Genomic DNA, 144179 nt, shown 5'->3' on the forward strand with positions numbered 1-144179 from the left:
AAACTGTCCTGAACCAATGAGAAGTGTTATTTTCAGGTCACATGACCCGGGCTTTACTCATTTGGAAACCAAAACTGTTCTACACCAATAGAAAGTGTTATTTTCAGGTCACATGACCCGACGCGCTTGCGCCCGTAGTCGCGCTCCGGAGCGCGCCCGCGGGCGCGTAGCGTAAGCGCGTCAAGACTTTGCGCGATCGTATGCGCACGCTTGCTTCCGGGTGCGCTTACGCTGTGCGTCATATGACGCATCACGCGTCTACGCGATACGTCACGATGTTGTTTTCGTTCGCGAGAATAGCGCTAACGGGACGCACCCCGGTACGCGCCCAGGGCGCGCCGTAATATTGCGCTTACCCATGCGTTCACCGGTACGCGCCCCGGGAGCGCCCCGGGGTTAAAAATAAAAAATAAAAATAAAAAATTTGACATAATTATACAATATAAAATTCGTTTTAAAATGTATTCTTTTTTATACCTATAAAGATTTGCTATTAAAAACCATTGAAATTCACTGAAAAAACCATAGGTTTCACACTAGTTATAGTTAGGAATTAGCATTAAAAAAACCTATTAAATTCACTGAAAAAACCATAGGTTTTACACCAGTTATAGTTAGCTGGAAGTTTTACTCGCATAAAAACATCACTGATGACACCATCCTTGTGACAGAGTGAGAGACCTCCTTTCACTGTAATGTAACCCTTGAAACACATATTCAAAAATAGAAACTAACATTTTCAAAAAAATGGAGATACCCATACCACTTACAACAACCAATTCAATAATTCCACCATCTATATACACATCCACTCATTCACCAACAGTTCTATATAGTCACTCATACATATACTCACTCATCATATGTAGTGATACACCTATACATCCTGTTACACACCGACAGTCATTCAAAAGTTACTCACACACATACTCACACATGCAAATAAACTATTGAACATCCATTTATTTGCATATACAGCTATACACACACTACCAGTTTACTTCTAAGGAAACTTACACATACTTACTCTCTTGAACAATCACTTATAGAAACACATACTAATTTAAACAGGAACTCTTACAATCCCTCACTCTCACATATACTCACTTATATACATCAATATTCACATATACTAGATTAAAACATATGTAGTTACTGATAAAGACACTAGTGAGACAGTCATTCACTCACTATCACACACATATACACACTCATCCACCCATACAGTCCTGCACATATGCTGTCTTCAAAACAGATACAAAGAGAGTCAGTCATTCATGCATCTATGTGCTAAGTAATACCCCCACCAAACCATACAAACACTCATACTGATACTAAGAAAAACATCTAATAACCCATATACATACACATGTAGCTACTCACCAACCCATGCAGCCACTTATACACAAAGTGAAACACTAATACATATATTTAAATATTTAAACATTACTCACTAATATTTATTTTTCAGAAAGACACACATTCACTGGATGGTGTCATCAGTGATGTCATGAGTGATGTCACTGACCATGTCATGAGTGATGTAATATGTGACGTCATCAGCAGTGCACTGCACGCGCAAGTTATAGTGAGTCCAACTAACTATAACGTGGGAATTTCAATGGTTTTATGCGAGTAAAACTTTCAGGCCAGAGACTGTAGCGCTCGATCTCTGAGGTTCTGGAACTTTTTAGTTGTTTGGAGACGAGATAACTAAAGAGCCCGGGGTTTTTTTTTTTTCCCCGGGTCCGATGATTAAGCCTAAGTCTCCATGTCCAATGGGAGGCACCCCACGCCACAACGTTATTGGACTATCGGCCTCCAACGGGCTTGAATGGAGTTGGTTCGTGCGGGGCTCTTCCTCATTAAGACATCAGGTCCATTTTGTGGGAGGTCTTGAAGCCAATCCCTGGCTCCGCGATGGCACAGAAACAACTGTCTTCCTGCAGCTAGAGTTTTCCCTGTTACGACAATGTGGCCTATGAGGACAAAAAAAAAAAAAATGAGTGATGTCACTGACCATGTCATGAGTGATGTAATATGTGACGTCATCAGCAGTGCACTGCACGCGCAAGTTATAGTGAGTCCAACTAACTATAACGTGGGAATTTCAATGGTTTTATGCGAGTAAAACTTTCAGCTAACTATAACTGGTGTAAAACCTATGGGTTTTTCAGTGAATATATATATATATATATTACCTACTGGCAGCCGCCAGTAGGTAGTTATAGTTAGGACCTAGTTTCCATAGGAAATCCACAACATTCTATTTGGAATAACTTTGGCGCCGGTGGACGAATCTTAGTGAATTTCTCCAAGAAAATGGCCTGCTCGGTTCCGCTCCTTCCCTGAAAGTTTGGGGGTGATTCGTTGGGGGCCGAGAAAAAAGGGGGGTCCCAAAACGTGTTTTCCCCATGCAATTTTCCATTTGGACCTTTAGCCAGGGCTACAGCCCGAACGGCTGAACGGAATTACACGAAATTTGGCAGAGAGGTAGAGTTCTGTTCGCAGATTGCGCTTTTTGTTGAATGGTGTAAATCCGTTCTATAGTTTCTGAGAAAATTGCAAGTAAAATCATAGCGATATCTAGAGTCGGAGTTCAGTACGTGTACTGAAATCTGTTCAATTACGAGCGCGAGCTGCATGCTGATTGGCTGTGAACTGTCTGTCAACACTCGAAACCAGGAAGTGTTGGCGGCCATCTTGTGCCTTGCTAGGACTGAGTCACAAGAAAACAGTAAAACAAAGTTGAGAAATAAGGGAAGGGGGTAAGGTTGAGATATTCTGACCCTCTAGGCTTGGTCAGGGGGTTGTACATGGATGTTTAGGCTCTTTTTTAATTTTATTTTTTTTTAAGAAAAATCATGGCGTACGCGTATGTAAATACCTATAATTATGAGCAGGAGCTGCATGCTGATTGGCCGTCAATACTCCAAACCAGGAAGTGTTGGCAGCCATGTTGTTTGTCGGGAGAGCAGAGTCACAAGACAACAGTAAAACAAAGTTGAGAAATAAGGAAAGGGGGCAGGGTAGAAACATTCTGAGCCTATAGTCTTGGACAGAGGGTGGTACATGGATCTTTAGGCTCAATTTTTATTTTTTTTAAAATAAAAAATTGCGGGGTACTCGTGCAGTACTTGTACGCGGTGGAAAAGGTGAAAAAAGTAGCGGTGGAAAAGGTGAAAAAAAAAAGTAGAAGTCCGTTTTATTCATTAGGTCCGGGGGGGTAAATTATGGGGGCAATTTTTCTACATAATGGGGGCTTGTAAGGTGCCCCGGGCACTGGGGAACGGCACTCCTCTGGTTTTATTTTTAAGTATGCGAGGGGGGTTACGGTCCTACTCCCCGCAGTCTCGGTGAACGGCACCCCTCGGGTCTTTTTAAAAAAAAAATATGTTTTGAGCTCTCTCTCTCTCTCCCCGTACACGTCGCGGGGAACGCCACCTTTCTGGGGCAGTGATATGTAAAATGACCTTCCAGGTCCGGGTATCTGCATTGTCTGGAGTTTTTTATTAATGTTGGGAGGGTGGGCTTGCTAATACGTCCTTGTAAATTCCCATAGAAGCCTATGTTCTGGTGCTAACATGGGGTTCTATGGGAAATAACAAGGCCGTATTATCAAGCTCATTATCGCCGTTTTATCGGCAGTTTCTTGCCAATAAAACGGCGATAATTTTAACACCGGTCCTTGATAATATGCGCCTAAGTTTACTGGTCAAAAAAAAGAGCAATGGCCCATATTATCAACAAAAGGCGCTACATTATCGTCGTTTTTATTGCCAGGAAACTGCCGATAAAGCTGTGATAATGGGCTTGATAATATGCCCTTGTGAATAACCATAGCAGCCTAGGTTAACACCAGAACCTGGGCTGCTATGGGAAGTTACAAGGGCCTATTATCGAGCATATTATCGCCGCTTTATCGGCAGTTTCCTGCCGATAAAACCGACGATAATGTATCGCCTTTTGTATGTAAAGCTTTCCTTTTTTTGGTGTAGCAGTTTTACTCTCTTCGCATGCTCAGCGTCGTTTCGAAGTTCACGTTTTCTTTTTCTTCAAGTTCAACAAGCAAACCTTTCTTTATATCAGTTAGTAAATCTGTCGCTTTCTTTTCCCGGTTTGTGTGATTCATCCGGTGCTGTACTTTTGTACAGTATTAATAGTCATATTTTTTATATATTTATTTGAAAGGTAGCGCCGAGGCGCCAAACGTTGATTACGTACTCCGTCCACCGCCATTTTAGTAGTTTCTCACCGATGTTTTTATTTTATCAGTTAGGTAGAACTCAGTAGTTTTCAATCCTAGTCTTGAATATTTTACTATAGTATTTCAACATTATTTTTATTGTGGACCGTCATACCCCTCCCCCACAAAATAAAAGTATGTCGTTTTTTTTATTCACTGTTATTAAACAATAAATATAAACGAAACTCAATTATAACTATATTAGAACTGGCAAAATAACTTAAACAATGTTATAAAGAAATTGTGAAATGGATTCCAAAAGGTGTCCGATTGGTAATCTGCAAAAGAAAAAAGAAAATTAGAGTTTCGAATTATGTAGATGTGAGTAAATTAACTGAAGCATTAGAAGTTGTGGTAACTCTACAGTTTTACGTATATTCCTCTTCTGTTATAGTGCCGCGTTCAAGTGGTGTCTATATGGAAGTGCCTATTGCGTTACTGACGACCGTTATGGCGACTTCTTTCTAATGCATTCCTATGAAGGATTTGTAGATCTAGGCCTCTGTGCTTACCATTGTATAAACCTTGCGGCCAAACATTGCAGGCACTTGGATGCACAACTTCAGGTGGGCTGATCTTCTACACGTCCAAGTAGACAGCAGTGTCTAAGTTTAGGAGAGATAGAGAAATGATGTCACAGAGAGTGAGAGAGAGAGAAAATATTAAAACTGTGTCGCAGAGTCTGGAGTTGAGATTTTTTGTTGAACCAGGCGTAGATTTACTAGCTCCTTGCATCACTTTACCCATGTTAAAAGTGACTCAAAAGTGGCGTAATAAGGTTGATGATCTGTTTGTCAGACTGTTGTAACCTATCTGTTGTCACTGCTCGGAGGTAATTATAGATTTTACAGAGAAGCTGCTGTACACTATGCACTCTGGGCCATAATATCAAGCCTGGGTGACAAAATTATCAGTAGGAAAGTGTTGCTAAAGTGGCGAAAATGAGTTTGATAATATGCTCTATGGAATTTCAATCGAAGGTCATGTCAGATGTCCTTCACATGTAACATGAGTTTCGATTGGAATTCCATAGAGCATATTATCAAACCTATTATGGCCTCTTTAGCGGCAGTTTGCTGCCGATAAAGTGGCGATAATTTTGTCACCAAGGGTTGATAATATGGCCCTCTCTCGTTTCACAAATAAAGCTAACACTACAGTTTTACGAGTGCAGTGTACCTGGTACATTTTATTTGTTATAGTGTCGCATTTCAGTGGTGTCTATATGGAAGTGCCTACTGCGTTACTGACACCCGTTATTCCGAATTATTTCTAATGCATTCCTATGAAGGATTTGTAGATCGAGGCCTCTGTGCTAACAGTTGTGTAAACTTTGCGCCCAAACACATTAGGGAGTGGAGTTCACAACTTAAGTTGGGCTGATCTTCTACACGTCCAAGAGACAGCAGTGTCTAAGATTAAGAGAGAAAGAGAAATGATGTCACAGAGAGTGAGAGAGAGAGAAAACAACATTAAAACTGTGTTGCAGAGTCTGAAGTTGAGATTTTTTGTTGAACCAGACGTAGATTTACTAGCTCCTTGCATCACTTTACCCATGTTAAAGGTTTCTCAAAAGTGGTGTAATAAGGTTGATGATCTGTTTGTCAGACTGTTGTAACCTATCTGTTGTCACTGCTCGGAGGTAATTATAGATTTTACAGAGAAGCTGCTGTACACTACGCACTCTGGGCCATATTATCAAGCCTGGGTGACAAAATTATCGCCATTTTATCGGCAGGAAAGTGTCGCTAAAGTGGCGATAATGAGTTTGATAATATGCTCTATGGAATTTCAATCGAAGATAATGTCAGATGTCCTTCACATCTAACATGAGCTTCGATTGGAATTCCATAGAGCATATTATCAAACCTATTATGGCCTCTTTAGCGGTAGTTTGCTGCCGATAAAGTGGCGATAATTTTGTCGCCAAGGGATGATAATACGGCCCTCTCTCGTTTCACAAATAAAGCTAACACTACAGTTTTACGAGTGCAGTGTACCTGGTACATTTTATTTGTTATAGTGTCGCGTTCAAGTGGTGTCTATATGGAAGTGCCTACTGCGTTACTGACGCCCGTTATGCCGAATTATTTCTAATGCATTCCTATGAAGGATTTGTAGATCTAGGCCTCTGTGCTTACCGTTGTGTAAACTTTGCGCCCAAACACATTAGGGAGTGGAGTTCACAACTTAAGTTGGGCTGATCTTCTACACGTCTAAGCAGACAGCAATGTCTAAGTTTAAGAGAGAAAGAGAAATAATGTCACAGAGAGTGAGAGAGAGAGAAAACAACATTAAAACTGTGTCGCAGAGTCTGAAATTGAGATTTTTTATTGAACCAGACGTAGATTTACTAGCTCCTTGCATCCCTTTACCCATGTTAAAAGTGACTCAAAAGTTGCGTAATAAGGTTGTGGATCTGTTTGTCAGACTGTTGTAACCTATCTGTTGTCACTGCTCAGAGGTAATTATAGATTTTACAGAGAAGCTGCAGTACACTACGCATTCTGGGCGATAATATCAAGCCTGGGCGACAAAATTATAGCCACTTTATCGGCAGGAAAGTGTCGCTAAAGTGGCGATAATGGGTTTGATAATCTGCCATTCTTTCACAAGGATGATATCATCAGTGATGTCATCAGTGATGTCATTTGAGATGTCATCAGTGATGTCATGAGTGATGTCACTGACCATGTCATGAGTGATGTTATATGTGACGTCATCAGCAGTGCATTGCGGGCGCGCAAGTTATAGTTAGCTGAGTTAACTATAACGGAGGAATTTCAAAGGTTTTGTATGAGAGAAATGTTCAGCTAACTATAACGTGTGAAAACTAGGGGTTTTTCAATGAATTTGCATGGTTTTTTAAATGCTAATTCCTAACTATAACGTGTGTGAAACCTATGGTTTTTTCACTGAATATATATATATATATTCACCAAACTTCTCCAGATCAGGAGAGAAGATCGAGCCACACCGACCAGGTACTTTCATAAAGTTTTATTTTCGGGCAAAAAGACGCGTTTCGAGCGCACAGGCTCTTGGTCACATGACCATGGTCCCACATCTCGTACAGAAGTACTCTTGATTTTATAGAGGTAAAGAAAAGACTCTGTGTTTACAACATCACACAGGGCCCGTGTCACAGTATAAATCATAAATAAAATCATTGTTTAAGACACAATTATACATTGAACAATAGTATTTTGCGGACGACTTTCGGGCAAGATGGCGGCGGTGCACTAGACCGCTGTGAGACGACTCCCAAACCAGCGCTTGGAAACAGCAGAGAAACGGCAGAGGGACGGCAACAAGACGGAGATGCCTTATACACTAATGAATTAATAGAAGTAAAGGACTTACCCCTTGTCTGGTTGTTACTTTTTTCTCCCAAATGATGATGCCGGAGAGATGTTTGGGAATAAAGTAGAGAGCCGACTTTAGATGGCTACACCGGACCCGACGGCCTTACAACTCCGATTTTCATTTTGCACCTCACTGATCGGGGTGCTTGTGCTGAGATTGATTGCCCGTATCCAGACCGGAGAGCCGACGACACAAAAGAAGCAAACTAACCCCTCGGGGTTAGTCCAACCGACTTGGCTCTCTGACGCAGCTCCACCTTCACGGAGTAACTCTTGCGATATGGCGCCGAAAAACGCCGCTACGATAGCTGCCGCTGCGGCCAAGACCAGAGCAGCGAAGCAGGCTCTCCGTGATAGAGAGCTGATGACAAAACGAGGTGGCGCACGACTGGAAGGGAGCGGTGATTTTGCCGAATCCGATATATTAATTGGTAAATCGGCAAAGGGCTCCAGACAACAACCCAGCACGCCTGTAGCTGGTCCCTCAGTAATCGAATTGCTTCGGAAGACCCCGCTTCCGCCTCTGCGGCTGCTCCGGTCCCCGCTCCGGCCCCTTCAACTCAGGTATCGGCAGATCTACCAACAACTCTGAGTCCTATTCCAGGATCTACAGCGACATCAAGTGGGCAAATCCAGAATGGCAAACCCGGGAATATGGAAACAGAGGACATTAGTGCAAATACCTCAGCGAATGTAGAAAAAACCTCTACGATACACAAGGACTCTATGGCTGCAGTGGCAGGAATACTAGACTTCAATGTTGGAGCGGACCCTAACGCTGGAGTACAAGGTATGGAGAAACATTCTTCTTCATCTGATACTACTGCTTTTTCTACTGTCTCGACAGCCTTATCAACATCACCGACACAGACTATACCGGTAGCCCTACCAGCGCTAGTACCAGTAACATTATTTAAACCTATACCAACGGTTTCTAATACTCCTGTGATCATGGCTGAACAGGATGGTCAAATGTCGCAGTATGAGCTCAACCAGGCTATATGCAATGCTCCAAAGAGCGATTTGCGGACACTAGAGGCGAGAGACATCTCAAAAAATCTAGAGAACTCGCTGGAGGTCCCTGATGGCAGTGAGAAACCTGCAGAAGACGAGATAACCCCTGATCCTACTGATCCTACTGATACTGACAAAGATCCCTCTGACTTTTATTCAATATCAGAGGGGATAGAAGATGCAAGATGATCAGACGACTCTGAGCTCGATTTTGAAACTAACACTGGGTCCGAGACAGAAAGTGACCATGAGGTGAGAACTGCTGAATCCAAGGAAAATAAGAGAACTACCTTACGGAAGAAAAGGACCCCGGGATTAATATGGGACTACTCTCCCTCTACGGCACTGGGCTCTCAAGAGCATGCCACTGGCTCACGCCCGACGCAACGGGGCTCCCCACATCAACAAGATGCTACGCTCTCCACGGTGATGGATACAGTCCTCCAGGCTATTGCCTCCCATCGAGAGTAAACATCAAGGGATGGACGTAAGGCGCAATTAGCTTTACATAAGGTACAGGGCGTAGTACGTAAATTATCAAAATCAGTCAATACCTTCAACACTAGAATGACAGAGATGGAGGACCGTATAGTCGTCAATGAGGCAGAAGCTACAGCCACACAGGAACTGGTTGAATCACATGAAGCGGAGCTAAGTGATGTCAGATGGAAGCTCGAGGACATGGAAAATCGCCTCCGACGTAATAACTTACGCGTCCTTGGAATACCTGAAAATATCGAAGGTACTGATATCCGAGCTTTTATCATCCAACTCTTTAAAGACACACTTCCTGAGCTCTCTTCATGGAACTGGGAATTGGAGGTGCAACGGGTGCATAGAACCCCATTTACTTTAAAATCCACCATAAAACAGGAAAACTATCCACGAGCAGTCCTGGTATTTTTTGGAAACTTTCTTCTCCGACAAGCCATCTCAGATAGAGCCAGGCCAGAAGCTCGACGGACTAGGGATACTATCTCCTATTTTGTGAGACCGGACTTCTGCCACACTACGGTGGAAAGGAGGTGGCGCCTCCGACAGCTTATCAAACCTTTTATAGAGAAGAAAGCACAAGTCTACCTTAATAATCCAGCCAAATTGAAAGTTCTATACAACGGTCAGACCAAATTTTTCACCTCCGAAATAAAAGCCAAAGAGTTTCTACACAGTCTGACCTAATGGCTCAATAGTGATAAAATCACTAGCTGGGAAAATGGAGAAGATAAGAAGGCTGGAAACTCGGATACTGGACTGGAGAGTAGTAGGAGGGGAAAAGAGGGCGTATGAGACATTCTTTAGACTATATATTTGGATATGTTAGGTTAATTCGTCTCCTTCTCTCTCTCTATATATTTTTTCTTTTTTTTCTTTCCCAATTCGTCCCTCTTCTTGGCAGTTTTTTTTTTTCTTTTGTTTATTTTCAGCCTTGGTCTGGTTTGGGAGTGTCTCTCCATCACTAAAGACTCTCATAGAGTCTAATTGCCTCACTGTGCGGGTGGGGGAGGGTGGGGGTGGGTCGCAGGGGCTTGGAGGGAGGGGGAGGGGGTGGGTGAGATGGGGGAAATAATCGTAAAAATGAGCTTGATCTGTAGTATAAGAACTGTCAAAAGTCTATTGGTTTTCTCAAATTCTTTAAGTATTAGGAATCACATGTCACTTATCTTGATTAACCAGAACTGGGATTGGAATATCAACATTAATATTGAGTGTAAAAGTGGTCGGTGTTGGTGTAAACTATATTGTCTAGATGGTGCCGGTCTAATGGGGAACAGTCTTCAATGGGGAGAGTAAAATTGCGATGTTGGAATGTTGCTGGTCTCAATGACGGGAAAAAAAGGGCTCAACTTTTTCAATTATTGCATCAGGATCCTGTCGACATTCTTTGTATTCAGGAGACCCATATAGTTGAGAGTGATAAAAATTTACTAAAAATTCCTGGATATAACTTGATTGCTTCAACTTCTCAAACATCCAAAATACGTGGAGTCGCTATCTTGGCAAAACCTGGTTTGGGGGGCCCCAGACGTCGGCTTGTTGATAAACATGGTAGGTGGGTGGTGGTTCAATTAGAGTCGGATATTACCATCTGCTCACTTTACGGTTCTAATCTGGACGACCCACAACTCTTTATCGATCTCGAATTAGAACTGGCCTCTTGGCCTGGGCCACTCATTTTGCGTGGGGATTTTAATGTAAATATAGGAAAGTTAGTAAACAACAGACTCCCACAGAATTATAACGGCCGTAAACCGAAAGTTTACAGGGCAGTATCCCATCTGATGGACAGTCATGATCTATTGGATACTTGGGACTTGCTGAAGCAGAATGTTAACGGCTTCACGTACTATTCTTATCCCCACAATAAGTATATCCGACTTGATTACATCATGACATCATTACAGAAGACGGCCCTAATAGACATAATTAAATCCCCCAAAACCATCTCTAACCACAACGCGCTTACTTTAATCTTTGAATTGGAGAGTTTTAAAAGACCTAATATCCAATGGTCATTTGACCGCAAGCTCCTCGTTAACCAAGACTATATAAACCATATAACATCATGGGCCCAATCTTTCTTTGACTGTAATCGATATAGCGCACCTAGATTCACTGTTTGGGATTGCTTTAAGGCAGCGATGAGGGGGGAGACTATAGCGTTTGTAGCTAATCATAAGAAAACTCAAGAAAGCATCGATAAACAGCTTAACACAGAACTCATTAACCTGGAAATACTACACGCTAGTCAAATACAGCAAGGTATATTAACCTCTGATACACTGGAAAAATTACTGATTTTAAAAACAGAAATTAACAGTTCGTTAACTCAAAAAGCTGCGGAAATATATCAATCCAATAGGAATAGACTTTATGAAGCAGGAGAAAATGTAGGAAGACAATTAGCTCTTAAAACTAGACAAAAGCAAACATACAATAAAATAAAGAATATTGAATATGAGGGACAACAATACACCTCCACTCAAGATATCGTAGGTGTGTTTAAAAAATATTACCAAAAACTTTATCAAAATGAAAATGAACATCTACCTACCAGAGACACGAAAATCTTTCTTAATGAGTGGTTGCCTGAGCTAGAGTTATCTAGAAAAATAGATCGAGCAATTAAGGAAGATCTGGAAAAAGAAATTACAATTTCAGAGCTGGAGATTGCACTGTCGGACCTCGCTAACGGGAAGGCGGCTGGTCCCGACAAGATTCCTTTAGATCTATATAAGTTGTTGGGCAAACAGATACTACCCCACTTATTAGACTTGTTCCTGGGGGTTCAATACCACTCAATTTCACCAGAGTCTTGGAAACACACTAATATAGCGATATTCCCAAAAAAGGGAAAACCTCCCCAGCTTCCATCTTCATATAGGCCTATTTCCCTCATTAACTCTGACTCAAAGTTATACGCCAAGATACTTGCAAATCGGCTGAGGGGGGTCATCGAACATCTTGTATCCCCGTGGCAGCATGGCTTTATCCCTGGGCGAGGTACGACTGATCATACCCGCAGAGTCATCTCCCTATTTGACATCATGGGCGCCACGGGGGGAGAAATGTCGATGATCCTTCTCGATGCCGAAAAGGCATTCGACCGAGTATCTTGGCGGTTCCTATGGGACATTATGGAATTTAACAACTTTGGACCAGGCTTTATTAAAGCCATAAAAGCCCTGTATATCAATCCTAGGGCTAAATTATCCATCGTTGGCTTTGAGTCAGAGTTTGTTGAGGTACAAAGAGGCACTAGGCAGGGCTGTCCTTGCTCCCCGATATTATTTGCCCTAGTAATTAATCCTTTAATTTTAAAGCTTCTTACCTCCCCTCAAATCCAACCAGTTAAGGTGGGCCTATATTCTACTAAAATTCTGGCATACGCCGACGATATTGCCGTGCTTACAACCAATCCGGCTGATGCAGTAGAAGAAATAGAGCAAATAACCCAGGTTTTCGGATCTTACTCTGGCTACTCCCTTAATAGGGACAAAACTATGGTTCTTTGCACAAATAACATCATATATGATAGCCCCTACAAAGTTAAAAACGCAACCTATCTCGGTGTAAATATATCTCCAGAGGTGAAAGAGATTAATAGGCTTAATTATGATCCTTTGATCAAGCAAGTAAAAACTGAGCTTAAGAGGGTAGATAATCTACATCTTTCAATAATAGGGAGAGCGAATTATATTAAAATGAGTATATTTCCTAGAATACTTTATTTATTCCGGGCTATTCCATTGATGGCCGACGGTAGTACTATTAAAATCATCGATTCTACAATATCCAAATTTATATGGAATTATGGTAAAATCAGGAGAGCACTACCATTATTAACTCTCCCCCTACATAGAGGTGGCCTGGACATCCCGAACCTGACATTTTATCTTTGGGCGACACTACTCCAGAAAATGGGCCCGCTTTTTAAAGTTAAACCTTCCAATCCATCCAATATAGATTCCTATATCCCTTCTATTTTTGAACTTTGGTTAGGTGATAGATGTCAAGGGCTATTTTTGAAACAACTTGAAGCATCATATTATAAAAAGACCAAATTTAAGGTGATTGGTGACTCGTGGAAAATTTGGAAACTTGCCTCTAAACAACTAGGCATACCTAAAATAACTAGATACACCTCTCTATGGCATAGTAAGATCATACCATCATGTTTAAATGATAATATATCTAGGAAATGGGAGAATCTAGGTATTTATACACTAGGTGATTTTTTTGGACAGAATGCTATTCCATCTTTTGAAGGGTTACAGCAGAGATTTGATATTCCATCCACAGACTATTTAAAATATTTCCAAGTCTTTACCAGTATTCGCAACCCCAAACTCAATATTAATTTAGATAGTTTTCACTTCTTCTCTATTATTGAGAAACGAGCTACCAGGATAGGTACCTTATATGACATACTCTCTGAATCCTCTACTGATGATCTAGATCGTGTTGAGCGGTCTTGGGCGTTAAAACTCGGAAATCCAGATGTTGATATTGACTATTCCCTAACCCTTTACACAACATTATTTTTAGCACCTAACCTTAAAGCACAATATTATAAAACCATTTACAACCTTTATTTTACTCCGTCTAAACTTTTCACGTGGGGACTGCGGGTAGATGATTGCTGCCCAAGATGTAGACAGGGACAAGCAAATTTAATCCACATGTTTGCTGAGTGTCCGAAACTTGATATTCTACAGACAATGATTGGAGGATTTTGGGCTCAAGTTTTTGGGCGGAATCTTAGATCCTCCGCTACATTATATCTTTTAGGCCATGATGAATCCTTAGGCTATAGTATGAAGGAAAGGAGGATTGTTTTCCTGGGAACTGCCGTCTTTCGCATTATCCTAGCGGCCCGATGGAAAGATTCTAATGTACCCACTTTTCAGATGTGGCTTAGTCGATTTCTTGCCATATACAAACAGGAGATAGCTATATATAACACAAGAGGTAGGAAAGCTAAAGCCCGGGGCACCCAGAGTTGGGCCCCAATCTCCAACTGGTATTTCAATGTAAGATCTCCCCACTGATATGAGAGGGACTGATATCCCTTAGTCGTACATATGTATTGGATGCTAATGTTTATTTATTTATTTTTTTTTTTTTTTCTGGATGTATTATTGTTTCATTATGCTGTTATTCTTTTGTACAGAAAATGATGGATTGATTACTACAGATCATGCTCAATAAAAAAAAAATAAAAAAAAAGAACAATAGTATTTTGCCTGCTTGTCAATATATTTTCTAAAGTGGTTTAATGCATGTTATCATTAATAAATTCACAGCATTAATATCAACCTTCGGTGGGCCATATTATGGGTTTAGTACCCTCTGCTTTCCTGTAAGTGTAAATATACAGGGTGTCTTTTCCTAGAACAAGAATGAATGTAATGGTCACGGTTTATAGTCTAACTCTTTTTGAAATATTAGTGAGCTCTATATACAAGTGTAGGTTTGCTAGTACTAAAATACAATAAACGTAATCACATAATTATAACACATAATTTAGACTCAATCCTGAATTACCAATTAATATTTACATAAGAATTAAGTAGATTCACGGGTGCAGTACCCCTTCTAGTAGCGTTCATCCAACCGTTCATACTCCATGTATAAGTAAGTATTCCATTCACTACTCTCCTACTATAAGTACACAAAATCTAGTTAATAGCAATCTATAACATTCAAGAGTCATACATGTGGATACATATAAATAATATGTCAAAAAGGAGAGAGCGAGAGGAAGGGGAGTGCAATTGTATGTGGCTATGTCCCCCTACTCCGTGCTCATATCACTTATCGGTAGTGTTTTCATCAACTTCTTGTGCTCATAATTGTTATCTCTGTGTGTGACTCATTTACTCCATCATACTGGAATAATCTACAAGGAGAAGGAGAGAGAGAGACAGATAAGGTTAAATTAAATTAAGTACATGTTGAACAGGTTGTGGCACCCTATTGTAGCCTACTGTGCCATCCTACTAGTTCTAGAGCTAAATGCTTAACTGAGTTGGTTTATACAGTTAACATGATCCCAAAAATATAATTAATTCAGTTTATCAATTCAAATCTAAATGCACAGAAGTAGCACACTGTCAAGCATGTTATTGTTCTAAATCATTTTCTATTTGGTGATTAGGTTAAAAACAAGTCGGAACCGGGTTCCTGAAGGTATTGGGAGACATCTCATATAGTTATAATCACAGGTGTATATACATCTCCTCATCGATGTTCATCCCCATAGGTGCAATGCTACCTGCCTGGAGGATGAATCTAGACTCTGCCCTTCGTAATGCCATCAGTCTGTTCTCTCCTCTAGGGTTCTTGGGGATTGAATCCGGGGCAAAATATTTTGCCTGTGTCCAATCTCCATTGTGATGCGAGTGAAAATGTCTTGCTGTACTGTAGGAGAAGTCTTTATTAGTAATAGCATGCCAGTGCTCAAGTATTCGATTTTTCACGGGGAAGGTTGTGGACCCTATGTACCATTTGTCGCACGGACATGTCACTACTTATATCACATGGTCTGTGTTGCACTGGATGTTCTTATTTATTTTCCACCTTTTATTGATTCTATTCAATACCACCTCCCTTACATTCACACTATGGCTACAGGCCATGCATTTTCCACATTTGTGGAATCCTCCCCTTGCTGTCAGCCAAGAATGTTTCTTACTTTCTAGATGGCTATTTACAATCCGATCCCTGATAGACTTCCCCTTTCTGTAAGTTATGGCTGGGTGGGCCCTAGCCTGGTCTTGAGGACTTTGTCTTTTAGTAAAACATTCCATCTCTTTCTTACGATCTGGCTGAACTGGGGGGATTGTGTATTGTAGGTGGTTATTAATCTGATAGGTGTATCAACTTTCTTCAGAGTGGTCCTGGGTGCTTTATACAGTGCCTCCCTCCTTTCGATAAGTTCAACATTCTCCTCTCCTTTATTTGAGCATATTAAGGTGATATCCCCTTGCTCTAAACCTTTTCTGCATTTTCTTCTTGTGTTTCTCAAAGGTCTCATGAGTACTGCAATTCCTCTTGGCGCGTAAAAACTCGCCGAAAGGAATGGCCCATCTGAAACTGGGGGGATGGCAGCTTGAAGCGTGGAGCAGGAAGTTGCCAGCTGTTTCTTTCCTGAATATCTCTGTTTCTATTTTGTTGTCAATCACTCTGAGTTTGATATCCAAGAAATCTACACTCTCCTGACTATGCTGCATTGTAAATTTCAGATTGAGACTATTCTGGTTCAATGTCTCAATGAACCTCAGGAGGTCGCTCTCATTGCCCTCCCAGACAAAAAAGACATTGTCTATGTAACGGAGCCATATATTGACCCTGGTGGTCCAGTGCTCCACGACATTGCTTCTAAGCACCCGCTCCTCCCACCAGCCTACCAAAAGATTGGCGTAGCTGGGGGCAAAGCAGGTGCCCATCGACGTGCCCTGGATCTGTTTGTATAGTGCCCCGTTAAATAGGAAGACATTTTCCACCAAGCAGAGTTCGACCATTTGTAACAGCATCTTGGAGTGAGCTTCAAGGTGTATACTCCTGGACCTCAGGAAGTATTCACAGGCTCTCAGTCCATCAGTGTGTCGAATTCTAGTATATAAACTTTCGACATCTAGGCAGACTAGTCAAAAGTGTTTCTCCCAGTTAATGTTCTCTATTTTTTGCAGAAAGTCTTTTGTATCTTTAATGTGCGATGTTAGGTCCTTGACGTAATCTTTCAGGAAATGGTCTACATAATGGGATACATTTTCTAGTAGGCTGTTTATAGAGGACACTATTGACCTGCCTGGAGGCTGTATGGAGTCTTTATGAACCTTTGGTAAAAGGTAAAAGGTGGGTGTTGTCGGGTTCTCATTGATGAGAAATTTAGTTTCATCCCAATTCAAGAGTTTGTCATTGGCCCAGCTCCTGATATGTTGATGTACCCTACTTTGTAGGTTTGTGAGATACGAGTGATATACTCTTTTATAGCATTTAGTGTTCATTAGCTGCCTCATTGCTTCTTGTATGTACTTTTTCTTTTCCCAAAGGACTATATTACCACCCTTGTCTGAGGGTTTAATGACGATAGTGTCATCATTACGTAAATCTGTAAGTGCAGCTTTAATCTCAGGGGTAAGATTTTGTCTTCCTAATGGTTTATTTAAGACGAGGGAGGTTTGGGGATCCCAAATCTGCAAGCATATTATTGGGCAGTACAATTGTGTCCCCTAGTAGAATGGCCAAGGCCGGAATCAGAGAAGCATTGGCTGTTCATGGACAGATCACTAGCCAGATAGCCGTTATGGGGTGCCTCCTTTCTCACAAAGTCAGAGAGGCCACGCAAATTATACCTATCGATGGTTACAAACTCCACACTATTGGCTTAGGACAGGGTGGCCACAACTCACGGGCTCACAACATTCCCCTCCCCATCAAGCCAATTGTGTATAACCCTGCGTTCTCCACCGGACTCGACTTCAAAGCATTCGATCAGTGGACAAAAGAAGGCCTGCGATCCATAGGGCACTTCTTTGACACAGAAGGTCCGCTGACGTTCACAGACTTTCGCACACAACAGAACCTCCCAGAATCAGAATTGTTGGACTTGGCCCTTTTTGCAGGTTCACCCCTAAACTTTTGCATTTCTCCCTGCCTTTTTCTCTGTGTAGTGTTAGTGGTTTTAGGCCGCTGGGCACTTTAGCCCTGTGGTCCAGTGTAAAGTGTGTTACTCTGTTACATTTAGTGGGAGTGAGAGTGGCCTGTCATTCCATAGGAATGCATGGGGGATTCCCTGCTCAGTGTGTGTCAGTGGTAATTCCTGTTATGAGAGTAGCAGTATGGTCAAGTCTGAGTAGCCAAGGCTCTGTGAGACAACACAATACATCAGGGGCAGAATAGTGAGCAGAGGACTACCAGCGCAGGCAAAGAAGTCACGCAGCCCCTCCCACACGAAAGTTAAGAACGCGACGTAGTACCAGGTAATCCTTGGCGAACACCACATGAGCGAGCGGGCGGCACAAGTGGAGAGTTGTGAGCTGTTGGCAGACGCCGCCGATTAGCCAAGGTTCGGCGAAGCAACACAGTACTACGAGGGCAGGTTAGCATACTGATGATTTCCTGAGACCCTCCTGCGCATTTTAACTGATGTGCCCCTGCGTGTCCACCACCCCTGCTGGGAGATCCAATGCTGCAAACTCATCTAGGCTGAAACATCCCATGATGGCGACTATGACAGCCCTGGGGAGAAAAACTGAGACCTAGCTACTTTTGTATGATGCCTGGTGGAGCTACCTCGCTAGCTATGGGGGAGATTGACTTTGACTATTCACCTACCCAGCCGGACTTCGGGCTAACGCTCCTGCGTCTCTCCTGACCTTACCTTCCCCCTCTTCCTTCCCCCAACACTCCCCCCTCTCCGCTGCTACTCTTTCCAGCTTTTGTCCTCTGCCCTCACATGCCCTTGCCCTTTGTCCCCACCCTGTTTTTCTGTGAACCTCTTCCCTCGCCACCTGAGACTGAACTATTTTGTCTGATGCCCGATGGAGCTACTTGGTTTAGCTATAGGGGAGATGGGCCGTGGATTCCCTCCTTGATTGTCACCTACCCAGTCGTTCTTTAGACAGACTTCCTTTCGTCTCTACGGTTGTCTCTTCCCTTATCCTCACTTTCCCTCCTCCCCTACCCCCCCTACATTCTCGCTCCTCTCTCTCTTCCCCTAATGTATTGCTGATTGTTTGATATAATGTTTACTTGTTTGATCTTTTCCTGATATTTTGTTGAAACACATTGTTGCACTACCTTTCTTCTCTCTTGCCATCTCCTACCGCATCCACCCTCTATTTATGTCTCTCCTTCCCTCCTCTCTTAATGTATTGAGACTGAACTATTTTGTCTGATGCCCGATGGAGCTACTTGGTTTAGCTATAGGGGAGATGGGCCGTGGATTTCCTCCTTGGTCGTCACCTACCCAGTCGGTCTTTAGACAGACTTCTTTACGTCTCTCCTTATTGTCTCGTCCCGAGCTCCTATCCCCTCTCCCCGAATCTCTCCCCTTGCCTGCTACTCTGCCTACACCCTGTCCTTTATGTCCTTTGACTAAGCACTCCTTCTCCCCTTGTTGGGGAAAGATCCAATATTTATACTCTGGAGTCTCAGCAAACCCGCTGAGTGAGTCCACTGCGCCAAGGGAGCGACTCACACTTGAGGTTTGGTATGGCACCCCTTGCCAAATCACTTCCCCTCCCCTTTCGGGGGAAGGATCCAGTATGTAGACCTTGGAGTCTCAGAGACCCCTCTGAGAGAGTCCACTGCGCAAAGGGAGCCTCTCACAACAGAGATAGGGAAGCGATACCACTTCCCCTGGGATCACAGCTTACTGGACTTTGGACGTTTGCCTTGACTCGTCTACCGGTTTGTGTCCCCGTCACCCTTTCCCTCCTCTTCCCATGCTGTGTCTCTCACCCTACCCTCCTCTTTCCCGCATTCATTATCTGTCTACTTCCCTTGCTCCAACCCCCCCTCCCCTGAATCTCTCACCTTGCCTGTTTTCCCCCTTACGTATTTGTGCTTATTGTTTATCTCGATCTTACAAGTAACTATGTGGCCATGCTCTACGAACTATGTAACCTTTGTAACGATGTAACCTGTAACTATGATCTGATGCTCATGTAAAGCGCTCTGATACATCCGGGTCTAGCCAGCGCTATATAAAACTTTTGAAATAAATAAATAAATAAATTAATTAAATAAATAAATAAATAAATAAATCTATGTTGTCTCTAGGTAATTGGGGTATGTACTTGGATTTTACTCTAAAGTGTGTAGGTACAGTGTTCAGTTGAACTGAATTCTCATCTATGGTCTCTAATATGGCCCGTCTTGGAGTTATGACAGATTGTGTGGTGTTCTGTATATATATATATATATATATATGACTTCCCCCCAATTGAAAGAATTAAATGAATCAATATAAAAAAATGAAGATAATGCTTTCACTCTGATTGACCCACATGAGCGAAATAGGAAGGGATGTCAGGAAGTGAATAAGGATGCTCATGTAATGAAGCTTTTACAAGCTACAGAAATGAAAGTAGCTGGGTTCCAGTGATTCAGTTACTGACTTGCCTGTGTTAACCAGGGCTTGTAAGTTCCTGTTCTTGCTTCAAGGTAAAAGGAATCAGAGTTAGACCAAAGTTGGGCCTTGCTGGCCAACGGCAGAGTGCATAATGCCAATTATGTTGTCTGGAAAGTATGTGAAAATGGACAATTTGTGAGGGAATGATCAAGTGAGGGCAGGTGAGGACACAATTGGAAAGACAGGACCAGGGATTTACAGCAGACGAGTGTGTGTAAGGTTTAGCTGGCACCTAAGAAACCAAGGTTGTGTGGGCACTGGGAAGGCAGGACCTGGGAATTAGAGGGGAGGGCATAGATGCAACATCTGCTTAGGGGACCGAGCAATTGTTTGCAGGAGGAAGGTAGGACAGGGAGTGAGTTTACATGAAGCAGGATTGGGAAAGTATAGGCAAAGGGAGCACAGGACCAGAGACTTACAGCTGCGGGAACGCTGCAGGGCAATATGTGGTAATGAAGCAGTAGGCCTTAGGATGCAGAGAGGGAGTGAGTGCATGGGATGGGGGGCAAGGAGAACCTAGGCGGACCCCAAAAATGCATTGAAAGGCTTCATATGAGGCTCAACTGGAGTGTGTCCCAACATATTTTACCTCCCCCCACACCCCAGTGGAAACTCTAATTAAACAGTAGCGATATTGTAAGGGGTGAAATAAAGCAAGGAAGGATGGGCCATGTTGGATATTAGTTTTTGGGGCAGGATAGCCATCGTTTTTAATTGACCCCCCCCTCCACAAATGTTTATTGCAAAAGTTCAATTTAAGTAGTGGTATTCAAGTGGGTCTTATGAGGCATTGAAGGGTGTCCAAGAGGAAGAAACTGGAAGAACAGGTTTCTCACAGATTTTAATGCATGCCACAAGGGGGCACCATATGTGGCAACTCCCGTAATGGTGATGAAAGGGGAAACAAGGTGCAAATCAATGGCGTAACAAAATGGAAGGGGGCTCCCTGCAAGGTACATGGAGGGCCCCAGCTCTGGATTTAATAAGAAGCTTTCAGGCCACAGTACTGTGCTGAGGGGGCCCCGCGGGGGCTGCGGGTGCCTGTTTTACCCCACTAGTGAAAATGGGGGGAAAGTAAGGGAGAACGCTCCCCATATTTATACTACCCCCTGCAGGCATATTAAAAGGGCAGTTAGAATACTTTGAAAGCACACAAGGCAAGGCAATGAAAGTGGACACTGGGGTGAGTGCCCTTAATAGTTCTTTACCAAGAAAAACATGTTGACATGAGACATATGAGGTACGGAAGGACCTGCCACAAGAAGAGGTTACTTTAACCGATGAATATTTTTATTGACCCATCACAGGATCAATAAAATTATCAAAACGACAATGTGAATGGTGCTATTGAAAAGGGTCATAGGAGGCCTTCAAGTAAAGTGCTCATCGGATGACACATGCATGCAGGCACAGAGGGTCTGCTCACATAGAGACGACAAAGAGGATGAAGAGCATAAGGAGGGGGAGATGTGGCATACAGGTGCTCCAAGAAATGATAACTAATATGTTGGGGAGAGTACACATTTGAGGCAAGGAGCAGTTACCTTGATCAATTAGTGTGGTATAGAGATTAAGGATGGCATGAAAATAAGCAGCAGTGTTTGGAGAAGTACCATCAGAAGTGAGTTTGCAGTGTTGGCAAAGTGTTTTACGATCCTTAGATGGAGTATGCAGCACATTATAATTGAATATGATAGATTACTATCTCTGTACAATGTGCATTCTTGCTCTTATTTGCTCATCAGATAGGCTTATCCTGAGTGGTTGCCTTACTCTGCATCAGGGAGATGTTCCATGGGTGTTGCGGTGGGTGTTCCCAGGCACATCCATAGATTTTTACGCTGCCCCAGATTTATTTAATCACGTAAACCTGGGGTAGAGCCAAAACCTTGTGCCTCCCCAGTGCAGGAGTAACGAGGAGAAATATTTTTATTTCTCCTCATTTTTTTCCTCTTTACATTTATGCTGCATTCTGCAGCACATCTAGAGAGAGGTAAATGCCTCTTAGGATTGTTTTTGTTGAGAAAGGGGCCCCTTCCTGGGATGGTGGCCTGCTGGGGTCAGCAGACCACCATGTATGTGATTGCTTTTTAACTAAAGCATTTTTTAAATCCAGTCCTATTTCCTTAAAGGTAAACAGGATGCTTTCAAAAAATGAAAAATGAAAAGCTACCTTTTCATTTTTCAAGAGTAGCCGATGTACTGCCTGCTCCCAAAAAATTTTGGCACCCACATTCACAAAGGGAAGAGGGCTCCTTGGGGACCCCTTCCTGTTTGCTAATGGGTTATCGCCTCCTTTACAGAGTTTGTAAAATATGAATGTTTTGTGACCGCATTCCAGTCACACATGCCCCTGTGACTCGGCCCTTGCCACGCCCCTTCCTCATACTAACTCGCAAACCCTATTTTATGAGTCAGTAATAGGTTATCGACTCGCAAAATAGGGTTAGTACATGCTGGAAGCTGTTTTACCGACCGCAATTGTCCAGATTCCCTGTTTGCTAAAAATGGTTGTACATGAGCCTATAGGGGCTTTGTTCCTTCATTCGGTTCGATTTACTCCCAGCTTCTGCTTTAGGGTTGACCTTGCCAGTCCGACAAACAGTAGAATCTAGCTCTGTTTTCTGGATATCCACAATTAATATGTATGATGTCATTTTACAAGTAATGAGATTCACTTGAGATTATTTGCATGGTCATTCTGGAAACCCAACTCTGTAACTGTTGTGTGAGTTGTCGAGCCTGGCCCTACTCCGTTAGTTACTCTTATGCACAATGGTCCTGTTGAATTCTCCACTTACAAAAAAATTAGATTCTGGAACTCTTTTTAGACCTATGACCTATATATTGTTTCAGTCTGAAGCCCAGGCTTCCAGATGTAAATTGCATATCTGATTCACAGATTCACGATTGGTGTCATTACCCATTTGTAATTTCTGGAGTAGAATTATAAAACGGAAATCCTGCCTGGATCTTGGAAGTACACATAGGCAAGTGCCAGGTGCAAAGTAGAATTGGGATTGTAGGGAATTCTTGTTGAGGCACCCTCACGATGTACATCAAGGCTCACAGGATCACAATTTTGGCATTATTCATAAACCTATTAGAGATTGTTTCTTATCTTGGAAATGAATGTAAATTTGAAGATGCACGTGCCTTAAAAGAATAGGATTGGGATGCAGACCAAAGGCAATCTTCATGCGAAAATGTTTTCTCAAGGTATAAGCAGAGAAAAGATATATTTTGTGTGATAATAAGCTATTTATTGAATTGTAGCGTGTATTGTGCTTCATAGCCCTAACAAGACTATGAAGTGCACATTTGAATATTACATACACCTACTAAATTTTCTACCTAGAGGAAATTCCTCAAGCAAACATTTTATGCACTGATGTACTCCAGCATATCTACCCCTGCACTAGATTTCCTAAACTAGTTCTTGGATATTTTTGAATCCCCTAGAAGTTGCAGATCTGCTCCAAACGCAATCCAAAAGAGATTTCTGACCTATTAATCTTCTTATAATCATGGTCCTTCTGAATCCTTCCCATGAGTTTTGTTTTCATGGAATGATTAACAGGTCTTTATAATGCTGTAACTGAGTGAGGTCCTCACAGTTATTTGTTAATACCAGGGCCTGTGGACAGTTATGCAATGCCTTTCACATGAGGAAGTCAGAAAATAATTTGTTAGATATTTTTCCTGTAAATGGGTTTATTTAACAATTTTCGTTTCAGTTCTCCGAGCCCATCCCTTTGCAACTGCTTACATCAGTTTGTCCCATCCTGCCAGTTTGCTTAGCTGAATGTTTTCTAAGTTTGTTATGTCGATGATTCGTGTGAAAATAACGTGAAAGGAGAAATGAAATAAGGAAGAGAAACTTGGACACTTTCCCCTGTAGCTGGCAGCATCTTAAGACAACACTCACTCTTCCATCTTTAAAGATATTTCCTTCATAGCTATTTTGTTTCGAGCAAAATCCCTTGGTGAAGTCTGGACTGCACATCTGCACTTTCTATCCGTGACTGCAGCAGGTAAGTGATCACTTTAATTCGTTAGATACTCCATTAATACCTCCTAGAGAGTAATCGACCAGTTAATGGCCCCTCGATATATTGAACAGGTTGACATCTTCACTGCAGTCTCACCTGGTTTATAGATAGAAGCAGATGGGTGGTTAATTTGTAAAACAAAAAGTGCTGGGGTTCTCCTCACTAGGCAGCGCTAACAGGAGAAATAGGCTGGTGCAAGCTGCCTCCTGACGATTGCCCTGGCACTTATTTCGGGGAAAGGATGTCGCATAATAACTAGAGCTGCCGATTTCGGAGCTGGAGACTCGACCAAGTTCGAGTCTCGGTGTTGCTCAACATCCTGTGATTCTGGGCAAAACACTTAATCTCTCTGTGGCTACCAATGAGTGTGTCCTTAACTGCTGCTGTAAGCGTCAGTGTTGATGATTAAGTGCCGGTCCTGAGCACAGGAAACCACTGGCTCAAATTAAGCACACTTTAGGATAGTCAGTATCATGAAGAGGTGCACTGGCTCAGTGCAGACCAGAGCGCCTCTTTGTATGTACTTGGAGTGCTTAAAACTCCTATATATGACTCAGAATTTCTCTGGGTTAATGCATGAAATGCAGCACCACCAGTGCTTAATTTGTAAAAGAATAGGTACTGGGGGTCAAAGTTTTCCTTAGAATCCAGTGGTTGGCGCTGCTGAATGCCAGGGTGGCAAATATCAAATCTGTCTACTCTCGATTCCACATCATGCCTCTTTCATTCACCAGCATACACTCTCTGCCCATCTTCGCATGCCTGCAGTTTTTCATCCCTGCTCAGGGTCATATTTAGGCATCGCTGAACTGGGCATTTGCCAAGGGGCCCAGTCTTACAGGAGGCCCCAGTCTTCCAGGGGGCCCCCTGAGAAGGTGAACTTTCTATCTCTATGATCTATGTCTATTCCATTTCTCTTTCTAAACCTGTCTCGCTCTTGAGCTCTGTCTTTTCCATTTCACTATCTAAACCTCTCTCTCTCGCTGTCTCCCGTTACCTATGTGTATATCTATAGGTGAACTTTCCATTTGATCTCTGTCTATTCAATTTCTCTGTCTTGACCTCTCTCTCTCTCTCTCTCTCTCTCGTTGTCTACTGTTACCTATGTGTATATCTATAGGTGAACTTTCCATTTGATCTCTGTCTATTCAATTTCTCTGTCTTGACCTCTCTCTCTCTCTCTCTCTCTCTCTCTCTCTCGCTGTCTACTGTTACCTATGTGTATATCTATAGGTGAACTTTCTATTTGATCTCTGTCTATTCCATTTCTCTATCTTGACCTCTCTCTCTCTCGCTGTCTACTGTTACCTAAGTGTATATCTATAGGTGAACTTTCCATTTGATCTCTGTCTATTCAATTTCTCTGTCTTGACCTCTCTCTCTCTCTCTCTCTCTCGCTGTCTACTGTTACCTATGTGTATATCTATAGGTGAACTTTCCATTTGATCTCTGTCTGTTCCATTTCTCTATCTTGACCTTTCTCTCTCTCTCGCTGTCTACTATTACCTATGTGTATATCCATAGGTGAACTTTCCATTTGATCTCTCTCTTTCTCTCTCTTTTTTTCCAGTAGTTCTGTCTAAAGTTCATTCATTAAGTCTGAGAATCTCTGAGGTATGGCTATGCTCCCTGGTATAGCCATTGAAGTTCTCTTTCCCATTTCATAGGACCTCTAGACAATAAACAATTTGAGTGGACTTTTGTGAATTTTAGGTAAAACATCTTATCACCCTGAGCTCTACACTTACTCAGCTGTCAGCTACAATAGGAGCACTGGGATATCTACAGAGTGTTGACTTTTATGTTACAGATATCTTGTGTTTGTGTGTCCTAAAAATGGAGGCTTTTATTATCTTTGGCAATTTGTGTGGTATTTAATTATATTGGGTTTATTACTAGTAACTATGTATTGTAATAAGAGCCAAAATGTGTATTATTTCGTGCATTAACATGACACTATGTAGCATGCTGGTCGCAGAACAGCAAGTTCATGAGTTGCTCCCAAGTAGGACTGGATTTAATGAAGCTTCGAGCTTTGTATTACAGTCACGTCTTCCGGATATGCACAATGTATGAAAAGTATGTATATATCATTCATTTTATTGAATATAATTTGTCTTTCCATTGGTCATTCAGAAAACCCGATTGGACTTCAGTACATACTGAGTCTGTAAGCCAAGACATTTCCTGGGTTTTTGGATATAAAACAAAGGTGTACTGAACCGCCCCTCACCTATAATAATTATTAAGGAAAATAGCATCATAAACGTTGAGTTTTCAAGGAGTGATGTTCTCGGGATTTAAGCAATCTACACATATATAATTATAAATAGGTAACCATGAATAACCGAGTGTGCTTCACTGAGGGATTTTGAGATACATCAAATAGACGAAACGTAAGTGCGGGGATCAAGCTGGCTGCTTAATTCACAGTTACCTGAGCGACAATTTTATGTTATGCACCCCTCACACCCTTTTCTTATGGTTAAAAAAAGCAGCACAGAGTAGACGACTATCGGGGGAGTGATACACAAAATTAAAGCAATGACCGTACAAAATGACCTAGTGTCCTACTACTCATCCACACTACCCTATGCATTACCCACCCCACCAAAATATATTACACTTTCCCTGGTGTCCCGCCACCCACAACTCACCACACAAGCCTCTTTGAAATCCTTTCCCCACCCAAATATATCATGAAGACATACCTGGCCAATTGCCACTCACCTCATGACCCTCTGCATCTTCCCTCGCGCTCCCTGCCAAAGCAGTGGTTTCTTCTCTCCATGGAGCAGAGGGTTGATGCTATGCTGACAGGCTCCCTGACAGCCTTGTCACTGCAGCTTTAAAATCCCTGTCAGAATGGGTCAAACCAAACTGGAAATGTGCCGGAAGGCGCAGGAGCACCTCACTTACATTCTCTGACCTCCTCTAGGTACGTGGAGAACGGCGACAGGCAAGAGAAGGCAACCAATGCCACTAGTCGCCATTCCATCCCTTGGCTCGGGTCTCTGAAGACCAGGATGGAGAGGGTACTTCCACTTGTGAGGGAGAAACAGTGGGAAACAACTTTGATTCCATCTATTCCTCTGTCATGTCAGTGAATAGCTGAATAGTGTATCTGGTTGTTCATGATACATAACAAAATCTTTCCACCATTGTCTCCTTCAAGTCCAAGACATGCCATTGGCTCCCTGAGCTTCAATGAAGAAGCAGGAAGCTCACTTTGGTGCTTGAGTCACAGTAGGAACACTTACTACTCTCATAGGATGCGTGGTGGGTCAAGGCTTAGCACAACAGTAGCTCAGCTTCACCAAGCTAGATTTGGACACCTCACACCTCTGTACCGTTGGAGCTGCATGCTCCGCGAGGGAGCGGATGAACGCATTGGACCTCGTGCAAGTCCCTTCTTACGCGCATCCTGTTACAAATAAACAGATGATTACAATGCCATATTCAGTGGTGGGGAAATAAACCATCTGGTTATTACAGTGTTTTTAGGAATTGCTTTCCTCATATTTGTCCTGGATTTAATGCACCTCTAAATATGGGTGCATCGGATAAGCAAGGATTCAGGTAAATTAACATGTAATTCAAGGGGTCACCTATTCCCATAGTTGGTCATGCCACATGTCTCAGAAGTTTGTATGTTAAACATAACTCCCTTCCCTCCTTTGATTTTCAGTGTAAGTGAACAGGATCCTTCATGCTGGATTTCACCTCAATCCACCTCGATCACCAGTATCCTTGTAGTCCCTGCAGAGTATAACTTACTCCCCAATGGAAGGAAATGAGGAATGTCATCACACTCTTAAAGTTAGACATCAATCAGGGTAGAATTCACCGACGTTATTTGTTCATATTTCGCATTAGCCCACAAGGCATGGCCTTAGCCCATTTGCAGGCACTAATGCTAGGCATTCAGAGCTTAGGTGGACTGGCAGGGCACTTCTAGATACCCATCTGGAAGGTACTGTTGCATACTTCCATGCCACCACACAGTACTCTTTAGCATCTTCACTTCTAAGACTATAAAATGGCGATATGCAGAAGACACCATCCATGTTAGTAAATGATCTACTTCTGTTTCGTTTCTGGGATAGGTGAGCGGCATTTATCCTCTCCATCTTCTATTTTCTTCTCCTTCTTCTCGCGATCACTCAGCCCTTCTTCTCTTCCTCAAATGGTTAGAGCGGCAGACCCTGATGCAGAGGTCTAGCCAGGGTTCAATTCAGAGGTCGGGACCAGGGTTCAATTCCCCGCCTCGGCGGGTCTTGGGCTCAAAAATTCCACGGACCTGATAATTCTCGCCACGGTGCCTATTCCAATCATGGAGTCCCACTCTGCAACTCTGAGCAATAGCTTGCTTAATCTCCACAACGGCCCCCACAACGCTAAGGATGCCTGGCCTCCACCTTGGGGGTTCCCAGGAGTGGACACCTCACAGGGAAAGCCAGGATGGGTTCCACAGCGGTATTCGTACAAGCGCCTTGAGACCCTTGCGGGTGAGTAGTGCGTTATACAAGTATCAATTTACATTTACAAACTCCTCCTCATTCACAGCACCCATCTGTAACATGACATGATTTTTAACACTTCTTTGAAGGGTGCTCCTGCTCTCTACTGCATAAAATGGACAAACAAACATTAGTAACGAACACAAAAATGAAGTAAAAATACATTTACCAATAGTCAGCTCACAGCATTTTGAAGAGGTAATTGCTCAGAGGGAGGAACGTAGGTATATAATTACTATTATTAACTCAAAAAGGACGTACCTTGAAGAGGTATGTATGTACATGTATATAGGCAGGACCTGGAGTGATATAGTATGACAATCCAGTAAAACTCGCACTCCACAGTTTCTGATTATCAGATAGTTTATTTTGGCAACGCAATTTACTCGTGCTTCGTCAAGGCCAGTCGCCATATACATATATTTCATACCCAAAATTCATAAAGGAACAGACCCGGTACCAGGAAGACCGATAATCTCAGCCAAAAGTGTTCTATTTGAGAGTATGTCTAAATATGTTGACTTTTCCCTGCAGGAACATGTGTAACACCTGCCGTCCTTTATTAAAGACACTGGGGACTTTTTAATGAAATTGCAGGAAACATAATAGAATAATGAACATATCTTGATCACTTTGATATAGCATCACACTATATGATTATTGATCATTTAGTGGGATTGAATGCAGTACAATACTATCTCAACAAACGTCCTATTGAAATGTTGAAGCATAACAAATTGTTATTGAATTTAATCAGGTGGAGCCTTTATAATAACTTCTTTATGTTTGAGAAGGAAGTTTTTAGACAGGTGAGAGGAGTGGCGATGGGAGCCTGCTTCTCCCCAAGTTATACTTGTCTTCATGTGGGCTGGTGGGAGGAGCAGGTTCTCAGGAGGAAGCACTCCGATTTGTATGATCAGTATGTAATTATGTGGTTGAGATTCATCGATGATATTTTTGTTTTATGGCATGGCAAGAAAGTGCGGTGAGTTTTGTAGAGGATATTAATGAGAGCCATTATAACTTAAAATTCACCGCACATATCGATGAACACACAGTTGACTTTCTTGATGTTAAAGTGTATACAGCAGAACACAAGCTACAAACTACACTACACTGCAAAAAAAACAGTGGGTAACTCCACGTTACATGCTAATAGCTTCCACCCTAAGCACCTTATCAACAGCATTCACTACGGCGAGTTCTTGCGGCTAGGAAGAATATGTAGTTCAGAGACAGAACTAGAGAAATGCCAACAGAAAATGGTAGTAAGGTTCCTGAAGAGAGGCTACAATAACAGAATGCTCAAACAGGTGATTGCCAAAGCTAACGCTATTCCAAGAGGTACTCTGTAGGCCAATAACATAAGCAAGCCGATTGTAACACAACAGAGTACTAGGGATATAGTGAATGAATGCCCCAATGTTAGGCTAATAACAACATATAGCCGACAGGCAAACAAAATTAGGGCAATCATCAACAAAAATTGGCCTATAGTTCTAATCAGTGACTCAGAAAGTCACCAAAAAGCAAACCCTAAAATTTCGGTGTGCCTTATCTATGAGAGCCACACTGGTCAGAAATAGCCCGGGGATGAATACAGCTGTCACTTGGCTAACACCTAGAAAAGGCTTTTTCAGGTATAGTTCCTGTAGGGCATGTAAAATTACCCCTTTTAGCCTGGAACCAATATCTCTGAGAGAGAATTACAGCTGCCGCACAGAATATGCAGTTTATGAGTTGGAATATACCTGTGGGTTACCTTATGTGGGGAGTACAAAGCTCCAGGTATATGTTAGAATAATTCAGCACTTAAGGGCGATTGTTAATTCAGACCACGCACACCCAGTTGCCAGACATTTTAAATCAGAATGTAAGAATATGATCTAAAATGTCTCACCTGCTTTGTCATTGGAGCCATACCACCGCTTAGAAGGGGTGGGAAAAGGGAACAACTACTCAGGAGATTGGAGTCTAGGATGATACTGGAACTAGACTCAAAGTTCCCATCAGGTCTGAATAATGGCGAAGATTTGCACAACTTTTTATAGTTCTTAAATATATATGTATTTTTGTATACATTTTTTATCTTTTTAAATGTATATGTATTTTAATATGTATGTATTTATAAACACAAGAACTAATGTTAGCCGATATCGAGTCAAGCGTGGTTGCTATATATATATATAATATTTTATATTATATATACATATATTTTGTTTACAGTACATAGGGACCTAGGTATATGTACGGTATAGATGGGTTCCAAAATACCACGCACACTCCACTGTAGAATCTAAGAACTTCAATAGTAGGATACCAGATGTCCCTATTTATTTATTTATTTATTTATTTACGTAATTTTTATAGCGCAACAAATACCCGGAGGTGTCTCGGCGCTGTGGAGCAACTAGAGTCAGCCATCCTCTCACTGGTTAAACAGCCATGTTTTCAAGAGCCTGCGAAAACTCATCAGGTTCGGGGCGACTTTAATGGCAAGTGGCAGGAGATTCCAAAGTTTTGGAGTGGCCACAAGAAAGCGCCTGTCTCCCCAAGTGACCGTTCTTGTACGTGGCACAGGGAGGAGACTGGTATTGGCCGATCGTAATTGCCTTCTGGGGGTATACAGCTGAAAGGCTTCAGTCAGGAAACTGGGTCCTATGCCATGTACAGCCTTATATGCAATACAGAGGGCCTTGAATTTAACACGGCTCTCAACTCTCAGCCAGTGGAACTGACGAATGCCAAGAGTAGTGGATTTGCGGCGAGGGATGTTAAGAAGAATCCTGGCAGCCGCATTCTGAATGGATTGCAGCTTCGTTATGACACGCTTCTGGGTATGAAGAAAGAGAGCGTTCCCATAATCTATTTTAGAGAAGACTAAGGTAGAAACCAGAGTCTTCCCAGCTGAAGAAGGGAGATAAGGTAGCAGCTTCTTGATTTTTTTCAGGATAAAAAATGACGACGACACGACCTTGTTAGTATGGAGGTCAAACGCCAACTTGCTGTCAAAAATCACTCCCAAATTTCTGGCTTTTTCCACTGGGACAGGTGGATGGCCAAGCTTTTCCGGCCACCAACCAGGGGACCATTCAGGGGAGAGTCTTCCGAAGGTCATAACCTCGGTCTTGTCCGAGTTGAGCCTAAGACAGTTCGAGGCCATCCAGGTACTGACCTCAAGCATGGCTTTCTGGAAGTTGGCCGCTATAGTAAGCCCGTCCTTGTGGATACCCAGAACCAGCTGGGTATCATCTGCATACGATGTAAGCTGTACCCCATAGGCTTTTATTACCCTCGCTAAGTCCGCTACATAGATATTGAAAAGCATAGGACTTAGCGAGGAGCCTTGTGGGACTCCACAAGGGAGTGCAGAGATAGGAGAATAGAAATCTCCCAGCCTTACTGTCTGGGTACGGTTTGCCAGGAAAGATGAAATAAGATCCTTGGCCAGACCGTTTATCCCCAGAGCTGTGACACGGTCGACTAGATTGACATGGTCGACCGTGTCAAAGGCTGCTGACAAATCCAAAAGGATAAGGACAGCCGCCCCTCCCTGATCCATGATCGCCCTGATCTCATCAGAGGCCTTTATCAAGGCAGTCTCTGTTCCATGCCCTTTCCTAAAACCAAACTGCGTTTCGTCGAGAAGTTGGTGGGTCTCGACGAACTCCGAGAGCTGTCTGTTCATCAGGTATTCGCATACTTTGGCAGGAAAGGGCAGGCACGCAATCGGTCTGTAACTTGCGACGGCTGTAGGATCTAAGGAAGGTTTTTTTAAAAGGGGTTTTATAACAGCCTTCTTCCATATACTAGGAAATTGGCCGGTCAGAAATGCATTATTGCAGATTTCCATAAGGGGGCGGGAGATCACTTCTGTGAGTTTTAACATCACAGAAGGAGGGCAAGGGTCCAGGGGAGAGCCTGATTTAATGGTGGAAATGAGTTTGATCACATCGTCATGTAAGGCGGGTGAAAAGCATGGAAAAGACTCATGATTGTGGTGGGACAATACTTCTTTCACAGTACCACCTCTGTGTTCAGTTTTAATATCCTCTTCAAATGAAGCATATATATCTGCAACCTTTGTGGTAAAGAAAATGGCTAATTCATTACAGAAAATCTGTGAGGGCTCAACTCCAGGGCCAGAGGGGGGGTAGACAAAGTAGTGACAACAGAGAACAGTTCTCTGGCAGAGTTAGCAGCGGTCTTAATTTGTGCCGAGAAAAAAACCGTTTTTCGAGCCGAAATCGCCTTTTTATAAATCATAAGGGCATCTTTATAAATTTGTCTGGCTATGGGACAGTAGGCTTTCCTCCACCGCCTTTCTAAATTCCTGCAGTGTTGGCGCTGAAGTCGAAGGTCTTCATTATACCAGGGGGCCGACGGAGATGCTCTATTAGGTTTATCAGATGTATGAATTAAGAAAATAGTAATAGAGGGGTTCTCCTCTAATTTTACTTAAGCTCAACCTCTATCTTTTTTCCTGTGTTTGTAAAAATATTTATTTATACAATATGACTAGCACTTTATAAGTATAGGCATTTAGCACTTGTGGTAGCACTATGCACTTTAATGTTTGTTTATATATGGCTGTGCAGCACTTTACAATATAACCAGTAAATGAGCTTATGCCCCACTGAACATTAATGCATTTAAGCAGGAATGAGGTGTATTTAATAAGCCTGAGTACAATTTCGATATGGAATAGTACTATGCCACAGTAAGACCTTATCTTGCACTTACAGGATGAAATAGAGGCAAATTTGTAAGAAGAACATATGAGTTGGCACACTAAGGTTATCTTGAAGAATCAAATGTCAATATATGTGCACTATGCAGTAATATGATAGCTGAATGTAAATTTACTCATTATGTTTGCAATCAAATTGAGTTTACTTTTCCCTGTGTGCAAGTATGCCTGGGCAAAAATATGATGAATTGAATATCGTAAGATCTGTAGTTATATTTTGTAAAGTCTGTTTTCTATGCCGATGGAAGATTCTGTCAGGTAACACTATGACACTATTGGGTTAAAGGCAGTGATTTGCAGCACGTTTAACCATGTGATCAAGGTCACGAGAAGTGACCTAAACGCATAATGACTTGTTGGTGTGGGCAGTAAAGAAGATTTTCGCACATATATTACCGGAGTCCGTGCCCGTCTGTCTCAAGAAAAGTGGATTTATATGGGAACTATCGTGGCATATATATATATTGGGCATGATTTGAAGCAATTAGGAGCTCATGACAATGTAGTCTCAATTTGCAATATGATTTATACAGAGTTTGGTAGTTTTATTGGTTATATTATATTTTATTGTATATAACTATTTAAGTGGCTTTTAACTTTTATAATATTTTAAAAGTTGGTTGTAGCCGTTGCCATGTTAGCTCTATCAAATATATATTTAGTGGTTAAGGTTAGCACAGTTTGGTAAAATAATTAATCATGTTATATATCCAATATGCTGTGACTATTATTGATTTGTAAATATGTGTAATTCTGACATTTATGTCGAAATATGGATAATGTAACAACATGGAAACTTCAATAGTATGTTTTCTATTCCTATCACATGTGATGGCATTGCTTGCACTTTAAAAGGGTGATCAGCCCTCTTGACGCTTGTCATGTGATCAAGGCTATCTTTAGCCGAAACGCGTCATGGCGGACTGGTGCTGGGCTAAATTTCAATAAAAACATTTGCACCTTCTCTGGGTCTCGCTGTTCCTGTTTGCTGCCTGACAGTTTTGCTGTTTTGTTCATTGCGTAGCAGGAGCTTCACGTACCTCATATATATATATATATATATATATATATATATATATATATATATATATATATATATATATATATGGCAGGTAACTCTAACACAATTTTCATGCTTCGCGAAAGAATGAGCGCGGACCACCAGAGCTTCAATTTGCAATTAGTTTATTGCCGTGCGAGGTATAGTGGAAGCCATGACGCGTTTCGTCCCTCCTGGGGGACTTGATCACATGACGCACTCCATATATATATACACACATATATATATATAGTCCACAAGTTCCGGTATAGAAACTACGGGCTGTCACGGGCAGTCCAGAGATAGGATACCGGCAATCCTTAATCTTCACGCCAACAGATCCTTGATTCAAAGAAATACTCGGACACCCAGGCATCTTGCAATAATATTTATTTGGCAAGTGCAAAAGCGACGCGTTTCACCATTGCGGCTTGTTCACGCTCGTCAAACAATGCAAATCACCATCTTTAAATACACATACACCTCTTAATTCAAACACCCTCCATAGTGCAAAAATTGTGCAAATCTGGCGGCCATTTTGTAAGGACATAATATCTCAGATTTCATTCTTAATTACTGTTGTTATACACCATGAATGACGTTTTTGCAACATATGAAATACCAATTCTGCATGCATAACAATAGTAGCAGATTAAGAGTCCACAAAATATCTCCATGGCTCGTAGTAACAGATGTTTGCAGATCGGCAATCTGTAAAATTGCAACATTTCTAGTACAGGTTAATACTGATATTGCGTGTCATAACTTCCAAACACAATGAAATAGTATAGAAATGCCACTCGTATTATAATACGAGATGCGTTTTAATATCAACGTGTTCATTGGCTAAAATAGCCGCTAATGTTGCTACGAGCCTGCTGATAGGCTCAGCATCGTCACCCGTTGTTTTTACATGGTTGAAACACTGAAACAAATAACGTTTTCAATGGACATTGAATTCAATAGATCCCAAGTGGACATAAATACCCTCTGCTGCTGTGCGAATAGCTACAGCTACTGATCATTCTTATTTCTGTGCACACCTGCCCAAGTGGGCTACAAACATATATATACACATTGATGTACTCAGTCCATACAACCTACAGTGGTGCCCATCACATTGTTCTGTTTTCCACCAGTTGCATAAAGAAGTGCCATGATCTGTAAAAAACGGCTATTATAAAATGCTTAAAAACAACAAACTCAATTGCAGATTTCAGATATCAAAAAACAGTTATTTATGTAAGTGAATTGCCAATTCTTCGCTAATATTTAATCCATTCGGAACCAGACTTTCCAGATCAATAATGTAGCGGGACTCCAACTTTCTAAGTGATAGTTCTCGGTTGCCCCCTCTAACACCTAGATCTACACAATCGATCAGAACCATACGAACAAGAGTGTCATCCTGCATGTGGTTATCATAGAAGTGACGGGCAATCGGGTATTGTTTGTTATTATTCCGTACCGCACGTCGGTGCTCCAACACCCGTTTCTTTGCCTCATTTTTCGTACTTCCAATATACCACTTATTACAGGGACAAATCAGAACATAGACACTAAGATGTATTGCAGGTACGTTTTTTCTTGATGATAAACTCTCTCGAAGAATTAGGTACTAATGTTTTGCAGTCCTTACTATTTTTGCATGCTTTGCAGTTGCAGCAACACCTGAACCCAGGTGTGCCCGCGCCTGTACCCATTTCCTGTGATGTTACATGATTATGACTCAATTCATCTCTCAAAGATCTACCCTTCCTAAACGTAATCTGGGGATTGCTATTAAGAATTTTCGTGAGGTGATCGTCAGTCATAAGGACATGCCAATGTTTTTTAAAAATTCTCCGCACTTCATTTGCCTGCCCTGAAAATATGGTGATAAATCTGATACTTTCTGTGCCTTCACTCTACTGTCTAGGATGTAACAATTCATCCCTGGATTTTGTCTCAGCTCTGGCAATAGCTTCATTAATGTTTTTTTTGTTATAACCTCTACTCAAAAATCTTTGACACATAACCGCTTCCTCTTCTTTGTAGGCTATTTTAGTGCTGCAATTCCTTTTGGTGCGTAGCAACTCGCCATAGGGAATGCTATACACCAGGTTACGTGGATGACTGCTGGCGCTAAGGATGCTATTGCCGGCTGTGCTTTTATGGAACAATTTGGTAGTCAATTGATTGTTTTTGACTTCCAACAACACATCAAGGAATTCGATAACGTCCTGACTGATGGGTTCTGTGAACTGTAAATTCAATGTGTTCCTGTTAAGCTTGTCAATAAATATTCTCACTGAGGCCACATTCCCACACCATATGAAAAAGTTGTCATCAATGTATATATATATATATATATATATATATATATATATATATATATATATATATATATATAAATATATCACAAAGGTAGGTATAAGTGGAGTTAGGCTTAGAAAATCAATATGAACCCACATTGTGACCATTCAATATTCTGCATTGGATATTCCTGACCCACACCATGTCAGGGGCATTTTAGAAGCGCAAAGAGCAGCTACTAAAAGGCTCTCCTTCAATGTTTGATATGTACACAAACATTCATTTAGAGATAAGATTTGGAGCAATAAGACCATCTTACCTTGTGATTTCTTTGCAGACACAGCATGGAGCACACTTTGTGGAAGACGGCGTTAATCTTGACAATGATGCTAGGTGCGGTCATGCTTCAAGAGAACGCATGCCCAGCACCAGATGGCAAAGATGGCCAACCAGGAGTTCCCGGCAGGCCTGGAAGACCAGGACAGAAAGGGGACAGGGGAGAACCAGGTAAAATTTTTAATTCCAATTGACACTATTCCAGACATCTTCACAGCCATTATTTATACCCTTGTGAGTCTGGCTTCTCTCTGCTGCAGGCTGCTCACTAGAGAATAGTTGAACGCTGGCTAGTGTCTCTCCTGCTACTGCTGACAGAGTGATCCTCACTACAGCATACAACAATAGGGTTATGCGAAATTTGTTTTAGTTTTTTTATTATGTGAGATATCTGCAAATTTATGCAAATATAAATAAGGCATTTAGGGTCAGATGTATGTAGGTAAGTGTTTGTGATTACCAATTAGCGAATTATTGTGATTCGCTATTTGGTGATCGCAAACACCCATGTACAAATGGGTCTTTAAGTAGATCTACCTCACTAATATTCATGAGGTAGGTCTTGGTTTGTGACCGATTGGGAATCGCGAAAATCCCAGTAATGGTTGACTGCTGGGGTCAGCAGACCACCATGTATGTGATTGCTTTTCAACAAAGCATTTTTTTAAAATGCAGCCTGATTTCCTTAAAGAAAAACGGGATGTGTTTCTGAAAGAAAAATTAAAAGTTTTGTTTCATTTTTTAATAGTAGGCAGAGGTCCGTGGGAATACAGCCCGCTCTTAAAAACATTCTTTACAAACATTCTCGAAGGGGAAAGGGCCCCTGGGGGCCCCTTCTCATTTGTGAATAGGTTACCACCTACTTGAAGGAGGCGGTAAAATGGAAATGTTTTGACCGCGTTTCAGTCGCAAAACATTCACACATACCACTGCAATTCGGTATTACGAAGTGACACTCTAAACATGCCCATTCCTAATACTGAATCACAAACCCAATTTGCAATTCGGTAATAGGTTACCGAATCACAAATAGAGCTTTGTACATTTAAAAATGCTTGTTCTGTGGATGCAAACGGCCCAAATCTGCAAATCAAGCCATTTGCAACGTCAAAAAAGCTTTCTACATTTGGCCCTTAGTGCTGTATTTTAGCACAAAATGCATGCTTGCATCTATTTTGGTTGAGAGGACACATTTTGTGCTAACAAATTCGTGCAAAAACACGTTTGGTGTGGAAAAGCTGGTCACGTTCTATTCGTTCCCGCTGTTCCTGTGCTCCAGCGTTGGGATTTTTATTGTATCGGACCTGAAATTATGCAATATGATGTAATGGCATAATTTTGGTAATTTTATGCAATAATCATAAAACGAAATGCAAGAAATTATGCAAGATGATGCCTGTGTAACAAAAATTCCATCTCTGGCTGATTTTGATCTAATTTTAAACCCACTGATCCTACCCCACACACCATCAGTGAAACTTCACCCTGTCCACACATCAATGTAGCAACAATGTATGTGCATTTTTTTGACTCTGAATTAACAAAACTCCCCAGACTCACATGTAACAAACTTGGCTCTTGCATGCTAGTTTTCGTTTTCTGGGTAAGTTTTGTTTAGTTAGTGTGTATTATAGTTTTTAATCTATCACTATTTCTTCCCATAGGCTTTCCCAGCAAAAAGACGGGGGTCAAGGGCATAAAAGGGGATCAAGGAGACCCTGGAGAAACTGGGGAACCTGGCAAAGTTGGCTACAAAGGGCCAAGAGGCCCCGCAGGTCCTCCTGGAGAGCCTGGCGAACGGGGAGCGAAGGGTGCAGGGGCGGACATGAAAGCCCTAAAGCGCCCTGCCTTCTCTGCTGCCATAGACCTAGCCTCAGAGAAAAAGGTGAGTCCTGCCGGTGTGGTGCTCTTCAAGAGAATCATCACCAATCAGGAGCAAGCCTACAATGGCGACACCGGCAAGTTCACGTGCGCAGAGCCTGGGTTGTACTATTTCACCTTCCAAGTCATCTCCAGTGGGGACCTTTGCTTGAACATCATGAAGAGAGATAGTCAGGCAGCAGAAGCACAGGTGGGGTTCTGCGATAGAAATGACAAGAAGCAGATGCAGGTGAACTCTGGGGGTACGGTACTAGACCTGAACAAGAACGATGAGGTGTGGATCGCGACAACCGCCAAAGATAACAATCTCTACGAGGGATCGGAGGCCAACAGCGTCTTCAGCGGCTTCCTACTCTTCCCACGAATAGCATCACCGTAACTTACCCGAAGGAGGTAGAGAAAGGGAGTCAAGCGGTAGAGAGTAGGTGCAAACTCACATTCTCTTTCCACGTATAAAGGTTCAGCCATGATATACCACTATGACTATCAGGGCAACTGCTTTAGTTTTTTTTTTGTTTTATTGATCTATTTTGTATTATTTCAAATCAAGCTTTCAAGTTACTTGTTGAAGATCACTGTATAGGGAGCCTGGTAGCTGTCAGTCTCTTCCAGTCATGGCTTTGCAATAGCCAAATGATGATAAAAACTTCCTTGAAGGTTCAGATGCATAATGTGAAAGGCACTGAAAAGTCTTATGAACTTCTTCAAATGCCTTGAAGTTGTAAACAATGGCATTTAAAGCGGAGGTAATTTGACGGATGTGGGGCGTGTAGGTGCTAAAAGTACAATTGAAAACCAACCACAACAAAACCCAATCCTCTATTGATTAAATTATTATAGCTATCGATGTTGCAATGTGGCAAACTAAAGTCATCCTCCCGCTCTGACCTACAGCATTAAACAGGAAGCTAGAATGATGCTTACTCAGCACATATATCACTTGCCAATGGTTTCTGCTAGACTGCAATAGTTATTCTTATTCAAATCAATAATATAAAACATTTAGAATTTTTTAATTAAACTGCTATAAGTTTAAAATATATAACATAGGCTTTTACCATTGACACTGAGGGGTAGGTTTACTTTGTGCCTTTTTCACAAAAGGGAAACAAATTAGCGCAAAGTGTTGTTTTGAGATTGAATTTCAAGCACAAATCCTTGTTTCAGTTGGAAGGTACTCCTAAAGTAGTCATAAAATAATGCAAAGCGCTTCTTTACATTAAGGGGGTTTTCCATGGGTGGTTCAGAGGTATTCCCATGCCACCAACCTTGGATTTTGAGGCAAAGCCTTAGCTACTTAAAACACACTCATAGGACTTTGTGCCAAAAAATACTCCTTTTCTAGACAGGTTTGAGAATAGTTTTCGTTTGTCAACCTTTTTCCAACTTTGCTTGTGCGCTTTACTGTCCAGTACTCATACAAAATGAACAAGAGGTTACACTATCATCATAGTATTTTGTACTGGAAGGGTACCATGCCAGTACAAGACCTGTGCTTGACATCACACACACACCCTTGGACTACTGTTCAAGGGTGTGTGACGTGGCGTAGAGCAGTCAAAAATGTGCCAGTGCAGGGAGTGACAGATATAGCACTTTATTTTTGTAGATCTGGTACTGTTCTGCTCTCCTTTTTTCATGCAACGCGGCACAGATTTTATTGCTGGGCTGCACTGCGTGAAAAAGTAGTAAATCTGCCTCTGAATCCTTTATTCTGGTTTGCTCTAAAGGCTCCCCCCTCCCTCCCTTATTTTGCAGGTTGTCTTCTTTCTTTACATTAATCAGAATGTGTCACTGTAACAGATGCATCATTTGAACCAAATATATTAAAGATCTTACTTGTGTCCATGTTTTGACATGTATCATAAGAACTCCCTGTCTCACAGAGACCCTTGAATGCTACTGTAAGTTCATACAACCATTCCATTTAACTTGCTCTCTTATGCAGAGCAGCTGCATGCTGCAAAAGCACCGAGACTTATTAGGCCTGTGCAGTTCATGCTATTCAAAGAAAATGCACCTAAATATACTTGTAGCAAAGCCTTACTCTCAGATGAATTCAAAGAAAATGTACTATTGTGAACTATGTACTGACAAGATGGATGTGTGCTGTTTTATTTGCTCACCTTGTATGTATCAATTTATTACACCAATAATTAAACAGATCAGTCCATGAACTTGTTGTTATTTCTTTTTGACCTTTTCTTTCTGATAGTAATGTATTGGTTAAAAAAAACAAGGCTTTGTTGTATCGTAGCTTTTCCTTGAGCTTTTCTGTCTCTTGTCAAGGCCTCAAAGTGCTTTCCGGATGATCAAGTGAGTCGAGAGCTACATCACAAGTGATGGCTGGTAGGAGCATGCTGAAGGAAGTGACACTTATTAGTGCTATATTATGGTGTTATGTGTGAGGCCCAGAGAGTGGGACCCATATTTTGTGCTGCGGCACTTACGCACTTGTTACGCTTCTGTTGTGAGCTAAGAAAAGTCGGGGTAGGATCACAAACAACACACACAAATCAGTAACACATTGAGACCAGAGAGTCAGTTGGGTCCTGTACTTAGTGCTGCTTTTATTCCTTTTGTGAGTATGTTTGAGAGCATGCATGTCTGCATCGAGAAGGAGCTTCCAGGTAGGTGGCTTTTGCTTTTAAGGGCCCGATTACAATGCCATTCCTACGGCATCATAATTGGCTGTTCGAATTCCTTACGATGGGGTCGGTCAAATGGGAATCCGAACCAGATTTCCGGAAAGACTCCAGTAATTACTCGGGAGGCTCTGGCTCTTTCCACCCAAGGGATTACAATGGCAGATTCCCACAGCCTTTCTATGTCGGCCTTTCCGAGATAAATAGGCTGTGGGAATCTGACTTTGGTGGTCCCCAGCAGGGCCCAATTGGGTGCTAGGCCACCGGATGGCGGCCTAGGGGACCACAAAACTCCAAGTTACCTGGCACAGAAATTGGTACTCTCTTGTGGCAACAGATCCTCCAGGTGCTCCAATAACCTTCTACTGAAACCACAGCGATTTGCCAAGAAGAAAACTTATAACCGGGCCTTTTCGGATATGGCACCCAGGATTTAGAATGCACTGCCCACAGAAACCAGACTTAATCCGTCATTTGCATCTTTAAAAAAAGAAGTGAAATCTATTCTCTCATTTAAATTCACATGAACTCTGTCTGTGCTGTTCAGTGAAAGATCTAGGAGAAATCTGCCCTTTTGATATATTTACCTGGAAACTGACCATTTTATATTAAGTCTATAGTTTGCTTGGTCGTTCCTGTCAAGTCTCTGCTTCCTTAGTTTTGGTTTATTATAGGATGTTCTCAAGTCGCATGAGAATTCAGTCATTTCCAGTGTTGAGTAGAAGAGCTTTTTGGCTGGTATGGGAGCAGAGGACTCCTGGAGAACAGCTTTGAAGACATTTGAAGGGCCAAGTCCTTCTGAGGAACCTGCTGTCTATATGAACTTGATTAGGTCTTCAGTTTCTCTTTTGGTCACTGGGTTGAATGTGTGTAGCTTAGGCTGTGTGTTCAAGATAGCTCATTCAGTAGGGAAAGAGGTGCAAGACTGTTGTTGCCTTTGAATGGAAATACGATTCAAGGTTAGCAGCTTTATCAATTAATTGTTTCTCTATGACATCACAAAGTTCTGTGGAATTGTTTGACATTTATGGCGGTGAAGACTGGGTTATGGGATCCATTAAATATCTTGAAGAGCTCTTACATTGGGCATGTAGTGTCTCTAATGGATGTTCTGTAGATTTGGTACTGCCATTGGAGTTTTGGAGCATTGGAGCTGAGCTTCTCTTTTTTCCTCCATATTCCTTTGTAGGTTTAATTTCTATTCTTTAACGTCTTACTTTGGAATGTAACTACCCAGCCTCCCTTCTGAGAGATTGAAGTCATATTGCTTTGAGAGGGCTAACTGAGTGGAATGCCAGAGTTAACTATTGGTAGAATTGCTCTGCTGACATTTCTGGTTTCAAAAGGAAGGAAGCAGAACACTTTCCTTTTTCTTTATGTCAAAGGTTTGTCAGGATCTGATCCAATAGTTTTATTGGATTCTTGAGGAATTTTAAATACAAAACATGGGTTGCAAATATTGGATGATATGGTGGTTGCTCCATTCAGTAGTTGTATTTCGCATAACCAACATCAGGTATTTATGGGGTGAGTTGGTCTGAAGGGTATGGCCTGCCGAGTTGGTGAATCCATTTGTGAATTGCTAAAGGACAAATGCTTCAAAATTAGCAGGTAGGAGTGATGTCTGTTGTCATGATGGTTTATGGAACCAGATGTTAAGTCCCTAAGGATGCGGAGATTCTTGTGGTGCATTCAAAAGCCCACTATTTGTACATGAGCGCATCTGCTAAACTGGGATTGAGTGGGTGAGGATGACATATGAGGAGGAAGGAAGGTGAAAAGTTGTAAATGGGGAGAAGGTAATGAGCATTATTTGCATTCTGAGGGAGAGAAGACTGTTATGTGAGAAAAAGTAGTGTATTTTTATATCCCAAAATTAGTCCTCCACTGTATTCCCCTTTGGATCAATTTCTGAAGAAGGTTAGATATACTTTGGAGATGCTGCATGTAGCATTGGTGCCACTTTATCACCAAGACAGGTGTCTGCAAGGAAAAGGAACTCTGGTTTGTGATCCAATAGTCGGACTTCCTTTTGATATCTGCCTTTGCTTGTTGATCAGGCAATGATCAGGATACAAGATAAATGATTGTTGTTTTAACTAGGAAGGGGTGAGAACTCTTCTTGGTTGTGTCTGTTGATGATTGGCGTTGCTGCTGGGATTGAGGGTAGCTATAGGGATTTGCTGAGGTTGGACTGGAGTTTATGAATTCAGGTATGCTTTCTATTTTTTATATAAGTGGAGCCCGAGGACAGTCATTATCAATGTGCCTTTGACTTTTGTAATGGCAGTTAGATTTTAAGACAGACGTGAGAAATTGTTGAGATGAATGAGGGAGGAAGAAAAGATTAGATGGGAGTATGATATTAGAGACAGGTAAGGACAGTGCTATTTAAGAGTTGGTTAGGAGAGGGTATAGTGTCGGAAGATTGCCTTTAGGTGGACATGTCAATGTGGGGTAAAAAGTAATGTAATGTAAGGAGGTTTTAGAGGAGGACAGACAGAAGGAGGTCAGGCCTTATCAGGTCCAATAAAAGAGGCCATATTTTGAATACAGATTTGCTTAATGTGCTGGCAACAGACATATCGTGCCCGATTCACAGAACTAACTTAAGACAAAATCCTAAACTTACTACCATTTACTCATTTTGGTATTCACAGAAGGCACTTACTCATTTTGGTATTCACAGAAGGCACTTACTCATAAATCAGTAAGTGCCTTCTGTGAATACCAAAATGGTAGTAAGTTTAGGATTTTGTCTTAAGCCAGTTCTGTGAATCGAGGCAATAGCCAGTTTTCACCATAAAATGCAGGACTGGACATTCTCATGTATATAGGCAAGGAACAGTATAAAGGCACTGCATTCCATTGTATATACTTTATAATTAGTTGCTTGTTATGCAGTAATTCTGTTTTACATCATGCAAGTAATTGTGAGAGAAAGTGAGAGCAGTAGTTGAGAAAAATGATATTCAACGCCTCTGCATCTCCTTGATGGTTGCAGGACATAGCTGAGAGCACAGGATCAATAAGGTCAACTTTTAAGGCAAGCGCTAATTCATGGGTATTATCATCTTTACTAGCCTTATGAAAAATCTCTGATGTCAGATATTGTTTCTAAATGGATGAAGCAACACAACAAATTGAGTTTAACATGGAGTGCTTCTGATGGCGGAGACAGAAAGAAGAAAGGATGAAGAAGTGCAGGAAATCAAACATTCAGATCATTTTTGGCAATCAGTTTGCTTAGAATGAGGGAAAGGAGTCCTTAGTCTTCACTTGCAGCATTATGTGGGAGAAAACCTCAGATAAACACTTGCCTGCCCAGATCAAGGTCTTAGGAGCTTTAAAATAGTTACATCCACCTAACTGTATCCTTCATTTAAATATGAAGCAAGGAATTTGACATCTTACCTCTACAGTTGGCCTTTTCGTCTCCCACTTTATCTTCTCAAAGGCCTTGTTCCCCAAAGTTGCTTCTCCTATTTCTGCCTGCTAGTCTTTTCTTGCTTTTGATAGACTGGGGACAGCGATTAAAATGTATGCGATCTTAGGGCAAAGTTCTTCCATGTTTCATAGTATGTGCTCTACCTAAAATAAAGGTGTCTTTACAATATAGTGCAGATTTGCTACATGGTATTACAATATATATTGAATAATATAAAATACTTGTTTTTTCAAAGTCAGGCTAAATACTAGGCATATGCAGTTTATGAGCACCTTTTAGGAAAATGAGAATAAGTTCAAATTTAAAATATTTTCTGAACAATATATTCACAGAGGCTGGCTACAAAGTTACACTTCAAACAGACAGTTTTAATATAGATGTCCCTAGTTTCTTGGTCCTTTTCTTCAAACTTTTTCTACCTGTGCATGTTTGCTGTACACATACAAATTGAGAAAGTTTAAAAGTAAGTGTAAGCATAGTATTTTGTACTGGAAATGTAACCTTCTAGTATAAAACCTATGCCAGACTCACGCAGACATCTTTCACTATGGTGCAAACTTTTTTTTTTAATTTCTTTTTATTGAAAAATAATACAATGCAAATTGTGGTGACATTAAACAGTCTAGATTGTAATGTAAAGATACAGACATACAATGATAAATTCCCAACAGTTTGGGAATACTTTGACCCTCAATAGTTTGAACAACAGTGCACAGCTCAGTGACAAAAGCCAGACATACATTGTTACAAAAACATCATGATTAGTAACCACAATAGGCGTACATAGCTCTCCCTCATATGCATTCCACTTTTGCCACACTTTAGTCCATTTATTCGGACAACCTCTTCCTTCGTAAACTACCGTTTTGGTATGCATCCACCAATCCATATCCCTCTTCCAGTCTCTCAAGGTCGGGCTCAATTCGGACCTCCACAAATGTGTATTGTTCTGCTTGGCCACCATCAAAGTCACCCCTAGGGGATGGAAGAGCCTCAGGTCATTTTTCGTCCTTTTATCTCTCGATCCCACTATGGTGCAAACTTGTTTGTGTGGCACTGGCAACAGCACCACTTCTTTGTTGATATGGTGCTGTGGTGTCTTGTTCACTCTTTTTCACGCAATGCAGTGCAGCAAATTTGGCTACTGCATTGTGCTGCTTGAAAAGTAGAACATGTGCCCCTTTGTGTGGCTTGAAGTCCTGCTGTACGAATAAAGAACAAAGAGGGAACATGGGGGGGTTCAAGCCAGTGCAAACCTTCCAATCTCAGCCCATTGCAGCCTGACCACTAACATGACATGGGTTGAGAAGAAATAAGATACTTGTTGGCACACTGCCACCCTGCCAGATCAAGTTGGTGTTTGAGCGTATCAGACAATGGTGCATGGTTAGTGGTCTCCCACTGAGCGTGGTTGGTGAGAAAAGGAACAGATTTGGTGGCAGCTGAAAGCTAGCTGCACCGACAGCCAGTAAAAGGAAGTAAGGTGCCCTGTAGAGAGGACATTTTTTCACAATATTTAACACAAACCAAAGGTTTACTTAGCACTCTGTAAATGTTACTATATCAAGCACATTTAGCATACAGTAATATTTTTCCTGTTAGTTAAAAAAACAATTCTCCACTTCACTGCCACCTGTCTCCTCACCAGTCACCCTGCCCTCCTGCTGGTTACATTTATTTATTCGCTAGAACTCCCACCACACCATTTGCCACTTGGCCATAGACTCCTCACTCATTGGCTCTAGGCATTAACAACGGAAATAAATAGTTCACAAAGTCCACAAGGAGGAGCATTGCCTTGAAAGTGCAGCATCGTCTTTAGTTTTTCAAAAGATTCCCAGGGCTATCTCTTCAAAAGTAAGTCATGTTCCCACAAAGGGGCCTAAGAGGCTTATGAGGAGATGCCGGCAATGCTTGCAGTGCCTAGAAAGGCCAGCATGAATGACACACCGTTTGAACTCATCATATAAACATTGGAAGAACAAGGACAGGAAAGCAGAGAAAAATAATTGCATTATTGCTCAGTAAGACAAGTTCTCAGACAATAACATGGCATCCATTGAGGATGAATCACACAATTATGTATACCACAATGACACATTAATTTCTCACACGGACATTAGTATGATCCAAGAGAGAACATGGAGCCTAGAAACCTAAGACATGTTATGCTTAGTTGAAGGCATTTGTATAGCACACAGTTGGCCATTAGCATGGTCTCATGCCATTGTCGATTGTCTTCGGGTGCCTCTGTCTGTTATTCAGGGTTTCCATCTCAGACTGGTGTCTGAGCCATCATATGATGAATTTCTCTGTAGGTTGTGTTCTAGTCCATCTTTGGTTGAGTGGCTGTCTCATGGTCAATGAGATGTGAGTGTGGGTTAGGCATCTCAGATGTCAGCCAGAGGGCATTTATCAGTGGCATATGCATATGCATAACTTATGCTGGTGGCATGTCCTTTTTTGGTGTTTTGAAGTAGCCTAAGCCAGATGTTAGGTGCATGAGGATGTTTGTAAACTGTGTGTATTGGTGGTAAGTGGTGTTTGTATTTACACAATAGCCAACTATTGTAAACAGAGGCACTGTGTTAGATGTATATAGGATGTTGTGCCTAAAGTGTCCAGTTAGATGTCTGATCTATCACTATGGTGTTTGGATTTCTCCAATTGGCTTTACCTACATGCATAAAGATGGCTATAATGACAAAGTAGGGCTATGTTTGCCTGCATCAAAAAAGCATAATCTGGAAGGTCAGGCAAATTGATACACACGATAAACAGAAACCTGAGCAGCCTTTTCAATGATGGATTTTGCCTGCTGCTTAATATTTACTCCAGAAGAGTGGATCTGGAACAGCTATCAGAGGTGGAGGCATGAGTGGAACAAATGCTACCTCTTAAAGGTACACTTTTCACCTTCTCCTGCAATTCTGAACAGGCACGTCATGCCCAGACCCCAACTCAAGTCGTTGAAAGCTTTCAAAAGCAGACGATCTACAGCCATAGTAAGGTAATTTTTTTTAAAACGTTAAGCTCACGCGCTGCACATTCAAGAGTGAGACATAAAATGGTTGCAAAACAACTGCCCTGCCAGAACACAGACTGATCCATAAAGCCTCATATCCACCCTACTGCACTCCCCCCCCATGCAAATCCAAACCTTTATGTTAGATCCCAGAGGCCTTTGAGATTGTTCATATAAATGGGATGGGATAGTACTCCCCGTTAACCAAAGAATATACAGTGTTCTGCCAAATTATACTTATCTAGTGGCCATAGGTATGGTCTCAATACCACCACAGTATGGGTTTAGATTAGAACAAGTCTCTTTTCAGCTTCATCATAGGAGTCCTCTATAGGAATTCTCCTGTCTGCTATGGGAGAGTCCAACATCAAAATTGAAGATCATGACACAAATGCTCCGTGGGTATGGGTCTCCCCTCATGGAAGGAACAATTCTAAGATTGAGCTAACACAAGAGCAGGCAAGAGTTGAGCACAGCGAAACTGAGGCGCTCAACGCAGAGGTCAGCCAACATATGTGGAGCAGCCAGGGGCTTGATATCATGCCAGCCTAATTAAATACAACTGCCATATGTGGATAGAGTACTAGCAGTCAGGGGCGGTGGGTGACAATTGAAAGTGGTGGGGCGTAAAGTGATTTCCATCTAGCACCGTAGCGGGGTTTGGGGGGATTACCCCCCCCCAAGAAAATTTTGAAAAAAAACAAGAAAAATCGTGCCTGTTCAAGCAAATTTGACAAAGCAGGGAGGTTAATAAAGCAATTGTGAAAGTGCAGTTATTACATTAATAGATGGCATAACATAGGTAGCTGCTTATTCAGTATAACCACAGAGCTTCATACACTCACACTTGTAAAAGCCTCTAATGTGAGCCATGATGTCTTGCCTAAGGCACAAACTGGACTGATTAAGGTAATGCATTTTAAATATAAATTGGAAATGTGAAAGGAGTGTGTAGGAAGACTTCATGGACATTGTTGGTAATTTAAACACCATTATTCAGCGCATGGATATCTTCTAATAGTTATGCGCGGCAGCTTGCCTCTCTAAAGGCATAGAAAATCCTCTGAAACATCACACATGATGAATTCTAAAATGTTACAAGTCATGCACTCAATGCCTCTGTATTTCTGATGCAGGTCATAATATTGCTGTCATGCTCTTTCTGCACACTTGATACGGGTGGAATTTTTATTGCCATATTGTTGCAGTGCCCTTAACATGCTGATGGAACGACATTCAGCATGTACTTATATTCAACTTTTCTCTATTTGAACTATACTGTTACGCCAGCTTTAAACATTAGAAATTTAAGGCTTTCATCAGCTAGACCAACAAAGATGTACCAGGATTTTCAGAAAAGTATGGACATAAGCCTTTGAATTTATTTATAGGCGCCACCACCCACAGGCCAACCTTCCTAGCATGCATAAAGGTGCACATCAGATCTGCTCAGCCTACTAACACCGTTCATTCTCTAAATTCTATCAATTCTAGGACCAGCGCTTAATTGTAAAATAGTTAGTGCAGGGGGGCAATGGATTACTTGGGAGCCTACTGCTTTACTGTCAAACACCAGGGTTGCCAAATGAAAAGGCTGCTAGTCTTGATTCTTTCTACCTTGTTCCTCTTTCTTCCACATTCATTACTTTCTTTTAATCCCATGCTTGCAGGTTCTTTCTCATCTCTGCTTTCTACCTATGTCACTGAATTCTGTCTTTCTCTTATTCGTGCTTTCTCCATTCTTTGCTTTTCCCTCTCTTGCTCTGGGTCAACGTCTGATAATGAAAAATAAGTCCCAGTCGCCCAAAATTTGCACCGGTGCCCACCACCTGGAACCTAAGCTATTACTAGGATCATCTTCAGAGAAAACAAGCATAGTATTCAACAACCAAATTCACCCATGCGCCAACAGGAAACCCAAGAGCGACAGTCAACATCACGCTGTAAAAGGGCCCTGAAGAAACAGAAACTGCAAGTTGACATGGTAGTACCCCTACACAGTGAGGGTACCCAAACCACCAGTCACTGTGGGCCACACTAAAAGCCATGCCCCGCTAAACAAATCTCTGTTATAATAGCAAAGCATAAAATAACATAACATGACCTAACATAACAAAACAAATAAATTGATATATAAGCAATGGTACCAAGATGTCTCACTTAAAATTTTAAAGAGATATTAAAGGAAAAGGAGACTGAGACTCTAAACAAGCGAGTATGCCGTGCATGCATCTTTTAACATTATGAAAAATGCATGGATCATTTGACAAATTTGTATTGAACAACAATGTTTACACAACAGCAGAATGACAGGACAGTGCAGAACATAAGCGACATATGTTGTAGAACTGCACAATTGCCCTAGTTCTCGGCTAAAATAACAAACTCATTACATTCTCTGCAGAGATAGATAGAAGGCTTCTACAGTGATTGGTATCTTATTCTGAATTGGAAGTATCAATGAAGAAAAACATGTTCTACATTTCTGCCCTGCTAAGGAAATGCTCTGCCCTCCACTTGTGCGTGCCAGGCAATTCTTGGAAAGCAGCTTCCCGTGTGTAGCTGTAGATAACAAAGGAGGCCTGTGCATGGAGCAAAAACGCGCATGGGGCATACTTCAAGGGAGCTGGCTAACCTCTTCTGCCTGGGGAAGTTCAGACCGCTCTGACGCCGAACAAGCAGGATTTTCTAGGCAGTAGAGTGATGATGCAGATAAGAGTGAACTGAAGTAACACTAAATATCTTTACTCCCAACAGAGTGCATAACTTCAACACTCTGAAACACGTCGCTTCATAAACATGGGCAAGAAACTTGATGGAGCTGTGAGGTCCTGCAACAAAGGCAGCGTTACTCTTCCTATAAGCCAGGAAGCTTAGTGTTCCTGAATGACATGCATACATGTGTACCTAAAGTTGTGATGTACCCGTCAATAAAAGAAGGTGTATAGCGCATGCTTAGGTAAAACATACTTTCACCGATGGCTATCTTAACGCAGAAAAGCGGATGCTATTGTTATCCAACTCAACTGTATTTATTTTATCGACCTTAGAAAAATGAAAGGCTAAGTGGGCAAGCTAGGATTGGAACATGTGATCATGGAGTCCAACAGAGAGCTATGACATAAATGCTTTAGACCACAGACCATCGCTGTTTTGGAGATGTGTTGGTTGGAGGGGCAGAGAGGGCATGGCCACAGACTACTACTGGATAGTTTTGCATGTCTTAAATCTAAGTAATACTGCAACACCTAGAGACAAGGCCACTGGAATTATGCGGCAGGGAAGGACCAAAGTATGTGGCAGGGTTGGCTGGATTATGCATCAAGAAAAGTCAAATTGTGCAGTGTAATGTGCCACACTCTGTGATAGTATTACTTCATAACTTTAACAGTTTTACACATGGTAACGGTGTTAAGGCAAATATTTAACCTTACTAATCCCCGATTATGCGGAAAACGCTGCGGCAACAGAATCGCATAATTCTGGTGGTCTTGCCTATAGGTGTGAAACAAACTAGTGATGCAGAGACCTTGTCTGAAAGTTGCAAGTGACCTCTAACCTTCAGAGCTCGCAGTGTCACTTGAACTTTGCCAGAGACGTCCAGCGCATTAAGCCTCTGCCCAAATGCAGCCAGAAATGGACCATCAGACTCCCAGTAGGCCCCGCTCAATGCCATTTGAGCTGTACTGACTCCGAGCAAGACCAGTGCAAATGAGCATTGACTTACGGAAACCTATATTAAAACTATTGGCTACAGAAGAGAACATTAAAACACCATAAGATTAAACAGACCCTCAAGCAGGGAAGGAGCTGTGGTGAGCCTAAACCATCACCAAATGCACCGAAAGCTGCCTTACATGAAAAATAACCATAAGGGCCCCGAACCAGTCAAAGCCCAGGGTTCCATGGACAGATGTACACAAACAAAACAGGATGTGGATTGGAGGAGTCCGTCCTTTATGAGGTCTGGGAGGGGTGTGGTGTATTCCGGAACTGTGGCAAAACTTTGTTATCAATATCAAGACTTAGGGAGCTTGGAAAATAGTGCCTGGCCTGAGGGGATGGACTGTACTCATAGAGTAAGGAATGGAACGAGGAACGGGATGGAGAAGTAAGCAATTGTGAGTACATCTCATGCAGTGCGTCCTCTGCAAGAATTAAATGGAAGTGTTTGTCATTTGTCAAAAGTGTAATTTATGAGCACGCTTAAACTTAATTTAAAATGTATATAAATGACCCATGTTACCCCTTCATGTTTTTAATCTACCCCAGTGTCTTTGCCATCATGGTATAGTTATGTTCCTACAACATTCCATTTCTCTCTACAAGATTCCTTTTGTAGGACCCCACTTTCCATCGCTCAGCCTCAGTCGCCAGGCCTTCTCTTCCCTTTCTTCGCTCCCTCTCATTCTTTCTTCCATAAGGCCTCGCCTTTGCTCATCTATTGCCCTACTCACCGCATGCCCATTTCTTCTTTGCTTTCTCTACACAGCTTTCCACTACTGAACCTATTTTTTCTCTCCACGTCTACTTCTAGGGTGGACCTTTCTGCTCAGGATGTACTATTAAAGAGCACGGTTTGTGGCATCAACCTGCGGTGATTTGTTTCTGAAATCAGGCCCTGCTTGAACAGTTTCCCAAATCAAAGTCTTGATGCGAGGCCGAATACAGTCTTCTCACCACCGACACCCTAGGGAACAAAGCCCAATTTTTGCGACTCACTTCCTCATAAAATGTCGAAAGTAGCTGCACTGTAAACCACCATAGACCTACCACCTGCCCTGTGCATCTCATGTTCTCTCTCAATACTGCTTTACAGAGAAATGAAACTCAGACCTGAATGTTGCTCTCAGAACCATACAGATTCAGAGATTGGTTTAGAAGCAGCCGCTTAGTGGGCAGGCAGCCTAAGATTAGTAACTCATGTCGCTAGCCATGGCCCAAATCCAAACCCAGTTCGAAGTCATCCTGAATTTCATGATCCTGGACATTCATTTAACAATACAATCCATCCACGGAGTTGTGGTCCTGGTTCACTCTACTCAACCTGCTGGACAACAGTTCTAGATTGCAAAAGGAAACAGTGATCTGTAATATAATGCCTTTTTTTTTTTAAATCAAACAATTTATTAAATTGCAGAAAAACCCTAGCGGACACGGCCAGGCACACTCGAGGCATTTGCTCTGTCTGTCATTGGGTCAGCCTTAAACCAGCACGGGCTTGGTTTATTTTCTAGGTCACCCCAGGACACTGTCACTGGGTGTTTACGCCTTTTTTGCGCACGTTTATATTTTCCACTCGGTGGTACCTCTGCTGCGGCCGGGGCAATAGCGCCTGAAAACACCCAGCTGAGCGCTAAATAGCCGCAAATATATTTCCCTCCTCTTTCTGCACTAGCGCTTATATACATGAGACCCACACAAATGCTGTTCACCTTATGCAGCCTGGAAAGGAACGTAAAAATGGAAAAAGCTTTGTTAGAGTAGAACAATCACTGAGAGAATACTTTAAAATGGTCACAAACTAAAGTGGTGAAAATAATTGTTTTCAAAATAAATATTGATGCGAGAGGAGCTACGTAAGTGCACGCTACAAGGAATGCATTCTTGCACCCTGCAGAGTGTTGTTTTTGAAGTGGCTCAGGGCATCAGATGTTCAGAGCTGTTACGTACGTTTAACCACCACAACCTGTGCATTAATGTTTTCAAAAGTTGTGTTCCCTTTAAGAACCGAGCAGTTAAAAAAATAGCGAGCTATTTCAGTGACCTCCCAGAGATTTTGCAGTTAATCTCCCCTGATTTGGGTTTGTTTGCCTTCAGGGCATCCTCTGTACTGTTTCAAGGGCCTCGTAGTCTGTTTTTGCTGTAAGTTGGAGGCCTTTTCAGTTCAGGCTAGACCAACAACTACTTAATCATCTGTATTGTACTCAAGCTAAATTCTGTGCTCACCCTACTTACAAGAGAAGCAGGGACTGGACCTTCTAGGATCAGATTAGTTCAGTATGGTAAACAGGGGACAATAGCCATTTTCCATCACAACTCGAGGACAACCGCCACTGCTATTCCGTTCTGTGGGCAGCAGTCTGGCTGTGATTGAGAGGACAGGTCCGGAGGAGGGGGCAGCATGGCTGTGACTGACGAGTGCTCTGATTAAGCTTGACAAAGGCACTTACCTCCCTCTCCCATTCTCCCCCTAGTCCAGTGCTTAATTTGTAAAATATGAAGTGCAGGTGCTCAAATGTTTGTTGGAGGCCACACCTACTTTTCTTCAGCTCCACCCATTTCCTCCACTGGCACCAGTACTGTGTGTGTGTTGCATTATCATAGATATTCCATCCATGCTCAGTCGCATGCTTGCAAACCTTTTTTGCAATAAGTGCCTTTAGAACGAAGGTGCTGGACTGCCGGTGTGTGCATCATATGTGCAAAGGGTTTCAACTTTAAAGCCTGCCCAGCCTGAGCCACTGCCAGTAAGCCTGATGGATCAATCTGGAATATGCAGTGCTGGGAATATGGCCAGTCAGGAGGGCTGGTATAGGATGGCATGCCGCCAAGCCAGCCCTGAGCCCACCAAGCATTTGGGCGAGTGACTAAGTGAGGACATATTTTTAAACGTCCGAACAGGCGGCTTAGTGGTTTTACCGGCTTTGGCCTGTTTGAACTAGAAGCGTTTTTTATTTAAACCTGCAGTTTATGCAGTAAATTGTGAAATATGCAGCAACAATTGGCAATTCAAACGTGGAAAAAGCAGTGGAATCACGATTCCTGAAGAGTGTAGCAATTTTGCTTGACTGTGTATCTTGGACACAGGACACAAAGCGAAAGCAGAAGTTAAAACCACAAAACAAGGCGCTTTACCAAAATGGGGGGCTGTCATCACTAAGGTGCCTATATAATAAATGTATTTCTGCTTAACCAAGCGCTGGTTTGGCCGGTTTTACCGACCATATCTGTGTGCTGTGTAATCTCCACTCCAGTTGTGCAAATGTGGCCTTGTGCGTAGCTTTGTGGTAGAACTGAGCATGTTCAACAGTTGCCTGGTTTTTCTACGAATCTATAGGCACAGCCTGTGTACTGTCATCACGCAGACGCGGTGTCGATGTTACTCACTGAATACCTCGTCCAGTACTACTGATCTTGTCACGCCTGGCGCATCTTGAAACAGTGTCACCCTCGGCGAAAAGTAAGCCCCCCACCCTGGAGTACTCTCACCCCCTTGGAGTGCCGCCCCACACTCGAGAGCAGAGCTCCCTCTCTGGAGCACAGCATAGTCTGTCACACCCTATGGAATGCCTCGCAGCGCCCCTCTCTGGAGCAGCACATTATCAGTCCTTGGAGGGCAGAGAGCTGCCCCACAAACAAACTCCTCTTTAATAAAAAACACTGACTGAAAGTGAAAGGGCCAGCCGCTGTCATCATGATCAACAACATAATTATTAATTTGAATCTCCCCTGACTTGGGCTCGCAGCTCAGCCTGGGCAGGCTAAGTCACAGTGACTAAGAAGAGTCACAGCCGCAACAGTAACTCACTCGGTCGGGAGGGAGTACAGGGGAAATGATAAAATATACATCTATCATCATGCAATATGTGACCTGTGCAGCAGATGCATGTAGACCCGGCCCTAATAATTAAGTGCCGGTGCTAAGCACCGGCACAAATTAAGCACTGCCCTAGTCTCTCAATCTCAGGGGCTCCGAGTCACTGCGACACCTGGGAACGGGGGGAGGAAGGGAACAAGTGATTGTATCCACCAAAAACACCAAAAACATTCCAAATCCCAAGACTCACTCATTTTCACAGCTCGGGATTTCAGTGGCTCCGGTTTGCGCTGGCCTTCATGCTCTATGATGACCGATGGGACCTGGGCAGATCAGCCTGTTCAGGCTGCCAGTCCGAGGCGACCTCAGTCTTCCTTCGCACAGCAGCCTTGGTGTGTAGGGAGACTAGCACGTGATCTAATGTGCCTGGTTAATCACTGTGAAGGCAATATTCGCAAAAAGCCACTCACCTGCTGACTCGCTACTGAGAGACTCGGATATTCTCGGAGTCTCCTTGGCAGTTACAACGTGCGCTCTCCGGATCGCCTCGCCTGTCGCCTGTCTGGTGATGATGACACGCATACAGACTGTGCCCCCTAGCCAATCCTGGCGTTGCATGCAGCCCCAGGATTGGCTAGGGGGGCACAGTCTGTATTCGCCCTGAATCGCCCTGAATCCTCCCGGCCCTGGCGGCCTGAGCAGCACCCCTGGGACCCGCTGGTACAGTGCGCTGCGCATGCTCGAGCTGGTTACAGCCCTGTGTCACTCAATGGCTACACCAGCTCGAGACTTAGGATGCCGGCCCGCCCCCGCCCCACCCCCGCCCCACCCCCGCCCCACCCCCTGGCTTCAGCGGCATGATGCAATTGTATTTTGCTTGCTTAGCGGACGGCTAAGCAGGCAAATTGCTTTTATTTTGCCAATAGCGTGCGTGCGTCCATGTGGCTTGGTGGGGCTACGCCCCCACGCCCCAATGGACGCACCGCTGCTGCTAGCAGTGCAGCAATCCAATGATAGAATATTTTCTTCAACAGCTGGGAGGGGCAGTGAAAGACCACGGCTTTGTGGTCACTCCTTCGAATTGACAGAAGAACCCTAGCAGCTTGACCAAGGGAGTATTCATGAAAATAATATAGCCCCCACTAAAAGACTAAGCAAAATGAGCAGCCCTCACCCTTCCAATACAAGCCACTGAGAACTGTTCTACCTTGTGCAACTTCGTACAAAATGGTGCAAAAAACAAAATAAATGCATTTTATAGTATTATTTTAAAGGAATTTGGACAAAAACTACTTTACCTATTTTGGCTTCTGTAAGAGATTGGGATACTGGTTGAGGGGGGTGAAACCCTACTCAAGCCACAACCACATTCCTTGTCAGGGTGAAGTCACAAGCAAACCCCAAATTAACCTGTGCTCAACCCTCTGGTATATTTGCATAGAGCAGTCAGGCTTAACTTAGAGGCAATGTGTAAAGTATTTATGCAGAGCTGAAAACATTAATAAAGTGAAAACACAACACCAATTTAGGAAAATAGGATACATTTTAATAAATAAACAAGGACCAGAGCAACAAAAATCCAACCAAAAGAACCGAAGATATACAAATTTAAAAGATTTCAGTGAAATAGCACCCAAAAAGCCCAAAGCACCAACTATGGTTAAATGGTCACACTGGACTGGGACAAAGTCACAACTTCAGGCTGCCAGCAAAGGAGCACGGGCCTGCTGAACAAGAGTATGGCTCACCAATATTGATGCATTTAATAATAAAACACAAAAATATCAGAAATTGAACATCAATAACAAAAATATCGACTTTAATTAGTAAAACCACAAACATCAAGAACACAAATATTGCTGTTAAAAATAATGATTTTTACCTATTTCGCAAACAAAATATTGGAAACAGAAATAGCACTTCATACAACATCAACTATCATACACCCTAATAAATTATATAGTTAAAATATTAACAATACAACTCCAAAATAATTTGCAGTATCCTATACATTTAAACCTAAACAATATATATATATTAGGGATAGGTTTGGGTTTTGGGGTACAGGGTATATTTATAGGGCTAAGATGGGTTAGTGTTTAAGGGTGTTGGGGTATTTTGAGGAGTAAGAGTGGGTTATGAGTATGGGATGCAGGGGTATTTAAAGGGAGCAGGGTGGGATTAGCACACAATATGAGACATGGCATGAAGGGCGGAACGTACCACACGCCCCCAGCGTTTGTCACGCCCCCAGCACACGCCCACAGCACAACGCTGACACGCCCACAAGGGACTACTTTTCTGTCATGGTTCTTTTACCTTTTTAATGTATATGTTGGGCATCTGCATAGCCTATGTCCTTCGGCTGCAACTGCCCTTTCCAACGCTGTATTGGGTGTTGTGATTGGTGCTGTGGTTCCTGAGATTACCCGCCTCAAAGGTTTGGGCTCTCTCTAGTATGGATATATATATATTTATATATATATATATATATATATATATATATATATATATATATATATATATATATATATATATATATATTTTTTTTTTTTTTCAAAGACTGGAGAAGCTGCAAGAAAGAGAGGTTAGAAAATGGTGGGATGCCACCTCTCTTAAGCGTTACATAGAGTGCAATAGAATCCCCAGAGGACTCTGTATATTTACGATACCATCCTACGAAAATCCAGACCCAGCGCTTCTGAAAAGATTGGGCTGAATACACAGTGGAATCGTCAAAGGGGATGGTACGTATGCTAATAAAATACGCATGGAGTGATCGGGATAAATGCATTAAAGAAATAACGGACCTGGAGGACCTAATTGCAAAAGAAAAAGACACCAAGACAAGCGATGACCTAAGAGGTGTCATGGCAAAGAGAATAAAGGAATATGAACTGGGAATCAGAAAAAGAAAACAAATTAAGTTCCAACGGGATGAGCAGGATTAATTATCAGGCAGAATATTAACTTTTGCTCGTAAATTTGATGCAACAAGGAAACGACTTGCCCAAGGCACTGTGGGGGCTAACAACGCAGACACCGAAGAGTCGGAGGTGAAGGCGTCAGATGGAGAATAACCCATAGCTCCTGTAACAAAAGGGAAGGCAACAGCTAAACATTTTTTCGACGAATATCAGGTCATCAAGGAAACCCGCCAGCGACCACAACAAAGGAATCATTCCCCCCAACCAAGTCAAAGAGGAGGACAAGGCAGGGGAAGAGGGGCAAGAGGAGGTACAAGCCAACTACCTCACCGATGGTGACACGGAGTGCATCAAGCCGCAGGAGAAGATAAGCACGGCGGGGGACAACAACATCATTAACCTGTCTAAAAGAACATTAACAGGGGATGAAATCAAGATCCTAAAGAAGGGATTAAGTTTCTGTCCTGCGAGTGAATTTGACCTGGTTGACACGAAAATAGATCTATTCAGATACATTCGTAAATTAAAGTTCAAAAAAATCTTTCTTCTGCATCCAAAAAATACGGCTGTGGGAACGTATTTGGAAAACACCACGGAGGAACCTGCAGAAGAACATTCAAACACTCTTCTAAATTTGCTATTGACTCCAACACAAGAAATTCAGGAAAGGGGGTCGCAAATTGAAGAAAATGATACTGTATCTGTAACACAAGTACGAGATCCGAGCAATTTGAGAAATAAATCTAAAAAACTGCCTAACGCTTCTCACGATGCTATTGATGTTTTTAATGAAGCGGTACTTGCGGATTTGGAAAGAATGGCAAGAGATAAGATGGACATGAGAACTTCAAATATCACGAGAAGGGAATGGGATGCCATTAAGTCCCTTAAAAAATGATAAAACGATTGAAATAAAGCCCTCGGACAAGTGATTTTCATCAAGGAGAATTATGAACAGGAAGCACTAAGACAATTAAAAGACAAAGAGTGTTACACTATCATAAAGAGAGCCGAGTATGTCAAGAGTACAACAGAATACCAAACTATGTTGATAAAATGGAAGGAAAAAGGCATGCTACATATGGATGAATTTTTATTTCTTCAATGTGAATCACCAATATTGCCCACCTTTTACCACCTTCCCAAAATCCACAAAAATGTCAAGAGACCACCAGGGCGACCGATCGTGTCGTCGATTGGCAGTCTTTTGGAAAATACATCCCTCTTCATTGACTCATATCTTGCCCCTATTGTGAAAAACTTACCCTCATATGTGAGGGATACACAAGATTTCCTCCGTATGATGGACAATATCTCTTGGGAACCAGACATGCTTTTAATAACGTTAGATGTGGTTAATTTATATACCTGTATAGCCCATGAAAACGGTCTGGCAGCCACTAAATGGTTCCTAGACAGGAAACCGGACAGATATCAGTCACACAACAGCATGTTATTAAGCATGATGTGATTTTGTTTATATAATAATATCTTCCTTTTCTCAGGCCAATTGTATAAACAAACCAGGGGTACCTCGTTGGGCTCGTGCTTCTCCCCCAGCTACGCAAACTTGTTTGTAGGCTGGTGGGAGAAGCACGAGGCATGGGGAGGAACCAATGAGGTATGGAGTGACAAGATTTTAATGTGGACAAGGTATATTGACGATCTTTTTATTGTGTGCGCGGCGATCGAACCTCGGCTGAGGATTACATCGCCGTCCTGAACAATAATGACTGGAACCTGAGATTCACCAGCACAATAAGTGCGACCAGCATATGTTATTTGGATTTGGAGGTATTTGTATACAACAATACTCTCCAAACGAGACTCTATAGGAAACCCACAGCGGGAAATGCTGTGTTACACGCGGCAAGTTATCACCCGAAGAGTCTAATTAGGAATGTACCCTACGGAAAACTTCTACGCTTGAAGATGAATTGCTCAGCGGATATAGATTTCCAACATGCTAAAGCTGATGCTAGTAAGAGGTTCCAAAATAGGGGCTACTCCAGTAACATACTAAAACAGGCTGCTGAAAAAGCGTCAACAGTAAATAGGAGGGATCTCCTGGTGGTCAAGTACGCTCAGAAAGATGAGGATCAAGTAAGAATGATCGCCAATTTTAACACTAAATCAGGTGATCTGGTCCACAGCTTTAAGAAAAACTGGCACATCTTAAACACTGACAACGTCTTGAAAAAACATCTCCCAGATAGGCCTTTTCTCACTTATCGGCGTTGCCAGTCACTGTCGGACCACCTAGTCCACAGTCATTTCTCCTCAAAAACCAAGCCCCCCAATCTAACCAACATAAAGGGGTTCTTCCCATGTCTTCGCTGCAAAGCGTGCAAATACAGTAAAAAAGTCTCTGAATACCCAGGTAGAACGGGAGAGGGTAGACCAAACAGGAAAATAAAAAAACTCCTAAACTGCAATTCGGACTATACCATCTATTGCCTAGAGTGCCCTTGTGAAAAGTGGTATATAGGAAGCACTATTAACCCCGCTAAACTTAGGATCCTCGAGCACATGTGAGCAATCGCTAATAAGGATAAATCCTATCCGGTGCCTCGTCATTTTGCAAAATGTCACCAAAGCAATAGGGATCTCCTAAGTTTTTACTGTATAGATCAACTGAACCGTCTAGAGTGAGGGGGGGACAGAGAAAAGGCACTCCGGATTCTAGAGTCTAGATACATCATTGACCTTAAAACTATGACACCATGGGGTCTCAATAATGATGAGGAAATGTGGGTACACCTGTAGATCAACACATGGGACCATGTGGAATATCAGCCCGTCCAACCTGGTCACTAACTGAGAGAAAAACACATAATATCAGCTGTAATCTCCAAGCACCCGTGGGTCTGACATGAGACAACACAGCTCACTGAATTACTAAATGAGATCTCTGCCCATACAGGGCGACACGACTAATAAGAAGGATTGGATAGTGACCTAGTTCCATGATAGAAATTATAAATAGTAAACATGGGGGAAACACCCCTTTATAAGCACCTAAAATTGAATTATGCGATATCGTAATGATGTCATCTAGGATTCGGTCACGATTCCCTGTTAATTAAAATCATTAGTATGTACCTAAATGATTAATTGTTTGTTGTTGTAATGTTTATATTATTAAGCACTTGAGCACTTTATTATTCCCCAGGTTAAACAACTGTAATGTATGTGGATACATATACTAAAAGATGGCCACCGTTTTCATCATTCTTACCACCTTCTATGTCGATGAACAGAGCAATGATCGGTGGGGTTTAAATGGCGATTGATTTTTAACACAAACTGACACTGACGAAGCTGGTATAGTGAAACGCGTCTGTCTGGGGTGAGGGGGGTTTGCAATAAATATTTTATCAAATCGGATACCTGAGTGCTTGCCGTTCTTTCGTCTACATTAAGTTGGAACGTGTTGCAATATATATATATATATATATATATATATATATATATATATATATATATTACCTACAGGTGGTCGCCAGTAGGTAGTTATAGTTAGGACCTGGAGGCATATTATCAACAACTAGCGATATTTATCGCTAAATAAGCTTAGCAAAAAATGTTTTATCTTCGCGCATCGCCAGATTTTATCGCAGAGATACCGTGCTATAAGCAACGTTTATCTCCAAAGCGATAAAATATCCGGCGATAGCGGCGAAATGCGTTAATATCGCTGAAAATTCAGCGATATTCAGGCATTTTCGCAAATGGGGACTTAACCTGAAAATCCACCTCCCATTGGATATACAGGTTAAGAAGTGGTCTGACCAGGCGTTAGGATTTGGCGATAATATTTCAATCGCTACGCCTGCGTTGATAATAGGCGATAGCGATGTTAGCGACTGCTTTCAGTCGCTAACAGGTTGGGTACGCCCACTTTGCATGTCATTAGCGATAAATATCGCTGACATGCAAAGCGGGCCCCAAACCGCTCGCTATCACCTAAAAGCTGTCGCTAACTGATGTTAGCAATAGCTTGCTAATAGGGCGATGAAATTATCGCCGCTTTGCGGCTGAAAACGGCCACAAAAGCGGCGATAATTTCATTTCACCTGCCTTGGTAATATGCCCCCTAGTTTCCATAGGAAATCTGCAACATTCTATTTGGAATAACTTTGGCGGCGGTGGACGAATCCTCGCGAAATTTTCCAAGAAGACGGAGCCCTCCGCTCTGCTCCTATCCTGAAAGTTTTGGGGTGATTCGTCAAGCAGGGGGTGAGAAAAAAGGGGGTCCCAAAACGTGTTTTCCCCATGCAATTTTCCATAGGGACCTTTAGCCGCGGCTACAGCCCGAACTGCTGAACGGAATTACATCAAATTTGGCAAAAAGGTAGAGTTTGGTTCATAGATCACGCTTTTGGTTAAATGGTGTAAATCCGTGCAGTAGTTCTTGAGAAAATCAAAAGTAAAATCATAGATATATCTATGGACGAAGTAGGGTACTCGTCTCTTCCGAGGAGCATGCCCGTAGCTTTACGAGCACAAGCTGCATGCTAATTGGCTGTCAACTGTCTGTCAACACTCCAAACCAGGAAGTGTTGGCAGCCATCTTGTGTTTCGGTAGAACCGAGGCACAAGAAAAAAGAAAGGAGCAAAAAGCAAAAAGGGGGTAGGGTAGAAACACCCTGACGCCCTAGGCCTGCTCAAGGGGTCCTACAAGGACCCCCAAGGCCATTTTTTTTTTTTTTTAAGAAATCCCGGGTTGCGCATAGGATAGTCGTATCCCGTGAATAAAAAAAAACCTGAAGCCCACTTTAGTGCCGGGGGCAATGTGCTTTATTATAATGGGGGGCCCAGAGGGGTCCCCCTGCAGCCCCGGGGACCGCCACCCCCCGGGGCTTTGATTTAATATGTGCTGGGGGCTCACGGCCCCCCTGCAGCAAATGTAAATGTGTGGGTGGGCTGAAAGGCCCCCCAAGCCCAGGACCCACCACCACCCCAGGGCACTAGATATTTAAATTAAGGGCAGATTCTTTTTTTTTTTACGGTAAAATTAGGATGCGCCTACCCAGCACGGAACTCTGGTGTGCACGCATTGGGTCACCTATCCTACCACATATGCTGTACGATTTCGAAGGCGTCGGGTACACGTATCCAAAAGAGAAAAAAAATAAAAAATATATATTTTTCAGGAAAAAAAGAATAAAAAGAATTTAAGTATATTATAAACAATATAAAATAATGAAATATATATATTTGTATGTAAAAAATGTTTTTTTTAATTTGTAATGTTATTGAAAAAATAACATATCTAAAAAATATATATAGGAAGAAGATATATAAAAAAGAATAAATATATTTAAAAATTATCATTTAAAAAAACTTTGAAATTCACTAAAAATACCATAGGTTTGAGATATGTTATAGTTAGGAATTAGCATTTAAAGAACCTTTGAAATTCACTGAAAAAAAACATAGGTTTCAGGGGTGTTATAGTTAGGAATTAGCATTTAAAAAACCTTAGAAATTCACTGAAAAAAACATAGGTTTTAGGGGTGTTATAGTTAGCTAGACATTTCACTCGTACAAAACCATTGAAAATTCCCACGTTATAGTTAGTTGTACTAACTATAACTCGCGCGCCCGCAATCCACTGCTAATGATGTCACATATTACATAATTCATGACATGATCAGTGACATCACTGATGCCATCTCAAATGACATCACTGATGACATCATCCATGTGATAAAGTCATATAACTCATTATACAGTAGCATAACCTTTCAACACTCATTATAAAGTATGGAGTATCATGTTTGAAACCATTGGGACAGTAATACAACTTTCTATAAACTCGCTTAGAAATTCCTACATCTACACACACATCTAAACACATATAGATTCAGTTATACATGCTAACACAGATCAATAGAATATTATTAAATATACTTACACACCTACATCAACATTACACACCTGCACACATCCTATTCACATATGCAGACATCCTAATCACTTTTGCAATTAATTGATCATACTTGCATGTACTAAGATATACACTTACACAAACACCACTTTATTTATTCATAAAGTTAGAAAATCATACTTAGTGTGTTTTAAAATCAATATTAGAATTATACAGTTATCCATACAGTCAGTTATACAGTCACTGAGTCATAGGTATACTTATTTATATACAACAACTGTCACATACTCTGCCTTTTATATTTCTAGTTTGTTGGACATATATCATTGACAAATATATTTACTCATCATTACACCCATAAAGATATTCACTCACCCAAACAACTGTTTCCACATACAGTCTTAACCTCAAATACCAACTAAATCCACTATTTACACATATTTGGACAGTCACACACGTCCCACCCAACCACACACACTGTTATTCACTATCCCATACAAATAATCAGTTAAGTAATTAATAATTAATATAGACTTTCACATAGCTAGTAACCAACGTATGTAGTAGTTTACAGAACAAGAGATACAGTTATACAGGTATTCACACAGTTTAATCACTATCCCACATATTTATTGAGACACTTTAAATTACTCATTTAGACAATCAGTCACAGTGCTACTAAATCCTCCATCCAAACACTTATACATCCACTAATTCTTCAATGCAGATTGACATATATATAATACATATTTAAATAACAAACCAAACCGCATTCACTGGATGATGTCATCAGTGATGTCATTTGAGATGGCATCAGTGATGTCACTGACCATGTCATGAATGATGTAATAGGTGAAATCATCAGCAGTGGATTGCGGGTGTGCAAGTTATAGTTAGTACAACTAACTATAACGTGGGAATTTCAATGGTTTTGGACGAGTGAAATGTCTAGCTAACTTTAACACCCCTGAAACCTATGGTTTTCTCAGTGAATTTCTAAGGTTTTTTAAATGCTAATTCCTAACTATAACACCCCTGAAACCAAATATATATATTGAGGAACCCGTAATATGTATAGTGCACTTCAAAAATAAATCCAGGGTACTCCTCACAGGGTGAAATTCTTTAACACAACAATGTCAATGTCAATGCCTATTTTCTTTAGAAAATGTATACCACCGCCAATCACCATTTTTAAACAAAAAGCCATAGTGAACAGACTATGTTTAACATAATAAGCTCAATGATGACATCACATAAAATTAAATAAACATACAAATGAGAATCACGAAAACAATACAGTGCGTTGCTTGTGTTATTCACACATCCTGTTAAGCATAACTGTAACATAACATGTGGGGTCCATGGTTGAAACATATAAATGTGAGCTCGAATATGAGACAGCCTGGATATAAGTACCACAATGCATCTATGTGGTGAAGTGCGCCGTTCCCAGTTAGAGGAACTTAGGGGTCAATTATGATGGGGGACGGATCGCCACCGCCATGCAGGCTGTCGCGATCCGTCCGCCATCCTTGCCCTGTCCGCCACCTATTTCCCCCCCCCGCCATATTATATTGGCGGGGGGGACTGTGGCAGATGGGAAGACCGCCCGCCGCTTTTCCGGCGCGGTCGCAAGGTGACCGCTGCGGAAAAGGTCTAATATGGTGGCGGTGTCTATCAGACACCGCCAGCCACATTAGGATGGGCTGAGGGGAATGCCTTTACGTGGCGGCATTGCCGCCACGAAAAGGCATACGGTCCTTGCTTTGGGGGCCCGTTGCCTGCCCCCAGGGTGAAGTGGGGGTGTGGGGTGCACATAGGGGGTACCTATGGTACCCCCCTGCGTTTCAAAATACAACATGGCAGGCACTGTGGCGGGTGCATCCTAATTCGAGGCACGGGACATCCGCCCCTGTGGTGGATGGTCCCATCCTCCGACAGGATGGCGGACATACTAATTGACCCGTTAGTGTCTATATATTTGCCAGGTTGAAGACAGGAGGCACAGGCTCCGAGTCTTTCCGGAAGGGCAAATTCATGGCACTCAGGCCAATCCTGAAGGTGCTCTCATACATAAGAGCAGCTTCAGGATTGGCTGCAGGGTAGTCTGAGAGCCTGTGCCTGCAGTGGAGAGTAGCAGAAGAGCGCAATGTTGCAGGGTGGCAGGAAAGTTTTATTTTAATTTTTTTAAACAGATTTTATTAGATTATTCCAGTGAAGTCTGGGCATAAGGCCTACAGGTACCGGTAAAAAGGAATTAATGAGCAGGAATACCATCATTTCAAAAGTTTTATGGTTAGCAAATCCTGCCAACATGCAGGAAACTCAACAAAAACAATATGCAGACAGTTCAAGTTTCAAGTCAACAGTCCCAGGATATGGTCGTTGAAATACAGAGAAGCCCAATGTGGAAAGAAATAAGTCTAGGGGAAAGTACCTACGTAGTGACCTCAGTTAGGGGTCCCTTGATGGTAAACTGGGGAGGTCAATCCCATGGTACATTGCCCAGCGGGCACATATCTTGCGGTGTTTTTTGGGACAGCCATGTGCCATAAATACTGGAATTTCTGCACCCATACATCTATCTAGTTCGAACTTCCATTTGCCCAGGGTCAGGGGGGAGGTCCCCTTCCATAGCTGTGCAATGTCACGTCTGGCAATTGTGAGGGCTAAAAAGAGTAAATGCTGCATGTACTTATTGCCCCCTATCTCGTCAGTGCTGTGTAAGAGAAAGAGTCATGGATTGTATGGCAGTTCCCACGATAGTATATTCCTGAGGCATGAGGAGACCCCGCGCAGGAAGGGCTGCAATGCGGAACACCACCAAACCATATGGAAAAATGTCTCCTCCTCCCTCTTGCATCTCAAGCATGTACGGGATTGGATAGCGCCCATTGCCGAGAGTCTGGTTTGGGTATAATATGTGCGATGTAAATATTTGATTTGTGTGAGATGAAACTGTGTAGATACCGCCACATTCCGAGGGCTGGCGATAGCCTCCACCCAGTCGTCGCCCGTCAGTTCGGGAAAGTCCTCCTGCCATGTGCGTCTAGTCCTGTCGAGGGTGGTCCGGGTGTGACTTGTCAATGTTTGATATGCTTGTCTAATTTTGTGTAGGCCCAGGTCCCCACTAAAAGAGGCGCCACTCAGGGGGATGGAATTCTGGGAGGGATTCTAGGGTCTGAATCAGGGGGGTCAAAGAGGAAAGTTTGATTTTTATTTTTTTCCCGTCATCCTCCATCCACCCCTGACCCCCTCACCCCGCCTTTTTTCCCTGACCAGAGCTGCTCCTGGAAACAGATGAGGGACAGACAAAGAATGTATGTGTGTGTGTGCACGTGTGTATGAGAGAAACAGCGACTACAGAGCTGAGCGAGACAGAACAGAAGACTGTTGTGAGAGAGATATGTGTGACAGAGGTTAGAGAGATAATAGGGACACAGGGTCACGCCAGAAAGGGACAGGAGAAAGACAAAGGGGAAACATGTGGCGGGGTGAGACAGGTAAGAGGTGATGGAAAGTAATGCAGGTGGCCAGAGAAATGTCAGCGCAAATAATCTCACTGAATATACCAAAGTAAATTACAAACAGTTCACAAGGTACTCAAACAAGAGGGAAGCTGCAACACCTATACCCCTAAAGTTCACGTCAAACCTAAACTCAATTCAAAAAGTCCTCACAAGCACACTAAAGAACTCCAACTGCACTTATCAAAATTCTTCCAACAGGTTGTCTTTATTCCCCTCTCTTCATTGAAAGAAACTTCTAGCCAACATGTGGTTCCTCCGGCCTCGTCGTCTAGACTTCATCAGGGTTTAATAATGAGAGAAAGTCATCTGTATGTCAATAGCTCACAAGTGCATGCTGGATGTTTCCCTGGTGAAGGTATTTTTCAGATCTGAGGTGAGTGCAATTGAAGTAAATAACAGGTGTAGTCACTCTCAACGTAGAGATTCAGATAATAGCCTGTGCCATTCAGCACATGTCTTTACATTAAAGATGCTTCAAACTGCTACCAGGATAAGGCTATGATGTGAGCCACGGAATGTTACCAAGACTTAAAAGTGTCACTCAACGATTATCTCATCTAGACGATCTCATGATCATCTAGATGAGATAATCATTGGACGACATTTTGAATGCACCTTTGTCTTACAGAAGGGGCCAAGAATGCTCATGCAACCTATGATATGATATGATATGATAAAAGAATTTATTGATCGCACGTTCACCAGCGGTTTCTTGGCGCTATTGGATGGTCAAAAGGAAAAGATCTGCAGGAAAGAGACAATAATCAGTCGACAATCATTCAAAGGCTTGGGAGAACAACCAAGTCTTCAACGCCTATCTATAATACTGATAATACTGTTGTAAATGTAGTGCCATTACTAGTTTAAGAGGGAAAGCCCTCTTGGTGCGTGGCCCAAAGCAAATCCGGGGTAACATTTTGCCTCTGTGATGGTTAAGGGGGACCTACGCACACCATAAACATTCACCTGCAGGTGGGTGCAGTAAGTGACCTCTGTCCCATTTGAAAGTGCAGGAGGGTGCAGCGTCTACTGTAAAATCTAGACTAGCTACTTCAATCAACAAGTTCCCCATGGGAGCAGAGTTTTCTGCTTCCTCATGTACCTCATATATGAAGAATGGTTTAGGCAAATGGGTTCGCAATTTACGCACCAACTTTCACCAAATGCATTCTTATTTTGCAAATCGACCTATATATTAATAGGGTGGTTTACACAATACTGAATCGTATTGCATTACAATTTGACCTACCTCATAAATATTAATGAGGTAGGTCACAAATTGCGACCCATTATAATTGGCTAAAGTCACAGGCGTGGATGCCTGCTGTAGTCAGAAGACCACCATGGTTGTGATTATGTTTAAATAAAGCATTTTTTTTAAATAAATGCAATCAATAAATGAATCAATCGATCAGACCATTTATGTAGCGCAACAGCTACTCTGAAGAGTGTCCAAGCCCTAAGGAAGACTGAAAACACATCACTGCAACTGAAAAGAAATGCCATGTTCAAAAAGCCAGGTCATGTAGCCAGGTCTTCAAAGATTCCCTGAATAGACTTTCAGACCTAATCTTGCTACAATGTGACGGAAGGTAATTCCAAGCTTGGGCTACAAGATTTGGAGAATGACCCACCTACTCACTTCTTATGTCTGATCCTCGGAAGATGTTATAGACTAGCATCAGACGAATGAAGGGTTCTATTCAACTGGTAGTGCCTTAGTCTATCAGAAAGATAATGTGAACCTGTACCATAAAAAGGTCTGTGAGTGATGACTAGGGTATTAAATAGAATCCTCCCCTTGACCACTAGTCAAAAGAGCTCCTTCAAATGAGGAGAAATTGATAACTGGGGATCTGTATGAGTAGCCTAGCTGCTGCATTTTGTACAACCTGCAGTCTCTTGAGCAGGTTAGAGGGCAGACCAGTACAGTATTATATATATATATATATATATATATATATATATATATATATATATATATATATATATATATATATATATATATATATATATATATATATATAATACAGTATACAGTACAGAGTACTAGCTTAATAAATGCGAGAGGTGATCAGAGCATGGATAACTGTTTTATGCACCTGGAAAAGGAGCAAGCCTAAAAATATTCCTACTGATCTTAGTAAAACAAAGTGTGAGCCGACTACAGAGGATGGATGGATAGGTGGAAATCCATCTTAACACCTATGTTACGGGCTAAGGTAGTTGGGGGAAAATGGCCTACACTGGCCCCCAACCAGTAGGGAACTGTGTTGTGTTTAAAAACCAGAACAAACTTTTATTAAGGCAGTGAGCCAGTGGTCCCTGGGATCCATACCTACTCTTAAAAAAAAATCAGCTATTCACAAAACTCCTTCCAGTTTGCGATTGGGTTATCTTCTCCCATGGATGTCATTTAGGTGTTGCTAAGGGTCACAACTGCGATCCCTGGCTTGCCTCATGTGACCCCTAGCATTGTGCTTGCAACCCCGGGCCTTAGAGGGAAATAGAGCGTTTGCAAAACATTTATTGTTGCAAGTGGAGCTAAAAAGATGTCCATATTCCCTGAGCATGGAAGGAAAGAAAGAAATAATGTAGAGAGAAGGGGGAGGGAGAGGTGGTAGAGGGGGAAGAAAATAAGGGGTTATGAGAGGAAAATGACAAATAATGACTAGCAAGAGGACACAACAGAGAGAAGGGTGAGAGATAAAGACAGGTCTCTGTGTGTGTGCGTGTGTGTTTGTATGTGATAGAGACAGAGGACTTAAAGAGAATCAGATACAGGTGATAGGTGTGAGAAAGATACAGACAGCTGTAAAAGAGAGTGAGATAGGCGAGAGTGATAGGTAATAGCCACATAGACAAGTGACAAAGAGACAGCTTAGAGTCAGGGAGCTGGGAAGACTGGCAAGAAGAGATGACCATATGAGAGATGTGATATAGAGACAGATGAGATAGAGATAGCTAAGAGAGACAGGAAGAGACAGGTGTGAGAAAAGTGACAAAGAGACAACTGGTGACAGACAACTGAGAGGCAAAGGGATGTACTTTAGACTTGTGAGAAAGATACATCTCAGAGCAGAGAGACAGGTGAACATGTGAAGGACTACCGAGAAAGTCTATTCAAAGAGGATGGGATAGTTAAGAAAGGTTAGAAGACAATGATGAGAGAGACAGCTCGGATAGAAGGGGAGACAGGTATGAGAGCGAAAGGTGTGATAAAAAGACAGGTTAAAGAGGCAGCTGAGAAATTTGGGGAGTGGATATGTGTGAAAGTGACAGCTGAATAAAGGAAGTCTATTGAGAAACTGGTGACAAAGCTGAATGGGGACAGAGTGATTCTAAAGTGTAGAGAAACATACAGAAACAGGGTATTAATAAATGCTGAGGGTGAGGTGTGGAGGAGAAAAGGTGAGAGATTTAGAGGTGATATTGAGTCAGAAACAGGTGAGAAAGGACAGACAAGTAAGAAAGGTTGGGGGAAGGTGACCGTTGAAAGGTGAAAAAAGACAGAATCAGAGAGGAAGTCAGGTGGGAGTAGGGAAGATGTGACATTATAAGGACATCAGGGAGAACGACACAATTGGGATAGAATAGTCAGAAGGATTGAGAACGAAACACCAACACGTGAAAATGCAGGTTTGAGAGAGGTACCAAAAAAGACAGTTGAGAAACAGACAGCTGAGGGGAGTGCGACAGTAGGTCAAAGGTCATATGGCATCACTTTCTGTGATGTATCTTTACGGTACCCCAGGCATTTTGATGAATCAATGTCCATGCCTTCTCCATTGAGCTGGTAATACATTAATGTTTTGCAACCGGATTTCAGTCATAAAACATTAATACATACGTTAAGGATTCAGTATTTGGAAGGAACGCACCACTTCCAAGTAAGGTTTTCTTAATGTTTCCTAAACTCATTTAACATTTTGGAAAACCTTTTCAGATTTATTAAATGGGTTTAGTCCATTTTAAAAAGTGCTTTTGCGGCCACAACCCCTCTGATTTACCTAATCTGAGGGTCTCTGACCGTTAAAACAATTTGTACATGAGGGCCTTTGTTCTTATTTCTGCAAACGTCAATGAATTTGTATATGTTAGCGCCGGGAAACCTACGGGTAGCGGAGCGCTTTAGAAACTTAATTATAATAATAATAATAATAATATGCCCTGCTCTGTACAGTACACACATAAATTGAGAAAAGTTTTAAAGTTTGTATGAAAATAGTATTTTGTACTGAAAGTAGATCCTTCCAATAGAAAGCCTATGCTGGACATCACAAACATATCCTTGCACTATGGAGCACAGCCGTATGCCTAGTGTTGGCAGCCTGATTGTGCATCAGCACTAGGGAAGACAGCAAGATTGCAATATCTTTGAAGATACGGTGCTGTCCTGTAGTCACCCTGTCATGCAATGCAAAGCTGCAACTTTGGTTGCTGCACTGAGTTGCGTGACTACTTTCTAAATCAGGAAACATCCATCACAACGCAACTTTTACGACGCACTACCATTACAACGCAGGATTTACAACGCAAGTCATTACAACAACTTGCGCTGGAGAGCGCTGTAGGATAGGAAATAGTTTAATTTACTATCCAAAACCTTCCCTACTATCCACGGGGACTGGAGTTGGAATAGTAAATTAAACTATTCCACTATCCAGCACCCCCCAACGCAAGTCGTTGTAACGACTTGCGTTGTAAAACCTGCGTTGTAAAGGCATGCGTAGTAAAAGCATGCGTTGTGATGACATACATCCTTCTAAATCTGCCTTAAGATCTCTTATGGTTGAAATGTTCAGTTTCATTGAAGCTCTCTTAGCAATACAATCATTGGCAAGGGATCATTGAACAGATGGCAAATGTCTCTTTCCTCCAGAGCACATTTGTTACAGAACCAGCACCTGGTTTTCATAGGTTAGGAGTTTTTGGAATTTTATTATTGCTGCCAAACACCTAGAATTCAGTATATTATTCTGTATGACCAAATTCTTCTCCAGATATCACCCTCCATTCTATCCGAACACAGCACTGGCTGCCTCAGTACTAAGGGCAGACATCTTTCTCTCTTTCTTCTCCACTACTGGCTTTACAACACACCTTGATCGCTTTGTGAGGTTAACCTAACCATGAAGTAAGCAACCCCTTCGTGTCTGTTTTAACATTGTCTAAAAAATAAGTGTTGCTGTTTACTGTGTAAATGAAGAAGCAAGAAAGGCCAGGGGAGGAGAAGTGAAGTCTTTGTGCTGGGCTTTGTTATGTCTTACTCAGCAGCCCAGAAGGACATGATCTGGGGAAATCACTATGAAGAAGGATCTGAAACTTGGCTGGAGTCCCAGGAAGACAGAATCGCTGATGGCAGGGAGACTGCAGGGCGGGTGATGGTCCTGCATTTCCTCATCTGCTGGAGGTTCACAGCGCCTTTCAGCTACTCATGAATACCCCCAACTTCAGGCTGAAGCAAATAAGAGTAAGCCAGTTCTCTTTTCCTACATCCCCAAACAGCATCAGCTGAGGTGCAACCGTAACCGTAAGTTGCAAATCTGAACTGATCAAGACCTCATATACTGGTTGATTGTCCAGTTTAAAATATTCTGTGTCCCCAAACAGGCGTTGGCGGTACAGAGTGTTGAAGACAGAAACGGAGACATGAGCACCACAAGACTAGAGGTGAGTAGAAGACTCCTTTTTTCTGGATCACCACAGGGAACAGAATCTTGTGTGTGGACACGGTATTGGGTTTGGAAATAGCACTCCCTGGTAGCAATGGTTGTTGTCTGGAATATCCACTGTGGCAATATCATAATACCTTAATATCATAGGCAAAGTCTCGAGAATCAAAATATTGAAAGGTAAGTGCATATAGGAAAGCAAAGATTTTCTTTTCTTAACTCCACATCTAAGTACCTTGAACATATCGACATGGTATATATTTGTACTCTGTATCTACTTAATTGTTGCTATTTCTTCCCTTAATATTTTAGCTACAATATTAAGGCATAACCATAATCCTTTCTCAATATTTACGAACCACCCAAGTAGCAATGCACAGATGTGCAGTTCTCAAAGGGCATCTTCTGTTTCGCTCCAATCCTGCTTGAACAATTTGGGCAGGGAACCCTACTAATCTCTGCCCCAATATCCTACTTGTGAAATAGTGAGCTCTGAGAGTGCACCCCAGAAGCATCATGGTGAGAGTTAATCTCCAGAAGTAGTTTTCCTGTCACCTGCATGCATAGGAGATATGGCCGTGCATACTTTAGTCACAGAGATTCATTGTACTTGTAGTATGAGCATTGGTGTTTTTGGTAAGGAATAAGTTATTGCAGTTTTATACATAGTTTTTAGTGTGACATTAAGGAGGAAAATTAGGAGTGGCAGCAGAGTATACTTGTTCTTTCAAATGTTTATATAAAAGGCCGACTGTGCATGGAAACGTGAAAGCCCCCTCTGGCTCCCACATGTGTTCTCGTTGTTGTTTCCATGCACCTTTCACTCGCTCGGTTGGGTGGTGTTATTAACAAAATTGCCTTTGCTTCCACGACGCCCCCGGTTCCAAATCCATGTGCAACACTTTATGTCCATGCTGCAGAATTTATGTTCAAAATCTCACCTTGGGAGGATTTGCTTTGCACACGTATGCTGGGTTTATATCTTGGAAGGCGTAGGATAATTCAAAAATCCTCTTTTGGACAACAGGCTGCACAGCGAGGGTATGATTTTGCGGGAAAGAAATGAAAGGAGATGAGTGAACATTAAAAAAATGTCACCGTTGAATTTTTCGTGAGTGATCAAGAAGATGATGGGGGTGTTGACAAAACTGCATCTCTAGATGCGCTAAATCAGTCGAAGATATTTTCAGAAAATCCGATTTTATCGAAGTGTGTAAGCTTTGTTAAATTGATCAGAAATCAATCAGTCTAAAAGCTAATGTTTGATTGGGACTACTGAAACATCTCATTCGTCCTTTGTTAATATTTTTAACGTGTCGATTTTTTTTACGTTTTTACCCACTTTGCAGTTGTGTTTGCTTATGTTTGCATGGATACCCATGTGTGTATGCTGTAGGCACCACTGCCTACCGGTTACACCTGCACGTTTTTAAAAACATCGGGTAGACCCTTGACAAGTACCTCTACACTACCTGTGGGACAGTACTTAATTTGTACAAAAAATATGATCTGTAGTCCTCGTCAACAGGTCTCTGCAGCTTGCACCACCCATTGCCCCTGCCAGCAATGCCAATGACACCACACACATAACTACTGCCAGCACACACCTACCAGTGTGGCAAATGAGACTATTGCAGGCCCCCGAAACTATAAGAATGGTTTGGCTATGAGGTATTAGTTATTTTAAGGTATATTCAATTGATAAACAATTGTGGTTGTGCTAACCTCAATAGCATCAGAATGTGGCAGAATGTCATAAGGGCTGGTGTTGACAATTAAGTGCTAGTGCCAAAGACCAGAAACCACTGGCTCAAATTAAGCACTACTGTGGGAGCACCTTCTTTAGTCTTGCACCTGTAGGCCCTAAAGCAGCAGGACCCACCCCTAAGAGTGAGGTAGGGAAAGTGTGAGTGTGAGAGAGACAGAAAGACAATTTGCGTGTAAATGTGCCCAGATATTTGTGCATGTGTGTATGCAGGGATGGACGTTGCTACTATCACCCCATAATTGATTGTCATTGTGACATTTCAAGAAGTGCACATGATATGTACCTGGATTCAGTGTGAACTACATGAGAGCTCTCCATTAGCCTGCAGTATGTGGCATATGTCTTCAGTTATTCCATGGCTATTCGGTACCTGATGAGTGATTTGTTGTTGTGAACTGCTACAGTGCTGGGTGATGGACATGAATAATGTCATACCTTTTTGTGTGAGTGTAAGAGGTTCAAGCAGAATACCAGGATTATTATACAGCCGGTCTGAACTACAGTCGTATGCCCGACCACTGAGTGTTATGGTGTTAGTATAGGTGCAGGTCAGGAGGGTTATATATGAATTGACAGTACTATGGAACACCCAGGCTAGACATAAGTCAGTCCCTCATACCTTACCTGGACATAGAAAGCTGTGCTCTGGTTGCGCTGTTCCATATCAGTAGAGTGTAGAATGCACTTGAATATGCGATCACTGCGCTGCAATTATTATTTCTGGTTCTATCACAGGGTCGTGCGATGATTTCATTGTCTTGGTATTAGCCATGATTTCATTTATCTTCTGAAGTACATAGCCTCTTGATGGCTTCTAATATTGTTGGTAGTGTGTTTCAGAGTTTGACTGCTTGTCCTGAGGAGGTGGTGCCTCGAATGGATTTGTGATAGAAAGGTGGTATTATGATCCGTGGTGCAAGCCTGGAGTCCAATTTTGTTTGCATAACTTGAAGTTAATTTGGAGGTATTCTGGTACTCTTCATTGAGAGTCTTCGTGGACAATGCAGACTGCCTTAAAACATTGTTCTTTTAACGATAGGTTGCTGGTGGAGTGATTGCAAGACTGAAGTCATGTGTTCTCTTGGTGTAGGTGCAAAATGTGTCTTGCGAAAGCACTTTGGATTGATTACATTTTGTGTATGATAAAACTGGGGGCACCAAAGAATAGGCTGTTGGCATGGTCAAGCTTGGAGATTACACATGTGAAGATAGATTGCAGCTTTTCTGTGGATGGGAATTTGTAATTCCGTGTTTTTATTGTGCAGAAGGTGCTCATTGTGACATTATTAATATGTGGTCTCAAAGCTAGGTCTGGATCCGGGGTCCCTCTCGGCTTATTACTTCTCTGGGTGTTGTTGGAGGGGCCTATAGTTCCTTGAGCCATATGGCGGTAGGTGTGTATTTTTGCCAATGTCCATAGGTCATGATCTCTGCCTTTGCAGTGTTGAACTTTAGGTGGTTACTCAGCTTCCGTACATTTAATGGAACAATGGCTGTTGTCAAGTTTTAAATTGTAGAGGTCTTCCTGGCCCATCCTAAATTAGTGTGATCGGAATATCATCTGCATAGTTGTAATTGGGGAGGGTGAATGATCTAAACAGGTATGTAAGGAAGTTAAGTAGTTATTGAGTAATAAAGGATGAGGGATGCCACAGTGCGGAGTGTGAGGAGCTGATATGAAAGGTAATAGGTGTGGAAGGCAATGGCTGCTTCTGAGGTAAGAATCAGCCCTTTTTGAGCACTTTTACATACTTTGAGGTTTTAGTCTTTGTAGCAGCATGTGGTGGTGGACAGTGTCAAATGTTCAGAAGCAAAATGGCAGCCACTCTTTTTCTCATCCGTGTGTGTTTTAGGTCATCCCAAATGCATATAATGGCTTCTGTTGGGTCTGAAACCAAATTGTTGGTCTGACATCAAGTTATTTTCCTCCATGAAATTAGAACGTTGGATAACAACAGCTTAAACATGGAACATGCCTTTGATATTGGTGTGTTTTGCTGGATTAGATGGGTCGATAAAGGGAGGTGGGGTGGGATGAGATGCCCTAATTAAGAGAAAAGAGAAATCCCAAAAGACAAATACTGAAAGGTGCCTGCAGAAAGGGAAATACTTAAGGAGGAATGCAGGGAACGTGAAAGGGTATGGAGAGCATCTGGAAAAGAAAGGATATGAGACCGACAGAACATGAAAGAATAAAAAGAAACTGCCACAAAAATAGAAAATAGAAAAGAAACGAGTTTGAAGAGAAAAGGTACAAAACTGTGGCAAAAAGGGAACGGGAGTAATAAAGTTCCACAACAAGAAAGTTGAGGAAAGAGATGCGGAGAAAACAAATAATCTCCAAAATGTAAAGGGTAAAAGAGTGCAACAGAAAGAGAAAGGGTGAAAAATGTACAGAAAGTGAGAGGGTGCTGTGTAGAAAGACAAATGAGTGAAAATGCATCCATAAGGTGAGAAATGGCAAAAGAGATTGACAGAGACAGATAACAGAGAGGGACGCAAAGGGAAGTGACAAAAAAAGGTTAAAAAAACTCACAGAAAAAGAAAGGCAAAGACTTGCCCAGAGAAAGAATAGAGATAAACAGCCACATGCCTTTTCCATCCATGCACACTGGATCTGGAACACTATTCCCATATCCGTCAGCCATTCTGAAACCCTGCTCCGATTTAGGGAAAAGTCGAAAACACACCACTTTAAAGTACAATGCATCACACTTGCTAAACCATCCACCGATCAGGCACCTTTCCTATCACTTGTTGACTTTGTGCTTGTATTTGAGCCTGTGTAGCACTTCCCTGCCTTATGGCTTGGTTGGTGTTATAGAAATATAACATACATTGCTTTACATGCAGTAAAATAATGACAATATATTACTTTTCTACACAAATATTAAAAAATAGAGGTTCACATGCACGGGGCGCAAAATACCACCATGCGCACCTACAAAATATTACAATCAAATGGATTTCATTTAGCTATTAGATAAAATGTCCTTTACTTTGTAGATTTAACTTTGATCTCCCATATAAAGAAGTAGTGATAGGGATGTGTTAAATTCAATGATGCCTCCTTTCTCCATTGCAAAGTTATTTTACTTGCTGTGGGGTGCACAGAGCAATTGTCATAGCACAAACACAGCGGCTCTATTCTTGGTGCTTTGTTGAATGTTCACATTAGTCTTTCTTTGCTATTGGTATCTAGCACTCTTTATTTTGTCTCTATTCCTCCTCACGACAAATCTTATACCTTTACAGCCCTCTTACCAAAACACATTCCTGTGCTAGTCTCACCCTTATTTTTGTTGTGTTCGTCTACCTAGAGAAAGATGGTAACACATTTTCCGAAGCTCTTGGTCTTAAGCCTGGCACTGCTCAGCTTACTTCCAGTGGCCTTGATGGAAACAGATGTATGCCCATGCAGCTACGGTACTTCCGGTTTACCAGGAATTCCAGGCATCCCAGGCAAAGATGGCCGCGATGGACTGAAAGGTGCCAAGGGTGAACGAGGTGAGCATACTTCAAAACGAAACAAGAGTGTTCAGGACCCATAAAGGTGAACGTTTTGAAAAAGTTCCATATAATCAGATATTAAAACAGAGTCTATACATCTGACATATTTTTAAAGCTGGGTGCCTGAATAGTGAGAAACTGTTTTGCTTTACTCTGTGCTATAGTTCTTCAGGTTCTAACTAAATCCGTCTTTTCATGTTTTCTCTCATAATTATTGTATCCTGTTAACGCAAAATGCATATGCACCTTTTAAAACAAAATGGTATAAACATATTCAACTTAGCATGATTGGATCATTAGATAGATAGTGCACGAAAGTCTGGGCGAAGTTTAAATTACGCCACCAAAATTCAGGTAATTTCTGAAATCTTGAGTTGCACTAGCCACGTAAAATTCCTGAAATTATACTATCACGCCATGCCACGTAATTTCGCTGCCTTTCATGGCAAAATTATAGTGTGAAGCAAACACATGGAGATGATGTGCGAAGCGCTGAAACCTTTCAGACACTCACCCCCAGACACAGATCTGGGTTGAATGGATGTATATGATCTGTGGAGGGTGGCGTGGCACTCTGTATGGTGGTCTAAAGTATAATGTGTTCAACTCTTAGGTGCTGACCGGTCTGCTCCCTCTGCCCTTTGGGGAGTTCTAAATGTACAAAATAGATGCTGCCTGGTTTGACAGGTTGCCCAATCGCACTCTTCTGGGGGAATCACTTCCTTTAATTTCAGTTCAATTTTATCAAAAGATATTCACAAAGTATACCAAAGTGATCCATTTATTGCACTTGTTTAATTCGTCTGTTTATTCAATTTCTTTTCAAAGTGAAGCTGTTACATCACAGCCTTATGGGAAATCATCAATTTTCCATTTGATAGTGCAAATAACTACAAGTTCATCCAAATGCCCAATGCATTTCGTGCTGAACGCACTTCATCAGGGGAAATACATTTCTGTAGGGTAAAATTAGAACGAGGGGTAATTAATGATACGGAAGCAGGTCACAGTCTGTGTCAAGCGTAAAGTGTTATTCTCAGGGAGTGACTATAAAACGTCAAGGGGTGAGTTTAAACGTGGATAAGGAAAAAAGGACGAAAGAAGTGAAAAGGATAGGTAAAATGAAAGTGCAAGCAGAAGCCAAACAAGTCAAAAAATGTGGTCTAAGTAAAAATTATCGTGTGAATAAAGGGCTGATGCCCCGAGCGTTGATTTCATGAAGCAAAATAACATGCAGATATTAACTGGTATCGTACGTTTAATCCGGGTGCCGTGTGCATTATCCGTAAGACCGTGAACTACATCGTGTGAATACTTAGTGTGAACATCAGCGTACAATATGCTTACTGCTTAAGTGATAAGACGCCATGTGGCACTCACCGGTCACCGGATGGTGGGGACATGTAGTTAGTAAACGCCACTCTCGACCTCAGTCGGGTTAGTGTGTGTTCGCGCATGCGCATGCCGCGCGTAATATGAAATTACCTACGTGACCCGGGTAACTTCAATCGTGGATTTTACCTAATCTAAACACGTCTAGAGGATGTTAAACAGCGTGTTAAGATTAATATAAACGGCTTCATCAAAAGGGTACAGTCCGAACAAAAAACAATGCATGTCTTAATGGTATGGGAATACTCGGTGTGCAGTTACGCTCGCGGCCATGTTGGTGCAGTCAATAGAAAGTCGATAATTCATTAAACAATGCTAGCAACCAACATAAAACAGGTTTAAATGTAACATAATTGATACTACCAAAGGTAACAACCACGTATTCTGTGTGGTAACCAATTCTAAAATTAGGTCAAAAAGAATAAGGAAAATCTTAACATAAAATGCAATCAATAAAGTGATGGTGGAAACAAATACAGTGAATTTAGTAGTCACAGTGTCACATTTGTACAGCTTTGTTCGCCATAAGTTGGCAGGGTATGCTCAGACGTGAGTCCCTTGCTCACTTTGCCACTGGATTCAAGCAAGCTGGGCTTAAGACGGCTGAAATGCCAGAAACCGGTCCTCGGAAGCTTGTTTCCGGTCCTGGGAAGGCATGGCTTGGCAGTTCGGGCTGGACTGTTCCCATGAGGCAGAGGGTCAGACTGATTTGCATATGGCCATGTCTGAACTGGGGTGGCAGAGTGGGCTAAAGAACGGTGATGGATTCAACCCAGATCTGTTGACTAAGTGTGAGTGTTTGATTGGTTCAGATGCTCCGTCTATCACCACCCCCTTTTGTACACATTAAAATAGGACAGGATGAGTAAAATGGTAGGTGTTGATGCTTAGCTATGTAGGGAAGGAAGATTGCTTGGGGAAAAGAGAGTAGGAGAAGACCCTGAGGTGGGGGGGTCCCGTGTCAAGAAATGTGTAGACTCGTATTTACCGGCCAAGACAGGGTGATTCGGGGGAATGCCAAAGGAACCGGAGGTGTGATAGCAGGATGGGGATAGCGAAGAATAAAGGAGGTGAATTAGGTAAAAAAGTATTATGGGGTAAAAGGAGGGGAAAAGTATGTTGTGGAGGGTTAGGACTTGGGAGGGATCCATTGCCAGAATCCTCAAATACCGACCTCATCATCCCATGGGCCATATCAGGTGGTTATTCAATCTATGAGCTTCGGCCTAAGATACTGAATCCACATCTTTTGGCTATCTTCCCCTTGAATAGTATGACTCAATGAACTGGGGCTCTGCAAGCTTCCCCCAGCATCTTATTGCCAGGATCTACCTTGCTCATGCCTGTGTGATGCTCCCTGCTCAGGGGACTGCATGCTGGGGCATCTCCCAGGTCAGTGTTATGATGATGTTTCACAATGTCATTTCTGGGCTGCTTTACCTGTGAGAGTCTCCCATAGTTGTAGGTCTAGCTCATTCTTTGGATATTTCTATGTCTTGGAATGAGACACTCTACGCATCTTCCAAGCGGGTAAATGTAACAATCAATTAGGAGGCATTAACCTTTTTTTCTATGAAAGTTCCAGAATGCAGCTCTCCCCTTATCCCATTCTAGAGAGCAGTGTTGCCATGATTACAAAGTGGAACATCCCCAAAATGGATGTACTTGTGCCTTTCAGCACCCCATCCTTGTATGATCACACTCTTGTTCTCTGCATCGCAACCTCTATGGACTCCTGTGAGTCTGTGCATAAGCCATAGATCAGGAACCCTTTCCTAGACCCCATGCACTATTCTCTGGCCGATTTTATTGGATTCTGTTGTGCCTCAAAACTCCAGCTCATACACTCTTACATTATTCCTCACAGTGAGCCAGCTCCCAGCTGTGCTTGCAGTGCAATGCCAGGTGTGCACTGGTGATACAACAGTTTCACATCCCTGCTCCAGTTGACGGCATGGAGTGAACCTGCCCCCGTACCCGATTCTTTAGGGTCTCCAAGAAGCCATCTTGGAGTCTGTTTAGTTCAACTTGGCGATGCGGCGAGCGCAAGGTAAGTGGTTTTATTTAATTTGTTTCATATTTTTTCCCTATTTCGTGGTCCCACCAACTCCGCCCTACCGCTCTTGCCTGCACCAGCCGCGACTGAGATGATGCAAACAATGGAGAAGGGAACTGACGCTATTATTATGGATGTTGCACTTTTCTAAGCATGAAAACAAGAAAGCAAGCCGATAATTAACACCTGTAGAGGCAAGGAAAGGAGAAGAAAAATAGTTTCTGCCAGACAGTGTTATACGTTATAGTTTTCACCTTATAGTCCCATCCAGCATGTTCTTGTGTCTCCAATGCATCCACTACTCTTGCAAGATCCTCTCTTGCATGCCCCAGCATTTATCATGTATATCAAATGTTCAAATGTTCAAATTTGCTTTATTCGAGGTTAACTCATAAAAGCATTTACAAACAATGATAAAACCGTTAAAAAAGATTTATGTTTAAAAAAAAGGCTAAAAGTTAGTAAAAATACATCAATTGCATTATCGGGTAAAATTTACAGATAAAATACAATACAAACACTCTGACAATACCTCATCTGTGATCATCTGTCTAGAAACTTTTGTCTAATGGACCATGACCAGCCGAGGAACTTAGCAGTGGCTGTTACTATAGGCAGTGAAGAAATGGTACATATAATTCTTAAGGCCATCGCACTGCTAATTGTTCCTAGGTTTTTACACATCGGGATAAGCCAGATGCATCTGGGCTCTGCATACGTCTTACATGCAAATAAGAAGTGTCCAACTGTTTCATCATGCGCTCCACAGGATGGGCAGGAACTATTTGATGGGCCACCCCACCTTCCTGTCAGAGATCTGAGGGGAAGAGCTCCTGCTCTAATCTGGAAAAGCAACTTCCTATCCCTCTGGCTAGTGATGACATCCCAGTAAAGTTCGAGGGTGGGGAGGAACCTCACTTACAGGAATCTTCCAGCCATAGTCTCTGAGCTAGTTTCGTTCCAGGTTCGTTCGGCCACCTTTTCCCAATAGGTCTCCTTGAGAATAGACTTTGATGGAAATAAGGCTCCTTCTGTATTTTCCCATAACGTGTGGAGGCCGAGGAGACCCAGCATTTTTCTAAGTTCTTTCAGCCATCCTATTTTGTGGAACACATCTGCATTGATTATGTCCTTAACTCCCTCAGCATAATGTAAGAGTTCAGGTGTAGTCCAGAGTCTACGCTAGTACATGATTGGACGCAACCTCGCTAAATCAGTTACAGCCTTCCTGCCCAAATCAAACCTAAGCGGCAACAAAGGAGTGCCTTTAGGGAGGCTAGTAATGAGTCGGAAGAACTTGTTTTCCGAAATTTGCAGTGTCCGAAGGTTCTCGTAACCCCACAGCTCAGCCCCGTAAAGTGATGATCCGAGGGCTTTGGCCTCATACACCTGGAGTGCTGGTTTTACTGGTTTTGTTAGGGATTTTCTGTGCTCAGAGCCAAGGGCACCTGCTATTTGTTTATGTCTTATAGTTGTAATGTCTATATGTTTGGTACATCTTAAGTCATTTGATATATGGATTCCCAAATATGTAAAAGCATTAACAACCTCTAATGGGCGACCATTCATAACGATGCGAGATCTACGGCCACGACATGGATTAAAAACCATAAGCTTTGTTTTGGACACATTGATTTCTAGTCCATGATCCTCACAGAATTGATCAAAGATGGGTAAGGCGTGCTGTAGACCACTCGGGGTCTTGGATAAAATCAGAGTGTCATCTGCAAACATTAAAATCGGTGTCTTGGTGCCAGCCAATGATGGGGCGTCCACATTTTCAGACAACATACGAGCAACAACTCTATTAATATACAGCGTGAACAGCGTGGGGGCCATCGAGCAACCTATATTATCTAAGACCTTGATTTATCCTTCACTCTTTTTCTTCTCCTTTCTTTGCATCTACAGGTGTAAATTATTCATATTTTTCATCTATTATTGATTTATGTATTCAGGCAAAACTAACTAACTGCTGTACCGATGATGATCCTGTATTTTGAAGTGATTGAAAAGTCATTGACATCAATCACTCTAACCCGCTTGAATTTGTACATAGGGTTTATGGGGGCAGTAGTGTTCTGTTCTACAAATAAGTGACCCTAATTGTGTACATGACTGTTGGTCACTCTATGTTCCTTGCCTGTTTTCTCTGTGGTTTTAATACTTGTTTAGGATTACCCCGGTGGGGGTAGCCTCATTATTTCATTGTCATGCTATCATAAAATGCTACCTTTTGTTGCGACTGGATACATCCAGGGCATTATCTTTTTCTCCCAGAGTATTAATTCTTATCTAACAACTTAGGGACCCTTATTCCTTTAACTATATATTATCCTGGGCCCCTATTGATTCTTGGGTTTCCCGTGTGTTTGTTAATCTACAAAGCAATAGAGAGCATTCTTTCCCTTGCCAAAAGGGGTGTAAAGTGAGTGGTACTTACCATGCCATATATATGTCCAGCACCAGAAGGAAACATTCAATTAGACACCGGAGATTGTCAATGAAAAGGTGTACCCCACACCCCCAGCACGAGGGCTGGGTCCAGCAGACTTCCCATTCCTGGGGTGGGTACATATAGATTCGCAGGTTTATCTTATAGCTTGAACGATTTCCCCGGACTCCCAGAAAGGGGAAAGCAAAATATATCTCATGAAATGTAGCCTCCAAGCATAGAGCCCGACTAGGCGCCGGGCATGCCGAATGTTGCCTGGCTCCACCCAAGTTGCCTGCTACGGTCTTTCCTATTGACTGGGAGAACCTATTGGTGCATTGTCTGACCTTAGGGGTGAAGTAAACCACAGTAGACAGCAGGTTACCTGTTCGGGCACAGGCAGGAGAGGTACGTTGCAAATGGTAGACTTTTCATCCCGAGTGTTGGTCCTCTGGGAAGAATTCCTGGTCAGAGACCAAGGCAGGGCCACAATCTCTTGGCAGAAATCATTCTGCACCCTGAAATGCTCATTCCTAGCCCATCTTAACGTAATCTATCACAAAGAAACTGAAGTAAATGCATGTAATGGTTTAATTGAGCACAAAAGATGTATTCCGGTAACCAACACTACTAATAGTACTGGACTAACCACTAAACATGGGTTCTGGGACAGTGTGTTGCCTGGTGTAAAGTGTTTCAATGCATCTTCAGGGGTAAAAAGCACTATATAATTGTGTTGGACGTTGGCCCTTAGGGCAGGTTCACCCCTAGACTTTTTGCTTGAAATGGTGACCTGCAGATGGTGATTTTTGGATTCTGCGCACTTTCACTGTGTCCCAGTGGAAAGTGCGTGCGCACTCTGAGTGCATGTGCTGAGCTAGGCCTGCCCGCCCATAGGAATGCATGGGGAATGTATGTGTCCCTGGTAGTTCCTGATGCGTGGGGTGTACAGGCTTGAGTCTGGTATGTGTGAACTCGTGAGAGTGAATGCTGCGAGATGGTGTATGCAGCATGTATGTGTCTAGTAGCGAAGCGCCATTTCTAGACATGGCTGTACGTGTGCTGTGAGGGTGCTGGCGTGTGATTGGCTGGAGCTGGCTGGCATGCCAGGCTCCAGGAAGTCTGGATGGGTCTGCCCGGTGGTGAGTGGGAGATCTGCATGAGTAATGTGTGGGAGGAGTGTACCTGTGTCCTGGATGGGCTGGGTTTTCCCCCACACAATGCTGGCTCCGCCCCCCTGTGGTGTGTCTAATGACCCAAGCCCTGCCAGTGAATAGAGAGGGTGGTTGAGGTAAACAGAGTACTCAAGAACCAGCTGCGACTGGTTCCGCCCCCACTCTACACCCTTGAACAAAGGAATGCACTGTATAAAAATGGGGCTGTGTCCCCACAGATGTTGTTCTCTTCCAGGATCCTGAGGGGGCTGTTGCTGCTGTCGCTGGGCCAGAGGACCGCCACTTGGGGTGTCTCCCTGCCTGGAGACCCAGTGTGCTGGCTCTGGGCCCAGCCTTGCCCCCCTTGCCTGCCTGAAGGACTTTTGACTGGACTTGTGCTCTGTCCTTGCCCCTGGGAGCGCTTGATCCTGTTTGTAGCGCTAGGAGCGCGCTTTATGCCCTCTAGCGCTTGGAAGCGCTTTGTTTTCTGATTGTAGCGCCTGGAGCGCTGTGATTGCCCCTCTGGCGCTTGGGGGCGCTTGGCCTGCCAGATCGAGTGCCCACCTCGATTGGAGTATTTATTTGGGAAGGCCGGTGCCCACCCTACCGGCATCAAATTGGCCCGTGTGGCGATTGGGCAGCGCGGGTGCCACCCCGCTCATTTCCGCTTCATTGTGCCCGTTGTTGTGGATTCACGAGGGAGCCCACTCCTCGGATCCTGGGAAGCCGCCTGCCTGCCTAGGAAGCGGGCCGCCGCGCTGCCCGCGGCGACCCGGAAGTAGTAAAGCGGCCCGGCCAATCGCAGCGCGGCCCAGGAAAGGCCGACCGGAAGTCCCGCCTCCTCCGACGAGCCGGGGAGAGAGAAGCTGCCGGCCGGGTCCCCGAGGCTCCCGTGTGAAGAGGAGAGCCCCGGGACCAGCGGGAGAGCCCCGCCGTCGCTGGAGAGCCCAGTGCGAACCCGGTGAGTGCAGGTGCCTGCAGAGGAGGGGGGGAGCGTCGGGACACATTGCCGGTGTCCGCCCCGCCCCCTCTCTGGAGCGCGACCTCGCGCCTGTAGTCAGCAAGAGCCAGAGAGGCTCTGGGGGCATTTTCTATTGGCGAGCCTTGCGAGGCTCGATTGCCAGCCCCGCGTCCCGAGCCTAAGAGAGGCTCCAACGAGAGAGAGCACCTCAGCGCTCCTGTTGAGTCACGAGGGGCCCCGGGGGCACCAGTTGAGTTAGAGCCCAGCGAGGCTCTTGGCAAACTTCATCCCTTTGGGTCCCCAGAGAGGGGGACCCCGCAGCCCAGCGAGGCTGCACCTTTTTGTTGCTGGAGCCCTGAGAGGCTCAGCAGCCCCCCCCTTACTTGTGTAAGAGAGCCTGAGAGAGGCTCACCAGTGCCACAGTGGTGGTTCTTCGAGCCCAGAGAGGCTCCAACGTTGCCCTAACTTCCCCTGCTCCAGTTGCCCAGCACTTTGTGGGCAACTGCCACGTTTAGGCCCTGACATTGGGACACCGGGACAGTCGCAGGTGGTGACTTGTGAGTGGGGCGCAATGGTATTTTCTCTGCACCTCTGAATGTATTGATTATGCGTCATGTGCCTTTACACCTCTGAATGTATTGTGATGCATCATGTGTTTTCCTCTTTACACCTCTGAATGAATGTTATGCATTGCATCATGTGTTTTCCTCTTACACCCCTACAGGTATTGTGATACATAGGTGGTTGTTTTCTCCCTAGTACAGGTGGTGCTAGTGAGATCCTGGTTACCAGTGATTACTGGTTGTGTGCTATTTTGTGCTATATTCTATGTACTAAGTGCTATTTCTGAAAGTACTACTTCTGATTCCTGACAGTGGTCCAGGTGGCCCTGTCTTGTAAATATCCCCTTGTAAATTCTGCCCGTGCCTCTGGCACATTGTAAAGTGTGTGTTTTATCTAATGTGTTTTGGTGTAATACAAAGGCTATTTTTTATATAACCTTGTGTGGAGTTTCCTTTGTGGTGGGCCTTTGGTTGTTGTTGCTGGGGTGCGTGCGCAAATACTTAGCCTACATCGCCTCCAAGTTTAGCCTTGCTGCTCGCGCCACGTTACCTAGAGGGTGAGTAGGGGTTATCTTGGCGTGTAACTCCCTTGCCCTGACTTTGGTGTGGTGGTCTCTGACTGACTTTGGCGAAAGCCCTGGCCAGCCGGGGATCCCATTTCCAACATTGGCGGCAAGCGGTGGGATAGGGATTTGTGTTTGCCTTGTACCTTAGTAGCAGCTGGCTGCACCACAAAACTCTGCATTTTAGATGACCACATTTTAGGGGATTGTTTTTGAAATTCCATTGTTTCTTCTCCTGAAGAGTGTCATTTGATTGTGTTCAGTACATTTGTCCCCCGCCCTGCTTCCAGAGTTTGGTACCTGTGTCGCTTTTGGTCAGGTTGAGAAGTCAGGGGTGGTAGAAACTGCCTTACCGATCCGAGGGGAGGGTGTGTGTGGATGAATGGTGTGTTTTCCTGGACGCATGAGTATGAGTTCTCTTTGATAAGGAGATTGTTGAAGTTTTGGAATTGTGTCCTCTTACTTCAGATTGTTCAGTCCCCTGTGTTGCACGTGTCTGTGAGCATCTTGCCAAGATGGAGTCTGCTTTTAATGTCTGGGGTCTGTTTTTGCATGAACTGAGAGAGTTTTGCGAAGAGAGAGACATTGCAGTGAATGAGTCAGACACCCAGTCCCAACTTAGGGGTAACCTGATCCAATGGCAGAAGGATGACTGGGAGCGTGAGCACAGTGCGGAGAGGGCCCGGGTCTCACACCATGAGGGTGGTGGGTCAGAGGGGAGCCCTGAAGAGTCTGAGGAGGAGGAAGAAGATGACAGCACAGGGACGCCAGCAGAGAGTGAGGACCCCATAGATAGGGAGTCCCTTGCTGGGTCCAGTTTAGGAGGCAGCGCCTCATCCCTTTCCCTGTCCCCAGAGGAGCTGGAAGATAGGAGGAGAGAAAGGGAGCACCAGCTGGCTTTAGAGAGGCTCAGGTTGGAGCATGCCCAGGCTATGGCACAGCTGGGCATTAGAAAGCAACAGCTGGAGGTTAAGAAGCAACAGCTAGAGACCGAGAGGGTCTTAGCGCAGGAAAGGATAGAGGAGGCTGATAGGGCCTCCACCAGAGGCGAAGTAGCTCTGGAGGGTAGACTATCCCCTGCGCGCAGTGTTGAGTTTCTGGATCCCCCAGGGAGGGTTGGGTCCAGTGGTGGCAGCTATTTAAATCTCAGTCTAGAAAGTCCCAGTTCCCAGAGTATGGTTCCTGTTTCCCCAGAGGAGGAGAATAGGTTGAGGTTTAGGAACCTTAGGAAACCGTCTCATCAGTCTTGGGAAGACTTTGAGGATGACTGTTGTGAAGCCCTGTGTGATTGGGTACGGGAGCCCACGAAATGTGATTGGGACCTATTGTTCGATATGTTTCTCAGAGAGCAGTTGCTCAGTTGTTGTTCACCAGGGTTGCGCCAACACCTGTTAGGGTGTGGATTGTCTGAACCATGTGAGCTGGCAGAGGAAGCAGACCGCTGGGAAGGGACCAGAGGTTCTGTAGAGTCACTGGTGAGTGACTCCAAAAGTAGTGGGTCAGGGATCTTCCAGCCCAGCGTGGTGGAAGAGGCTCAGTGTAGCCCAGCTAGGTCCCTGGTTAGTGAGAAGGGTGTAGGGGCTGACTGCCTGGCTCAGTGGAGCAGGAGTCAGTGGGTGGCTGAGAGCCCCCAGAGGCCCGAAGCCCTGTCTCAGAACCTGGGTGGTTTCTTGAGGGAACACCAGGTTGGGGACCTAGGCTGTCCTGTTAGTCCACTTGAGGAAGATCTCCTAGTGAGTAGAGGACCTGGAGTGTCTGTAAACAGAGCTCCTGTGGTTCTAGAGTCTGGCAGTACCGCTCCGGTAGGGAGGGTACAGGAGTCCAGAGTGAGGAGTGATTGGGGGAGTTCCCCAGTGGCTGGACCAGTGGGTCAGGGACTACCCAGTTGGGCTAGGTTCCCGTGTAGTGACCATGGTGACACCACTTCTGTTCTGGGGGATCTTCGCGCACTGTCAGGTGGACAGGGAGCGGGAGATCTGCGCCAGACAGACAGTCACACGACACATGGGCCATGTGTTAGCCTCAGGGGGATTGCGTGTGAATCCCCAGAAGTCCTGGAGTGCCAGGCAATTGTTCCACCGAAGGTTCTAGACCAGAGGTTGGGAGGCCAGGTTCCGGATCAGCCTGACCTGAAGGGTAGGACGACTGTAACCAGTGTCCTGACCGGTTCTTCTTCCAGAGGAACTTCTCCAGGTGGGAGAGGGCAGACCTCTGGAAGGGGGTGCAGAGGGTGGGAGAGCCCACCTCTGACCCCGGTGCAACCTGAGTGGATAAGCCCTGGGTTGGAATGGCGTTCTAGGGGTACCCCTCGCAGAGGGAGGAGGAACCCTAGAAGAAGAGGTAAGGGGAGGAGAGCCTTCCCTGAGACTCCTGGTCCGCCTGAGGTTGTAGGCCTTAGGCTGGAGAACCAGTGGCAGTCTAGTCCTGTCTTGCAGACAGGAAGAGTGGAGAATGGCTCCTATGTGCCAGGGGTTACTACCCCCCGCTCTGCGAATTGGCATGGACCAGTGGCACCTGGGTGGCCCAGGGCCTGGTCCTGGCCGCGGACAACTTGGGAGTACCAGTGGGGTAGCCCAGTTGGTCCAGACAGTGTGTTTAGAGGGAATCCCATGGGTTCACCGTGGCGTAGAACAGGAGGGTGTCCCTGCAGTTGCGGGCCGGCGTCCGTGTTCTATCGCCCCAAGCAGGGAAGTCCATCACGGTGGTGATTGGTCTCCCCTGCGTTTTGGCTGGAAGGGGGTTATGTTGGACTTTGGCCCTTAGGGCAGGTTCACCCCTAGACTTTTTGCTTGAAATGGTGACCTGCAGATGGTGATTTTTGGATTCTGCGCACTTTCACTGTGTCCCAGTGGAAAGTGCGTGCGCACTCTGAGTGCATGTGCTGAGCTAGGCCTGCCCGCCCATAGGAATGCATGGGGAATGTATGTGTCCCTGGTAGTTCCTGATGCGTGGGGTGTACAGGCTTGAGTCTGGTATGTGTGAACTCGTGAGAGTGAATGCTGCGAGATGGTGTATGCAGCATGTATGTGTCTAGTAGCGAAGCGCCATTTCTAGACATGGCTGTACGTGTGCTGTGAGGGTGCTGGCGTGTGATTGGCTGGAGCTGGCTGGCATGCCAGGCTCCAGGAAGTCTGGATGGGTCTGCCCGGTGGTGAGTGGGAGATCTGCATGAGTAATGTGTGGGAGGAGTGTACCTGTGTCCTGGATGGGCTGGGTTTTCCCCCACACAATGCTGGCTCCGCCCCCCTGTGGTGTGTCTAATGACCCAAGCCCTGCCAGTGAATAGAGAGGGTGGTTGAGGTAAACAGAGTACTCAAGAACCAGCTGCGACTGGTTCCGCCCCCACTCTACACCCTTGAACAAAGGAATGCACTGTATAAAAATGGGGCTGTGTCCCCACAGATGTTGTTCTCTTCCAGGATCCTGAGGGGGCTGTTGCTGCTGTCGCTGGGCCAGAGGACCGCCACTTGGGGTGTCTCCCTGCCTGGAGACCCAGTGTGCTGGCTCTGGGCCCAGCCTTGCCCCCCCTTGCCTGCCTGAAGGACTTTTGACTGGACTTGTGCTCTGTCCTTGCCCCTGGGAGCGCTTGATCCTGTTTGTAGCGCCTGGAGCGCTGTGATTGCCCCTCTGGCGCTTGGGGGCGCTTGGCCTGCCAGATCGAGTGCCCACCTCGATTGGAGTATTTATTTGGGAAGGCCGGTGCCCACCCTACCGGCATCAAATTGGCCCGTGTGGCGATTGGGCAGCGCGGGTGCCACCCCGCTCATTTCCGCTTCATTGTGCCCGTTGTTGTGGATTCACGAGGGAGCCCACTCCTCGGATCCTGGGAAGCCGCCTGCCTGCCTAGGAAGCGGGCCGCCGCGCTGCCCGCGGCGACCCGGAAGTAGTAAAGCGGCCCGGCCAATCGCAGCGCGGCCCAGGAAAGGCCGACCGGAAGTCCCGCCTCCTCCGACGAGCCGGGGAGAGAGAAGCTGCCGGCCGGGTCCCCGAGGCTCCCGTGTGAAGAGGAGAGCCCCGGGACCAGCGGGAGAGCCCCGCCGTCGCTGGAGAGCCCAGTGCGAACCCGGTGAGTGCAGGTGCCTGCAGAGGAGGGGGGGAGCGTCGGGACACATTGCCGGTGTCCGCCCCGCCCCCTCTCTGGAGCGCGACCTCGCGCCTGTAGTCAGCAAGAGCCAGAGAGGCTCTGGGGGCATTTTCTATTGGCGAGCCTTGCGAGGCTCGATTGCCAGCCCCGCGTCCCGAGCCTAAGAGAGGCTCCAACGAGAGAGAGCACCTCAGCGCTCCTGTTGAGTCACGAGGGGCCCCGGGGGCACCAGTTGAGTTAGAGCCCAGCGAGGCTCTTGGCAAACTTCATCCCTTTGGGTCCCCAGAGAGGGGGACCCCGCAGCCCAGCGAGGCTGCACCTTTTTGTTGCTGGAGCCCTGAGAGGCTCAGCAGCCCCCCCCTTACTTGTGTAAGAGAGCCTGAGAGAGGCTCACCAGTGCCACAGTGGTGGTTCTTCGAGCCCAGAGAGGCTCCAACGTTGCCCTAACTTCCCCTGCTCCAGTTGCCCAGCACTTTGTGGGCAACTGCCACGTTTAGGCCCTGACATTGGGACACCGGGACAGTCGCAGGTGGTGACTTGTGAGTGGGGCGCAATGGTATTTTCTCTGCACCTCTGAATGTATTGATTATGCGTCATGTGCCTTTACACCTCTGAATGTATTGTGATGCATCATGTGTTTTCCTCTTTACACCTCTGAATGAATGTTATGCATTGCATCATGTGTTTTCCTCTTACACCCCTACAGGTATTGTGATACATAGGTGGTTGTTTTCTCCCTAGTACAGGTGGTGCTAGTGAGATCCTGGTTACCAGTGATTACTGGTTGTGTGCTATTTTGTGCTATATTCTATGTACTAAGTGCTATTTCTGAAAGTACTACTTCTGATTCCTGACAGTGGTCCAGGTGGCCCTGTCTTGTAAATATCCCCTTGTAAATTCTGCCCGTGCCTCTGGCACATTGTAAAGTGTGTGTTTTATCTAATGTGTTTTGGTGTAATACAAAGGCTATTTTTTATATAACCTTGTGTGGAGTTTCCTTTGTGGTGGGCCTTTGGTTGTTGTTGCTGGGGTGCGTGCGCAAATACTTAGCCTACATCGCCTCCAAGTTTAGCCTTGCTGCTCGCGCCACGTTACCTAGAGGGTGAGTAGGGGTTATCTTGGCGTGTAACTCCCTTGCCCTGACTTTGGTGTGGTGGTCTCTGACTGACTTTGGCGAAAGCCCTGGCCAGCCGGGGATCCCATTTCCAACAAATTGCAATTGAAATTACAATCTTCCACCCATTGAAGGAGAGATGGTGAAGGTGGGGAAACCTTCTCTCCTCTAGGCTATTGGCATTCCTCCCTGTATCTCTTGTCCTTCCTAACTAACTATCACTTTCAGTGATCCAAAAAGGCAGATTTGTGAATGGGTGGGGAAGACGGGGAATGGGAGGACTCACATGCTTCTCCTTGTCATCAGTTGCCCAAGAAAGAGGGAGGGGAGTACAAGACTATAACTAATCTGAGATGGACCCTCCCCCAAGTCCATTCACAATTCAGTCATGCCTCCTTCGTCATGGCACATTTGGCAATTTAGGGGTCACCGTTGAGTCCTTTCTGTCACTTACCTATTACTGTTTCCCTAATGCAATGAACATGCCAAAGCAATAACACTCCTTAACCACCAAATTTATGTAAACCCAGTCACAAATCCTTGTCCTCATGTATTCTGTGCCTGCAGTTTGAATGATCTACTTATTTTCAGAATTTGATGGTTAAAAAGATATTTTTAAATATCTCACATTTCTATGCTGTTAAAATCCTGATTTTGCTCCACTAGCTCTCTTGAGAGAGAGGGTCTTGAAAGGGAAACACAAAACCAGGATGGATCAAGGATGAGGCAGGGCTGTACTATGCCCCAGGAATTGGACTTTAGGCTGCAACTCCTTCCTCTTCCACTCAGACATGTTAACCGTACAGCCCTTTGTAAAAATAGATACATTTGGCCAACAAGTAATGAGATGCTGTAGGGTTAGACCTTACCGTAAATGAACAATAAAGAAAAGTAAAAGAAACACAATTATGTTGAAATATGTTGAATAGATCCGAATTGAGCTTTGCTGTCAAAGGAATCAAAGGTGACAAACCAATGCCTGAGGTTAGAGAGATTAGAGAGGAGAGTTTAGATACTAAGCAGAGGAAAAAAGAAATTGTTAGGAAGAGACTGAAAGGCTGAGAAATTAGAGAATGAGTGATGAGAGAATGAGAGATTGATAACATGAGCAAGTAGAGATGAGAGGTGAGAGATTGAAAGGTTGAGATATCAGAGACTATAGATGAGAAATTAGACAATAGATGTTGAGAGGATAAGACACCAAGAGGATGGGAGATTAGAGATGAAGGATTGAGAGATACGTGATGAAGGATGACAAATTGAGATGAAAAGATAATGAGACGTTAGAGAGGCTAGATCAGAAATTAAGAATTTGAGTTGATAGATTGAGAACATGAAAGATTTGAGATGAAGGGTGAAAGGCTGTGAGGTTGAGAGTTAGAGGGGATGAGAGATTAAAGGTGAGAGTATTACAGAATTACAGAATTAGAGAAATTGAGAGGATAAGAAACTTGGGATACGAGATGTGAGATTGATTGCATGGGAGAGTACCGATCACAGAGAAAATATGTGGGACAATAAGGTGATATATTTAGGGGCTATGCAATTACAGATGAGATGAGATATGGAGAGCCGGAGACAATTAAAGGATGGGAAATTAGAGTTGAAAGATTGAGGGAATTAGATATTGAAAGAATGAGAGACTGGCAGGATGAGCGGTTGATAGGATGAGAGATTGATAGGATTCAATTCAATTCATTAGTTTTTATTCGATAATTTACAGTCATAAAAAACACAGAACATACATAAAAGTGTCAATAAAAGATTGGCACCAAAAAAAGACAGACAATTCATACAAAATTCATACAAAATTTGATACCAAACATTATCGAATCCTAGCTAGAAATATAAAGATAAAATCATATATAAAATTCTATACTGAGTCCGTCCGCCACCATAGAGTAGGAGGGAACCTCCGGATGGCCTACGGAGTTCCCTCCTGTGCAATTAGGATGTGACCGCCACCCTGGCGGTCACATCCTCTATTTTTACCATTGCGGCGGGTGGGGCTTCAAGCTGTATCCGCCGCAATGGTAAAAATGCATACATTGCATTTGTATGCAGAAAGCGGCAGGCACCGTGCAGTGCCTGCCGATTACTGCATACAAATGCAGGGGGGTACCATAGGTACCCCCCATGTGCACCCCCCACCCTCCCTTCACCCAGGAGGCCCGCAACGGGCCCCCGCAGTGAAGTTACACATGCTTTTCCACGGCGGAAAGCCCGCCGCGGAAAAGCATTGTCCACAGCCCATCCTAATATGGCTGACGGTGTCTGAGAGACACCGTCACCATATTAGAGCTTTTCCGCCGCGGTTGTAAGCCAACCGCGGCGGAAAAGCTGCGGACGGAAATCAGGACCCACCAGCCATCCTAATGTGGCGGTGGGTCTTTGGTGGGTCCGCAGAGGATTTTCCGCATCCTCCGGGCCGGCGGTGGCTTCCGCCGGCCCGGAGGATGCGGAAAATCCTCCATCGTAATAGGCCCCTAAATCTGGCTCCTCAACAGCCATCAGTTTTTTCTTCCTCAATACCCATGCCCAGCTCAAAAATGTTGCAATAGCAATGACTATATCTGAACGGGTATTCGTTACCAGTATACGCAAAGCTGTCATACAGGATCTCGTACCAAGGTTTGCACACAGTGGCTTAGGACACCTACGACCAGGACCCTGGTTAACTGGACACACAAACAGCAGATGAGTTATTGTCTCTTCCATAGTGTAGCAAAATGGGCAATTAGTCATCAGAGCCTTATCCCATTTAGCTACAAACGATCTTAATGGGAGGGTACCAACACGGAATTGATGATATAGTCTCCTATCTCTAATTTTTGTGATCAAAATCCAACATGGTTCTGCTTTTGTTAGAAACTTGTGGTCATAGAAGATACCTGTAAGCGACGTACTGCTCACCTTTGACAGGGTCTTCTTGGTTATCATATCCCAGTAAAGCTCTTTATAGTCATTTTTACTAGGGAATGTATTCCCTGCTGGGTCAAACCACAGCTAGCTGAGGCCCATTTCAAAGAAGGTATACTTGATCTTCTGGAGCCATTTAATTTTGGAAGCCAAGTCTGCATTCCTAACATGCAACATAGCGTTAGCATAGTGTGCCAGTTCTGCGGTAGTCCACAATCTCCTCCAGTAGACTAAGGGTCTGAAACCTGCAACCTCATCAATGGAGGTACAACCTAAGTCTAGAAGCAAGGGCTTAATTGGAGTTGATTGAGGGAGGGCAGTCAGGGATCTTAAAAACTCGTTTTGCGCTTGGACTAAGGGTGATAGGTTTTCAAACCCCCAAAGTTCAGCCCCATAAATATTAGAAGATCTGATTTTCCCATTATAAATTGCTACAGCGGTCCCTATAGGTTTAGTATGAGACAACCTATGTTCCTTTAATAGGGCCCCCGCTAGCTGGTTGTGCCTAAGGACTAGAAGGTCAAGTTGGGGCATCCAATTCATCTTCCTACCCATAGTTACCCCTGAGTAGGTAAAAGTATCGGTTTACTCTAGGGGTACATTATCCATAGCTACCCTGCCTTTAACAGATTTATGTCTATGCAATACCATATACTTAGTTTTGTCGACATTCACTGCCAACTCGTGGTCATTGAAAAAACTGTGAATTTGGTCAAGGGCTTGTTGCAGACCAGGCTGGGGTTTTGATAAAATTAGCGTGTCTTCCTCAAACATTAACAGTGGAACCCTTGTTCCGGCAATGGATGGAGCGTCTGTTGGGTATTTTATTTATTTATTTATTTTAAAGGTTTTATATAGCGCTGGCTAGACCCGGAGGTATCAGAGCGCTTTACATGAGCATCAGATCATAGTTACAGGTTACATCGTTACAAAGGTTACACAGTAATTAGAGCATGGCAACATAGTTACTTGTAAGGTTCAGATAAACAATATGCACATATACGTAAGAGGAAAAGCAAGCAAGGGGAAAGATGCAGGGGAGGGGGAAGGAGCTGGGGAAGTAAACAGGTAATGAAGGCGGGAATGAGGAGGGGAGGGTGAAGGACACCGCATGGAAAGAGGAGAGGAAGGGCGATTGGGACACAAACCGGTAGACGAGTCAAAGCAACGTCCAAAGTCCAGTAAGCTGTGATCCAAGGGGAAGTGGTATCACTTCCCTATCTCAGTTGTGGGAGGCTTCCTTTACGCAATGGACTCTCTCAGAGGGGTCTCTGAGACTCCAAGGCCTACACTCTGGATCCTTCCCCAAAAAGGGGAGAGGGAGTGCTTTGGCAAGGGGTGCCCTAACATACCTCAGCTGTGAGTGGCTCCCTTGGCGCAGTGGACTCGCTCAGCGGGTTCGCTGAGACTCCAGAGTATAAATATTGGATCTTTCCCCAACAAGGGGAGAAGGAGTGCTTAGTCAAAGGGCACAAAAGACAAGGGGCTAGGTAGGCTAGCAAGAAAGGAGAGAGAATTCAGGGGAGAGGGGATAGGAGCTAGGAGGTAGACAAAGAGAGAAAGAGTACTAAAAGGGAACAAATTAGATTAATGAGATATTATATAGCGCTGGCTAGACCCGAAGGAATCAGAGAGCTTTATATGAGGAACAAGAATGTTGCAATTTACATCAGTTAAAAGTTACATAAGTATCAAGAAAGCATTTAAAGAACATAGGGGACAAGGTGAATGGAGCAATGAAGGGTAAGGGGATAGGGTAAAGGGGTAAGAGGGAGAGAGGACGTAGAGACGAGGGGAAAATCTGCCCAAGGTCCGGCTGGGTAGGTGACAGCAGGGGGGGGGGGGGAGTTCACAACCCGTCTCCTCTTTAGCTATATGGTAGCTCCACCGGGCATCAGCCAAATAGTTAGGTCTCCACAGTCTGGGGTAAGTTACGCAGGCTCCAAGTCCTGATGTGTAGGCAGGTTAGGGGATAGGTTCAAGGTCTGGTCAATGTCCAATTGTTGTCCCAGGGAAGTAAAAACATGTAGGGGACCACTAAGGAAGCCATCCTTGGGGTCAGGCAGGGGACTGTTCTTTACACTGGTACACTAGTCGCCATCCTAAGGTCAGGTATCTGGCAGTTAAAGAAAATAAAGAACACAACGTGGTAGGAGGGTCTGAAGGGGAAAATAGTTTAATGACCTAAGTGCCCCCTATCCCCTAATCTAATTCGCAAAAAACACAAAGGAGGTGCTACTGGTCTAGACAGGCTAGAGTGTCTGCTTTCACATGAAAGGTGTGTGTATAAACTAGTGAGTGTGAAGAAGAAAACCCATCAGCCCACCAAATACTACTATCGTTGGTAAATTAACTATTTACCAACGGATAGTAGTATTTGTTGAAAAACTATTTACACTCTGTTTTTAACCTTGGCATCATGGTGACCGTCTTAATAAAATTTATCCTTAGGCACCATGATAGTCAATTTTAAATATCACTCTTTATTAGCACATATTCTTTGAGCACTGCAACTTTTCATTACCCACAGCTCATAACACAACTACTGCTTGGCTTTCCATCACTGGTGGATCCGATACTAGAGTTCCCTCACGATACTTGCTAGTGAGGAACCTAGTGGATACCAGTCTGTATTCAAAAATCCCAGATGATGAAGTTCCGCCAATAGGTGGGCTGATGGGTTTTCTTCTTCACACTCACTAGTTTATACACACACCTTTCATGTGAAAGCAGTTAAAGTCAACATCCAGGACAGGGTCCGCCAGAGAATAACAAATCCAGCGTGCACACACCATCACAGACACATACATGCACAAGCACACACAAATGTGAGCAAACATTCTTATATGCGCACTGACGCACACACACAAGCCCATAGACAGAAAATATCCAAGAAATACAAAAACACCCAAATACATGCACACGCAAACAGCATCACATGCACAGACACGTACAAGCAACACAAATGCGCTCACACTCTCAAATACGCATATACCCACACACACACGCACATATACAGAAACAATCCAAAACACAAGCACACATACAATCACATGCTCCAGAACAAAAATACCCAAGGGCGTACACACAAATACATGCACACACACACACCATCACACACACAGACATGCACAAGCACACACAAATGTGCGCACACACTCTCATACGTGAACAGAGGGCGCATACAAGCAAGCATACAGAAACATCCGCACGCACAAGCACACAGACAATCCCATGCTCTAATACAAAAACACTCAAATACAGGCACACACCATCACACACACAGATTTAAGCACACAAACAGAAACATCTACACACACAAACACAAGCACACATAGAATCACATGCTCTAATACAAAAACACCCAAATACATGTCACACCATCAAACGCACAGACAAGCACACACAAATGAGAACATAGTCTTTCAAACACGCAGAGGCACACACACACACGTGCGTCTACACACACACCCTCATACACGCGCACACAAAAGCACTCCCATTACACATTTCTCCAGGACTGCTGGACCGCAACACCTCTCCACTTGGGCCGTTCCCAGCAGGGTATCACCGTCGCAGGCCTCTCAGTTCTTCCTGCTCTCACGGCCGCTGGGAAGCCCTGGAGCCCCCTCAGTCAACACTCCGAAAGAGCTCAGTTGCGCAAGGCATCCCTGTGGCCTACCTTCACCTCCACTGCTGTGCTGCCATCTTGTGAAGGGGGATAATCTTTCTTGCAACTTTGTTGTGGGTGTGAATGGGAGCAGTCAATACCATTGCAAGATGGCAGACTCTTTAGCTTAGTAAGCTTCTGCTTAGGTGCTGGAAGTCCTGTTTCCCTTTTTAGTTTCCTGCTTGAAACCTTCTTCTTCACTCAGGAGGGATTGGTCAGTCCTCTAAGTTTTTTTAGTTTGCAGGGAGGGCTTAACTATAGGTTGTGGGAGCACAAAGTGGTTTCAAAATGACCTCCTTGAATGTAGTCCGGATAAAAGATTTCCAGAGTGTGCTGGAAGTTCCAAGTGAAAAACCGAGTCCTCAAAATGATCATCAAATATTGGTGTGTGAGCAGTTGACCTGGCCCAGAGGAGCTAAACAATCGAAATCGTTAGTAGGGTCTCTACCATATTACGGTCAGGCAGGGATACGTGTTGACAAAGTGTCACCACCAGTGTCTGGATCCTCTCTCATCTTAAGGTCAGGTGCGGTAATCCGACTTATAAAATATTGATCCGTGTTGCTCTGGGATTCTCTCCCGTCTCCTAGCCTGCCGTGGGGGCTGCTGGAAACCCCAGCTGCCCTCTTACTCACCGCCTCTGGGCCCCTACGGTGCGTCACAAAGAACCGCCGGTGTTTCCCTCACCGCCAGAACCGTTTTCTAGAGGATATCCTGCTGCGTTTTCAGTTTCTGTTTGTTAAGGCTCTCCCCGGTCCCACTGAGGGCACATTGCGCCTCCAGTCACTGCTGATTCTTTCCGGGCCACACCAGAGGCAGGCCGCAGCTCTCTGTCACCACTGGGGCTGTCTGCTGTGACCTTCGCCGTGCATTGCCAATCACCTAATAACGGGTGGCCGCCATTTTGTTATCGGCAGCCTCGGTCCCGGTCTCCTGTTTCCGTCTCCCGCATCGCAAAAACCCCTCTGGTGCCGGATTTTGAGAGGATCGTTGGGCGCCGCTCACCCTCCGACACCTGCCTGCTGTGTCTGTTGTCTAAATCGGCGCTGGGAAGCGGACGACTTGCTGGCCCGATCGCGGAGCCTCAGCACCGCACGTCCAGAGGGTAGGAGCAAGGACACACCCTTGATGCACACCTTTATTAACTGGGAAAGCATCAGTCAATTCGCCCTGCTGCCCCCCTCTTACTTTAGCATAATTTGTCTCATGCAACTTAATAATAAAAGCAAGGATTTGTAAGGGCATCCCAGCCTCCTTTAGTGAATCCCACAGCTTAGAGCGAGGTACTAAGTCAAATGCTGATTTTAAATCAACAAATGCTGCATATAAAGTTCCCCCTGCTAGTATTACTGTGGACCAATGAATCATCGTAAATCGAAATACTTGATCAATTGTGTTTACATGGGGTCGAAAACCTGGTTGATTGGTAGATAAAACATTCTGCTCTATAATCCACTTATTAACTCTGCTAGTACAAGTCTCGCAGTTATTTTCTGTAAGGTATCAATTAGGCTTATCGGCCTATAATTACTGGGACAGGCGCGGTCTCCCTTTTTATATATGGGGACAATTTTGGCCCCTCGCCAGGTGTCTGGTATTATTACACCTTTAGCAATAGCATTTACGATGATAAAAATGTATTCAATCCAGATTTTCCTATCCTGTTTGTAAATATCAGCTGGGATGCAATCTGGACCTAGAGCCCTCCCAGCAGGCACCCTGTCTAAAACTCTATCTATCTCACTTTTAGTGAAGAGAAGAATTGCCTCTGCCTTAACCTCTGGATACTTAGTACCAATACTAAGTGGGGAATCAAATTGACCTTGAAAATGCTGGACCCAAAGTTCAGGTGAGACATTATTGTCTGGTGTTGTTCCGGTCATATGACTGCCCCATTTGACCAATTCCCAAAACATGGTCCAGTTCTTCCCATCAGTGGCATTAGTTAGGCTTGCCCATTTATCCTCGTCATATTCTTTCTTAGCCTTAATTTGTACCCTGTTATAGTTTACCTTTGCTTCTTTAACCTGTTGGGGAACTCTCCCAGCTTTATTGCCTTGGAGAGGTTTCGAAATGTGGTACCACAGGCTTCGATGTACCACTTGGACCCTTTTATAGGGCGAGGTGTAAACGGTTTCTTCGTTTTTGTAAACAGGGACTTCAGATTTAAGAAGTGGCCCTCATGAATCTTCAGAATATCTGAAAAAATATTACCATTAGCATCTAGGGAACTCATCAAAGCAAGGGTCTCTTCCGTAGAGGATCTGATCTGCTTTTGTAGGCCATCGTCCACCAAAACCACTTCCCATTTTAGCCGTCGACAGTCTTGAGACATGATCACCTCTCCTATCTTAGATACAGTGTTCACATTTGGACGGCCTATGCCAGTCCTTGTTAGGGTCAGTAGTAGGGTATCGTGATCACTTTCTGGTCTACGGTAAACCACCATATCCTCAAGTCTGGTCCAACGTTCAAGACTTATAAATATGTAGTCAATCCTGCTATTTCTGATCCCATTGGAAAATATGAAGCAGCCCTCTGAGTCTGAGAGAGTTCTCCCATTAGTAGCTCTAATCCCACGCCCTAGTGATAAACTTTTCAGTTGGAGCACCGTCTCAGTCCACTTATTAATTGGTTTCAATGAGAGTGGAGGCACCCCCCAATTCTGATCCTCATCCATAGTGAGACTACAATCGTCTATGCCGAATGGCTCAAAGGTGCAGTTGAAATCGCCTACAATAACAAAGACACATGAGCCGTCCAAGCCATCGATAAATGTGTCTAATTGGGCAGTGGCTGGTGAAGCTTTCCCACCCGGTAACCCATGTGCATAAACATTGATTAATATAAAATTGATAGGATTCATGATTGAGAGAGGTTAGAAATGAGAGATTTGAGATGTCAAAATAGACATGTGAGAGTGAAAGGATGAGAGGTAAGAAATGAGAGATGAAAGATTGTTAGGATGAGTGATTGAGAGAAAGGGAGTTTGAGAGGATGTGAGATTATAGCTAAAATTAGACACTTAGAGAGTGAGAGGATTGGGCATTGAGAGATTGATAGAATGACAGACTCAAAATGTTGCCTTTTTAATTCACTTAATTTCAGGAATTAAGTGCGGGCCTGATATCACCAGCTAAATGTTAAAATTACTCTTCCTTTTTGTATTGAGGAACCTATAAGCTATTATTGCAGTCCACCTTACCTTTGCACTGTGACAAATAGTGATATTTTCTCTTTCTGCTTTGAATCCAATAGGCATCCCAGCTGGTTCTGAAAGCCAAGGCGCAAAGGGTGAGAAAGGAGACAAGGGCACAAAAGGCCCATCTGGAAAAAATGGGCCCTTAGGACCACCTGGGCCAGGAGGAGACAAAGGGAGCCCAGGCCCGAAAGGAGAAGTAGGCACATCTGGAAGTCACAAGCATCTGCACCAGTCAGCGTTCACTGTTGCCAGATTCACAAACGAATACCCGTCCAAGAACTCTCGAGTGCTCTTCACAAAGGTGATCAGCAACACGATGAATGACTATGACACAACCACAGGGGCTTTTACTTGCAGGATCCCTGGACTGTATTATTTTACCTACCATGCATCACAGACCGATAATCTCTGTGTAAACATCTACCTGGACAAAGTGAAGAAGGCCAACTTCTGTGAACATACGCCAAGCAAGTCTACGAGTTCTCAGGTCACTTCAGGTGGCATTCTCCTGGCTCTGGAGAAAGGCCAGCAGGTGTGGTTGGAGGTTAATGACTACAATGGTATGCGGGGCGTTAAAATGGAGGATAGTGTTTTTTCAGGGTTTCTCATTTTTCCAGATTAAATATTCTCTAGACCAAAAGGAATATCATTCATTAGTTACAAAATGGTGAGAAGGATCCTGGTTTCACATGTGATACTGTTTTTGGACTCAATCTGGGTTCTTCTTGTTGGGTGAGATACCATGCCATCGCATTGACGTGCATCTGCTTGCTTTGCCACAGAGCTTCACTCCCATTCAGGCTTAAGCGTGTGTGGAGAGGTATCATATAAGAGTCCTGATTTCACATCAAATACTCCTGCATTACCAAATGAGGGTCTTCCGCATACAGACTCTAGGAATCTGGCCACCATCACATCTCTTAGACCAGTAATGATGAGGCCCTTAAGACTTTACTCACAGAGGTTACACCCAAGAGACTTAAAAATACGCTTTCCCCAGAAATTCTAGCACTACCATCAATATAATAAAATATAATTTGCTAGAATACACAGGCTTAAATTATGTGTATGATTTTATGCCACCTGCTTCCCATGCACTCTAGTTACTTGAGGTGCTCCATCTTTTGTTTGTAATTCAAAAGTTAAAGTTATGAGTGATACAGACTAAGTTACACAATGGCATTTTGGTAATTGATGATTGACTGTAGTTAACATGGTCTCTGATGAAGTCCTAGTATAGGATGAAACACATTGGCTGGACTGGTGTATCAATGAGTATTAAGAAGACACATGAATTATCAATATAGATAATTTTCTACATATACAGATGACACCACTTTTCTTTGAATGATCCCTGGAAATAATGAATTCCACATTATTGCTTCAATATTCCTGCTGAGAGGATAGAACATACCGGACTCCATGAGGTTGTTTATACCACAAAATAAATATTAGGACTGTACTTAAGTGCCTCTTACTTGTTTTTGATGATATAAGCATTTCAGGGGGGTTGGTAGCAGTTGTACACCTGTGGGTTGATCACCATTGGTATTGATACTGGGTGTAATAAGCTGTGATATGTATTTTGTACCTTAACTACCAATAGTGCAATTCCTGTGTCTGCATCGAAACCACTAAATATGAACTCAAACCTTCCTGTTTTTACAACAGCACAACTTTAGGAATTGATCACAAGATCTTTGAAACAAGAAAAATGTATATCTGAGTAACAAATGAAAAGGAGTTAAAATATAAGACAGAATTTAAGAAAAATAAGTTTCTATTTTAGAATATTCATATAATTATGTTGCTGTGTAGGCTTAATGTTTGATATGTGTCTTAGATTCTAGACATGATCGCTCTAGCAATAAAACTTACTGAATTTACATTTCCAATATGGCTGTCTTTTCAGGGTCCTTTTTGAGCCTTGGAGCTTCCACTCAGTATTTGTTTGGAAACTTAATAAAGATATAATCTGCTGGTAGATTGTTGTTCTTTTTTAATGAAAGGAAGTCCCATTTTTATGAACGTAGTGCTGTTTCTTCCCTCCTTTTTGGGCTCTTTCTGTGATGGGTCACAGAAGTCTTTCACTTGAGCGGCAAAGCTTTGACAATGGCTTCTTAAGGATTTTTTTGATCAACTAATTTTCAAGCGGTGTCAATCTTTTTAAAACAGCGGAGTATCCTCTTTACTTTTTTTCAAATGACAGATGCTTCACATGTGACGAGAAGAGTGCTTTATGAAGTGAAGTACGCTAGGTTGAACCCCCTGGCAAGACAAACTGCTTGGATCCCCACATTCTGGAGTACTCAGTGGTTTGATCAATATGTTACCTGACAACAGTCTCCAAGTGACATCAGTGAAAATCATGCTCATTACAACATATCTCACTTGTCAGGAAATAAAATTAATTAGTTATACAACATTTGATGAAAAGGAAACCTTTTTAACTTAAAACTAAATTGGTACTATAATCAGGAAACAATACATTCTTAATTTTGGTAAATGCATGAAATATCATAATATCTAATCTTTGGAGATGGAAACAAAGATTACAAAATATTGTCATATTTTGACTATCAAGTACATACATAATCTTCCAGATGCTACGGAGGCTTTATCAACCGTTGGTAAACATTATTACTTGGAACATTCCTACTCTCACTCTCCTTATCAACCTTCCCAATTTTGTATTGATCATTTCCATTCCACACATCGGGTTGGCACTTAACCAATTTCCTCATATTCCACCATTTTCCCTAAAGCAATACTTTGTTTCCCTTCTTATCATTGATTACTTTAGAGTGTGACCATTTGGAATAACCCTTCTTATGAACGTTCATGAACACCCTTTCCCATTCTTCCTTCTTGAAGTCACGTCTTTATTATCCTTTCATTATGTCTTTGTACATACATATCTTGATAATCATATACCTTTTTCAACAATAGCTGATCTATTTTGTCCCTAGATTTTCCTTCCATTCATCCAGGAACAGTCGTGGTACACGCTACTCTTCCAATTATTATGAAAAATTAAGTTTCCCCTGTGACTAAGTGTGGTGTGGTTCTGTAGTTCCACAACGTTTTTGATTTCACATTTCCACTCCCAACCCCCACACATGGCCAGCTAAACACACTCACTCAAAACACAGCTAAACCTTTCCACTAAACTGTTTTCCCATAGGATTATACGCAGCAGTGCTGTTATGCTTAATAGCCTAAATCATTAGGAGCATGTAGAATCCTGCTGATATAAATTGTGGGCCATTGTCTGAGACCAATGTCTCAGGACAACCCTCCCTCCTGAACATTTCCGCACAGAAGGAGGTTACATGGTTGGATTTGATTTCTCTCCTAAACACCATGTCTGGCCATTTGGAAAGGTAGTCTAATAACATGATAGCACACCTGCTTTCCTGCCGCAAACAATCAAATGGTCCAAAAATTTCAATAGTTACCTTTCCCCACACACATTTAGAAAAAGTAGTGGAAGCAATGGGAGTCTCAGTGACTGTGTGAGATTTGTCATTGCATGTTCATGGCAAACCATCCCTTACAAATGTATCAACACCCTGATCCATTCCCGGCCACAAAAAGTCAACCCAAGCTTTGCTTTTCATGGCAGATATTCCCCATGACCTTTGTGTAGAAGTTCTGATAATCTGTGTTGTGAACTCTCTGGAACAACAACCCTGTCTCTTCTCCTAACAACACCATCTAGCAGAGAGAGATCACTCCATACAGGGTAATCACCTATATTTTTCCTTTCGTCCTCACTTTCTCCAGAATTGCTCGGTAATTTCTGCAGTATAAGCATCATTCTTTGGCCTTCCCCCAACTTATGTTTCTCTCACTCTCATCAAATAGTAACCTTGACAGACAATCAGTACTTATGCTCTTGCTACCAGGTACGTAACTCATTGAAAATATGTATTCTTGCAACCTATACAGCCATTTGGCTATGCAAGGTGTGGCCCTGCCAGCACCTTTTGTGGAAAACAAATCTATTAAAGGTTTGTGGTTGATGCCTAGTTCAAACTGATTTTCCCAAACATATGTGCGGAAATGATATACACCCCACCAACATGCTAGGGCCTCCTTCTCAATTGTGAAGTAGGTGGACTTAGCCCCCTTTAATGTGCGGGATGCAAATGCTACAGCTCTTGACTCTCCTGCATTAACACCTCACCTAAAACGGGTCACTGATCGCAATAGTTTTGTTGCTGGGATTGAGAGGTTAAACATTAATGCTTCACTAATGGATTGTTTTACAACCTCAAAAGCTTCCTGGCATTCAGTGGTCCATTCATACTGCACCCCTTTTTTAATAATTATCATAGTGCATGTAGCTTTCCCGCAATGTTTTTAAGAAACTTGAAGTAATATTCTGATAATTCCAGGAAGGACCTGAAATTGTTGCTTGCCTTGCAGGGAAGGGGCCTTCTCTATTGCCTCAACCAATTTCACCTTAGGCGTTATACCTTCACATGGCAATGTGTGCCCTAAGTAGTCTACTTCATCAGCTTCAAATTTAACATTTTCCAGTGCAATAGTTAGCACTGCTTGTTCCAACCTTTTTAGCAGATCGTTTAATCTGGCATCATGCTGACTCTTGTCACTTCCCTGCACCAATATGTTGTCTTGAAAAAATAAGACATAGGACAACCCAATCAATACATTCTGCATGACCCTCTGGAATACAACAGATGCTGATGACAGTCCGAAAAGCATGAACACAAATTAATATGCCCCTTCAGGTGTAATGAAGGATGTCAGGTGCTTGGAATCAGAATGCAGACGTATCTGGTGGTATGTGCTTGATAAGTCTAGTGTGGTATAACATTTTGCCTCTCTCACACTCATCAACATTTCATTGATGGGAGGATGCAGATGGCAATCCACCCATATATAATCGTTTAGGTACCTCCAGTCAATGCACATCCTAATTTTGCCATTAAACTTCTTGCCAAGAACAATAGGACTAAGACACAATGAAACTTCAATGGGTTCAATGATCCCAGCACTATACAAATGGTATAACTCTGCTTTTAATTTTCAATGCAAGGCCAAAGAGACATTTCAGACTTTGTGAAGTCTAGGTACTGCATTTTGCTTTTCGATGGTTCAGTGTTCAAACTTTCTTAGACATCCTAGATTCTCTTGAAAAAGATTGGGGAACTGGGAACTCCACACTACTACTCCCCTTTGTGCATTCAATAGCACTTGGTCCGGGTGATTGGGGACTAATATCCCAAATTATTTTTATTCTCTCCACCCTAATAGGGTTTTTCCTCCTTCCACAACATTCACTCTGCAAAATGCACTCCTGCCTTGATACTTCACTCTGTAGTAAAATATCCCAACATTGGTAATTTGACCCCACAATATCTCTCTGATCCTACATTTGTGGAAATCAACTCAGAACCCATGATGCTTTTCTACGCAGCTTTGCCGCCTAAGGTGCATGGTGATCGCGAATCAGCCCACATGTATATTTTTACACCATTTGCTTCAATTTCACACTTTTGTGGATGATTTACCTTCAGGCTAGAATTACCACCTTCTTTTTCTACATCACATGCTATTAGCAGGTTCACTTCTACTTCATCCATGTCAGAATTTGAGTATTCATCTCTTGACCTTCACTCCCTCACTAAACACACACCAGTTTTCTTCGTCACCATTTCCCTATCTTTGCACACCCTTGAGAAATGCCCAACTCTTTTGCACTTGAAACATTTGGCTTTGATAGCCATGGAAGCATTCGATTCTGCCAAATGTCTGGAGCTACCACACCTGAAACATTGTTTCATATTGGACTCCATACGCCATTCAATTGTTTCTTCATTTTTAGTGTTTCTGTTATTTCTCTGTACTGCATAAAGGATTCACTGTTTTACTCGCAGACCCCTCTGATCCACTCTTATGCTGATCTTGATTCAATTCTTTAATATATAGATACGTTTTTTCAATTCTACAAGCTAATATTATATTTTTTTCTAAAGAAGAATCCTTTAACCCTAGTAATTGTTCTTGAATATTATTGCTGCTATTTTTATCATTTGGGGCCATATGTAGGTGGGGTAATACCGGTCGTTAACGGTGAAATTCGGTAAATTTCACCGTTACCGACCGGTATTTAAGGATTTGAGATGTAGGAGGCTGCAAATAAGGAATCGGTAATTTACCAATTCCACATTTTAAGGAATCAGTAAATTACCGATTCCTTAAAGCCTATGTGGGTAGCACTCAAGTGAGAGCATTTTAGCCTTAAGTATTCGTTATTTACCACCAACTATAAGTTGGTGGTAAATACCGAATACCTTTGAAAAAGCAATTTTTTGCTTTTTTCTCAGTGCCATGTGGCCTCCAGGCCCATAGGAATGAATGGGGATTACCGAATCGGTAAATACCGATTTGGTAATACCGAATATTACCGAATCTGTAACATTTTCTGAATTTTTAGCTACATACTATTTACCGAATCTCAAATACCAAATCGGTAAAATTCGGTATTGAAGAATCAGTAAATAGAGATTGCCTACATATGCCCCTTGATCTCTTACTAGTTCCTCATGTAAGTCTTTGAATTTACATAAAGCAGCTATTGTTCATAGGACTGACACATATTCTTCTCAGGCCCTCATCACTCTCGTGTACTCATCCTTATCTGGCTCTTCATTTGCCTAATTTTCCTCATCTTGCCTGTATCCTTGTACAGGCAACATTTGAAATCCTTCCTCCCCTCTAAACATAAATTGTGCTTGAGAATAGCTAATTTCCTTTTAGCTACAAAAACCTCACCCCTGTTTCGAAAGTCTCCTTTGAATCTTCCCATACCATCCCAGGCAATCCTGGATTTTGCAAAAATGGAGGAAGAGGTACATTGGTTTGAACAGCCATTACAATAATATGAATACAGCAGTTATTATAAAAAAAATTACAAAAGTAGTCACTGCATCTTGTTGCCCCTCTTTCTCTGCTTAATCCTCTGATTATGATAACTGTTTTTGTTCCATCAACTGGTTGACACAGGTAGGAAGATTGGAGTCCCCTTTCTATGGTGACTGGTTAACTCCAAACAGATGCAGACTATTACATCCAATACCCTAGCTCTGAACAAGTTTAGACCAATGGGAATGAGGTTTCAGGTGATGACACAGCAGCATCAGAACTCAGTTTGAACACTGTTACAATCAATCTCCTTGTACAGCAGAATTGAATTTCTTCCTCAAAATAGCGCATGTTTAGTTTACTTTACCAGGTAAGCATGTGTTTACTTCACTTTTTATGTTGTTCCTCTGACTAGTTCTCAATAGTGTTTATTTTTTTCCTTATGAAACAGCTGGAATTTGCTCATGTCTGGTCGGACATGCCGATATTTCACTTGGCAATAGATGCCCTGGCATATCCGCAATTATTGTTTATGAAATTTCTTTGGCCATAGATGCTAGACGTGCTAGTATTAGATGCGCAACAAATATCCTTTTTGTTTACAACATAACTAGTATTAAGGTTTCACATGCTCTTTTTTTTTTTTGTAAAAGTTTTATTTATGATATGCAAGTGCAAACGGAAAAGGGGAGGGTAATAATGGAAGAGGAACAAGAAAAGCAAAAAGGAGAGAGAGAGAACAGGCGACATTCCGCCACATAACCCACACATGGGGTGCCAAGAAAACACTTTCGCACATTGAGGGGCAAAAGGGAGTCCAGAGCATGCATCAAAAGGAGCAGCAACCAGTTATGGCAACAGAAGTGCAAACGATATGGACCCGTTCGTCACAGTGCCCGAAGCATGTCTTGAAGTCCCATCCGTCGGTGCGACGTCTCCAGCTAGGGAAGAACAACCCAAGCCCCGCCATAGCTACGTTGTCCTTTCTCGGGGACACAGTGAGTCGCAACAAGAGAAAACCAACTTCCCCAACAACCACCCCTCCACCCCCCTTCCCTCCCCACTGCCCACCCCCCACCCAGAGATGGCGACCAGCATTCATACAATCAGGAACAGTCACACTGGTAATCAAACTTGCAAGAGATGAAGCGCCCGTAGCGCTGAAGGGCAAACTGCCGAAGGCAGGCCTCGGGACAAGAACCTCACCAAGGGGCCCCAATTGAACATAACGTTTTTTAAATTCCCCAGGAAGATATCGGAGAGCCGCTCCATACTCAGAAGGCGCCATAGCCGTGCATGCCACAAAGAGATGGCAGGAGCAGACGGGCTCTTCCAAGCAGCTGCCAAAGTCAGCTTGGCCGCTCCCAAGCATAACCACATAATGCGCTTATCTGCCCTAGTCTGGTGCTCAAGCAGTGGGTCTCTAAGGCCCAGCAAAACAAAATCCATGGAGTTTGGGAGTGGGTAACCCAGCACATCTTTAATGTGGGAGAGAATCTCGGCCCAAAACGGCCGGATGGTGGGGCAGTCCCACCATATATGGCTGAAGTCTCCCAACATTCCGCAGCCCCGCCAGCACCTGTCTGAGGTAGTTGGGAATATCCTGTGTAATTTGGACGGATACAAGTACCAGTCAAACAGAAGCTTCATATGGGCCTCCCTGAGGTCGGTAGAGTGGTTATGTGCTGTCACATCCCGCCATAAGCTCCTCCACTCGCTATCGGAAATGTCCCTCCCCAGCGTATTCTCCCAGTGATCCATATACCGAGGCCGAGGGGACATCGTGGTGTCTAACAGCAGCTCATACAGAAAAGAAATCGCTCCCTTCATGGTGGATGTGCGAAGTATAAAAGTTTCAAATTTCGTCAGGGGTCTGGTAGCAGCATCCACCACTCCAGGCGACGTCGCCCAGTGCAGGAGCTGAAGGTGTCGAAAGCGCTCTGTCGGTAGAACGCCATAATCCCTCATACAATTATGGAAAGTGAGGGGTTCGGCACCATGGAACAGGTGGGTGAGGGCCCTACAGCCACCCTCCCTCCAGGTCTCAAAGGGACCCACTGTCAGCGCAGGAGGAAAGGCCGGATTAAAATGGATCGGGGTGAACGGGGACGGGAATGTGGTCCACCGTTCATCGCCACTAACTGTGTCCCAGACTTTTAACACTGTGCTGGTGGGAGTGCTAACGTACACGTTCCTGGGCCGGTCCCCCTTAGGCTTCCAAGCCAGGTCCCAGATGGAGTGGCCCGCAACGCTCCGATCCATATGGAGCCAGTGCTTCTCCGAAAGTTGTTGGGACCACTCCACCAGTACTCTCAACTGGGCAGCCTTGTAGTACAAATGCATGTCCGGAAAGCCCACTCCTCCCTCCAACCGCGGGCGTCGGAGAACCGTAAACGGAAGTCGCGCCCGACCGCCTTGCCAGACATACTTCAACATCAGGGTCTTAAGTCGACGGAAGTAATCCAGTCCTACCGGGATAGGCAAGGCTTGGAAGAGGTAAAGGAGTTTAGGCAGGAGAACCATTTTAAGTGCATGGATCCTACCTAGCCACGAGATAAATTTGGGCTTCCACCGTTCCAGTTCCGTACGAATCGACGTCAGCATCGGGGGGAAGTTAGCCAGGAACAAGGCGCCTACGGTAGAGGTCAGCCGCACTCCCAAGTAAAGCAACGAGGTAGTCGTCCACGAGAGCGGAGTAAGCAACCGGACCCGCTGTACCTCCCCCGGTGGTAGGGTCAAGTTCAAAATGTAGGACTTATCAAAGTTAACTTTGAACCCCGCCACCGTTTCATACTCAGAAAGCACCGAGTGGACATGGGGCAGCGACAGCGCTGGATCCCTAAGGGACAGCAGTACGTCATCGGCAAAGAGTGAAATCTTATGCTGCTCACCCGTAAAGGGGAGTCCCAGGATCCGCTCGTTCTCCCGGATCGCCAGCGCCAATGGTTCTATGCTAAGAGCAAAGAGAAGGGGCGAGAGTGGACAGCCCTGGCGCGTTCCTCGGGAATGACGAAAACTCCCGGATCTGTGGCCGTTAATCAGCACCCGGAAGGTGGGGTTATTGTAATTGGCCTCAAGCATTCTAATAAATTGGGGCGAGAACCCGAAGGCCCCCAGCGTCCGGTGCAGGAACCCCCAATCAACGCGATCAAAAGCCTTTTCCGCGTCCAGCCCCACCAATACTGCCGGTATGCGGAACCGCTCCGCTTTTTCGATCAGATGGATAACGCGCCGCAGGTTGTCATGAGTTTGTCTACCTTTAATGAACCCAGACTGATCAGGGTGGATCAGAGCAGGCATCAAATCTTGCAGTCTGCTCGCTAGGATGGAGGAGTACAATTTAGCGTCCAGGTTAAGGAGCGCTATCGGACGGTAAGAAGCACAGAAGGTAGGGTCTTTACCAGGCTTGGGTATAACCGTAATCATGGCTTCGGCCATGGTGTCCGAGGTCCTACCCTCAGTGGCCATCGCGTTGAAAAGGGATACTAGGTAGTCGCAGATGTCGGATGCAAATGTCTTATAAAACAGGGCCGTATAGCCGTCAGGCCCGGGGGCCTTATGCAATTTCAAGGCTGTGATGGAGTCTAATACCTCCTCCCTAGAGATGGGGGAAGACAACAAATCATTCCATTCCCTGGAAACTCTCGGTAAAGGCAGACCACCCAAAAACTCGGACTGAGCCTCTGGATCGAGAGCTTCGCCTGAATAGAGACCCTCGTAGAAGCGACCAAATATGGCCGCCTTGTCAACATCTTTATGCTGAACAGAGCCCGTATGATCTCGCACCCCCCCGATGTAATCCCTTTCGCGCTTGTCACGAAGTTGCCGAGCCAGGTGGCGCCCAACCTTATTGCCCTGGGAATAGGAGACACGTCGGAGGCGCAGAAGGGTGAACTCCGCCCTGTTGTTATAATGGGCCCTTAGCTTCCCTCGCACCGCCGTCAGGGGGCGTAGGGTCACCCTGGAGGGGTTCGCCTTGTGCGCCTGTTCCAAGGTGGCAAGCTCCGACTCCAGAGCCTCTCTCTCCTCCCGTCGGAGTTTATTAAGGTTCGCGTTAAGGGCAAGTCACGTGCCCCGCAAGGAGGCCTTACATGTATCCCACGTGTTATACACCGACGTGTCAGAAGGCGGATTGAGTACAAAAAATTCTCCAATAGCCTTCCTCAGAGCCTTACAAGACACCTCATCCCTCACCAGTGCAGCCGGGAAGTACCATTTCCGCCAGCCGTCCCCCCCGCGGTCCAATGCAACCCCAGCACCACCAAGCTATGGTCCGACAGCGAGAGCGGGAAGATATCAGCCAATCGAATATCCCCCCTGAGAGCTTGGCTAACTAAAATGTAGTCTATGCGGGAGTACGAGTGATGAACGTGAGAAAAGAAAGTATAGTCCTTGGTCTGTGCGTGGACAAAGCGCCAGCTATCTATCAGCCCCAGTTCACCCACTTGACGATGCGTCTCCTCAGAGAAGACACCAGTATCCGCCCTGCGAGCCCCAGAACTATCCAAGTCCCTGTCCCACACCATGTTGAAATCCCCCAACAGAATCAAGTGCCCATCCACAAAGTCCCCCATCTTATCCATCAAACATTGCAAAAAGCCGTTTTGACCCGCATTCGGAGCATACACCACAACAAAGGTACACAAGCGGCCATACAGCGTCCCCTTCACCATTAGCCAACGACCCTCCTTATCACCGCTCACCCCCAATGGTTGAAAGTGGAGGGAGGCCCGAAAGAGGAGGGCCACCCCTCTATGCTTCGTGGGCGCAGACACCCTGTAAATAAGAGGGAAGTGCCTATGGCGAAGTCTCAGTTCGTCCCTCCTAGCCAGGTGGGTTTCCTGAAGGGCAACCACATCCAGGTGATGGTCTGAAATGTACTTCCAGAGTTTCTGCCACTTCTGCGGGGAATTGAGGCCTTTCACGTTCCAGGTGCCTATACTAACAGCATAACGGGGACTTAAGACTCCACGCTATGTGCGCGCCAAGACATCCACATTCCAACCCCGGATCCCCGTCGCACACCGGATCCCAATCACAACGAGGACAACTACGTAGAGATAGCCAAGGAAGGGGGTCCAGCAGCTCCCGCACATGAGGGGCCACACACATTCTTCCCCAGCACCCCAGGAATGCCCCTCCCCCAGAAAGCACAAGAATCGAAGAAGTACCACCATAGAGCAAAGGGAATCTTGCAGAGACTAACAACATCAAGGCCAGCAGCAGCACACAAACATCATTCACGATCGCCACCTCACCACCCCACCCCGTCAACCCCAACCCCAACAACCCTACTACAGTACCCACATGCAACCCCAGAACTCCCCGGACCCAGAACCCCCCGGCTCTCCCCCCATGCAAGAAAAAGCAGCAACAGAAAACATAAGGCATAAAACCTGAGTCGAACATTCAGCAGTTCCAGTAGGTCACAGTTCAAAAGTCCCCCTCTGGACTGACATTGGGAAGGGGGCACCAATCCAGTGGCCCCCAGGGCCACAGTCCGGGGTGTCTTCTCCAAAGTACAATAGTACCCCCGGACCACAGGGTCAGAGCCCCTCCGACGCCATCTGCGAGTAAGGGGGTCAAGCAGCTCCAGAGCTCGCTTGAGAACCTGCTAAAGTGGCGGAGGCCACCGATGCAACCGCAGCATCCCTTTCCTGCACACTAGCCGTGCGATCCGGCCGTCTCCGCTCTGGGGAGGGACCGACTCTATGCCAGGAAGAAGAGCGACGCCGTCTCCTGGACGGTGAAGAGCGACTTTCCTGAGAAAGCGCCACAACCTCCAGGCCCAGAAGATCAGCCGCCACCTGCAAGGAGCTAATCTGCGCCAGCCGATTCTGGCAACGGAAGATGATCCGGAAGGGATGCCCCCATGAGTAAGAGATGTTATTCTCCCTCAGAAAGGCGGTCACAGGACGGAACTCCCTCCGTTTCCGAAGGGTCGATGCAGCCAGGTCCTGGTATAGTTGCGGACGGTGGTCTCTAAATTGCAGAGAGGAGATGGTTCTAGCCTGACGCAGGATACGTTCTTTCAGTTGAAAATCGTGCACACAGACAAGGATATCCGGAGGAGGCCCCCTCCCTCGCCTGGGCAGCCCCACTCTGTGCACCCTGTCCATCCTTATTTCCTGTACGCTCTCATCATCCAGGATATGCACGAATAGGGCTTGAACATATCCACGGAGGTCCCCCGCTTCTCCGTCCCATGGCACTGCTTTGATGCGAATGTTATTCCGCCGGGAGCGGTTCTCCAAATCCTCTGTGTGGGTTTGCAAGTCCAAATTTTGCTCCGTGAGACGGATAATGTCCTGTTGCAGCTGATGCACATCACTCGCCAAACTCAGATCGCGGTCCTCCAGCGTCGCCACACGTTCGCCGATCCCATTCACATCTCTCCTTACCTCCCGAAGGTCCGATGCCAACTGAGACCTAAGTTCAGATATGTCCTCTTTGATGGAGGCAAACAGCTCCGTCATAAAGGCCTTAGTAGCGGGCGCCTCATCGTCTGACTGCCTCGAAGAGCAACTAGCTCCCGGCGAGGCGGGTTGCTGAGAGTTCTTGGGGGCACCATCCTTCCCCGTCCTCCCCTTGCGCAGCGTGGTGGACATCCTGATGGTCCGGTCACAGCACGCGGCCTGGCGCGCCTTCCATTCCAGAAAATGCCGGCGGGAGCTGCAAACAGGGCCTGCAAACAGCGATGATCACCCTTCCACGCAGCCCGTACCCGGGTACAGCCACCTCCACTCCAGCCGCGGCGCTCCGCAAGAGAGTGCAGCAGGCGTCCAACGTGGCCCCCAAAGCCGGAGAGGCAAGCAACCACACCAGGATCCAACTCTGGACAACAGGCGAGTGTGATGGCAACACACCAGGCCCCCAGACACACAGCTCACTCAGGGCCGGCACAGCCAAAGAGGGCCCACTCAAAATGGCGCCGCGGCCTCCCCCGCCGAGCACTGCACTCCAGGAATACCCCCACAGGTGCTCGGCCGGCCCCTCCAAGGTCCGTCAGAGCGGCGCCAGGGCCGTGCAGCCGAAATCCCAGGGTCTAGCGACAGCAAAGCAAAAGGGCCCGAGTACAATGGGGGTCCGCCGCTGCGGCAGGCTCAGTCCCGGGGAACCCAAGCCGGCTTAGTCCTGGCCTGTCTCTGGGCCCGCGGGTACACAGGCAAGAGTCCGCGGCGGAGCCCCAGCAACCGCGGCGATCCCTGCAGTTGCTCCGTCCCACTCTCGGGCGTCCGGATTCAAAGCCTCACCAAACGCCCCCGTAGCAGGACGCCTCCTCTGGGCTCGGCGCACCGTCTCCCGGCTCCCTCCGTGGCTCCAGGCCTGTACTGTCGGCTCTCCTCCCAGCGCGACCCCGTAGCAGGATCTTCAGGCTGGGCTCAGCTCCCGCTGGACGGCGGGTCGCAAGGGCGGGGCTTGTTGACCCCCGAGAGGTGCTCTCCTGCCGTGCCGGCCGCCGCCGCAACTGGGTTCGGCCTCCTGGGCACGAGAGGCCGGTGCTTAGCAGGCCTCAACTTTTTACTGCTCCGGTCGCCGCCACAGGGCTCCCGCCAGGTCCCCGAGTGCACCGGACGGCGCCCCCATCTACTGGCGACCTCCGCTGCTCCTTTCGCGCCGGTAGGGACGCTTTGGACCCCGCTGTCCGGTGCTGTGCTGAGTCGGCGTCGGAGAGGCTCTCAGAAGCGTCCTACTCCGACGCCATCTTGGCCACGCCCCCCACATGCTCTTTTTTAATTTAACCAGTGCTCAGTTTGCCGTGACGTCTTCTTTTATTAGCGAGTGGTCTGACATGTGCAGCTTCACAATATACGCTGTCAGCCATGCACTGCTTTGGCTTGATGGAAATAGGCAGCCTTTTGCGTTCTGCCCTATGCTGTCTCAAGCACTTAAGCTGCCCGTTCACGATGTCTCTAGCCTGCAATGGATCAACCTTCCAATATGCGCTGCGGAGCACATGCATACACTAACGATGACGCTCATGTGACCGGTCCCCAAAATGCCCACAACAGGTTAAAATTAGGAAAATGAATGTCTCTTACTCCCGATAAAGTCTTTTCCTTCCGCCAAGGCTTTTGGCAATTCAAAGTTGCGATCTGCTTATCAATTATCACTAATATGAGCTTGACATGCATGGGTTGGCATCAGCCCTCCACGGGAACACTAAAAATACTTTTTTTTGCCTCTTCTTTGACTGAAGAACCATATCTTCCCATCTTCATCGCCAGTTATCAAAAGACAGACACTTCACATGTGATGAGAATAGGACTTCATCAAACGCAGTACACAAGCTGCAACCCTTGGCAGGACCATCTGCTCCAATCCCCACATTCCAGAATCCTCACGGTTTTATCAAGATACCACCTGGCAACTGTCTCCAAGTGACATCATTGAAAAGCATGCTCATTACAACTTTCCTCTTGGTCCCCATGTGAAAGTATGCAATATTCTTGCGCCACGAGACAAATGCGTTGTTTACCAAACATTATCAAATGTCTACTTTCAGAGATAAGTGATGAAGTTTAAGTTAAAATACCTGCGCTCCTATCCTCAGTGCTTGTCGACCACACTTAGGCTGATAACAAACAGTATGTTCGTCAAAAAGAATTTAACGATTAGATATATTACAGAGCTCAGAAACTATTAAGCAAGCAATACCTTAGAAACTAAAAAATTATGAAGCACACTTCTAACAGTGGAATATAGTAGAATGAACAACGAATATATATATATATTTTTTTATCACAAAAACGAAAGTGAAAAAGAGGGAATAAAGAGAAGAAAAGAAAGGAGAGAGAAAAGATAAAAATAAAACTATATGAGCTTGAAAAAGATGGGTGTGAAGACAGAAAAGTAGTGAAAGGTAACCAAAGTAAATCAGATTTACTTCTTTGAGATAACGAAGATGAAGAGACAGTAGATAGTCTATGCTCATTACAAATAAGATTTCACCATGTTAATATAAATATTTTAGGATTGTCTTACCAACAAGTAAATATAACCTTAAAGGCAAGTGCAATGAAAATATCAAATAATACAGACTTTGAAAAAACATTAAAATCAGCATTATGATACCTCTTGGTTTTGTAGAGTGGAGATGGAAACAGCCCAGACGATGTGCTTGCTGAAGATTAAGAGGTGACGTAGAATGAAGGTCAAGAAGATCAGGTAATAACTTCTTCAAGAAAGCCAAAAAAGCAGGGCCCTCAAGGTTCTCAGGTAGACCATAAAGGCGAAGATTATTCCTTTTGTTTTGGTTTTTAAGGTCCCCCGTATGTAGTTTAAGTTTTGAATTTTTTATTCTAGCATAGGAATTTTGGTAGCCATGTCTTGAATATCACCAACACGTTGTTCCATTTCAAGCCTTTTATCCTCCATAACGATCCAACGATCCTCAATTTGTTGCAATTTCTCATTAGATGCAGATATGAAAGGTTTAACAGGCATGCACCTCATCCAAAATAGTATATAAAACAGGGTTATGAGATGACAAAATTGGTGGTGATGGCTCATTTTGGCCTTGTACCTGAAGAAGTCAACTTAGAAAAAGTGTGCAAATCACTAGCCATCTTTTTTTTTTAAAGGTTCAAAGACCTTTATTGGTGGGTTACAAAGATACACAGGCTTGTGCCTACAACCAAACTCTGTCCGGCAGCATCATAGTATTTCAAATAAATATATACATCACAGAGTGCATAACGAAAAGAAACAAGTTAACACAGCAAGTCGCCTACAACCTTTACAGGCCGGCCGCGTCGTAATAATGGGTTCCGTGGCATTCACTGCCCTGGATCTTTAATTTATAACATTATATAACAATGGGAGATAGTCAAGTTTTCGGGAGGGGGCATAATCATCTCATTCTTCACTCACGGTCATCAGCCAATAACCACATATCAGTTGGGAAGTAATCTCGTAGTGTGTATACATTGCATTCCTAGTCCCAGGCGATGGCATGCAAGAAAAGTGTTCAATAGTGTATTCGTCAGTGTATTAGCCATCTCAGCCCTGAGCTGTCGACTGCAAGTAAGTTATTAGTGGCGACCATATGTCCCTGGGTCTGGACGAGATAGGTAAGAGTTCAGCATACAGGGCAGACTGTTCCTGGCAGTGTAGCAAGTCATTCAACCAATCTTTGAACTTAGGCGCCCTCCCCCTGCTCCATCTGCAGGCTACCCGCCTCTTTGTCATCAACAATGCAAGTGCCGTATATCGGCGAACTGCTAGCGGAATATGTTTAACATAGCTTAGTAAGGCGACTGGTGGCGTGGCCTCTATGTTTGTGCCTGTCATGTGCCGTATCGCAGTAAAGACCTGTTCCCAGTATTCATGTATTGTTGGGCAGTTCCAGGACAGATGTAGAAAATCAGCTTGCGGGGCATGGCATCTATCGCACCTACCATTATCTCGTAGATGATGTTTGTGCATACTAACCGGTGTATGATACAATCTGTGGAGATATTTATAGTGTATGATCTTCAACTTGCTGCTCGCCGAGATCCGTTCAGTCTGCGAGCAGCAGTATTCCCATTGCCTTTCTGTTATGGGATTGCCAAGTTCTGCCTCCCATTTGGAGCGGGACTGTGTAGCCTCTGGTTTATGTTGAGTGCGTATGTTGCGATAGAGCAAGGATACCAGCCGTCTCGGCGATGGCTGCTGTAGGAGTGTCTGTAAGGGTGCAAGTAGCGAAGGTTCATCCGGGAAGCCTGTATGTAGAGATCTAACCCCTTGTCTAAGACGGAGGTATAAGAAAACACCTAGTGACGTGCGGTGTGCATCTTGAAATATGCTATCAGAGGTGCGGAACGTCCCATTCTCATAAAGGTCTCCCCATCGTTTAATGGACGTGCGGTCTTGCAATTTCTGAAAAAGGGCTTCTTGCAGGAGGGGCATGCCTGGGTGGTACACCAGGGGTAGTAATGGTGAGTACGGTATGGGGGCCTTCAATTGACATGCAATTTGTTGCCACGCCGTGATTGTGGCATTCACTGTCGTCTGTGTGCGTTCTCGGGTAGGTAAATCCATGTATATAGCACCTTCTATCAGTATTGGATGAACAAGCCAGTGTTCCGCTGCCAGCTGTGGCATATACTTGGGCTGGTGTATCCAAAAATACAAGTAGTGCGCCTGGGCACAAGTATAATATAGTTCAAAGTCAGGTATGTCAAAGCCACCTGTCGCGTGTGGTCTGTCTAACACAGTTCACTTCAGTCTGGCCTGATTGCCTCCCCACACCAGCCGAATCATCGCTGACCTAAGGGCTGTGAAGAAGTGACGTCCCGGAAAATAAGGGATATTCAGGAATGAATATAGAAGCTGGGGCAAGAGCACCATTTTGATCAGTGACGCCCTGCCTGCCATAGACAGCGGCAACCGAATCCATTTATCTACCTTGTCTGTTATTCGGGTGAGTGCCACTCCGTAGTTGAGTCTAATAAACTCCTCCTTATTTCTGGTGATGCCTAACCCTAAATATCTGAGTTTGTCTGTACACCACTCCAATGGGCAATCTAATGGAAATCGTTTAACTGAGTCTGTCAAGGGGTAAATGCAGGATTTTCCTCAGTTGATTTGGATTCCAGATAGGTGTCCAAAGACAATAAATTCCTGCAAAAGCCTATTCAGGTTATTCTGCGGATCTTTTACGTATAGAGTGATGTCATCCGCATACATTGAGACGAGGATCTGTCGCATGTTACATTGTAAGGCCATTGCGTTATGGTGTTGACGCAAACGTGCCGCTAGGGGCTCCGTGGCCAGGGCAAAAAGGAGTGGTGACAACGGGCATCCCTGGCGTGTCCCCCTGGTTTTGGAGAATCGCGGTGACAGCCGGCCATTGATTAGCACTTTGGCCCCGGGTTGGTGGTACAACAGGCGGATCCATGACAGGAAGAGCGGCGGAAAACCCATGCGACTCATGGTCGCAAATATGTAATGCCATTCGACAGAATCGAAGGCTTTAGTTGCGTCCCAAAAAACTGCTGCTAGGGGCAGCGTTATTCATGATAGTGAACAGAGTTCGCAAGTTATGGGAAGTGGCTCTTCAGGGTACAAATCCGGACTGGTCCGGTAGAATGAGGTGCTCCAACAGTAAATTCAATCGCTTAGCAACCAATTTTGCCAGAATTTTCGCATCGCAATTGATCAAAGATAGCGGCCTATACGAACCGCAAAGGTGGGCAGGTTTGTCCGGTCTCAGTGGAGATATGATGAGGGCTTCCCTCATGGATTGGGGGAGAGCACCCACCTCTGGGGACTCTTCATAAACTTCTCGGAGGATAGGGGCCATGATGTCAATGTAAGTTTTGTAAAATTCCACGGGGATGGATGGCATCCACGTGGAATTTCCAGACTGTAATTCCATTATGGACTCGCGCACTTCGTCCAGTTCAAACGGTGTGCATAGGAACTTACGGTGCACATCGCTGAGCCAGCCTAGAGCCACATCTCCTATATAATCGTCTAGTTGCATATTCGGGGTTCCCGAGGTGGTATATAACCCTGCATAGTGACTGGTAAATTCGGTGAGTATGCTGGCCGTATCGCTGCAGCGCGAGCCGTCTGCCCTTTCCAGTTCCACGACATAGTTGGAATATCGTGGTGTGAGTACAATATCTGCTAGCGTCTTGCCTGGTCGCTCCCCCTCTCCATATTTGTGAGCCTGCCAGTGTTTGCCCCTAAACTGTACCTCCCTTTACGCCTCTGCTGTGTATTCTGTGAGTTTGGTTCTAAATTTCTCCTGCGTTTCCTGATCTGGGGTGTGTTGTAGTGTGTCTTCCAGGCTTTTCAGCTCGCGCTCTATCCTGCTTAGCGTGTTCAAAATGTCTCGGAGCACCACCGTCCCTTTGGAAATGCAATACCCCCTGATCGTAACCTTGAAAGCTTCCCAAATAGTCTCAACTGCCTGTACCGTGCCCTTGTTGCGCTCGAAGAAGCTCAGTATCTCTTCGCGCAGTTCCTCCTGAAAGATTACATCCAGCAACATTTTGGGGTATTAGTCGCTGTAGCGATTTCACGGTCGCAAGGGCTGCTTCCCTACTATGTACAAAAAACGGGAAACGTCCTTAGAACTACAGCTACCAGGATGCCTTGGGGTTTTCTGTACAGACATAAGTCCCTCCTCCACCGGGGTAAAGTGCTTCTCAATTAATCTGCTTCTGGAGAGGAATGGCGGCTGGTGTTCCCCGCCGGATTCCAGCGTGAAGATTTGAGTCTCTAGTTTCTTGCAGTAAACCTGGAAAAACCTTGCCCTCCGAGGTTATCGGAGAGTGTGTGAGACAATCGTCGTGCAGAGCTTGTCGAAGGAAAGCGGGTTTGCCTCCTTCATATCGACCTTGTTCCCTGTCAAAAGAGAAGCCGCGTTGCATTTAAACGCGCAGAGCCGCGTTATAAATGGCACGTGAGTAAAAGAAAAGCAATTGTGCTGTTTCTAGCGTCTGATTCAAAGACGCGTGCGGCTCACTTACTTTCAGTAGGAGGGAACTTTCCCTTAGTGTTTTGTGGGCACATTGTATTTCTTTAATCCCGTGGGAGCCTGTTCGGAAAGAGCTGGACTGTAGCTTTCAGTCCGTGAACGATTTGAATTTCCATTGAAACTGTGTCGTGACTGCAACAGCGATTTGTTCGGAAGTAAGTAATGAAACATTTTCTTGTGACTTATTATTATTTGGTGTTTGGCAGCATTCTGAGACTTTGAACCTGTAGGGGAAGTGATTGGATGCTGATATAAATCCTCAGATAGTGGATGGGAGTTCCTTCTGATTTTTGGATTCAAAGTAAATTGAGGAACTCGAATAACGGCTTGAGTTAATGGACTTTTGGTGAGTTGGAGGAGGGACAGAATAATACCTTGTATCCCTAGATATAAGAACAGTGAGTAATTTTCTGTTTTGTCGCCCTGTTATACAGAATTGGAGGTCCTTTCCGATACAGTGCAGTGTGCTTACCGCAACCCTAGAGAGGAATACAGAAAAAACAGCCTCTTTATTATTTTGTCCACTTCCCCTTTTTCCCCCCCGGGGCACGAGTTCATGCAGGGAGTGTATTCCTCTCTGCTGGGGGTCGTGTTGGGAGGAATTGGGGGGCTTAGCTTCGACCATCGTCTCCGCTTGGCACAAGAACAAGGTTAGTGGCACTTTTTATTCTTGCACTGCTGCCAATCCTGACAGATTGACAAGCCCAAGTATACAAGCCCGGCCTGGACGATGGATATTGAAGTTGTGTTGAAATCTGTGGTGGAAAGCCTTGAGGCTTTGCAGCAGGAGGTCAATACTTCCAGAAGTGAGAACCAGGCCCTATACAAGGAAGTGGGTAGTATACGGCGAGAGGTGTCAGGATTAACACGAAAGGGACAAGGAGGGGTTTCCTACATTAAACCAGCTACACTGCCACCTCCACTATCTGCACCACATACTCCAGAGAGGGGAGCCGAAGGGGGTGGGTTTTTTGTGACTACTCCTCCAATCTCTCCCCTATCAGATCTTGTCCCTACAGTACATGTCATACAAAATACTGGTATCCCTTTGGCACCCCCAGAAAGATTCTATGGGGACCCCAGGAAGTTCGAGACTTTTTTGAACCAGTGTAGGTTGCACTTTTTATGTAAACCTGGGGTATTTCAGGAGGAATCGGCGAAGACAGCTTTTATGATGTCGTATATGGGAGGCAATGCTGCAAGTTGGACAATTCCACTCTTAGAACGCAACGATCCTGTGTTGCATAATTTTGTGGATTTTTGTTTGGAACTGCGACAATTGTTTGATCGTAAATCACATATGCTCACATTGGACAGAGAATTATTGACCTTGCGACAAGGGTCCCAAGACTTGTTGACGTATATCACGTCCTTTAATCGCCTAGTGGTTGAAACTGAATGGCCTCCCGCAAAAAGGATTTCTATATTCTATCAAGGATTAAGAGGGGAGCTCAGAGACGTTTTGGCACAGGTAGTGCAACTGCCGAACACCTGTGAAGACCTTATTGATCTGACAGTCCAGCTAGATCATAGACTCTTAGAGCGGAGAGGGGATAAAAACAGAGGAGACAGTCGTTATTTCTATCCTCGTTTCAAAAGCTCTACCGAAGAACATCCTAAGGTGGCAGTCGGGGTAGAGCCCATGCAGGAGGTATACAGGGGCCCCCTTTCTATGGAAGAGAAAGAGAGAAGACGACGCTTGAAGCAATGCCTGTACTGTGGCAAAGGAGGGCATTTCATCAAAGATTGTAGGGCTAGGAATGCTCTCCCTGGACGATCTATGGTGCCGCGAAGCCAGGCCATTGTTCAATCCTCTAATCCGTCGGAAAACTAAAGAGCCCAAATCAGGAAGAGATCTCTGCCTTGGGTTGTCAACTACAAACGATCTCACCTACGCTTGCCAATACTCTACATCCAGCCGTAGCACATATGAATCTCAAAGTTACACTGTGGGTTAACGCCAAGATGCATTGGATATAGATGCGTTGCTCGATTCTGGTGCCACCGGGAATTATATTGATCAGGAATATGCAATGAAGATTGGAATAGTCTGTGAGAAGAAAGAAAGTCCTGAGCTGGTGAAAGCAGTGGATGGTACTGTCCTGTCATCTGGTCCCGTGTTGTACCACACCCGTTCATTATTAATGCAGACAAGTCAGAACCACCAGGAGCACATCCAATTCGATCTTATAGATGTGCCTCAATTCTGTCTTATCTTGGGTATGCCATGGTTGACACTTCATGATCCGTAAGTCAGTTGGGCGGCTCGTACCATTACTTTGTCCTCTGATTATTGCAAGGAGAATTGTAAACAGGACATGCCTTGCCCCAACGTCTCTCAAAAGACTCCATCGGTGTGTTTGGCGACTGAATGTTCCAGTGAACATTATTGTTGTGCCACTATCCTTCCTGATGAATACAAGGAATACTGTACCCTTTTTGATAAAAAGAAGGCTACCGACTTGCCACCACATAGGGCATATGATTGCCGTATCGATCTGCTGCCCGGAGCGGATATTCCATGTAGTCGGGTATACGCCTTAACCGAAAAAGAAAAGCAGTATTTGAAAAACGACATCGATGAGAACTTGGAAACTGGATTTATCAGGCATTCAACATCTCCAGCCTCATCCCCGATGTTCTTCATTCCGAAGAAGGATTGTGACGAATTAAGGCCTTGTATTGATTATAGGGCCATCAATAGAGTGACCATCAAGAATCGTTACCCTCTCCCCTTGATACCAGTACTCTTGGACCAGCTAAAGGGGGCCCGTTTTTTCAAGAAACTTGATCTACGTGGGGCTTATCATTTGGTTCGGGTCCAGAGAGGGGATGAATGGAAAACAGCGTTTCGAACGAAATTTGGGCTATTCGAATACAGAGTGATGCCATTCGGGCTCTGTAACGCCCCCGCTGCTTTCCAGTTTTTTATGGACGAGGTGTTGAGAGGATGTCTGGAGGTGTTTTGCGTCATGTACATAGACGACATTTTGATCTATTCGTCTACCCTTCCTGAGCATATAGAACACGTGAAAACCGTGCTCAATAAACTACAGCTTAATTCACTGTATGCAAAGCTCGAGAAATGCCTGTTTCATGTAAAAGAAGTATTATTCCTTGGGTATATCATCAATGCACAAGGTTTTCAGATGGACACCAGTAAGGTTGATGCTATCACGGGTTGGAGTACCCCCCAGAATGTTAAGTCTGTGCAGAGTTTTCTTGGCTTCGCTAATTACTACCGGCGATTTATCAAAGACTTCTCTAAAATAATCCATCCTATTTCCAGCCTGCTGAGGAAGAACACCCCGTTTGTATGGAGCGAGGAGGCAGCTAGTTCGTTTCAGTTTTTGAAGGATCAGTTCACTCGGGCTCCTATTCTTCGCCACCCTGATCCTCAGATACCTTTTGTGCTTGAAACTGATGCATCTCAATATGCAGTTGGAGGGATATTATCTCAACGCCATCCTGTATCAGGTCAACTACATCCTGTTGCATATTTCTCGAAAAAGCTCACTCCTTGTGAGATTAATTACACCATCTCGGATAAGGAACTCCTTGCGATCAAACGGGCGTGTGAGGAATGGCGCCATTACTTATTGGGAGCGGTTCATACTGTTGAAATCTATACAGATCACAGGAATTTGTTGTTTTTGAAAACTGCAAAGGCGCTTACGCCATGACAGATGCGATGGACATTGTTTTTCTTCGATTTTGATTTTGTAATTAAGTATAAGCCAGGACCACAAAATGGCAAGGCGGATGCCCTTTCACGCATTGGAGAAAATGAAGAACAACAAGAAATGAGTGATAACGCACCTCCATTGATTTTGACCGAAAAGGGTGATCCAACCTTATCAGTAGCCTTGTTGTCTTCGCGGGAATTCCTGGAAGAGGTGCGAGTTGCCCTTGCTGATATCAACTTACAGGAATGGGTACAGGAAGATCCTGAACATCGTACGGAAAAAGATAATCTGGCCTATCAAGATTCAGCTATTTATGTTCCAACAGAGACCTTGCAACAACAAGTGCTAAAATTGATTCACGATTCCCCTATGGGTGGGCATTTGGGGATCTACAAAACCATTGTTAATGTGGAACGTTCTTTTTGGTGGTCCCAAATCCGAGAAGATGTACGACACTACATAAAAAACTGTGCTGTTTGTATTCAAGGAAAGTCCATACATGTAAAACCTATCGGACTTCTTAGACCTCTATCAATTCCTCCGAAACCCTGGCATACGCTATCAATGGACTTTATAGTTGAAATGCCACCTTGTGATGGAAAGACTGTGATCTTGGTGGTTGTTGATCATCTGACGAAGATGGGGCATTTTATACCTTTGGCCGGCCTGCCCACCTCAGCGGAACTGGCAGTGGTGTTTCTTCAGCATATCGTTCGAGCTCATGGCATAACTTGTGTGCTTATAACTGACAGAGGAACCCAGTTCACTTGCCGATTCTGGAAGGCTCTCTGTAAGACCATAGACATCGATGCCCGACTTTCTTCCTCCTACCATCCCCAGACTGATGGTAAAACAGAACGTCTGAACCAGACCTTAGAGCAATACCTTCGTTGCTTTACCTTACAGAACAATATGGATTGGACTGAGTTGATTTGGATGGCGGAATTTGCCTATAATAACGCTATACATTGCTCCTTGGGCTGTTCCCCTTTTTTTTTTCTTTTTGGCCATCACCCTAATGCGCTTCCATTTGAAGTACCTGTACATTCCCCCTTACCTAGTATTCATGAACATCATGCCCATCTTAAAGCAGTGTTAATCGCTGCAAGACATAGCCTGGCTGACGCTCAAACATCACAAAAACGCTTTGCAGACAGGAGAAGAACACTTGAACCAGATTACAAGGTGGGGGATAGGGTATGGCTGTCTACTAGAAACCTTCATTTAAAAGGAGAGAATAAGTTGAAACCTAAATATGTGGGGCCGTATAGTATAGTCGAGGTTATCAACCCTGTGGCTATGAAACTGTCCCTCCCTGGCTCTTGAAAGATTCATCCTGTGTTTCATGTGTCCCTCCTCCAACCCTGTCATCCTGATGCGAGGCTTCCTGATAGACCCTTTCTGATTGAGGTAGACGGGCAGGAGGAATATGAGGTGCAATCTATTCTTGACTCTCGTATGGTTAGAGGGAGGATTCAGTATTTGGTGGAGTGGAAGGGTTATGGGCCCGAGGAAAGGACCTGGGAACCTGTGAGTAATCTGAACTGTTCTGTATTGGTTGATCGTTTTCATGAACTGCACCCTGGTAAGCCTGGACGACCGCCGGGTCGGCAGTCCTTGGGAGGGGGTTCTGTAGCGATTTCACAGTCGCAAGGGCTGCTTCCCTACTATGTACGAAAAACGGGAAACGTCCTTAGAACTACAGCTACCAGGATGCCTTGGGGTTTTCTGTACAGACATAAGTCCCTCCTCCACCGGGGTAAAGTGCTTGTCAATTAATTTGCTTCTGGAGAGGAATGGCGGATGGTGTTCCCCGCCGGATTCCAGCATGAAGATTTGAGTCTCTGGTTTCTTGCAGTAAACCTGGAAAAACCTTGTCCTCCGAGGTTATCGGAGAGTGTGTGAGACAATCGTCGTGCAGAGCTTGTCGAAGGAAAGCGGGCTCGCCTCCTTCATATCGACCTTGTTCCCTGTCAAAAGAGAAGCTGCGTTGCATTTAAACGCGCAGAGCCGCGTTATAAATGGCACGTGAGTAAAAGAAAAGCAATTGTGCTGTTTCTAGCGTCTGATTGAAAGACGCGTGCGGCTCATTTACTTTCAGTAGGAGGGAACTTTCCCTTAGTGTTTTGTGGGCACATTGTATTTCTTTAATCCCGTGGGAGCCTGTTCGGAAAGAGCTGGACTTTAGCTTTCAGTCCGTGAACGATTTGAATTTCCATGGAAACTGTGTTGTGACTGCAACAGCGCTTTGTTCGGAAGGAAGTAATGAAACATTTTCTTGTGACTTATTATTATTTGGTGTTTGGCAGCATTCTGAGACTTTGAACCTGTAGGGGAAGTGATTGGATGCTGATATAAATCCTCAGATAGTGGACGGGAGTTCCTTCTGATTTTTGGATTCAAAGTAAATTGAGGAACTCGAATAACGGCTTGAGGTAATGGACTTTTGGTGAGTTGGAGGAGGGACAGAATAATACCTTGTATCCCTAGATATAAGAACAGTGAGTAATTTTCTGTTTTGTCGCCCTGTTATACAGAATTGGAGGTCCTTTCCGATACAGTGCAGTGTGCTTACCGCGCCCTAGAGAGGAATACAGAAAACACAGCCTCTTTTTTATTTTGTCCACTTCCCCTTTTTCCCCCCCGGGGCACGAGTTCACGCAGGGAGTGTATTCCTCTCTGCTGGGGGTCGTGTTGGGAGGAATTGGGGGGCTTAGCTTCAACCATCGTCTCCGCTTGGCACAAGAACAAGGTTAGTGGCACTTTTTATTCTTGCGCTGCTGCCAATCCTGACAGTCGCCATGCACTGCGCGGCAGGCTGAAATCCGCTGAGGCAAGCGTTATCCTGACCGGTGCGTTGTCCGAGTAAGTTCAGGCCAAGTGTTGTGCTGTGCAGATGGCAGGCCCTAGCCCTCGAGAGACAAACCAGTTGTCTAGCCTCGCCCAGGTGGCTGAATGAGCCGTGAAGTGCGTGCCTTCCCGCTTCAAGGGGTGTATATGCCTCCATGCATCTAAAAGGCAATGTTCTGTGAGCATATCTTTGAGCAGTGCGCCCGCCTCGGTATGATGATGCGGAGCAGGGTGTGACCTATCGACAGACGGGGCATACATAACGTTAAAGCCCCCCCCCCCCCAGACAATGTGATTTGATCCAATAGCTTGCACCGCCTCCCATAAAGTGAATAGAAGTCTGGATCATCCACATTAGGTCCATAGCAGCACACCAGTGTCACTGATTCCATGCCTAAACACCCCCACATCATGCAATACCTGCCCATATCATCACTCTTGGAGCCTACTAGGGAGAAAGGTACGTGCTTCTTGATCAATATGGCAGTTCCCCTAGCGTAGCTGGAATAAGAGGAAAATATTCTGTGTACAGCCCATCTGGCAGCGAATATGTTAGACTGTTGGGGTAGGAAATGGGTCTCTTGCAGCATTGCTATACGTGTGTTGTGCCTGTCTAGGTATGCAAGTATCTGGCGCCTCTTCCGAGGGTCCCCCAAGCCCCTAACATTCCATGTAATAATATTCAGCTGTGTCCTATCATCCAGTGCCATTCGGTCACCATCGAAAGGAAGAAAGGAGAGAACAGCGTAAGTGCTGTAAATGTAATCTTTACAGTGTGTCTATCATTTAACATAAAGCCCCGTGCAGCTAACATTACTATGGTACTCTCTGATACTGTACACTTTCTTATCACGAGGCTGTTTGTGCCCACCAAGGTCAAAACATTCAATGATTGAACTACCCATCCCCTCCCTCCCCCCTCCCACTGAAACAGCCCCAACTTGCCAGTATTATATTCCCCTCCCGCTTCCCCGAAACAATACCCCGACCCGGGACTCAGTGTCATCACGTTCATAATGAATTGGCAAAAAGCCAAAGGGTGATTCCCGCTGGGGGCTATGTCTAGGTGGCAGCACAACAACCCCTCACACCCTGAGTCGAGTCCATCAAAGCGGTGGACCCTGTAGGTGTGTAAGAGGGGTGCCCAGCGTTCTAGTATCTGGCACCTCCGGGTAGAGCATGTCCAATCTCTTATATTCAGTAGGTCATGCCCTTCCCATTCATACAGATCAATACTCACAGGGATAGTCAATAGATGGACGGCGTCCATAGTGCTAGGAGTGTTCATTCGTCTTCTTCCTGTGCATTCCCAACCGGGGAATCCGGAGGTTCCTCCTCTCCCCCACCAGGCCTGCTCGCTTTCTTAACCTGTTTGAGGAAGTCCTCCACTTGTTGCGGCTTTGTGAAGAATTTCTGATGGCCTTGGTGTGTCACCCTCAGGCGTGCCAGATAAAGAAGGGCATAGTCGATTTGGAGGGCTCGCAATTTCGCCTTGACGCCCAGGAACTTTTGCCGTTCCTCTTGCACCATGGGCGTGAAGTCTGGGTATATGGTAAAGGAGTTCCCATCATATGATAGTGAATTCTTACTTCGTGCCGCTCGCAAGGCTACATCCCTGTCCCTGTAGTTCAGGAGCCTCATGATGATGGGTCTTGGGGCAGTCCCTAGCTTGGGGCGGGGCCCTAACGAACGATGCGCCCTTTCGACTATCAATTGGTGCGAAAAAGCCTTAGTTCCGATTGCCGCCAATAATAATTTCTCCACATACACCTCCATTTTTCGCGTATTAGTGGACTCCGGAATGCCTAAAATGCGTATGTTATTGCGTATGCTTCTCACCTCCAAATCCTCGTTTTTAGCCGCAATTATCCGCAATAAGTTATCCATTCTGGAGAGCTGCGAGGTGTGCCTAGGTGTGGTATCATCCGAGTCTGAGATGCGCTGTTCTGCTTCCTTTAAGCGTTCTTCATGGACATCCAGTTTATGGACCACGGCGTCCATACATGAGGACATCCTGTCAACCTTATCAGCGATCGTGGCAAATCCTTGGCGGACTTCACGGAGGATCTCCTGCAGGTCCGCAGGGGATTCGGATGTTGCACCAAGAGACCCCCCAGATCCCGCTTGGCTCTGTTGGTCTTGTGCCGCACGGGATGTTCTCTTGGCAGCATCGAATGTGAGGTATGGCTGCTTCGCGTCGGGTCTGCCCATGGTTGTCACAACTATGGTAGCGCAGTTGGTTCGCGCTAACCGTCAGGGCACCAATACTCTCAGTGAGGCTTAAGGGGAGGCTGGGAGTCAGACCGCTAACCCAAACAGGAGTCGATTATGCCAAACCCTTATAATGTGGCTTTGTCCTCAGTGTGCTAGGACTCTCAGGCAGGTGTCTTCCACGTAGGTCCTGGCGTGGTGTGCTGACTCCTTCGTCCAATCGTCCCCTGTCACCTCCACTAGGTAAGTAAGGGGGGGGTCGGTGCTATGGCAGTGACCCCTGGGGAAACATCACTTACAACGCAACTTTTACCACGTGATGCTTTTACATCGCAACTTTTACAACGCAAACCATTACAACGCATTGCGCTGGGGGGCGCTCTAGGATAGGGAATAGTTTTAATTTACTATCCAACACCTTCCCTACTATCCACGGGGACTCGAGTTGGAATAGTAAATTAAACTATTCACTATCCAGCACCCCAAAGCGATATGCGTTGTAAAGGCATGTGTTGTAAAACTTGCGATGTAAAAGCATGCGTGGTAAAAGCATGCGTTGTAATGTCATACATCCTGCCCCCTGCCGCAGTGCGAGGCAGATCCATAACTCCCATGGCGCCTCTCGCAGTTTGCACCTTCCTCTTAGTGTGTCGCTGCCAGCTGGGGTATGGCCAATCCTTGTTGATGCTGGGCTCCTCTTGCAGATGTTCAGGGGGGGCAGCCCAGCCCAGCCTCTGATTGTCTGGGCAGCACGGGAGTGTGCGCTCGGGGCTTATGGGCCTCAGTTGCCCTCTGCTGTAGTCATTTATGGTGCACACCGCGAGGCCCTCTGGGAGCTGGAGTTCGGGGCCTCGCGAGTCGCAGCACACCACTCACTCCTCGCGCCCCCCCCAGTAAGCAGGTAACAATGATGAGGCCCACAGCGTCCAAGAAGAGCACTGTTGAATCCGGGTAGGGCAGCATATATCCAGCAGCGTCAAATAATAAACCAAGGCCACTGGTGCGGAGAATGAAACAATATACGCCACACGGCTTGCAGAACAACAGAAGCGCCCCAGCGCGACCTAGATCTCCTCTACAATCCCAGCGGGAGGCCTTTTGTAATTACAAGTGCACCAGGCACTAAGTTACCAAAGACACTCGCGTTTCTCGGCGCGCAGAAAAGGCAATGCTCCCCAGATGCGGGAGGTTTCAGGAATGATTAGCGCTGTCTGGTGCTTGCAAAATGACAGGGCGCCCACGGCACGGGGGGAGTCCTGCGGAGAGTAGGTCCGTCTGGCGCCCAAGCGAACAAGAGCCCCAGGAAAAGAAGGCTCCTCAATGAACAGCGCTGTCCCGCGCTTGAAGAAGCAAAGGTGCTCCAGGCGCGGAGGAGAGCAGGCTCTCAGTCGGCTGCAATACTCGGTCCCCTCAGTAGATCCACAAGAAGGACGTAGTGATACCGCTTTAGCCCACCATGTTGTGCCTTTCAAATTAGCTGGGCTGCACATTCATCCTATTAGGTCTGGCCCCACCGGCAATTCCTCAGCCTGGGCCGGTGTCCGCCACCTCCAGCACCGGGCTTCCAGGTCTCTCATCCCCTTTACCCTACGGGGGTTCCCCGTGGCGCACCAGCAGGTCCTCGTGCCGTCGTGAGGTCAGGACGGTAGGTAGTGGCATAGTCGCGCATGCAGTGGGGGGGGCAGCAGAACGGCCGGGTCCCAGGACGAACAGGGGGGTCATCAACGCCGTCCTGCCTCAGGAATGGGCCAGGCACGAAGTCCCCCCGGCTCACCTCCATTCAGGATCATGGGCCAGATGTAGGTAATCCCAGATTACCGATTCTTAAATACCGAAACAAGAACAGGCAAATGGGATGTAGGTAATTTTTCCCAAAAAATTACCGAATCGGTATTTACCGATTCGGTAATTGCCATTCATTCCTATGGGCCTGGAGGCCCATAGGAATGAATGTCAATTACCGAATCGGTAAATACCGATTTGGTAATTGGGGGAAACATTGAAGGGTGGCAGGGTGTCACTTTGACACCCTGTTGCACCCCTCAATTGTGCATGGGTGCACATGTTGCAGACACACATGCCCTAAGGGCGTGTATGTCTGCAACATGGCACTGTTGGAAAAGGAAAAAAAATGCTTTTTCAATGGTTTTCATTATTTACCACCAACTTCTAGTTGGTGGTAAATAACGAATCCTTAACCGAGGAATGCACTAACTTGAGTGCTTCCTACATCCTGGATTCGGTAATTTACCGATTCGGTATGTTAAGAATTCGGTATTATACCGAATCCATAAATTACCGATTCGGTAAAAAGACGAATCCTTAAAAAATGCCACCTACATCTCAAAAACCTAATACTGGTCGGTAACGGCCGAAATTCGGTAATTTCGGCCGTTACCGACCGGTATTGGCCACCTACATCTGGCCCTCTGTCCTTTCTCTCCCGTGTCTTCTCAAGTTCGGAGGGGGGGGAGAGGATACAGTCCAGGGAGCCCCCGGTCCTGTCACGGCAGGACCCGCGAAGGCGCACAGGCGCTCGGGCTCGCGGGACAGGTTTCACCCTCGAGTGCGGCCCGCATCCTCGTGGAGATCCCCGGGCTCGAGTAGCCACTGTGCCCGGCTTCCAGGAAGGGGCATGTCCACAGGTCGTTCTCAGCGTGCCTTCACCTGCGCCTAACTTCCACAAGTCTCTCTCGATCCTGCCAAGATTCAAGCCGCTAATGTCAGAAGGTTAGGGCTATGCAAGGATATCGCCCAAAACCCCGAAATGTGCCTTAAAAGGATATTTTAACGGATATTTGATGCTGGGCGGCGAGAGCCTCACAGAAAGTCTACCATCCGCTAGTGCGCCACCTTGCGCCCCCCTCATCACTAGCCATCTTCAAGTAGTGGACTGAACGCTTCGTAAGCTTTTGAAAAGGCCAACTCCTGCCCAGGCACTAAAAAGATGGTGTGAATAATTTAGAAGGGCAAATATTCAGGTAATTACTTGAAAAACATGTATTGATATATTTTGAATAATAAAGAAGAATATATAAATATAACTCACTTTCCCAGTAGCTCCTGTGTATAAAGGTGCCTGGTGCAGCAAAAAACAAACGAATGGTGTCATTCACTAGGACCCCATTATTAGTCAAAATCCATTTGTGCATACTGAAGATAAATTGATGCAGGACTATAGAGAAATCATTCCTAGAAAGACATATTTGAAGAAGGTTCCAGTTACCAATTAAATCTGGGGAGAGCGGAGACCAGGGACACGAGCAGCACGCTTAGGAAATGGTAGCCACTCACGTGTGTGACAGGAAAATCACCGCCGCAGCCCCAAAAGATAAAGAACGTACCTCCAATAGTTCACCCTGGCTTGTGGAGGTGTAGGGAGATCAAGGAATTTAAATCCTAATACGGAGGCATGAAGCACGGCGAAGAAAGCCTAGTAAAACCGCATTTGCTCCATGATTGCGGCAGATCTCAGCAGTCCGCCGCCATCTTACTTTGGTGCGGAAACCACGCCCCTCACAAATCTTTTTTGAGAAGCACTATTTCATGTCCTTGGTAGTAACTGGTAAGGCAGTGCTTGCTCCTAACTCTTTTTCCTACACTATTATAAAAGCAGGTCTCTGGAGGTGGTAAGAGTTTCTCTGCATTTTTGTTGTGTGCATTTTCTTATGGTGATCGTGTGTTGTATTTTGTGTTTTTGTGCTGTTTACAGTGCTTAACTTGTAAAATAACAAGTGCAAGTGCCCAACATAATTATGAAAAGGCTTCCGCAGCGTCACCATCTAATCATCTTCCTAGATATGTGACAATATGGACTATTCAAGATCACACAAAGTTGTAAAAAGGGCCAGGTCACTCAGGTGTTATTATTTTATAAAGTATAATTAAACATTGTTAAAAACTCTGCTGTTGTGTTCTGTTGGATATAAGTCAAACAGTGCCACCATGTGGTACATTGTGATAATTATATGCCTCTCAAGGGAATTGGGCTGCAGATCAACACAATTTATGACTTTCATCATTGCTGCCAAGAAGTCCTATATAATTTGTAAAACTTATTAAAACGTTCAGAGGGTTTTAAACTACTTCTCTTCAATATCATAATATTACTTCTACCTAAATTTCTGGTAAAAGGCTATTAATGACCCCATCCGTTTTTCTTGTGCAGTGCAAAAAGTGATCAAAGATCCCTTTCTGTAGTATACCATCATGTAGAATAACATTTTATAGGCAGAAACATAAGGAAAAATATACTTCAAAAATACTTTGTAGTAATACAAATTGAACTATAATACCACAGCATTTTATCTTACTAACGACCGAAACATGACAGAATCAAACATGTTATGACAAAAGAGGTGCTGAAGGAATTTGGCCAAATATTATCAACAGATATTTTACACCATAAAAAAATAGGAGTACGAATTGCTTAAGTCCCTGATGAGAAGGATATGGGGAGGGGAGTAAGAGGCATTTTCTTGCTTAAGGACAGAAAAACATGTGATGAGAAAATATGACATTAGAAAGATAGATATAGCTAATAAAAGAACTTCCCTTGGCCATAAAAAGGAGGTGCAGGTCCATAAAGATAGTGATTGATGTAGAGAGAAGAAAGGAATCATATCAAAGATGAAAGCAGAGATCAGGATCCATGAAAGCCCCCAGATCCCCAGTTTTACATCTCACCTAAAATGTGCAAAAAACAAATTCAGGCTCGCCCAGATATAACCAAAAGTACTTTAAATGCACTTAATCATTGAACCGCTGCCTTGGTTTCTTCTATCATGAGATTGTCCATACAACTCCTGCTTCAGTGCCATGATACCTCCTGATTTAGTTGTGTACTATGCAAATATACATAACATAGCGTAATGTAGCAACTATTGCTTCGGTACAAGGATACTCTCCTGGGTGAGTTGTGCACTATACAAGTGCACATATTCTAACATAGCATAGCGTAGCATATCATAACATAGTATAACATAACATAGCATCTCATAACATCATATAACGTCATATAATGTAATTTAACAGATGTGTTCATTTATTTAAAAAAAAATTAAAAACAAAAAACATGAGCTATATGAAAGAGAAGACAAATAACTGGTAGGACCAAAGCTCACTTATAGTAATTCTGGACATAAATCCAACTTACAAAAACGTCCCAAGTGGGTACATTGTAAATGGGAAACAAAGCACTTGAATGTAACTAATGAACTAGATGTACATAGGTTGATTATTATGCATTGTAAAAAAAAAAGGCCTGAACATAAATTACTTTCCATACCGTAAGCAATTCTACTGGTAGGTACAAGGCACTGTGATGGGAGCTACTTTTGTACCTAGCTGAGCCAATATGTGTGAAATTTTGTTCAAGATTACAAATCTAACAGTCACAAAACTTCGGATTGTCATGCATTTAAGACTTGGAAATATAAATATAATATTCTTATCTGGAGTACAATCTTGGTCACAGTGATTCAGAAAAGGTTTAATCAATCATATTCTCAAACAGAAAACTATAGAAATTTCAAACAAAACATTAGTCAACTTCTACATCTTCTATTCTATATATATGAGGAAACAATACACATAGGAGTCTTCTAGGGACATCATTACTTTAGTTTCCACCCAAAGGTGTTCAGCGATAATTTACCATTCAGAAAGCTCATGTCTCTGTGCAAACACAACTGAATGTAGACTGGTAACTATAAAGCACAAGTAGAGAGGCGGCAAAAATGCATTGATAGAGAAGTGACCAAAAACTACTATTTCAATAGCAAGGTAACAGTTAAATACACCTGATAATATCAATAAAAAAATGCAAGAAAACAACAGAATTACACATGCTGATCTATGTGCATACTTCATCCAAGAACTACAAGGTATTGAATATTGGAGAGTAAACTTTTCCAAAACCAAATTTGGAACATAAATGGTTTCAAAATACAAGAATTGTGGGGTAAAATATTTATAGGAATATAAAGAGAAATGTGACATGCCAATGGCGCAGAGCTCTAGTGGTTGTCCACACATCATGTGCAGCACTCATTGTCCATTCACTATTGGTTTTGAATTCCAAACACTGTGTTCAATTGGACCAGAAAAATATATCAAATCCAGGAATTAAGAACACCTAAGATTATAGCCATGCAACAAAAACATATGTGTATGACTCAATGATAATTTCAAACCTACACTGCATTATGAATGAAGTTCAAAACAAACCTTTACCCCCTTAACGGGAAGCCAGACTCGGCAAGTAAAGCCATACGCTTTTGAGCAGCAACTATCTCTCCACAACTAAAACCTATTTACAGCCAAGTCTCTGGCATGAACCAGCAGCACTTCTCTCAAATGAACTACGTTCATCAGAAGTGGAAAATAACTTCTGGTTCATTTAAATTAACAGGAGGTGGCTCGGAACAACTATGGCTGCAGAAGCAGAGCATGGAGAAGAGTGAAGGGACCTCAGAGAGCAGAGAGTTGCTGCTTATTTAGTTTATGCAATTTACAACCATTAACAAAGCCAATAGTCCTGCCTTGTTGTAGGTAAGATGTTACGTGTTGTATCATATATCTGGATGCAATGACAGAAACAGCAAAATACCAGTTGGGCGGCACACTATGCTAAGCACGGATTTTTAGCTTAAGTGTTTTTAAGCCACGTCCTTAATTACATTGGCCACCCCCTTTTAGAAACCCCCCCGTTTTTTCATCCCACTTAAAGCCTGTTAGCAGCCCCTAACAGAAAGCCACTTAGTTAAGACAGATGATACTGTGTTTAGGGGCAGATTTACAAGGCCCTTGCGCCACTTTTGCATAACTTTTAACATTGGAAAAGTGATGCAAAAGTGGCACAAGGGGCTTGTAAATCTGCCCCTTAGTGTTTAAACGATGCATTTAATGCCCTTTGGTGCCTCGGTGCGCTAGTGTTGTCAGGTAAGCCATTCTGTGCCCCCACATTTGATGCAAAAGTCAGAGGAGACCACAAAGATCATTGGTGAATCGGCACAATAACGATACCAGAGTCATCGGTGACTGTGAGTTGGTTACTGGATAAGGGGAGGCAGATTTAGCTATCCCCGAACTAATACTGGCTTGCTTTGTTTATTTAAGTTTGGAGGGAAGATACAACCACTGCCTGAGACTTGGCAAACAGAAATTCCTTTTCAACAGAGGATTAGTGTATACTCCCCCGAACTTCTTTCGCCTTTGTGGCTATAAAGACTGAAAATGTGTGTTAATTCTACCACCTAAGCCCTGGCTTTTGACATGCCTATTCATCAGAGGAAATATCATAGAAAAGACAATCTTGGATTTTTAAACTAGACGGAATTAACAAGTAGAGTGTCAAAGACCGTTCAAAAAATTAACAGAGGCTGTCCATGTGTGAATTCAACTGATAAACATAAAGTGGTGGGTGTTTGGATCCACCCTTATAATACAGGGGCACATTTATATAACCAAGAAAAAAGCGCCCTTGATAAGATAACTCCCACTGATTTAAACCCATAGGATTAGCCAATGGGTGGTCCAGGGGGAGACATGCACAATGACAGATACAATGTCATGTTAAATACCCTGCACTGAGGGATGTCCTGATTGCACTGCCTGATCTGTGAGGGAAGTGCGCTCCGATGCAGCAATAGCAATAACATGTGAGGGATGGGGTATCTGAAGGTTTTGGGAACCGTGGACACCTTGACTGCCTAGTGGGCAAGTGACTGCAATCCATTCTCCATATATAGGAATCAATAATGGATGGCTTGGGAAAAGGGCATTGAATCAACCAACAGGATAGAACTTCATATCTGTCTTTATTAGAGTCAGTGGCCACTGCTGCCTTTATTGGGTTAAAATGAAAAGACTTACCTGGCGCTCCGCTCCCGGTGACGCTCCCGACTGCCTCATTGCTCCGGTATACAACGTTTACAACTAAACTTTTACAAGGCACTACCATTACAACGCAGGCATTACCACGCATACCATTACAACCCATTGCGCTGGGGGGGCGCTCTAGGATAGGTAATAAGTTTAATTTTCTATCCAACACCTTCCCTAGTGTCCACGGGGACTGGAGTTGGAATAGAAAATTATACTTACCACTATCCAGCACCTCTAAGCGCTATGCGTTGTAAAGGTTTGCGATGTAAAAACCGTGTTGTAAAGGTATGCGTGGTAAAAGTATGCGTTGTAACGTCATACATCCCATTGCTCCTCTTGTCTGGCCCGGATGTGGATGGACCTCAGGGCACAGGCTCCCCACCCAATCCAGAAGTGTATTGATTAACATGCAGAAGAATTTAACCTTACTACATCAGATTCAATCAGTACATTGAGAAGTAATCTTTTAAAAGTGATAGTTTTAAAAAAATGAACTAGAAACATTCATGCCTTTCTCGCACCCTGACAACAGTGCCAATGGAGACAAGTCAGTTGTCGTGAGGACCCCTCTGGGTAGCCTGAGTTTATTATTATATTGAACAAAATCCCAGTTTATTAAATCAAACACAAGAAAATGTTTTGTACAGGGCATACCCTGAACTCTCGTATTTCAATGTTCGCTTATGTGTGATAATGAAGAAAAGCAGGGGAAGTAAAATAAAACAATTGTCGAGGATTTCACAATTGAGTCAAGTAGGGAAGACTGGATTGATCCCAAGTTTTCTGGCTTGACATTGTACAATTTTGATTAATTCCAAATCAGTTATCACGTTTCTTCCTTTATACTCATGATTTCCCAACGGTAGCAATAGCAAGCAGGGAATACTCATACTGGGAATTTAGTTTTGGTTGCTTTAGGACTCTGCACTTTACCACTGCCAATGAGTGCTAAAATGTTTGTACTCTTTCTTCAAACATGGTAACATTAGACTGCACCTAATTGGCACGTTTAATTTACTTGTAAGTCCCTAATAAAGTGGTACTATCTGTATTCAAGACCTGTAAATTAATTAAATGCTACTAGTGGGCTTGGTAGGTAAAAATGCCAACAAGGGATTTGTTCAGAAAACAGAATTACGAATGAATGTGGAGATCATTCAAGATGTCCTAGCATGACATTACAACTTAATTGAAGGTTATACATTATTTTTCTATTGGAAAATTACATTTCAAAAGGCATGTGTGTATATATATATATCTATATATATCTATATATATATATATATATATATATATATATATATATATATATATATATATATATATATATATATATATATATATATATATATATGTCAGATTTGTGTTGAAAAAATAAAGATTCAAATTTGAAAATACAAGGGTTCTGAAAATACATCTCATAATACATTGACAGTGATCATTGCAGTACATTTCAAAATTAGTATGCCATTTGTCAATGTATTTATTTATTTATTTATTTATTTATTTATTTAACAGATTTCTAGAGCGCATGGCTGCCCGTGAGCGTCCCAGCCCACTTCCTAAATATACAGCTAGAGTCTGTTACAGAGCAGAATTACTAGTCTCTAACTAAATGTTTAACAATGACTAAAAAGAAAGCTGGGTTATGCATTGACGTTTAGGTGAGACAATCTTCAGGACTGTATATTTTCATGAAGAGAAAGGACCCCCCTGAAAATATTTAAAAAGGGATGTGACTAATATGATCAAATATTAAAAACATATACCATCAGTGGACGGAGCTATATATGCTCGAAGAACCGTTGGGGTAGAACACCTTCACCAGCTTAAAAAATTTGGTAACTTTGAAAATGCAAGTGTACCAAAGTTACTGTGAAGAATATACAGTGAAAATAAATAGTGATAAGAGACCTTCACCAAATAGGATCTGCTTGAGTTTATATTGAAAGTTTGCTTACTACAAGGTCAAGAAGTTTATGAATGACTGAGACTATTTATGCGTACTAGAGAAGTGTCACGCAGTGCCGAAGTCTAAAGAGACATCAAGGAAAATAAATGAATGTTAAGTACAAATGATCCGAGTAGTTTCATATTGAAAAAATTGGTGTAATACCAAGGAATTATTTTAATCCCACTATAGAGTTTGAAGGTAAAGAGCGCACAGCTACTCTTGCTGGTAAACTCAGCATATATATGAGTCCTGAGTGGAATAGGGGAAACAGAATATTTTCTCTCTAGAAGACATTCGCTTTGTTAAAAATAAGTCATACATATTCTTTTAAGTTTCAATGAATCGCGTTAAATACATGAACAATGTGAAAAGTTATCGGATTTCCTTCATCAAGGGACATTAAATAAGTATTACTCTAAGTGGGCATTGAGTTCTAGATATGAATGTTATGGCTACTAGACAGCACCTTAGGTTCTAAAATGTAGGTGAATTTAAATTTACTTCAATGCAATTGCCCGGCTGTTGTTTAAGATTAGGTCTTCGGAGCCTGGTCAAGGCATTCAAGCAAGGAGTTTATAATTCGGGAACAGGGCAGCTAAATTTGTATCGTCCTGTGGTTGCTGTATTTTTTAAAAACAGGAAAATAAGAAATTAATAGTCACTTTCTTCTCAACCGTCATCATTAAGTTGTAGACAAACTATGACTCAGTAATGCATACTCCAGAAGAGTCCTATTGGTATTTACCTAAGCTGGCTTCGAGCTCCATGTGGCATTCTAGTGCAGTCAACTGGCTAATACTTGAATGATGAGGCAAGTTCCCGAGCACCAGCTGCTCCGCACCCTGACCAGGTGCCGCGAGCGTGAGGGGTAGGTGTCCCGCCGTTGCAGCGCCTGTACCGAGGTTCATTCACCAGACAGCGCTGGCCTCACGGGAGCATGCTGCGAGGCCCGTGTTACTCTCCCTTAGGGTCGCCTAATTAGAGCAGGACCCCGTGGCCCTCTTTGCACCCGACCCAGAGAGGTTGTATTTGCTTTTTACTATGTGAATGAGCATTTAATCACCTGTTTTCCTGTGTAGTACCTTCCTTAGGTCCTGACGAATCGCCGGTTGGCGAGAAACATGTTGACCACACCAGGGGGTTGAGGTAGTTTGCTGTATAGTTTCACAGCTTCTAGCTCCCTTCTCACCCCTTTTAACCAGGGAATCAGCCACATCAATAAAACTCATTGTGGACTGATTACCCTTTTTAACATTCACTCACCTTGCACCGACTACACGCTCTTTCGTTCTCACTCACACTCATCATCGGCAAGGAACAAAAGAACTCCGCCAAAAGAGTGCCTTTGGGCACTCCGTCAGACATTGCAGTGCCGGTCTGACGAGGGGCAGTGAGCCGATGATGATACTGGACATCCTTCAGCCAGGGTGTGTTTCACACCTAACGCTCTGGGTGTGTGAGGCTCTCTAGTTCCGACAAGGGAACCCTCCTGGTTCCCTGACTCCATACATCCACCCTCTTCTCCACACTGTAGTACGCTCCCCGGGGAACTTTGTATTCTTCTGTGTGCTCAAGTTCCCGAGCATTGTCAGTCCTCACCGACAATAGATATGTGAACAGGGCAGATAAACTTATGTCGTCCCAATATATAAATGTATAAAGGGAAGTTAAAATTCACGTCTGTCAGCAACAGTCAGGCTCAGAGACGCATTGAAGGTATGCATGTGCCATGTACGCATAGGTACCCACCAGGGTTGTCCACTCTTCCCTTACTCTTCGCCTTTGGCGATCCACCTTCGCAATAGGAGTGAAAGCTGGGGCATCCCAATTGTTGACTCCACCCATGCGGTATCGCTGTACGCGGATGATGTGCTCATCTACATCCGTGTTATTATGCCAGACCTCTCCCCCATACTATGCACGCTGCAGGACTTCAAGGCAGTGGCTGGACTAAATGTAAACTGGTCCAAATCGACAGTATGCCCCCTTGTGCAGGATCTCCCCCCGT

General features: G+C 44.1%; 1 protein-coding gene across 1 annotated transcript; it reads left to right on the top strand.

Annotated features, from left to right (window-relative positions):
* Positions 1 to 24161: 24161 nt before the first annotated feature.
* Positions 24162 to 103971, top strand: LOC144752476 (uncharacterized). The gene is made up of 7 exons (XM_078640398.1): positions 24162 to 24300; positions 37260 to 37429; positions 38923 to 39514; positions 58938 to 59520; positions 73701 to 73823; positions 78914 to 79100; positions 103272 to 103971. Exons 2-7 carry the CDS (start codon positions 37267 to 37269, stop codon positions 103835 to 103837), a joined length of 2214 nt encoding a protein of 737 aa, XP_078496524.1. The 5' UTR covers positions 24162 to 24300; positions 37260 to 37266; the 3' UTR covers positions 103838 to 103971.
* The last annotated feature ends 40208 nt before the right edge of the window (positions 103972 to 144179 follow it).

The sequence above is a fragment of the Lissotriton helveticus genome, chromosome 5_1 (genome assembly GCF_964261635.1).
Source record: "Lissotriton helveticus chromosome 5_1, aLisHel1.1, whole genome shotgun sequence".
NCBI classification, from domain to species: Eukaryota; Metazoa; Chordata; class Amphibia; order Caudata; family Salamandridae; genus Lissotriton; species Lissotriton helveticus.

Coding starts and splice junctions, on each gene's coding strand:
- LOC144752476 (XM_078640398.1), top strand. CDS start 37,267: ATGGAGCACACTTTGTGGAAGACGGCGTTAATCTTGACAATGATGCTA. Junction 73,824..78,913: donor TGAGCACCACAAGACTAGAG/GTGAGTAGAAGA, acceptor TCGTCTACCTAG/AGAAAGATGGTAACACATTT. Junction 79,101..103,271: donor AGGTGCCAAGGGTGAACGAG/GTGAGCATACTT, acceptor TGAATCCAATAG/GCATCCCAGCTGGTTCTGAA.